Here is a 144,179-nt window from a genome sequence, read left to right as displayed (position 1 = left end):
CGCCACTGGGTGAAACGTCCCAACATCCCAGCTGAATGCATATTTTCAGTGGGTTATTTTGTTTGCATTTAGCTGTTAATCTTCCTATCTACTTGACGCTATTCAATTCAATTTGAATACCGTTTGTCGGGCAGTTAGCTATTCCTATTTATCCGTGTTAACCAACTCCAACTGTTATATGTAGTTTTTGAGTTAAATCTGATTTCTATTTTTGCTTGCTTGAATTGTTAGTAATTTGGTTTAGGACAGGGTTTGTGTTTCATGATTTTTTTCGTCTTGCATTTTAAGCCAAAAGCGCTGTTAGTAGTATGGGTGTGGGACACACACCAACTGTTTGGTGAAATGGCTCACTGACTCAGCTGAACCAGTTTGGTTCAGATTTTTTGGCCACCCATTATCTTTTTTTAAGGGTCGAGTTCCTACAGTGTTCGCATATTTTAAACAGCGTTTAGGCATCTTTTAGGAGACAATTTGCTGAATTGTTTTGTTCCATAAATCAGTACTTAAACCAGTCCCTAGTCATGTTAAATAGTTTGAGAATTTCATACATTTAATTCCACTGTCATTGCTACTTGTGCATACTCTTTACAGGATCGTCCTTCAAGACCATAGCATTGTCCCCGAGACCCGAAGTCTGCCCACCCAACGAAAAACATCTGGCTCCGCTACTGCTTTCGGAGAGAACACACAACAACCCTCTCCATCGCAAGGCTCCCAAACGTAACCTAAATTGCATATTGGACTTTGGTTTCTACGCCAAGGAAGGATACAAATACAGATACTAGAAAAAGATCAAACAATGATCCTGACGTCCTTTGTCTTGGGATGGAAAATGAGAACTGATCAAAGAATCTTCCTTTATTTTTTTGAAAAGATTTAGGCCTCGTTTGAGTGACACCCAAAACCAGTTTAGAAGCAAAAACAAGGTTTGAACTTTGTTTGGATGCCAAAACCTGGGTTTCGGCAAACCAGGTTTTCTTCAACCTGGTTTGTGAATCCCCCCTCCCCCACAAAACCCTGTTTATCTTGAGGAGTGGGCGCCTGGCAGTAGGCTTGGTAAACGAGCTGAACGAGCGAGCTTAGGCTGGTCATGCTCGCTCATTAAGGGTGCACCACTGCTCATGCTAGGCTTGTGACTTGTGCAGCGGCTGTGAGAGGTCACCGACAGCCGGCGATGGGAGGAGACAACACCCGCGTTGGGTGAGGTCTTTTTTCTTCCCTTTCTTCATTCTTCTCTCTCTCTGAGTCTCTCCCCCTTCTTCTTCATTCTTCATTTTTATTCTTCTTCTTCATCTTAGCACTTTGATTAGCTTTTTCTATTAATTAGGGTTTTTTTCTTTGATTTCTATTGATTAAGTTTTTATTTTTATTTTCATTGATTAGGGTCTTGAATCAAATTTCTTAAATTAGTTTTTTTTGTAGTTTATTTGATTATAATTTTTTATTTGATTTTTTATAATTAAGGTTTTGAATCAAATTTCTTAAATTAGGGTTTTTTGTAGTTAATTTGATTAGGGTTTTGAATCAATTTTCTTAAATTAGGGTCTTTTGTAGTTAATTTGATTAGAGTTTTTACTTGATTTTTTATGATTAGGGTTTTTAATTTTTTTTAATTAAAGCTTTTTATAGTTAATTTGATTATGGTTGTTTTTTTCTTTGATTAGAGTTTGAATTGGTTTTTTTTTTAATTTTATTGTTTATTTTTTTAAAGTTTAAGGTTTTTTGGTTTATTTTTGAATTATTTTCTTGCATTGTAAGGTTTTATGATTTAACAGGGTTTGATAATTTGATTTTTATAATTAATTTGATTTTAAGGTTTGATATTTTCATGATAAACTTTCATAATTAGGTGTAATATGACATTAATTAAATAATTTATATATAAAAAATATCAATTTTTATTTTTTTCTCAAATTACTTAAATTTTAAATATTTTTTTAGTTTTTAGATCTAATCCGAGACCCATATCCGGAGCTAAAATCCATAATAAACATGTTAAAACACTCATATGGCTGGGCGAATCAAGTCATACGATTCAAAACGAAGTTATCCGACCCATTATCTGTCTGTGTTCATTAGGGGTGGCAATCGGGTCGGGTTGGCGGGTCAGGTTGGCGTGTCAGCATACCTCAACCCGAACCCGACCCGTTTATTAAACGGGTCGGCTGTGGCAAACACGAACCCGACCCGTTTAATAAACGGGTAACCCGACACGACCCGCCAACCCATTTAATAAATGGGTTGGGTCTGGTAAACAGGTTTTCAGGTTCGCGGGTCAGGTTGGCGGGTCGGGTTGGCAGGTTGACGGATCGGGTTGGCAGGTAGGCAGGTTGGCGGGTCGGGTTGGCGGGTTGACGGTTCGGGCAGACGGGTTGGCGGGTCGGGTTGGCGGGTTGACGGGTTGACCCACCCGCCTAACCCGTTTATTAAACGGGTCAGCCGGGTTGGCGGGTTGGCATACCCCCAACCCGAACCCGACCTGTTTAATAAACGGGTTACACGGGTCGACCCGTTTATTAAACGGGTTGGCTTAAGCCCAACCCGAACCCGCCTAAGAGGCGGGTTGGCGGGTCGTGTCAGAAATTGCCACCCCTAGTGTTCATGTTGTCCGTACACAACGTAAAACAAACATTAGACACATGGAGCACAACTTATTGTACAGTAGAAGCAAACGTTGGCCTTAATACAATTGTTATAAACAAACAGAACATGAGTTTTGTTTGTTATGTTCATTGGTTTTGCCCAATCTTGGAGGAGACATCAAACAAGCCCTAAGATTGTGTCACGGAGGGGTGTCCGGTTCAAATCCCATAGGGGTTATCTCCCAGTTGGACTACGAAGAAGAAAAATGCTATAAAAGTGCATAAAAGAGTAGAGAAATATTGGGAATGAGGGGGATTGGTCAGGCTTCATTTCCACTAAAGTTGTTTTTACACAAAAGAAATGCCTAAAATCTTCTGCATCTGACAATCTCACCCTAAGTGGGCATTTATTTTTTATAGCGAGGAACCCTCACCGAGAATGAGCCTGCTTCCTGAGAGGTATAGACCCGTCACCGACCCCCAAACCTTACAAAGTCCACCAGTTAAAGACAGCCGCACACCCAGTGAGAATCAAACCTGAGACGAAGGGGACACCACCTTCTTCCCAGACCCACCTTTAGTTAGGGGTGGCAAAACCTGACACGACCCGCCAACCTGCCTCTTAGGCGGGTTCGGGTTGGGCTTAAACTAACCCGTTTAATAAACGGGTCAACTCGCCTAACCCGTTTATTAAACGGGTCGGGTTCATGTTAGGGGTATGCCAACCCGCCTGACCCATTTAATAAACGGATTAGGCGGGCGGGTCAACCTGCCAACCCACCAACCCGACCCGCCAACCCGCCATCCCGACCCGCCAACCTGTTTACCCGACCCAACCCGTTTATTAAACGGGTTGGCGGGTCGTGTCGGGTTACCCGTTTAATAAACGGGTCGGGTTCGTGTTTGCCACAGCCGACCCATTTAATAAACGGGTCGGGTTCAGGTTGAGGTATGCTGACCCGCCAACCCGCCGGGTCGACCCACCAACCCGCCGGGTCGACCCGATTGCCACCCCTACCTTTAGTGGCCATTTAACTGATGCCCCATGAGATACACGGATTTGTCATTTGAGTTCAGATCTGAAATGAGGTACAATGGAAAACAAGGGATCTTGATCCTCAAATGAGACCTCTAAAACTCCCCTAAATCTGTTCATATCTCTAGTATGACGATGGGGGGAAAGGGAAGGGGGAGGCACATATCCTTGAATATGAGACTGAGGGATCTCAGATCCCTAAGATTTAAAGTTGTCATACATGAGATCCAAATCAAACAAATACACTTTAAGGGGGCCTCACATCTTAGATACACCAATCTGAGTGGATCTAACGTGGGTGGTGTCTTTGATGCAATGTGGGCCCCATGCCATGATCCGAGATATTTAACCCTAATTTGAAATCCCCGCTTTTAAGGATTTGAGATCTCTACTTAAAGGGTATAAAGGAAGAGAGGTGGGAACTATCTAAGAAGTGACCTGTGGGGGGTGGTTCTGAGGTCAGAGGATTTGAAAACCTCAGTTCTTAGATCTGATCCCTCAAATCTGAGAATCGAGACACTCAAACTTAGCCCAAGTGTGAAAGATTATAAGTTCACCTTTAAGATCAAACATTTCCTTCTCTTACATGTATGTCTGCATCTACTATGCCAGGAATAAATATCAACCACCTTAGCAATTTTTTAGTTTTTTTTGCTTCGTTGGTCTATTTCTTAGTTTTTAATCCCTCTTACTAACTTAATTAGTTAGAATCAAAGAATTAGTAGATCTGTTCCACCGAAAAAGGGAAAGGGGCTGGGTGTCGAAGTTAACATCATGAATAATCGATAACCAGCTGATGTAGGCAAGGACGAGTTGACAAGGTGAGTTCAAGTGAATAATGATGTTAAGCGCAACCAAGCATGGAATATTTGCTTCCATTTGGTGGTTCGAGGGCTATGGGTCTGTAGAAATGATGTTCTTTCTGGTAGTGAGGAAATTAAGACCCATTAGCCAGAGGATATCATTTCTGATATTAGAGAAAGAATTCTTCATATTTTAAAGAATTTAGAGCACCAGATATCTCTAAGCTGGCTCTATGCAAGTTGTTGGTCGCCACTGCCTTTGAATCAGAGTAATAAATCTGTTTGTAGTAAGCTCATTGAAAGATGGCCTATCGGTTTCACAATATGGGATCATAGAGGAGGCTGTTTTCCGTAATTAGGATGGCAAACCATCCACTTACACAAGATGGTACCGACATTGGTTGGTGGTGGGATATCATGAATGATATTCCAGACAATAAAATCCAGTGGTCAATGAGTTTCTCAAATCAAATGATCGTATCATGTCTTAAGAATGAATTGGAAGAGGTCTAACATATTGGTTCAAGGTATGACAATCACTCAAAAACTACAGTTCCTTGTGCAATGTCATTGCTTCTGGAGCCACAAGTCTTAACAAATTTACAAATGTGTTGCAGATCAATTGGCCCAATGGGATTTATAGGAACTGATCGAGTACGAAAAGATAAACCATCTGATTTGTTTACACCGTGGACACTGAAACAGGGCCTCGGTGGACATGTCACCTCTTAGCCTGTAACAGGATGTCTGAACCATAATGGTGGTTTCTAATCGTTATCGAAAAAAATCGTGAAACCCTTAAAATTTTCAAAGCAAGCATGCTTCTGAAAACTGAGAAGTGCAGCAAAGAGGAACAGTGGAAACAAGCAAAACTCCTTACAGGTTTCTCCTACTCTAGTGTCCAAAAAATTTAGGGAACAAACATACTTCAGAAAACATATATTAACCAACAAATGCCTTTGTTCTCATAAGGTTTGCCCGAAAACCTTACAGTTTATTGGAAAGCAACGCCTCGACTGCCATCGCTGTTCATTGCTAATAGAAGACATAAAGGATGCAGAAAATCAAAACTCCACAAAGGAAAATATAAATGAATGCAGTGGAAGATCTAGAGACCCTGGTCATAAAGGTAATCACCAAGCCTCTCAACAATCATGTTACACTGTCCTGGGGTCATTGGCTCCTCATAGATTCCGATGATCAAGGCTTGGTTGGTTTTCTTTACTGTGATACCACCAGAACCCTGCATTCAAGCAACAATCATTGGAGTAAACACCTTTTAAACTGCTTGCTGCTTTGCGAATCAAATAAAGACTGTATAAACTGTTGTTTGCTTTGTGAATCAAGCCAAACTTAGGCTCAAATTTCGTAGGTTGACCAAGTGAACCAAGTAAATGAATGGCAAGATGGTCAGAGAACCAGCATAGCCAACGGAAGAATGAGAGATCAAGGAGCATTAAAAAGAAAAAAAGCAACATATGCCATGAAGAGAATAATAAAGAAGATTATAGAAATATAATCATATTGAAAATGAATAATTACAGGAAACACATGCAATAGTTTTTTCTGTTCTTTCATTCAGGAAAAGCTGGCTACCAAAAGGATTCAGATTCTACGAGATGCAGGATTAAATAAAAAAAAGATCAGTACTTTACTATCGAGATCTTCATATGCTTACAAGAATGCAGTCTGACCATGAAACATTTGACTGTTTCAAGTCATAATGTTTGATTCTCTACTTGCCTCTGCCGATTTTCACATTCGAAAAAATTCAACTCATCGTTTATTTACAAAACTTCAAAGCCAATATATGCCACATCCTTTAACCACTTCTTTAATTCTTATTGTTCCCACTTCCTTAATTCTTATTGTTCCGTATCTTTAAACTACCACTCATCCACCATCGTCTTGCTAGCTCATTTATTTGGTACCCTTTAACTATATCAACAAACCATTTTCACCCCAACCCTTGCAACCCCCAAACGCACATGCACTCCGTGTGGGCTACATGAAAACCTAATGCTGATAGCATGATCAAAGCAGTTTTCTCAGATCCTTGCCTGAACATACCACTCAGCGTACGTAAAGCACTTGTTTGAACCACGTGGCTAAAGAAAACTAAAGAACAATTATATTATCTAACCTCTTGAGAAATTTATTTACAGATGGTTAAATGAAAGAAAAAACAAATAGTGACAAAGAATTGGATGAGCAACAAAGGGTAAATTTCTACATCACCAAATATTGGTCCTTGCGTGTGTTTTTCTGCGTGCGCGCGCGCACACACACACACACACACATAAAAAAAAAAAAAAATATATATATATATATATATATAGAGAGAGAGAGAGAGAGAGAGAGAGCAACCAAGTGGAAAGAGAACAGACAACGAGATTGGATGAACGGAATTATACCAAGCATGTAAAATCGTCACAAATTTTCAGATGAGGAATATTGCTATATTTTTTTTGGTCAGGCAGAGAAATATTGACATTCTCAGGGGGTAATACGGTCACTTTCGAAAAATAAGAAAAATTTACGAAAACACACCTAACTTTTGGCCTATGTACAAACACACGCCTTGCTTCTGAAATATTACAAATTTACAACTACAGTATTGCTCTATTAACTTAACTAGGCATTCGTAATATCTTAAAAGTTAGGCTGTGTTTGTAAATAGGCCAAACGTTAGGCGTTTTTTTTTGTAATTTTGTCAATATTAAAAAAACAACCATAAGTTATAGAGATCGGCAAACTAAATCCACGAGTTTGTAACTATTCCAACACAAAACTTTCAAGTTGGTGTAATACAGATAGATAAAAAACAAAAACTTTCGAACATAGAATCGATAAAATCTTCAAATATCACTATTTACCCATGATTACCTACGTCGATATGATTTAGAGTCTCCAGTTTCGAAATGATTATGAGAAAACCAATTAAACAGAGCAAACAAAAGAAGACTAGGATCATCACCTTCTTCCCTCGGATGACAGCACCGGGTTCGCCCTGGATGACCATATACTTTGTCGATCCGAGGAATAATCCAGTCGGTGCAAGCGATCCGGGCTCCTCAAAATCGCGTATAATTGCGGTGATCTGCTCAGGCTTGAACTACACATCAAAAACACCAATACTCAAAATCAGATCACCCATTCAACGTATGCACTACTCATTTGGTAGCGATGGTGGTTTAAGTACAATGGTGACGGTAAATGATAGGTGGCCGAAACCGATCAAAATTCGGCATCGAATTATAATTTTTCATTGCGGGTGATCGCAAATGTGCCTATCAAAGGATCAAAAAATCAGATGCATGCAATTCACTATCGATTTCTTGACCCCAAACAGCCAAAAAATTCTAGATACCCATCAACGTAGAGACCAAAAAGCTAAAGATTTGATCAAAATCTCACACAAGAAAGGAATGCAACACGACCAAAGATCGAAACCCAGATTCCTTTAGTTCAAATTACTTCGATTCCGACGAAAAGAATCTAACGTTTCGATGGATCGGACCAGATCTGATCAAGCCGATCATCAGAATAACGAAGTGGGTACACGTAAAAACGGTTGGAAATCGACGCGGGGCGATCGGAAGACCCCAACCGAATCGCGAAATCGAAGAAACAAACAAGATTGAGAAAATGTGGTTAGAGAGAAAAAGTGATGGGAAACCTGAGGGAAGTTGTCGCTCTGAGCCCATACGCTGCCGTCCTGGCCAACGATAGCAGCGGCGGTGAGATGCTGGCCGTCGACCTCGCACATCAGATGCTCGTCGACGTACGATTGCCACGACATCTCTGCAACTCCCTCTCTCTTTCTAACTCTTTCTCTCTTTAGAAACCTTTCCTTCTCTCTCTCTCTCTCAATAGAATGGTTACCCTCCTCTCCTCTTGGGACTCTGCAGCTCGGACCCTATATTGATACCACCGTGTGATTCCACCGTCCACTTAATCCGATTTAAGGAAAGCCCCTCACGTTCGCCCATTAATTCAGGGCCCCACCCGGAAAGTTTCTTCCGTAAAATATAAAGTCTCCAAAATACCCCTGTACTTTTTGCATTATCCGTCAGTAAAATTTTATCTGGGTCCCAATTACTGGACCCGGATCCGATTTCTGGAATAGAACATGGTCGCAAATCGCAAGTTCTCCTTCTCGGAAACTATAGGCGAGAGAAAAAATCTAGCGATATTTTGAAACACATTTTTCTCTAAAAAAAATCTTTGAGAAACGTAGGTGTGTTCATCAAGATAAAAACGTAAACCTATAAATAATATAAAAACGAGTGAATTTTTTTTATCACATTAATGTCCGGTTAAAAATAAGCTATTTAAAAAAAAAAAGGTAAATATCTTAAATATTTTAATATGAAGATTATTATTGTAGTCTGATTCATGATTTAACCTTACTTGGTACAGACTAATAAAGGTAGGCCTCTGTTGGCAGTTTCCATGAAATTAGAGGCCCATATCAGGAAATGCAGAAATATGAGGCTCATTTTTGGAATTAATGGAAAATGGTTTCAACACAAATGCAATTTTCCCCTATTTTTGAAATATTGGCAATTTCTGTTACCATGTTAAAAACTATCTTCACAAGTATTGGTCTCGAGAAGAAGATCTCGGGAAGAGAAGATATCCTGTGATGTTCTGCAAATATTTCATCTTTTCTGTATTATATTGGCCTTCGAAGAATTTGAAATAAAAACCTAACATTTTCAAAAAATATTACTTGATATTTGTGAGTTGTGACATAGCTTAGAACTATCATGACAATAGTTTAAAACCACAATTCAAAGCTGTCATTAGGGGTGGCAATCGGGTCGGGTTGGGGGGTCATGTCGGCGGGTCAGCATTCCTCAATACGAACCCGACCCATTTATTAAACGGGTCGACTGTGGCAAACACGAACCCGACCAATTTATTAAACGGGTAACTTGACACGACACGGTTAACCCATTTAATAAACGGGTCGGGTAAACGGGTTGGCGTGTTAGCGGGTCGGGTTCGTGTTAGCGGGCGGGTCGGGGTAGGGTAAACGGTTTGGTGGGTGGGTTGACAGGTCTGGTTCGGGTAAACCCGTTTATTAAACGGGTCAGCCGGGTTGGCGGGTCGTGCCAGATTTTGCCACCCCTAGGTATAACTAGGTCGGTTCGGGACAGTTTTGTCAGACTTGATTCAAAAAATAGACCCCATACCCAATTCAATTTGATTTGGGTTGGGGTTCGAGTCCATGCATGCGAGAGATTGTAGACACCTACAGGCTAATGAGTTTTGAGTACCGTAAAGCAAATTGGTATGATTGACTCTATTTGATTTGAGTTTAGGTTCGAGTCTGAATGATATGATTGAAATTGCATACCTGTTCTGTTTGGGTTAGCCGGGTACAAATGATAGGTCTTAAACAGACCTGCTTTTTAATAAAGCCAGATATATCCTTTATTTAAGGCCGTAATGTTTGCTACCCTTGTGAACAACAAACCTTCTTCTACTGATTATCACTATCATATTCATCCATGATAATGATAACCAATAAATTCCTTATAATCAATTATATATGTTCATTAACTAAAAAAAAGTAATAAATATATTTTATATCGTAGAGTGCAGATGGTTCAAGTGATTGGCCAGCAAGAAAGAAGTATAGAATTCAGATCCTATTACTTATGGCTTTGAAACAATATACTTTTGAGCTTAACTCAGTCGATTTAGAGTCTTAATTTTTATTTTTTAATAAAAAATTTTACATATTTTTTATTTAACGATTATCACGAGCTCGTGTTCGGCTTGTTTAACTTGGATTCATCATGAGCTTGAGCTCAGTTCAGCTCCTTACAAGAATGAGTCAAGCTTAAACACCCTCTATTTGGTTAGCTTAGCAGCTTTTGCCTGTGGCCATTAAGTTAAAATCAGCAGAGGCCTTGGGCACTGCTGATTATCAATTTTTCTTAGGGGTTGTTTGTTTGACGCTGCAGAAAGGGAAGTCAGTAGAAACCAAAACTGCCCCAAAGCCCCCCCTTGGGCGGAAAATGCTTTCCCCAGAGGGGGAAGGGGGCGGCACAAGTAAGGGTGTCGACGGGACTTGCCGGACCTGACCCAACCCTAACCAAACCTATAATTAAGGTCTAGGTATGATGATAAATAAGAAGACCCAGGTCCGGACATAAAGGTCCGATTAATACATGGACCTGGGTATAGTTTGTGAAATTTTATACCAGACCCTGAGCTGACCCGAGTTTCGATTAAGACCAGCAATTTTTCAATGTAAAAATGATAAAAAATATGGTTTTACCAGGTATGGTCAATGTTTGGTTCATGTAGTTCTTATCGGGTTCGGGTATGATTTTTCCTATAGTGGACCCGATTAGACCCAGCTTTGGAGCCAATACCATACCTAAAAATCTGGTCTAAGTCTGGTTCCACTTGGGTCCAAACCAAACCCGACCCGACCCATTGACACCCCTAGGCACAAGTCTGTTTTGAAACCCATTATTTGGGTAGAAAATCTGTGGGCCCACTGTCTGTTTTCTGCCTGGTGTTTTATTCAACCCAGGCATGAAAGAATGTCACTTTTGTACAAATGGGATCTTTGGCATAAAAGTGTTAGGGGGCGTTTGTTTCATGTTCTTTCTTATGAAAAATACTTTTTCATAAAAAAATAGGGTCTCTCTCTTACAAAGTTTTATTTATATATTTACACAGAGAAACTACCCCCAGGATCAAAGACCCAATCATGATGTGGTCGCTATCCTAGTTATGTAAAACTTCATGAGCTCTCAAGGAATCACCACGGTTCAGCTTAAGCAAGAGTTGATACCCATGAGTTTTGAACCTAGACCACCCATCTAGCGGCCTAGGTCCCATCTCAGGGTTAAACAATTATGTCTATAGAACCAACGGAGGCTTGATGTAGGGGTGTCAATGGTCCTGTTTTACCCAAACCCGACCCGAACCAAACCCTATAGGGTCCGGGTATGGTGATAAATAAGAAGAACTGAGTTCGGACTCGTATGACCCACAAATTTTTTAATGTAAAAATGATAAAAAAATATGGTTTTACCGGGTATGGTCTGGGTTTGGTTCATGTAGTTTTTTATCGGGTCTGGATATGGTTTTTCTATAGTGAACCCGATTAGACCTGGGTCTGGACTTGATACCATACACAAAAATCTGGTTCAAGTCTGGTTTCACTTGGTTCCGAACCAAACCCAACCCGATGACACCCCTCGGCACAAGTTTGTGTTGAAACCCATTATTTTGGAAGAAAATCTGTGGGCCCAATACCTGTTTTATGCCAGGTGTTTTATTCAACCCGGGCAGGAAAGAGTGTCACTTTTGTACAAAAAGGACCTTTGGCATGAAAGTGTTAGGGGCGTTTGTTTCATGTTCTTTCTTACGAAAGAGGTATCTTTCTTACGAAAGAGGTCTCTTTCTTACAATTTTTTTTTTATATATTTACACAGATAAACTACCCCACGATCAAAGACCCAATCATGCTGCCTTTGCCTGCTCTATATATGGTCGCTATCCTAGTTGTGTAAAACTTCATGGGCCTTCAAGGAGTCACCACGGTTCAGCTTATATAAGAGGTGACACCCATGAGATTTCAACTTAGACCAGCTATCTGGCGGCCTAGGACCCATCTCAAGGTTAAACAATTATATCTATTGGATCAACAGGGGCTCCGCTTGTCTGGCAGGAGCACTTACTACACATAGAGGTGTCAATGAGCCTGGTTTACCCAAACTTGACCCGAACCAAACCCTATAGGATCTGGGTATAGTGATAAATAAGAAGACTCGAGTCTGAACCCGAAGGTCCAATTAATAAATGGACCCAGGTATAGTTTGCAAAATGTTATGCAATACCTGAACCCGACCCAAGTTTCGATTAAGACCCACAATTTCTCAATGTAAAAATGATAAAAAATATGGTTTTACCTAGTATGGTCCGTGTTTGGTTCATTTAGTTCTTATTAGGTCTGGGTATGGTTTTTCTTATAGTGGACCCGATTAGACTCGAGTCTGGACCTGATATCATACTCGAAAATCTGATCCAAGTCTGGTTCCACCTAGGTCCAAACCAAACCCCACTGGTTGACACCCCTAACTGCACGTCACCTTGTGTTGGGACGTTGCAAGTTTGAATCCAAATGATATAGTTCTATAATTGGTAGGGTCTGCCTAACTCCAGCTTTCTCTATCTAAAAAAACAATGTCTATAGGAAATATATACTAGCACCCACATAATAATTAAGGACGTGTGTGCTTGTCTCTTCCTCGGATTCTCACTCCCCTCATACAGAACCGTTTTCCCTGAAAAGGAGGTCTAGCGTTGATTTCGGTCTCCTTTTCCTCGCGGAAAGGGAACTCAATGTTTGTGTTGTCACTGTGAGCCCCCCCCCCCCCCCCCCCCCCCCCCCAAAATGCGTCGATAGGATGGGGCAGAGCATGTGTTTCCGCAAAAGCTCCAGTTTTTTGGTGACAAGCAAACACCCCTAAATAAAAAAAAACAACTTTTCTGTCAAAATGGGTCCATACCTCTTCTCTATCACTTTCCCTCCAAATTAGGCTTCCCCTGAGAGTGTAACAAACACCTACTTAAGAAAAAACAAAAAGGAGAAGCAGGATTCAACTCTCTTTTAATTTCAATTTCTCGTTCCTCTTTGGCCATCGCCATTATGTGTGCATCGAGAACCTTTGAATGTGAGCACCAGCGACGATCTCTCTTCTCTCGCGTATTTTGCCTTCTGTTTTTTTTGGGGGTTCATAGTGTTATTTCTGTTTTTTTTCCTGCAATTTCTAGATTTTCATGTTTAGATTTCGTAACGCTGCCCGCTTGAGGAAATTATGGGAGGAGGGGGACGTTACCCTCTCTTCCTCTCCCATGACTGGAAAGTGGGGAGAGGGATGGAGGAAACGTCTCCCTCGATAAAGAAAAGTGAGGGGTATAATGGCTACCCCTCACTCATGGCTATAAAAGCCATGGGTTCCCTCTCCCTTCCTCTATCATTTTCTGCAAAGAGAGAGAGAGAGAGAGAGAGAGAGAGAGAGAGAGAGAGAGAGAGAGAGAGAGGTAGGTGCAACGATAGCAAGAAACACCACCGCCGAGCAGGTAATCTTTCCCATTTTTTTTGAAAAAAAGAGCACCGACAACCGCGCGGTTGCCAGTGATTTACAAAGGCGTAGTGACCGGGAGGACCCTATCCCTGCCGCTCATAGCAATGGTGAGGCATAGAGGGGATTCTCTTTGTCCTTACACTCGACAACTGGCAGGTTGTCGGTGATAGAAAAATAAAGAGGGAAACGGCAGGGGTGGGCCCTGTCACCTACCGTTCGTAGTGAGAAGGCACATAAGGGTTTGTCCCCTCTACCCTCATCGCCGGCTACTGCCAATGGCATGAGATTTTAAAAGAAAATCTGAACGCAGCAGTACCACCATGTTTAAGTGGATGATAGGGGGGTGGTTGCCCCAGCAACAACTGCGACGTTGCTGGAGGCAGTTGCACAGTGAAACCACAAGTATGATAATTGGACAGACCAACTCGATCTGAACAGATCGAGCTTGGGCCATAATTAGGGCAAACCATCTTGGTCTGGACAAGGCCGAGTCAAGTCTTCTTTCAGTGGACCGACGCAGTCCAGACCGAGTCGGTCTGCTCTACTATTGGCAGACTGACTCGGTCTAGATTGAGGTAGGCCAGTGATTTGGGTTAGACCGACTCGGTCTAGACCGAGTCGACTAAGTTTTAGAATATATTTGTGTGTGTCTGCGTAAGTGGAGATGGACTTGTACATAAAGCAGAGTGAAAACTAGATGGCAAAAACCTCAATTTTTTTAACATGACTCGAATTCGGGTTTGGATCCAAACTCAAATCAGACCGCGTGTACCTAAAGTGGATCTAAAACTAATTGGATCTCATTGGGTTTAGTCCAAATCTAAGTCTTTTCCATCATTGAATCCATACTTATGCCAAATTATCATGAAAAGGTTTGGATAGGGCATACCTAATACAAGATCCAGTCAGAGTTAAAGTTGAAACTAAAATGATCCGCTTTGGAATAAGAGTGGATCTGGATCCAAAATTCAATCAAAATATCCAGTTAAACTAAATCTGAAATATAGTGAATTTGAATTAGGTGTGGTGTAAAGACAAAATGAATCAAGAAAAATTACATGATCTTAGGGATGGTTGAAGAGTAAAAAGACCATTTTGCCATTGATATATTTAATTAGTAAATGAGGCATAACTTTTTACCTCGATATCAGATTCAAGTGATTTTTGGATCATTGGATTCTTCTCTTTGAGTATGATCCATTAGCAGAGGATATTACGACAAACTCTGAAAGACTAGAGTCAGAGTTTAGCTTAAAAGTCTAAGGGTATTTTTGTATTTTTTTATAAAGATGTGACTTTAAATGATGATACAAGATATTCGTCTATTTCAGATCAGAACTTACGAGAAGACCAAGGTTATTCCTTAAAGTTAGAATTTAAGCATTCCAGGTAAGTGAACATTTGCAAATTTCTCCTTAGTTAAATAAAATACATGCTACTTGGTTTATGCATCTTTCAATATGATTACATGTGTTTTAAGTATGCTAGTTTTATTTTATTTTGAATCGAACAATTATTTAACATGTTTAGGAATCCATAACCATGATATTCAATATCATGCTTAGATATGATGATACATGTTACATGTTTTTTTATTTATGACATGATTTAAATTATGAATGTATCATGTGTGGAGATAATCATGACATTACTGCATATAAAAAAATGATGTATGATTTTGAGAAATGAGTATAGAGTTTCAGAGTTTTGGGATAGGATCTGTCTTGAGAATGTCACACTTACGCCTTTGGAGGGGCATTGTAAGTATCGCAATTTAATGAGTTGACTCTGTGGTGGGTCGTTATCCTTAAATAAATGATATGTGAATATGTATTAAATGTAGTTAGTAGACATACATTGATAATTGTATAAGGCACTAACTTTAAGAAATAAAAGTTAAAAGAATGATGTGCATAGGATAACAATATAGAGCATGATAAAAAACTCCATTAGGTGAGGCATAGTCTAGGGCATTGTTGGAGGTATGTTCCTCGCTTGTACCTTGGGATTTGCTAAAAAATTCTTAGGTTACCCTTAGGGGTTAAAACATTGCCCACTAGACACATGTAGGATGTAGCATGGACCAAAAAACCTTAGGAGCAAGTATAGATTCTTGACACTTTGGGGGCCGATATAGCTTCTTGAGTACCTTGGGGGCAGATATAGCTACCCTAGCTCTTCAGATAGCTATCGATGAATACTTTGTGGCTTCCGGCTAAAGATTGTAAGGTCCTATAAGAAGGATAATTTGAACCATCTAAATGAATCAACGACAACAAGTTATATGAAAGTCCACGTAGTTGGTTAGATCTTGAACTTATTGAGTGCTTCATGTTAGCAGGTATGAATGCTAACAATAGTAATAGCAATGAGAGCGACCAAAGTTGTGATAGGGATGCAGGAAGGTGAAGGCATCCTGAAGTCATTCACATGGACCCAATGGTTGATGTCCTATTGCTTTTTATGACAACCATTATGGATGTGATCAGGGCAATTAGGAGTATGACACCTCCCACTCCTCTCCTGGCTCCAGTTGTAGTTATAATCAATGAATGGGGGCAAGAATATGAAGATGAAGGGATAGTACCACCCCAACCAACACCCTCTGGAGGATTGCCAGCGTCACGAGAATGTCCTCCCTATGGGCATGTTAGGAGAGGAACATTGAGAAACCATGGAGGTAGGGATGCAATAGTGTGCTGTGCAGGTTATGGTAGGCCCCGTTACGACCACTATGAGTCAGGGCCGAGTAACACTACACCTACCAGTAGCATGAGAAGAACTCACAAGGATGTTAGGAGGACATTAGTACAACAAGATAAGAGCATTGCTGTCACAGAAGAGGGACAAACAAGAGCATGGTCATAACCTCTTCGGGTCATGTCTCTACCTAGAAGAGGTAGAGGGCATATGAATAGGCACACATACCTATGTGCCTTTCACAACACGATAACACCAACATCTATTAGGATTCTTTTAGACTCTGAGGATGAGGAGGAACCCACATACACCTTGAGTACCCCTACACCTTATTGGATTCCATGATGTTTGCCAAGTGTCTTATTAGTCAAGTAATAAAGGCTTGTTGTGGCCTAGTTGTTAATAAAGATTCATGGGTTATATTACGGAAGAACCTATGAAAATGTTGTAAAGAGGTCTTTTAATAAATAATAAATTTTGAGTGATGAATGTGTCTATTTGTGTAAATGAGAATGACTAAACAAGTATAACTATTCAGTAATACACTCTATTCTTGTTGTAGTATGAGGACTCGTAAGGTTACATCGTATAAATCCAGGGGCTCTCAAGTAAGCAGAAGTCGAGTAGGCCCTTCGCAAGAAAGGCAAACAAATGAGGGTTCTACAAGAAGGGGTACTACAAGCCCCAACAATCATGTATCTCCACAGGCATCAGATGATCTGTCTCTAACGAGTATGGGAGTAAAAGATGGAGGAGCTTCACCAGCTTCACTCAGATAGGAGCATGCTATGGTAGGGAGTAGTGTGCCTCCTAACTATACTACATAAAGAATTTTGTATGAGTTGTTACAAAACTCATTGTAACAGATCCAGAACCAAGTAGCATCTGAAAGTTGTTCTTGGGCTGAAGAGTTCAAGAATATGAGGGTGCCTACCTTCGATGAAACTCCTGAAGGAGAGATAGCAAAAAAGTGGATGATGCAAGCAGAGAAGGCACTGGATGCAATACAATACCCCGAAGACCAGAAGGCTTGGGTCGCAACATCCAACTTGGTCGAGAATGATGAGTACTACTGGCGATCCATCAGAGATGTCCTGAAAAATAGAGAGTTTAATCTCTGGATCACTTTCAAGAATAAGTTTTATCGATAGTTTTTTTCGAAGATTGAAAGAATGAAAAAAAGAAGAGTTTAGGATGTTGAAACAAGAAAGTATGAGTATGGCGGCCTACACCACCAAATTCAATTCATTGTGAAATTTCGCTAAGGCTTTAATATCTATATAGAAGCAGAAATTCAAGCTCTATGAGCATGGACTAAAGCCCAGGATTCTGAGAATAGTGGGACCACTGAAAATTCACAAGTTCGCCAGATTGGTAGAGATAACATCTCGTTATGAGTTTTGGGATGCCCGAACAACAAAGCCGAAGACAGGAGAAACCTAAGCAAGTACAATAGGGACAATTCAGTTCATTATCCCGTGGTTTCTTCAAGAAGAGAAAAAACAATGGCAGATTTTTAAAGGCACAAGAAGAAAATAATAGGAGAAGCAACAATAAGTAGTAGAGAAAGAAGCCTGAACAACAAGAAGCCAAGAAGCCCCAGTACTAAGGATCATCTTCCAAGAGCAACAACAATGGTAGGACTTGCAGCTTCAAGCATAAAGGCCTCTGCGATGAAAAAAATATCAAATGCTACAATTGCGGACATATGAGATACATTGCGAGGAAGTGCCCCCAGCCAGTGTAAGGAGAGTGTACAAAACCTAGAGGCAAATCAATTTCTTCAGGTTAAGTTTTTGCGGCAACTCTACAGGAAGCTCTGGCTAGTCTAGACGTGGTGGAAGGTACACTTCTAATTTCTGGTGTTAGTGATCATGTTCTTTTTGACTCGGGTGCTATGCATAGCTTTACTATCCTTACTTTTGTGCACTATTACCCGTTCCACCTACATCTCTAGACATAAAATATCAAGTAGACACACCAGTGAAAAAGTTCATTTGTGTAGATAAGATTACCAAGAGATGCATGGTACAAATCGAAGAACGTCTATTGTCGATGGACCTCTTGATATTAGAATAAGGGAGTGGATGCTATCTTGGGCATTAATTGATTATCTAACCATCATGCAATAATCAATTGTCAGAGAAAAAGTGTCAATTTTCAATACTATATTCACCTTTCAGGGTGTTAGAAAATTAACAAAGCCGACAATCATTTCATATCTTCAGGCTAACCATTACCTATAGAAGGATTGTCTTGGGTATTTGGCTTATATGAAGACAAAAGTTGATGATAACCTCTCAGTCTTAGAGGTAGATATTGTGTGAGAATTTGTGTATGTTTTTCATGAAGAACTTTCAAGACTTCCACCAGATAGGGAAGTCGAGTTCCAGATCGATCTAGCTCTTGGAACGACACCCATCTCTATTACACCATATAGGATGGGACTTGCAGAGCTCAAAGAACTTAAAGATCAGTTGCATGAATTGTTGGATGTTGGATTTATTTGATCATCAGTATCACCTTGAGGCTCACCGATCTTGTTTTTGAAAAAAAAATGATGGGTTATTGCGTATGCGTATTGACCATAGAAAATTGAATGTAGTGACAATAAAGAACAAGTATCCATTGCAGAGGATAAACAATTTATTTAATTAATTCCAAGGGGCAACTTATTTTTTTAAGTTGGATCAACATTGTGGGTATCATCAGTTGAAAATTTAAGAGGAGGAAGTGGCCAAGACAACATTTCGCTCAAGATATGACCATTATGAAGTCATGGTCATGCCCTTTGGTCTGACGAATGCCCTAGCTGCATTCATGAATTTAATGAATCAGGTATTCAGACCATTTTTTGACAAGTTCGTGGTGGTATTGGTTGATGATATTCTCATCTATTTAGCTAATAAGGAACAACATGCAAAACACTTGAGGATAGTTTTGCAAATACTTAGAAAATATAAGCTATATGCTAAGTTCTTTAAGTATGTGTTCTGGCTAGTTCAAGTCTCATTTTTGGGGCATATCATCACTAAAGAGGGAATGATGGTGGATCCAGCTAAAGTAGAAGCAGTGACCAACTGATTTAATCCCAATAATGCCATAGAAATTTGAAGTTCCTTGGGTTTAGCTAGATATTACAGGCACTTTGTTGAAGGATTTTCAATATTCGCAGCCCCAATGACTAAGCTGACAAAGAAAGATATAAAGTTCAAGTGGAACAAGAAGTGTGAGCAAAGTTTTTAAGAAATTAAAAAAAGATTAACCACTGCACCAGTGTTAGTTCTACCTTTTGACATTGATAATTTTACCATTTATAGCAATTGGGTTGTGTCCTCATGCAACATGACAAGGTTATATCATATGCATTTTGACAATTAAAGGCACATGAGATGAATTACCCAACTCATGATCTAGAGTTGGTGGAGGTAGTGTTTGTATTCAAAATTTGGCGACACTATTTATATGAAGAACAATTTAAGGTTTATACTGACCATCTGTTCTCCCAAAAGGAATTGAATATGAGGTAGTGACGACGACTTAAGTTACTCAAAGATTATAATTTTGAATTAAAATATCATCTAAGGAAAGTCAACATAGTGGTTGATGCACTTAGTTGGAAAACAGAATCAGCCACAAGAATATCAGTGTCAAACCTGTAATGTCTTTAAGGTTGGTTGATGTTTGTCCAGATGACCTTAGGGTCTAAAATCTGGGACAAAATCAAGGAGAAGCAGTCCTTAGATCAAGAATTAGAAGGAATAAGATCAACAATATCTAAAGGTAAAAATCTAGACTTCAAAGTGGATGACCAAGGTATTCTGAGATTTCAAGATTATGTATTCCTAACGATGATGAATTTAAGAAACAACTTCTTGACGAAGCACATCATTTAAAGTATTCCATTCACCCTGGCAGTATGAAGATGTACATAGACTTGAAGGACAACTTCTGGTGGAATGAAATGAAAAGGGACATTACTGATTTTGTCAGTAGATGCCTTGTATGTCAACAAGTAAAGATTAAACATCAAAAGACGGGTGAACTCTTACAACCACTACCCATTCTTATATGTAAGTGGACAGATATAACAATGAATTTTGTCATAGGATTTTCTAAGACTAAGGATCAAATACAATCTAGGTGATTATCGACAGATTGACAAAGTCTGCGCATTTTCTCGAGTATAAGATAACTTGTTTCTTCAAGCAGTTGGCTTGTCTCTTTATTAGGGTGATAGTCAGATTGCACAAAGTGCCAGACTCTATTGTATCCGACAGAGATTCAAAATTCACCTCCAAGTTTTGGCAAAGCTTTCAAGAAGCAATGCAGACTCAATTGAAGATGCACACAACCTTTCATCCTTCAACAGATGGACAATAAAAAATGATTATCCAAACACTGAAGGATATGTTGCGAGCTTGTGTATTAAAGTATCACGACTCTTGGCATAAGATTATGTCATAAAAAATTTTTGCTTATAACACCAGTTTTCAGGCTAGTATTAGTATGGCTCCCTACAAAGCTTTATATAGGAGACATTGTAGAATGCTTCTGTGCTGGGATCAAGTAGGTGAATGAAAGACTTTAGAGCCTAAATTGGTTCAACAAATAGAAGAACAAATCAAATTCATCTGTGAAAGACTCCTAACAACTCAAAGTTGTCAGAAAAGTTATGCAGATAAGAGACAATGTGAGTTGGAGTTTGAGTAAGGTGACCACGTTTTCTTAAAGATATCACATTTTACATGAGTAATAAGGTTCAGAAAGAAGGGCAAATTAAGTCCAAGATATATTGAACCCTTAAATTTTTTGAAAAGGATATGATATACAGCCTATCAGTTGGCATTGCCCCCATTGATATCCAAGATACACAATGTATTTCATGTATTCATGTTAAGGAAGTATGTGTCAAATCCTTCGCATATACTGGACACGGTAAAATTGGTGTTGGATATCCAAGAAGACTTAAGGATTAGTGAAGAACCAATCGAGATCTTAGATTTCAAAGTGCATAGACTGAGGAATAAGATTATTTCGATGGTCCTGGTGATATGAAAGTATCACAGTAAGAATGAAGTTATATGGGAGAATAAGACAAACATCGGTGTATAATTTTCTTAATAAATTTTGAGTAAGATTCAAGACAAATCTTCTTTTAAAGAGGGTAAAATTGTAACGGCGGCTGCTTGGAGAGGTTATGGGAGGAGGGGAATGTTACCCCCTTTCCCTTTCCTACGAATGGAAAGTGAGGATGGGGGGGGGGGGGGGGAAACGCCTCTCCCAATAAAGAAAAGAGAGGGGTGAAGGGGATAACGACTACCCCACCCATGGATATAAAAGCCATGGGTCTCCTCTCCCTTTTTCTATCATTTTCTACAAAGATGAGAGAGAAAGATTCAAAGATGAGGAAAGGAGAAGAGGAAGAAGAGTAGTGGCAGCAAAAAATGCCACTATCGGTCAGGTAATCTTCCCCATTTCTTTGAAAAAAAAGAGCACCGACAACCACACGGTTGCCGACGATTTACAGAAGCGCAGGGAAAGAGAGAACCCTGTATCTGCTGCTCATAGCAATGGTGAGTCACAGAGGGGGTTCCCTTTGTCCTCATAGTCAACAATAGACAAGTTTCCAATGACGAAAAAAATAAAGGGGAAAATGGCAGGGGCAGGAGGCAAACCCTGCTGCCTATCATTCGCAACGAGGAGGCGTAGAAGGGTTCATCCCCTTTGCCCTCACCATCGGCTAGTGCCAGCAGCCTAAGATTTTAACAAAAAATATGAATGGGGGCAATGCCACCGCGTTTAGGTGGACGACGGGGGGGGGGGGGGGGGGTGCCAGAGGTAGTTACATAGTGAAATAGAGGGAGACATAGTTGACCGGGCATCAGACAGTCTGCGTTTAACAACAGACCAAGTCGGCCATGCCACTCGGTCTAGGCATGACTCAAACTAAGCTAGGCCAATAGGCATGACAGTTGGACATACCAACTCGGTTTGGACAAACTGAGTTGGGCCCATAATTAGGGCACACCGACTTGGTCTAGATCGAGGCAGACCAGCAATTTAGGTTAGACTGACTCGGTCTAGACCGAGTCAACCAGATTCTAGAACACACACACACACACACACACACACACACATATATATATATATATATATATATGTGTGTGTGTGTGTGTGTGTGTGTGTGTGTGTGTGTGTGACAATGAACTTATACACAGAGCGAAGTAAAAATTGAGATGGCGAATACCTCAATTTTTCCAACACGACTTAGATCTGAGCTTGAATCCAAACTCAAATTGGATCGTGTGTACCTAAAGTGGATCTAAAACTAATTGGATCCAATTGAGTTTAGTCCAAATCAAAGTCTTTTCCATAGTTGATGCCATACTTGTGCCAAACCATCACGAAGAGGTTTAGATAGGGCGTACCAGATCCAAGATCGAGTCAAAGTTAAAGTTGAAACTTAAATTATCTGCTTTGGAATAAGTGGATCTAGATCCAAAATTCAATCAAAAGATCCGGTTAAACTAAATCTAAATTATAGTGAATGCGAATTAGGTGTAGTGTAAAGACAAAATGAATCGGGAAAAATGACATGAACCCAAGGATGATCAAAGAGTAAAAAGACTATTTTACCTTCAATATACTCAATTAGTAAATAAGACATAACTTCTTACCCCGATATCGGATTCAAATGATTTTTTTATCCTCTAATTCTTCTCTTCGAGTATGATCCATTAGCAGGGGATATAATGACAAACTCTGAGAGAATGAAGTCAGAGTTTAACATGAAGGCTTAAGGGTATTTTCATAAATTTTTATAAAGATGAGACTTTAAATGATAATACGAGATATTCGTCTATTTTAGATCAAAACTTGTGAGAAGACTAGGGTTATTCCTTAAAGTTAGATTTAAGTATTCAAAGTAAGTGACATTTGTAAATTTCTTCTTAGTTAAATAAAATACATGCTAGTTGGTTTAAACATCTTTCAATGTGATTCCATGTGTTTTAAGTATGCTAGTTTTATTTTATTTTGAATAGAATAACTATTTAGCATGCTTGAGAATCTATAACCTTGATGTTCAGTATGATGTTTAGATATAATGATACATGTTATGTGTTTCTTGATTTATGACATAATTTAAATTGTAAATGTATCTTATGTGGAGATAATCATGACATTACTGCATATAAAAAAATGATGTATGATTTTGAGAAATGAGTGTAGAGTTCTAGAGTTTGTGGATATGATCTGTCTTGAGAATGTCACGCTTACGCCTTGAGAGGGGCATTGTAAGTATCATGATTTAATGAGTTGACACGGTGGTGGGTTGTTTTTCTTAAATAAATGTCATACAAATATGTGTTAAATGTAGTTAGTAGACATACATTTATGATTGTATAAGGCACTAAGTTTAAAAAATAAAAGTTGAAAGAATAATGCACATAGGATAACAACACAGAGCATGATAAGAAACTCTACTAGGTGAAGCATGCTCTAAGGCGTTGTTGGAGGTGTGTACCTCATTTATACCTTAGGATTGGCTAAAAAATTCATAGGTAACTTTTAGGGGTTAAAGCATTGCACACTAAACACATATAGGATGTAGCATGAACTACAAAACCTTGGGACCAGGTATAACTTCTCGACACCTTGGGGGCAGGTATAACTCCTTGAGTATCTTGGGGGCCAGTATAACCACCCTAACTCTTTGGCTAGCTACCAATGAGCACTTTGTAACTTTCAGCTTGCAATTGACGAGCATCTATAACACTTGTATCTATAGTCTGAGCCGGTTTGGATTATGTTGTTGTGAGTGGTTCATATGTCTGACCAACACTGTATCTACACGGGTGGTTACGCCCAAGGAAGCTATTTACAGAATAATCAATTAGAGTAAATACTTTGAGTGTGATGATATAGAAAATGAGAAAGGGGGATAAAATCTATAAACAACATGTGTACTTAGCAAACTAAACTAAGATTAAGAACTTAGAGCTCACTACAGTTGTTGGTGTTCCCTTTATCAATGTATTTTTAAAAGGATATTTTGATGAAAAGTATTTCTGAAAGTTGGTCACCAAATTTTAAAAATCTAACTCTGACAAGTAGTGAGAACCAGGATCGAACTCGAGGAACGAGTTGATAAAACTTCGTATTCCATAAATGTTTATTATTTATTACCTTAAAAGGAAAAATTTGAATTAACTAAAAATATAAAAATAAAATATAATTAAGAATTATTATAAACCCCTTGACTTGAATTAAAATTAGTTACAACTCTTTAGTGTGGCAAAAAAGACCCTAATTAACTAGAAGAAGGAAAATACAAAAAAATGAAAATAAAGTTTTTTCACCCTTTTGCTTGTTTACTTTAGATTCAAATACACTTTACTTCAACACATAGAATCAGCAAATGGTGCCTCACTATAAAAAAACAATCAACAAAAACACAAAAATATGAAATTCTATACTAATTTGAATTAATACACGAAATTATAATTCTGCCACTGGTTATTATAAAATTCTCTATCCAAATAGGTTTCTGTAATTTGACCAAAATAGGTATCAATTGAATTCAAATCATTCTTAAAATTTTTAGATATGTTCTCAACATGTAAATGAAGAGAATCCAATTTACAAAATGGTAAAATTCATTGTAAAACTCAATTTATTGACAAATGAACAACAACTTCGAAACTCTAGAAATTGTTGTCAAAGTTTTTGACAGCTTTTGGCATTTAACAGATTCTGTATAGTAAAATAGATTGGAAATGAACAAAAATTCTATAGCAAAAATTATATTCATTCAAAAATCCAATCCACTTTAGGGATTTTGATTTGGATTTCGGAAGCTCCAATTATATCAAAAACAAAATCAGAAAAAATGCAGAAAATAAAAATTACAAAAAACAGAGTTACCAAAATATACTGACAGAAAAATCTCATAACGGCCTATGAAACAAAATTCGATCTTGCTGAATTTTTGCAAAGACCAAGAGGACTCAAACAAGAATCAGATCCATTTTACGGATCATGATTTGGATTTTGAAAACTCTAGTTATAATCAAAACAAAAAGCTATAGAAAATCAATCAAAAATGAATTTCCAGAATTTCGATTTTTACACTTTGATCTATTAAATTAGATTAAAGGATGACAAATTCGAGATTTATGGACTAAGATCTAATTCTTAAATTATTTAATTAAAAAAATAAATAAATAAAAATATAATTAAAAGAAAGAAATTAATCTAATTCTTTGCATAAAATAAAGAGAGGGACAAATAGAATCTACCAAATTTCCTGCAAAATCCAATGAATCTGATGAGTGAGGGTTAAGAAGAATGATCTTCAGCTAGTTGTAGATATCCAACCCTCCTCCAATTGGGCTGCCATGCATACCTCCATTGCTTGATGAGAATCAAAGAAGAAGGAAAAGGAAGAATGAAGAGAGGAAAAAAGAAGCAAAAAAAAAAAGACAGAGAAATTTCAAAGAAGAGGTAAGAGAGCAGTTGGCATAAAATGGGCTGAAGACCCCTTTCATGCCCCCCCCCCCCCCCCTAAGTGACTATTTATAGTTTAAAATAGGTTTTACAAAATTTAAAATTGAGTTTTCTATTTTAACACTATTTTTAAAATACTACCTATTAATTTGAAATGTGCAAAAAGATGGTGGCTCCTTTGTCAAAAGAGGTTTCTAAAAATTTATGAAATGGATTTGGAGATTTGCATTTGCTAAACACATTAGTATTGGATTCAAGATCCAATTAATGTGTTTTGGACTGGATCAAGGTCTGAATTACCTTGAGATTCGCTATAAAATCGTAAAATGGTCGTAACTTCCTTATTTTAATTTCAAATCGCACGAAATTCGAACTATGACTTCTTTAACCCTAAAACATCATAAGCATGAAATGTAAACCAATAAAAGATACTAAAATATATAATTTTATGTATTAAGAATGGATGCATTATCAGTTGCAACAGTCGTATCTAATTTGTAAATGAAAACTTACTAAGTTGTAAACTCACTCTCTTTCTTGGTTGCAATTGTAAGTTTAGATACTGCTGCTAACAGAAGGAACTAATCGCGAACTTTCGACTCAGCTGTCACCATACATCACAACATTATATTTTTGATTTATTCTGCTTATATAATTCTGACACTTTTATTTGAATGGAAACAATTATTATTAATGGATACATGAACCTTCAATTATTATGAAAAAAAAATTCTGATAGGATTTTGACGTTATTTTTATAATTTTTCTCTAAAAGCTAACGTCCACGAACCCAGTTTCAAGAGGTCCCCAGTTTGAGTCGTTACATATTTGCTGTCAAACATGAGAGCTCCAAAAACCCTAAGAATGGTCACTTCTTGATTGTGTTTCATTTTTATAGGTTCTGTTTTTGGGCCTGTCGTCTTTTTATGGAATGAGAGCTAGCAAACGGGACCCGTCCATTTAACAAATATATTGTTTTGATATTCTTTAAAACCCCAACGCGAAGAGGTATACAGTGATTTGGGTAGGGAGTCATCTGTTTCCCTCCAAGAGGTGTACAATAATATATTTGGGCAAATCTCATGTGATTAAGGCTCTGTTTGGGAGCTTTGAATTGGAGGTATGTTGCGGTTTCCCTGGTGTTCCTCATGCTTTCTTGCTGTTTTGGGGCACCGTATTGCCATTGGTAATGAAATTGGCAGTCTCAACTCGAACATTTCAACACCATTCACGGGAGGATGTTTTTGGCAACTACATCCTCATCACCACATTTTAACAATACTTAGAAATGGTGTTTCCATCCCAATGCAAGGTTCTCAAACAGAGATTAAATGTTAACTACAATATGGCCTGATCTTCAGAAGCTGCTATGATTGTCTTTCGTCCAGACTACTCCTGCATACCGAACTAATGCATTTAGCAGAATACCATCTTGTTTTACATGCCTGAATATTAACTCATGTTTTGAGCATATTTTTGGAGCTTTAGGAATACTTTGTCGTCTTATTAGAGGACATCATTTTAGGCAATGCTATTTCCTATGTGCAGGTTTTTCTTAGTAATGTGTTGCTGTCAATACTTAATAGTTGGTATTTATGTATCTAGAAATGGGATAATATTTGCTACCCTTACTATGGTAAGGAACCCCCTATGTGGAACTTATAAGGTGAGGTTGTTTTGACCAAAATCTGATCCCATAGATGATAGATGTGTTCAGCAGAATCAAAATAGTAGGAATCGACTCTTGGATCATATTTTCTGGACGTAAAATTACAATTTTCTGAGCATTGAAGATTTGGGCTGTTGATTTTTTTTAACCTCCAAAACCCATAATACACGTTGGAAAAACATGATCTGGCCGGTTTTTGTTAAACCACTCATGTAGATCACATCTGGAGGGTCAGATGTGCCAAAAAAAAGAAAAAAAATAATAAAGAACCATTTTTTCACTAGCGGTTCCTTACATTAGCGCTTTTGTTAGACAAGTCATTTTTATGTGCGTTTTTTAAGTTCTTGCATAGTGGAGAAAGTAATTGTGAACAAGTTGCAGTGATAATATATCTTGTGTTTTTCACTCATTTCACATTTATAACTGCATCTCAGAAGATGTCACCATGATTGTTAATGGCATTATGACTTTTAGTAATTCAGTGTCTAGGCAGAACCCTAGCGGTATTTAACAATTACTTGTTGATTGAGATGTGATCCACAAACTTATGTTTTATGTTTGCCTGCAAAAGAAAAGTGGACTATGCTACCCTAAAATGTATGTGATTCCTTCTTTCTTTTTTTTTCTCAACAATATTCATCTTATAAGATGCAAATCATATTTTCTGGCATCTTATTAAGATAACAGATGGTCAATTTATGCTTGGAAACATGGTTGGCAACTGACTTTTCATCTTCACTGTTTGTCTGGGCTCAATGGGAGTGTGGTTCATCTCTGAAGTGTACATATAGTGCTTTCTTTGACCCACATTTGACCTCTGAAATGTGAATGATTTTCCTGCCGTTTGACAATAAGTCCTTGTGGTTGCAGATGAATATTCAACTTGAGTGGTTGACCTTTAATTTGCACATATGAGTAGGTTTTGTACTCTAATTGCAGTCTTGTTCTTCTCTCCAAATCTGATCTAAAGCTCATGATTTTTTGTGCTACTCGTGGTGTGTTCTTAAAATCCTAGGTACTGTATTTTTATTTATTTCTCTTTAAGTGATTGAATTAATTTAGGGCCACATTAGTGTCTGTTTTTGGTTAGAACTGAATTAGTTTACCTAGCGTCGAGTTAACAATCCAAACAGGGCATTGTTTCCACTTTCCACCCCATAGTGTGTAATCCTTGTAAAGGTAAAGTTGGTTTACCACTATAGCTAAATATATGTTTTTACACAATACTATAGATGGTGTTCAAGGACTGAAACTAAGCAGCTTCTGTCTTAGCTTCATTTAACTTTACAATGCCATAAACCACCCACCAACATCTTTCCCACGGAACGACAAATCAAGGCAGTTGCTTTTGTGGGGTTGACCTGTCAAGGTGGACGTTTTGAGGCCAAGCATAGGGTTTTATCAAGGCTTCCAATTTTTGCCACTGATTGTATCTATTTGAAACTAGTGCAATGTTTCTTGAGTTTATACTTCATTCTTGCTTGTGTAGTTCATGATCCCATAAAGTCAGCCTTGAAGGTTGTTTGAAGTTACTTTCTTTATTGCTTAACCATTATTCATACAAATGAGGAAAAATCACATTTTATTTCTTTTTCAGATAACTATTTGCATTTAATGTCTATGGCAGATAGAAGTTGGAAAAGTAAAAACAGGTATCATAATAGATGAGTAATTTTTTTTTAATATTCTTTATGTTAATAATATTGAATGCAGTAACTATCTTATATTTAGTTAATTATTTATGTATTTATTTCTGTTTTATTAGGATAAGCGTGGAATACTTACAAGGAGAAGGAATTTCTTGAGTTTGCTATAGATAACAATAAAGTAGTTGATGGAAAGATCAGATGTCCATGTGTCAAATGTAACAACTGCTGGCTTCAAGTTGTGAAAGATGCTGTAGATCATATGATATGTGATGGATTCTGCCCAAACTACACGTTGGTATTATCACGAAGAGTCCATATCTTCTTCATTTGCTACTGAATGAATTCGTTCCAACCAAATACAGATGATATTCATAGATTACGTCCTAATTCTAAAGATGTTTATGGAGAATTGCCGAGTCGAGCTAAATCTGCACGAACAGTTATGGAGATAATAAGAAGAGTTGAAGTTGTTAAAGAAAAAATATGCACGCGTTGAAGATAATTTGGTAACACTACAGCATCAGACTGCACAATTGATGGAGCAAGTGTGAGCGATTATGAGTGTAATGCTTCCAATCCTAACTAATCTCAAAACCATCTTGCTTCTTAGGTACACTAGATGATAGTTTTTTTCTTTGTTTTTTTTTTAAATTTGTAAAACAACAAAAAAAAACTGATTATATATTCCCAAACGGTCTCATTTACATGAGAATTTACGTAATGTAGGTTTTGGAGGACTTTGATGTTGCTGAGAGCCCTACTGTCATTGGATTCATTTTTTGCGCTTTTGGTTGGATCATAGATCTTTAAAAGAGGAAAACATGTCTCATTGGATTCACTTTTTGTGAATGTTGAATGTAGTTGATTTTGTGGACTTGTTTTTCTATATAGGTAGATTTTGTGGACTTGCTTTGTTACCTTTTACAATGGAAACGTCTTCATCTTTTTGTATGTTTTCAACTTTGTGGACATTTTGTTGGGTGCTTGATGTTTACTTGGAGGATTCTTTGTTTTGTGTGTTGGTTGAGGGAAAAAGAGTTTTTTTTTTCTCTCAGATTAGCTTATTAGATGGCTTGGAGGTGCTTTTTGTTTCTTTTGGTGTTTTGTGCTTTTGGTTTTCATTGTAAAGAAAATTAAAAGGTTCCTAGTCTTATGCTTGTGTGATGAAGATGAGCCTCATGTGCTAGCTTATTAGATGGCAGTTCTGTTGACAAGAATATAATTAGGGCGACTTCAATTCCTACCATCTCATTCATGAATGCCACCATGTTGTCAGTCCTTTAATGATCTTGTTTATCTTGTTCAGGTCAAGGATATTGGCTTTACTGAGATGTTTAGATTAATCTTTAGATCTTAGGTGTAAGGATTCCCTTGTTTTGGTGATCTTTCACATTTACTGAGAGAAGGTGAATCATGAGTTTCTCTTAGTGGATTTTGGGTATTTTGTGAGAAATTTGATCCTTTCTTTTACCTACTGTTTTTTAGGCTCATTGTTCTGCACATAAGTACCCGGACTCATAAGAAACACACGAGTTTACTTCTGATTTGAGCATGCCAAGGTCATTGTTTCCATGCTGCTTGGGCCCTGTTTGGAAACTGGCCGTCGGAGGCAGCCGAAGTGGATCTGGGGAATAGTCAGCGCCATTTTTGTTTGGGAAGACAGGAAAATGGGAAAAGAGGGAACTGGGGTGGTATTTGCCACCTCCAGTTCCTCATTTCAGCTACCACCTCGATGAGGTGGTAGTTGCCAACTATCACCCCAATTCTGACTCCGATGGAGCTTCCGACTGCTCCAGTTCCTCTCCCGATGGCCTTCAGATGTTCAAAATGTAGCCTTTAAAGAGCATTCCATACAGGTAACCGGTTGGAAGTGGTAAATCTCCAGTAGTGTTATACCAATGACCCCAAACGTGCACATGGATTGTCAAAACCATGGCTTCTCTGGATTCCGTGTTGCATCCTTAGCTGCCACCGACTGGCAGTTGCCAAACAGGGCCTTAATGTTGACTGGATTTTCAGTGCATGGTGAGCGATAATTTGGACGGTTTTGGTTGCTCGTGTCCCTGGCTACTTTTATTTCAGTTCCAGTGTTTTGTTATTGGTTGTTTTACTTTCTGCTCTTTAAAAATCTTACATGATCTGGCATCCCACTTAAATGCAATTTTCAGACTTAAGAGTTGTATTTTAGTAACTCTATCTCAGGTGAACATCTCAGGTTCAAAATTCATGTGAATGAAACTATGAATATTGATATTCATCACACTGTTTGCCTGTTGATTCACAACTTATGGATCGGACCTCATATCTAAATTACGGTTTGTGTTAGCTGGGTGAATGTAAGAATTGGAAATGGATTATGCCCTGCATATTTTGTTCTATTTATGTTAATTCTATAATATGCATCAGGAAGACTAAGATCTATGTAATTCGTGTAATGTTCTTAAAAAATTCAATCTTTTTAAAACTTTTTTAAACCTAAAATTTTGAGAAAAATTTAAAACTTTTTATTCGTTATAAAATTTCGCATGATTTTTGAAAGTAATATGTCAACAAGTTCATTTATAATCACATTTCAACCGTTCTAATTATTAGACGACTCACCTGAGCGCAAGCACGAGTATATATTAACCTCTTAATATCAGATTCAGTATGAAATCTATCATAAACACAACTCGATTGAGGTTATTACTTTAAGGATCCTCACACACAGAAAAATATGGATGACAAAATTTATTTAAGGTTTAAGACAATTGAGGAGTTAAGTAAAGATTTCAAATTTTTAAACCATAAATATAACCATTGCATAAGTGAAAAAATATAATTTAGACATATTCTTATTTTAAAATATTACAATTCTTCAAACATAAAAATCTAGACATAAAAGAGTTAAATTGTTACAAGTTTATAATCATAAAAAAATTGTTTGGGTCCTCTAAGGATCGTAATAGGTAAGAGTGAAGCCTTCAGCCGCGTAACAACCTGTACTTCACTTCAGTCCTCCACGAGGTCATCTGTAATATTGTAGGGCATCAACCACTTGCTCGTAGAAAACCCAAAACTAAACTTAGAGAATGCATATCAAGTTTGTAATGGTACAATCAAAGTGTGATTCTCATCATTTTAAAAAAAATGAGGGTTAAGGGAATATACATTCAAACATGCACATAGCATTCAATCACATTTATCATCATTCATTCTATAACATTCATAATTACGTAAGTTGTATGCATAAAACTTAAACTTACATTCATTCTCATTCATGACGTTAAACATTACATTTATTCATATATATGACCGGTGTTCGCATAAATGAATGAGAATACACAATTCATAGCATGCTTCAAAGTGAAGTAAAACATAACAGTCCATGAAAATATAAACTTTTACTTTCTTTATCCTCAAAATGATCATACTCATGTCCAACTCATGACTATGATATGCATTATCTAAATTATTAATTCTCATGTCCATTCAGATATATAGGAAACATGTCATGATTCAATCTTTTCTGTGTGTTTGACATACACAAGTACCTCACGTGCAACAAACAAGCTCTTGACTTGTATTAACAGGTCAATTATATGACCATACACATGTCTTTTTTATTCACATGTGAAATTTATATGCAATGACATATATAAACCTTAGTAGTGTCTATATGTTCACATCTATATGTTTATGCATGATAACAGTGATTCTAAAAAATCTAATTCATTATTTTTCTTCTTTATTCAGACCGATCTGGTACAAAAGAGGGTATAGACATCCATAAACAAATATATGAGTATTTATTATTCTATGTATTTTATTTATCATCCTATGACTTAACCGATTCTTTATCGAGTGATTCAACCCTGCAAATCAGTGGTTGGGAGAATGGATCCAAAGTCTCAAGTCTTGTCTTACGCCAAACAAAAATTATTAGCAAAAAATCGGGCATGCATCCCTAACTTTACAGAGTTGTGGTACTACCATTTAGGACTCATTGGTAGACCTGTCCCCTAGCTTCCATGGGATAAGGACAAGAGGTGTCTATAACCCTCAAAACTCAAATATCTCATGACTTCCTCTCTCAGGAGGATAAGAGATTGTAATGAATCTAATCATCTCAAAAAACCTGGCTTCATCGGTGCCTCAAATAGACCTATGGTCTAGGGTTATCTTTATTATTAAGTAATAAATCACACTCAAGTATCATTATCTCACATGATAACCCTCTCATGCCCTTATACATGATATCAATAATTCATGTCATCTCGCATGACTAAAATAATTTGTCATATGAATGCCTTAATCTTGCATGCCCTCATGCATGTACATGACATAATCATATTTACTTTCATGCATGATCCTATCATGTCAGGATTTATTCTACATATGCTCTCATGCATGATTCATTTCTAACGTGCTTTTATGTATGATTCAATTACAATATGCCTTATGCATGATTTTTTCATATGTGTTTTTATGCATGAAATATGTCACAAATGATTTAATTTTTTATGCATAATATATGTCACATCATAATTAGCACACAAATAGGATATGCATTAACACATATTCATGTTCACATGCATGCTTTATTTATTTTAAAGCATATACTCATGATACATACTTTACATACATGACATGCTTTACACAATTATTATTTCACACTATCATTCAATATGGTTATGTCAAACACATCAATTTATGCAACATACATTTCACACAATGCATGCTCAAACATGTACCTGTAACAAACACACTCCATATTCTGCTATCTAAAATCATGATAAGCATGATCTCTTGAACCATATCAAGAAAAATACTTCTATTCGTATACATTCATGTTTAATATGATTTCTGAACTATAGTTACAACTAGGTGGCATGTGTGCATATAACGATGTGGCATACAAACACTTCTATTCCTATACATTTAAATCATGATTAGCATGATCTCCGAACTACAATTACAACAATCCTAAATATCTACAATTAAGTGGCATCTGTGAGCAGAAAAGTGTTGCATATAATAAAAATAAATTACCACATACTTACCACGGGTATACACCCATTTTACAATTTATATTATTTTTAATGGGCATGACTTTTCTAGTCGCAAGCGATACTTATCAATAAGTATCATTTATTTTTCCTTTTTTGTACTTGCAATTAAATTAACACCGTGCAATATATATATGCAAAAAACCCAAAAACAAGATTTTAAGAACAATTTTTTACCATCTTTAAAAGTCGTTTTCATGCAAATTTTTTTGCAGTGTTGATTGTGCTCGCGATCATTGGCACAAAAACATCTGATTTAATGTCAAACTTTTTAAGTGTTTGATGATATGACCTTCTCTCTCTCTCTCTCTATCTATATATATATATATATATATATATATATATATATATATATATATATATATATATATATATATATATATATATATATATATATATATCTTCCAACTAAAGGAATGCCCAAAATCTACAATTAACGACAATCGACGGCTTCCCTTCTCCAATATTTGGTCATCTCATCGATTAAACCTCATAAATTTGTTCTTTATAGTTTATTTAGTAAGAAATATACTTTACATAAAGACTTTATGACATATAGACATCTTCGAAATGTGAAAAATCGATGGCTGACAATGCATGTAAATCTTTACAATAGCGCTTTCAAAAACACATCTAAACACCAAAAATTCATAATTCAAAATATGTTGCTCACTAAATGAATGATAAAAATCTAATATGTAAAGTTCAATCGATGAAAACCTCAATCGTTAAAAAAAAATGCCATGGATTATCATCGGTTGTAGATTTTAGACCTTCTTTTGGTTGGACGGTACCTCTTCCTATATATATATATATATATATATATATATATATATAGAGAGAGAGAGAGAGAGAGAGAGAGAGAGAGAGAGAGAGAGAGAGAGAGAGAGAGAATATAGGTGCTTGAACATTAGGTGTTTGCGATACATACTTGATGGGTTTTTCTGCTCTTCTAGTAATCTTTTTGCAGTTTCGATCCCATAAATGTGTTGGGCATGATCGATTTACAAGGAATCTACACCTGGATCATGAGTTTTTGATGAAAAAAATGATATTTGTAGCCTAAAAAGTTTACAAAGATTTTGGACTGTTGATTTTTTCGAACCTTATAAAAACCCACCCGTGTGTCAAAATCGAATACTTCAAGAGCTGATCCCTATAAAATCAAGTACATAGATCACATCAGTATGATTAGAATTTAAAAATAAAATAAAAAAGCTTGAAAAACTCATCAAGCACGTATCACAGGCACCTATGCTCTCTCTCTCTCTCTCTCTCTCTCTCTATATATATATATATATATATATAGTATGGGTCCCTATAAATGTGTTGGTATGGTTGATTTTCTAAGAATCTACACTTGGATCATGTGTTTTCGATAAAAAAAATGATGTTTGGAACCTAAAAAATTTACAAAGATTTCATGGCATTGATTTTTCGAACTTTATAAAAACCCACCCATGTGTTGGGATCAAACGCTTCAAGAGCTGATCCCTATAAAATCAAGTACATAGATCACATATGTATGGTTAGAATTAAAAAAAAAAGCCTGAAAAACCTATTTAGCATGCGGTTTAGCACTGACCCATTACTCTCTCTCTATATATATATATGTATATATATAAGGTAACTAGAATATGTTAAGTGAAAACATGTGAACTAGAGTATAAACTGAGATTTTCATAGTTTTTTTTTATATATTTCTTAAATTTCATTATATGCATGTGATCTAGATATTTGGTTTTATAGATGCAGACTCTTGGATCATTTGATTACTATGCTTAAGAAGCATCTTTTAATGCTTGAAAATCGATGACTCAGAAATGCATAGTTCATACTGGAGTTCACATATTTTCAATAACATATTCTAGTTGCAATCTAACAAGCCACAATTAACTTGGTTTAAGTTTTTTTCCCACGAGGAATAGGGAAACCAACTGTGGAACAAAGACCTAGTTGTGTTGACTATGGCTGCTGTACTTACGGTTACTGTCCCAGTAGTGTAAACTTGTGGCACACCCCCCGCCTCCAAGGAGTCTCCTTGCTCCCGCCTAACACAAGGGGTGATGGCCGTGAGAATGTAGCCTTAAGTGCCTGCCTAAACAATCTAACACTTAAATTGTCTTGAACAGCCTTTAAAAACAAAGTTCGTTGTTGGCTTAATTTTTGTCTTAGTAGAAAACAGATATATTAGACTTGGCATTTTTCATGTTTGAGCTATATCTTTTTAGATTGATAAAAAATCAACGGCTCATATTGCACTGAAAGTTAATAAAAGAGAAATAGAATGATCCCAAGCATGGTTGGAAGCAGATCAGGTCATGCTGAACATAAGCGTTTTTGCTCATGCCGACATCGTGGCCGTCTGTTTGCATTTTCGATGAATGCCACGTGGTTTTGTTGACTTTTTGAACTTTTTAAATTGCAAATTGGATGGCCACGATGTCGGCATTAGCAAAAACGCTCATTTTCAGCATGACCTGATCTGCTTCCGGAAAATGCTACAGAGAATAATATTATTATTAAAATAATAAATTAAGCTTTTAGGCCCCCAAGAGCTCCGCTCAATTGATAGGGACATCACCAGCGTGTGTTGTTTGCCGTGAAGCCACAAAAACTGAGTATTCTTTTTAGTGGGCATAGATTTTTTACACTAATGAGCTCACGAGTGAGTCAGGTGGTCTTTAGCAGTTATATCTGAAAAAAACAATTCTTTTTACGAGGTGCTAAATAGAGTTTTTACACTAAACTAATTTGGTGCTAAACCGCATGCTAAATAGGGTTTTCAGCTTTTCCGGTGCTTTTTACACCGTTCCGGCCCTATAAATGTGTTGGGCACGGTCGATTTACTAAGAATCCACACTTGGATCATGTGTTTTGGATGAAAAAAAATGATGTTGGAGCCTCAAAAATTTACAAAGATTTTGGATAGTTGATTTTTTGAACTTTATAAAAACTCACCCATGTGTTGGAATCAAACGCTTCAAGAGCTGATCCCTATAAAATTAAGTACATAAATCACATCAGAATTTAAAAATAAAATGAAAAAAAGCCTGAAAAACCCATTTAGCACGCGATTTAACACCAAATGGGTTTGGCACCCACCCATTACTCTCTCTCTCTCTCTCTCTGTTTTGAACAGGATCAATGGCAAAGAGGGGCAGCCAATGAGTTGGAATCCTCATTCAGACCTGGCTGGTAGTGGGTCCTAAAAGTTGAATTGGATAGAGCTAGCACATTTCCAACCTATATCAATGTCCATCCAATATCTTGTGTGACAAATATTGGTTTATATTTTAAAACACCATGCAAATATGTAATACTTTTCCAGATATTTAAAACATCCAACTTATCACAAGATGTTTTTAAAAATACTGTAGTATTTTTTTTTCTTAAATGGCAAAATCATATCATACCACAATAATTAGTCTTATAATTGCAAAAAAAATCAAGGAAAAATAATAATTTTGATTTTCATATATTTTGAAATTATTATATCTTTACGCTATTTTCCTTTTGCCAAGATTTTTTATGAAATGCAAGAAAATTGAAAATTTTCTAAAATTGATTGCAAATAATTGTCGCTTTAAAATTCTGTCACCATCTACGGATTCGATATATTTGACAAAAGAGATGATTGTTTACAAAGGGCATTCATATACATGAGAATTCTACAAGAATAAGAATAATATTTGAGTTTCCTTTGAAAAAATTGGAAGTAAAACATGACTATTTATAATTTGCAGAGAATAATTGCATCATCATGTATTAATATATATTAAGGAAAAGATCCCATGATTGTGTTGCCGTTTCTATTTTTTTTTCAACATTTCTAAAGCATTGATATGAATTACCTGAATGACCCTGACATCTCATATATAGTTGACAGAAGAACAATATTTTAGAGTTCTGCGTGTCATCTGTAGCCATCAAAGAAGGTGATTATTATTGATATTGAAATTTATGAACTGTATTGTCTCAAGTAATTGGCCAGCACCATTAACACAATCAAGGTTGTTAAATGCGAAGCTAGGCGTTGAGCCTGCGCTTCGCCTCTGAGGCGTACGCTCTCACAACATGAGACTCTCAAGTATCCGTGGTATTATCTAAAATATCATAAAAATATGTGGCATCACACTCAACGCCTCGCACTAGTGAAACATTTCATCATTAATATGGTGAAGATGGCTGCTTCTAACCCAGAAATCCCAGATTTGGGTTAGAAACTTTTTATATTTACTTTAAGCGCATCACAGCAACGCCTCAGTACCTTGAGCGTGCGCCTCGCCTCGCCTCTGAGGCATACGCCTCTCACAACACTGAACACAATGGAAACACTTTGGCATGATTTTTTTTTAGAGGTGGGTGGGGTTTAAGGCATTTAAGCTGAAGGACATCAAGAGCTCCTAATACCCAAAAAGAATAATACAATATAATCAATGTGTTGAATGTGAAAGACAAATTAATTAAAGAGGTCTTGAGTGGTTATGGCTGGAAATACAATTATCAGATAATACTGACAAATATCAGGCTTTTATTAAAAACCAGGAGAGAAATGTGTGAAATTGGCTGGCCGATGCTTTCCGATAAAAACCATCAGAATAATTCTGAAAATTTTAAAGTTTTAGCTGCCGATATTTACCCAAAAGAATTACAGATTTTCATACTAAGTTGGATGTAAAAGAAAATGGAGCCGCTGTGAAGGAATTACTACTACTAACTGAAAACAATTTTTTTTAACGTTTTATTCCCAGCTTAACTGGTTTTTTTATTTATTATTAAACTTGGAGCATACATTATTCAGCACAATATGGGACGTGGCCAAGTTCACGGAGTCACTTAAGAGTGCTTTACAGACAAGATAAAAAAATTTTCTCTCCTGTTTTCACGATAAAATTTTTTTATTGAAAAAACAATTGACCTCTCATTTTAAAATCTATGGGGACAAAAGTCTCAACTAATTATACGCTTTAGATCAGAACTTTAAATGATTAGGAAACTTTGCATGATTTTGCTTACCTTTTCTGAACTAACATTCCATCTAAATTAATAATTTAAAACTAATAAAGAATTTAGACCATGATTATCCTCTAATTATTTTAACCAAACATTCTATGCCACTATCTAATTAGAAAAACACTAAAATCAAACCGTCACCACTTTTTATCTAATTAGACAACTCATTTTGCATCATGTCCATTGCATTAAAAAAGATGATACCCACCACCAACGGGAACTCCCCTTGTCTGGTAGGAGCAGCTGGTGCACGTCACCTTGTGTTGAGACGTTGCAGGTTCAAAACCCAAAGGTATAGTTGTATAACTGGTAGCTAGGGGTCTGCCTAGCTCCAGCTTGCCTTTAAAGAAAAAAAAGATGATACCCACCAATGGGGGCTCTGCATGGTTGGTAAGAGCTGTCAGTGCATGTCTCCTTGTGGTGGGAGTTGCAGGTTCAAATCCAGCGGTAGGTTGAATAGTAACTGGTGGGGGTCTGCCTAACCCCAGCTTGCCTTTCAAAAAAAAAAGATACCCATATACAAAGGTTTATTATAACTTTACAATCAAGCTTTTTTGTTTTAAATAAGAAAAGTCAAATACATTCTAGCTAATCATACTTAATTAACCATAATCTGCCCTTAATTAAAATAATTAGTAAAGTAATAAGCAAAGTAATTTAACCACTGTGGGGGTTGCTTGCGTGGCCAGCGGAGTGGTTATAAAGGCATTGAGATGAACATGCCGGATCTGCTGGCACACGGGTGCATCCGTGGCTTTCAGAGGTGGGTCATGTAAGGCAGGGTAGTCATGGGGCCCCACCTGGGTTTTTCTCGCTTCAGCCAGGGTTCCTCATCATAAACAAAATAATCAAGTAATTTATAATAATGCTTAACGAACATGATTGGGCTAACGCTATGTTTGAGGTTGGCCTAGGCTGACCTGCTCAAGGCACGGGCATGTATGGACTGGGTTAGGTCCCATAGTTTGAGCTCCAGCCCATCTAGGGCTGTCAAAGGGTCGGGTTTGTTTTGAGTAACTAGCCCAACCCAAACTCGAATCTCTGGGTATGAGAATAAAAAATGCTGACCCCAATGATCTGAGTAACATGTGGGTTGGGTTTGAGCTATGATTCTTGTAATACTTGAGATTTTTCCATGATATTAAATAAATGAAGAGGCATTTTTATGTTCAATATATGTGTATAAATTTTTAATTAATTTGTATTTGGATCCTTGGATAATTTTAATAATGATTTTTGGATATAAAAAATTTAATCTAAACCCTAGTGTTTGGATCCAATGGAGGTTTCAATAAATTTATGGATTTGGACTCTTAATTTAAGAGTTTAAATTGGAGTTAATTGGTGTAAATTAGATCTAATCTGTAATGCCCGTGATTTTTTGAGGAATTTTCATAAATTTTCGTGAACATTATTATAAATGAAAATTTGGATGATGATAATAAGTGTTATTAAAATAGATTAGGTCTTGGATTAGGACTTAGAAAAAAAATAATAAAGTACTCAAAACGACAATGGGTCCTGTCGGACCTAGTAGAAATTGTTTTTGAAATGCTTTTTTTGAGAAATATCATTTTTATAAAAAAATTTAAATAAGCTAGACAAATTGGTATTTAAAAGAATTTCATATGCATTTGAAAATAATTTGGTTTATATTTAGAGTCATTTTATTTAAATTTAAAATATGATTTTAAAAATTTTGAAATCCAAAATACTAAATAAAACCAATTTATAAAATAAAGAAAAAGGGTGGAATAAAAATTTAAATTAAACCACATTGCATAAAAAGGTAGAAGTCCATAGGTGTGTTGTCCCATCCTATGTGGTATCTCTTTGTTGACTTAAGAAAAAAAATTAAATTTAAAGCTTTAAATTGAAAGATTTTAAAAGTTACCAAAAAAGACACATTTTAAAGCATGTCAAAACTTGCTATATCTCTAAAAGAATACTTCCCAAGGGGAAGATACGTCTCATCCAAGATCTTTCTAGGATGGACTAAATAATAAGAAGGAAGGAAGATAGGAAAAGAGAAAAGAAAATAAAGAAGAACAAAAAAAAAGGATTAAGTCAAACTTGCTTGCCAAGATACCAAGTTGTTATAATAATAACTTGTTAAGTTGTTAACAAGTTGGGCCTGCTAAGCATAGATATGCCAACTTGAGGGAGAATATAAAAGTACATGGAAAGAAATAGATACCAGATATTCTACATAAGGAAACTACGATAAAATCTATGCAATGCGTAAAGTAAATCCAAGAATCCAAGAGATATCGGATATCAAGCAAAATTTTAGGAAGTTGTTATATTTTACTTTTGTATTCTTATCTTTATCTAGAATCGGTTATCCATCAATTGTGTATATAAATTGTGTACATCAGAATGTAATATGATATCAGAAGATATTATTCCACTTTCACTCATCATTTTCACTTTACAGCAAGTATTACAGAAAACTATATATATATATATAAAGGAGAAAAAAGCAATCAGCATCGCTAGTTCTTTTTTCTTTTTTTATCTTTAAGAGGCATGTTCCCCTTGAAACCAAGGCACACAGAGAGAGAAAGAGAGTCGTATGCATCAATACTGTTGTGCTTTTTGGGTAGCAAAATAGGGAAAGGGAGGGTACCTGCATCGGAGACAACGAGACGTCAGTGAGGGTCAGACGATGTTGGAGGTGAAGGATGCCAGTCATTGGCAAGAGGAGAAACTAGGGCACGCAGGAGCGAGGGTATCGGAAGACCCTAGGGGGGGGGGCAAGTATTTAGGGAATGAAAGAAGAAAAAGGGCGGGAGGAAACAAATTTGTTTTGTTGCCCTTCCGAAAGGGTCTTTACTGGTGCAAATGTTTACTAAGACAGTGAAAACAAGTTCTTTAGTGGCATAATTTTTTGCTGCGCTAGTGAAAAAAAAGTCTTTTCTGGCACAATGTAAATTTGTGTCAGAAAAGTTATTTTTATTGGCGTTGGATTTTCCAGTGCCAATTAAAACATTTTCTTTGACTAAAACGTGTTTTTGCGCCACTAAAATGCATTTTGCATTGGCGCTACCACCCGAGTGTGCTAGTAATATAGTGAAATGTAATGAGCTAAGGAGCAATTATGGGATGCTACATGGGTATCATGCATACCATTTATTTTATTTAGATCCCAAAGATATTTGCTCTGATTTACTGTTTATTTGTTTAAACATTTAAAACAAACAATTGGATTATGCAATGAATGAATTAGTTTATTTTATGGGTTGTTAAAGATGTTTTAAATACCTATAACTTGCCTAGAATGTTTAACAATTTTCAAAATAATGTTTCTGCTATGAATTCTAAATTATATGTGATTTCAAAATAAAGGGTTTTATCACTTGGATGTCTTTTCTTAAATTCTGTTATAGAGAGCTATTAAATATCTATACTTGGTATCATGTAAAAAACAATGTATGTATTTTCTGGTTAAAATTTTAGGGTGTTACAAACTTGACATCAAGAGTCGGACTGGTCTAGACTGAGCGCGGTCCAGACCGTGTCTGTTTGGCTAGGACCACAACAATCGACTGCAGCCTACCTGTACCCAATAAGCCGTGAGTGGGGCTGCAGTGATGTCTCCAAGGTAGTGCACCATGGGGTGCAAGGTAAGGCAGCAATGCTGAGGAAAAATGGACCCCTAACTCCTCCGAGCAATGTCCTCGATCGTAGCTTGGCCTGGGCGGTTGCAGGCCGACAACCATCGGCCAAGGCCGAAACCAACAAAGGGGTGGGGCTGCCGGATTCTAACCCAGTCCGAGCCTTCATCGCTACACCAAAACAAAATGTTTTGGGCAGCCTTGAGGTACTGCCATGGTGAGGTAGACCTTAGGCTGCCGACAACAAAGAGAGGGGAGGTGAAGAGGTGTCAGAAAGGGCTCCCATGAAAGGATGTCGAGCTTCTGAACTGACCTCCAACGAGAGAGAGAGGAGGTAGGACTGAACCATGAGAGAGGTTGGTCCTACGCTCACCCGCAACCATCCCTCTTCTTCTCACGGTTAGAAAGAACTCAACAAAAACAAAACCCAGAAAAAATGAAACTGAATGAAAACAAAAAGCATGGCACATAATCGATGTTTACAAAGTAGTTCCAAATGGAGAAAGCTATGGACAACAACACACAATCATGAATGGAAACATGCAAATGATAATCTTGTAATGGGAAACCGGAAATAAACCATAATGAATTCGTTTCTCACAACCGAAAATGGAAGAAGGAAAACCGCAAGTTTGAGAAGGTGAAATGGAAACTCACACTTGAAGTGTGCAATCGGATGGAGAGGGTTTTCTTTTTCGTGCAAAGGGTAGAGGGGAGTCCGGTTGGTACCCACCCCTACTCTAAGATGTTGAGGAGAGGAAGGATGTGTCCACGATTTTTGGGAGAGAGAAGAGTGTGTGTGAGAGAAGCTCCCACGGTTGGAGGAGAGGAAGAGAGAGAGTGTCTAAAAAAAAAATGAAAACACTATTCATCTCTCCTCTTAAAAGTGACCCCTTTTAAAGGGATTAGGGTTTCACACAGATGGTGGAGATCTACTCCCTACAATCAGACGGTGAGGAGGGTGCTCACGCCCTTCTAGGGTGTGGCACCTTCATAATTTCTTTAAGTGGCCTCTTGAAGAGCCAATCAGATTATAACGTTTGAATTAGTTTTAAAAACTTTCAAAACTGCCACCGCCCAGCTTGGTGGACAATTTCCTTGGTTTTTAGCTTTATTACATGGCTGCCCTTGGCCTCCTTTCTGCGAGCCAAGGTGCACCAACTTGGGGCCGCCTTGTCGATGTGGGTTGCACTCCGAGTGCTCTCGATGTGCGATACTAAGCCCAATTCTATTGATGCTTTTCGTGAAGGCTTCTCTTAAGTTGACTTTCGAGATTTCTTCTTGATTAAGGGTCGAACTTGCGCCAATGTTCTGACAAGCGTGGAAGGTTAGAAATTGCCTTTTGAGTCCTATGTTTGCAAGTCTTGACTAACTTGAACGATAACAAATCACTTTGTAACAGGTTTTCATCATTTTTTTTTTAAATTTTACAGGTCTTACAAGTCTGACCCATTTTATGAGATCTAGGTGACGAGTAAACTACTATTTCGGGCATTAGCGTAATGATGCGATGATGTCAAGAATCTACTCTTTCTGTTCGTTCACTCCTGACACATTTTGGTGTTCTGTTTATGGACTCTTTCTATAAATCTTTTGGATCTAACTCTTTGGTCTGAACCATTATGGGTCTGTATGATTGTGTGGAATTGCGGTCCCAAATTCAAGATATTTGGGGACCTATTCTATTTGCTGGATACTTCACTTGTAATTTGTCTAGAGTTTACTAACTTAATAAATTATTTCATTGTATTATCATTTTAAACTCTGAAAAAGGATTAACTACAAAATTTTTATTTTTTCCTAAATTTTTACAAGTTAAAAATTTTGGGGTGTTATAGCTTTGTTATCAGAGCGAGTCAAAAATTGAGGTTCTTGATTGCCCGACATCTGCATCCGACATTCACATCACATTGTAAGTATTTTGCTTAACTTATTTTGTATCTATCCATGATAAAATAATTTCTTTCAGAAAAGATGACTCGTCGAACGAATGGATAATCGCCTAATGAGTGGGTAGAATAGCGGGGAATCATTATGGAATCCCTCAATAGTTTGGCCACAACCATAAAGAGCCAAGTACATGCTCAATGAGAACCTATTTCATCTGCAGGGATGAACCATCACGAGGGTGCGGTCACATATAAAAAATTCTTGATACTAGATTTTCGACCTTCGCTGGAAAGGCCGATCCAAAACTAACTGAGAGCTGGATCGAGGAGACTGAGCGAGCATTTCGAGTAATGTCCATGCCAAATAAAAAAAGTTTGACTTTGGTATGTACCTGTTAAATAACAATGCTCAGAAGTGGTGGGACACGACTCAAGGAGTCTATTTTCCTTGAGCAGAAGTCATTCCCTGGAAAGCATTTTCGGGAGCTTTCCTAGAGAACTATTCCCCTACACGCTTGTGATAAGAAGAAAATTGAATTCCTAGAACTGTGCCAGGAAAGCCTAAGTTGGGTGGATTATACCACCAAATTACATAACCTAGAGTAGTATTGCTCCAATCTCTCGTGCAACCGAAGTCCACATTACCAAAGTCCTGCATCTGCTTGATCACAAAAGATCTAGTTGTGTATATCTGAATCGTCAAACAAAATAAATTCAGTTGTATTTCTGAATTGTATCAAACTCTTATTCTTTTGAATAAACTTTTAAGTTTGAACCACATATGATTTATTGTTTTATAAAGTCCAACATTTAAGAATGTTTGATACATGCGAACATGAATTATTGCATGCATGCAGACATAAAACTGTTGATTATTTTACAAATTATTAGAAGAGTGTGAGCGTAGGATCTCGCACGCATGCAAACATAAATCTCTTGATTATTTTACAAATTATCATATGTGTGCGAGTGTAGGATTTTGAATACATACGTGCATAAATCTCTCAATTATTTTATAAATTATTGAATATGTGTGAGCATAGAATCTCGCATGCATGTGAACATAAATCTCTTGATTATTTTCTAAACTATCAGATGTGTGTGAGCGTAGGATCTCGCACACATACAAACGTAAATCTCTTGATTATTTTGTAAATTATCAAATATGTGCGAGTGTAGGATCTTACACACATGCAAATATAAATATCTTAATTATTTTATAAATTATCAGATGTGTGCGAGAATAGGATCTCACATGCATGCGAACATAAATCTCTTGATTGTTCTACAAATTAAAGGATGTGTGTGAGCATAGGATCTAGCACGCATGCGAATATAAATCTCTCGATTATTTTGTAAATTATTTGATGTGTGCGAGCGTAGGATCTTGCACACATGTGAATATAAATCTCTTGATTATTTTGCAAATTATCAAATATGTACAAGCGTAGGATCTTGCATGCATGTAAACTTAAATCTCTCATTTATTTTGCAAAATATTAGATGCATGCAAACTTAAAGTCTCGCATATAAACCTTTTGAAATTGAATCAAAGTAGAAGTACACAAAACTATGTACCTTAAATAAATGCTTGCGTAATTTAAATAGAGCAAGAGTATGCAAAACTATATACTCTGAATATATATAGTTACACATATAACAAAGCATCGTACGCCAAAAGGCCATCATAAATAAAATAGAGGTATGCAAAACTATGTACCTTAAATAAATGCTCGTATAATTTAAATAGAGCAAGGGTATGCAAAACTACTTACTTTAAATAAAAATATATATACACATAAGAAAGCATTGTATGCCAAAAGTCGTAAATAAAGCAAACATATACAAAACTGCATACCTTAAATCAATACTCGTATAATTTAAATAGATCAGGAGCACACAAAACTGTGTATTCTAAATATATATATATATATATATATATATAACAAAGCATTATACGCCAAAAGGCCATCACAAATAAGGTAAAGGTATGCAAAAATGCACATCTTAAATAAATACATAATTTAAATAGATCCAAAGTATGCAAAACTGTGTATTTAAAATATATATATGTTTATATTTAAAATAAATACAAATACATATTAGAAGTGTATAGTTACCTAACTGGTTAATAAAAACATGGGCAGAGGTTCCAACGTGCCTCGTAATGCATGTAACTCGTATAGAGATGCATATGGTTTTACACCTTAATGTGCGTCCATTGATTGTGAGAATGAACCACACTGCTATGAAGGTGGCGGTGGCGGTGGCATGGGGCCCACCCAACTCAACGGCTCGCGAGATAGTTGCGACCGCGGGGGCCATCCCGACCTGGCGACGGTGATGCGATTTGGGGGGGCCACCCTTCTTTCATTTTTTTTCTTTCTTTCCTTTTCACTTCACAACAAAGGGGCAAGGGTCTCGACTAGGGATGGCAGTGGACCGGGGGAAAGTGGGGCCCCGCCTCGCCCCGTTTGGACCGGAGATGAAGGGTATGAAACGGGGATGGAGGCGGGGACGAAGGTTAAAATCCATCCCCGTTCGGGGGTGGAGGCGGGGATGGACGTGCACTTTTCCCCACCCCGCCCCGTCCCCGCCCCAATCCCCGTCCCAACCCCGCCCCGACAACTTTTCCCTGCAATATCCCTGCCCCGCCCCGCCTCATCCCCGTTTGAACCGGGGATGGAGGACATGAAACGGGGATGAAGGCGGGGTGGAGGATAAAATTTTGAGGCGGGGCGGGGGTGGAGACCTTGTCCCCCGCCCCGCCCCACTGCCATCCCTAGTCTCGACAAATGTGGTTTCGACCACCCTCACTGATCGAAAAAAAAAAACAGAAAGGAGTGAGAGGGAAGAGCGAGGCTCTTCCTATCCGACCAAAAATTAGAGCAGAAAGGAGAGGCAGCCACCTCCATCTTGTCGGAAAAACAGAGCGGCACCGGGTGGCAGGGTGCAGTCCTATCCGTTCGGCCGACTGAAACAGAGGCCCACGATTGTGGGCTAACCTCCAGCAGAGACAAAACGGAAGGGGGAGAGTGTTAACAACAAAGGAGGATGTGCGCAGGAGCTCGGGTGGCAGTGGACATCCGGTCACTGCGTTTACATAACAAAGAAGGGGAACTGGCACAGGGGTCACCCGTCTGAGGTGGCCCATGTAAAAGAAGGTGTTGACGGTGGCGCAGGTGGTTTCTGCCGCCAGTGGGATCTCTGACCATCGATAGAGGGGGGTTCCTCTGCGGTGGTCTCTGAAGAACAACAGAGCAGTGGAGGCGAAGCTGGGTGGTCTCGACAGGCACAGGGCTATGGTGGTGGGAGGTACCAGTAGGTGTCGCTGGTGAGGGGCTTTAGCAGGGAGGCATCAAAAGGCCATGGGTGGCACCGTGAGGTGCTCACGGTGGTGGTGTGTGCCACCATGAGATCAAAGGGAGAGAGAGGAGGATTACAAAGTGGAGAGAGACAACAGGACGGGGGAGACCCCCTTTCGTTAAAAGAGGGAAGGGGAGATGGCAGCGAGGGAGAGGGATGAGAGAAAGTCGATGAGGGTTATGGTTTTAAATAAAAAACTATTGGGGTTGGGGTATTTAAATAGAGATCGTTGGGGCGGTGGGTGTTAGGATCTGGGTTGGATCCAATGGAAGGAATATACATCAATTTTCAAGAAACCACACAATATCAATATGTCACATCATATATCATGTATCAGATCATGTGACATACTAAGATGAAAGCATATTATTAAATCATAGTCATAAGTCAGATCGCATTAACATCCATATGTTCATAAATTGAACCTTGAAGTTGCATGCATACGTGAACAAAAGTATCTCATAATATGAGATTACTAAATCTCAAACATAAATAAATTTTATATAATTCAAATTATATATTATGCATGTCTAGTCTCATATATGCATCTATGTTTTAGATGTACTATTATAATTATCTTTTATCCAGGCTCAAAACATCACAAACTTGTAGTCAGAGTTAAAGGAGATACAATTACAACTTTGGAGTTGACTATCCCAACTCAGGAATCGACTCACTCAATTAAAGAATCAACTCACTAAGTTTCAGGGTTGACTCTGGTGCATAATGGTCAACTCATAGTCAGAAGAGTAGACTCATCATGATGAACGGTTGACTTTTCTTAAGAAGGGTCGACTCTTCTCAAGAAGAAGAGTCAATTCAAACCATCATAAGGATCAAAACAAAATTTGGGAAGAGTCTACTCATAGTTCAAAGGGTCAACCCTGGTGGGTCTCCACATCCAATACCATACAACAAGTTGCAGGGGTTGACCCTTAAGAAATAAGGGTCAACTCATGCTCCAAACAATTTGTGTATCTAAAAAATTATCGTTGTCAAAAATGATTTTTCGAACCTCAAGTCAAGGTGAATCCAGACTGATCCCAGATGCATATAGAAGAACTTGATGCATGTGCTATCAAAGTCCACATCACTGAAGTCTCGCATCTGCTTGATCACAAAAGATTCAGTTGCGTTTATCTGAATTATTGAACAAAATAGATTCAGTCGTATTTCTGAATTATATTAACAACTCATTTTTTTGAACAACCTTTTAAGTTCGAACCACGTAAGGTTTATAAGGTTTATTGTTTTGTAAAGTCTGGCATTTGAAAATGTCTGATACATGCAAACATAAATTATCGCATGCATGCATAAAACTGTTGATTATTTTGCAAATTATCAGATGTGTGCGAGCGTAGGATCTCTTACGCATGCAAACATAAATCTCTCGATTATTTTAAAAATTATCAGATATGTGCGAGCGTAGGATCTCGTATGTATACGAAGGTAAATCTCTCGATTATTTTAAAAATTATCAGATGTGTGCGAGCATAGGATCTCTTACGCATGCAAACATAAATCTCTCGATTATTTTAAAAATTATCAGATGTGTGCGAGCGTAGGATCTCTTACGCATGCAAACATAAATCTCTTGATTATTTTATAAATTATCGGATGTTTGCGAGCGTAGGATCTTACATGCATGTGAATATAAATCTCTCAATTATTTTACAAATTATCGGATATGTGAGAGTATAGGATCTCATACGCATGCGAACGTAAATTTGACAATTATTTTGCAAATTATCAGCTGCAAGTATAGGATCAAGCACGCATGTGAACGTAAATCTCTCGATTATTTTGCAAGTTATCGAATGCGTGCGAGCGTAAAAACATCTTGATTATTTTGTAAATTATCAAATTTGTACGAGCGTAAAATCTTACATATGCGTACGTAAATTTCTGGATTATTTTGCAAATTATGGAATGTGTACGAGCATAAGATCTTGCACACATGGGAACATAAATCTTTTGATTATTTTATAAATTATTAAATATATACAAATGCAAAAGCTATTCTTGTCCTATCAAAAATCAGTGGAGAGGAGAGGCAGCCTCCTCCCTCTTGTCAGAAAAGCAGAAGGGCAGCGGGCGGCAGGATGCAGCCCTGTCCGTTCGGTTGGGTGAGACAGAAGCCCACGGTTGTAGGTTGGCCTCCGGCAGTGACAAAATGGAAGGAGGAGGTGCGCAGGGGCTCGGGTTGTAGTGCTCGCCTGATCACTGCATTTACACAACAAAGAAGGGGAAGTGGCATAGGGATTACTCGTCTGAGGTGGCCCTACATGTTGTTTGACCCTAGAAAGGAAGAGGAAAAGGAAGGTGTCATCGACGGCGCCGGTGGTTGTTGCCGCTAGTAGGATCTCCGACCGTCAATAGAGGGGGGTCACGGTGGTCTCCGGTGAACCTCAGAGTAGGAGAGGCGAAGCTGGGTGGTCCCGACAAGCATAGGGCCATGGTGGTGGGAGGTACCGACGGGTGTCGTCGGTGAGGGACTTCAGCAGGGAGGCACTAGAAGGCCTCTTGTGAGGTGGAGGTGGTCGGATGACCATGGGTGGCACCGTGAGGTGCTCACGCTGGTGGTGTATGTCACCGTGAGATCAAAGGGAGAGAAAGGAGGGTTACACAGCTGAGAGAGACAAGAAGAAGGGGGAGACCCCCTCTCGTTAAAAAGAAAGAGGGAAGGGGAGATGGCAGTGAGGGAGAGGGAAGAGAGAAAGTCGGTGAGGGGTATGGTTTTAAATGAAAAACCATGGGGGCTGGTGGTGTTTAAATAGAGATCATGGGACGGTGGTTATTTGGATCTAGATCCAATCAGATCCAACCCAATCTCAATTCCTGAAGGGAGGGTAAGGGTTTTGAATTGATTTGGACCCAACTCTCTCTCTCTCTCTCTCTCTCTCTCTCTCTCTCTCTCTCTCTATATATATATATATATATATATATATATATATATATATATAGGTGGCAAAATCTGACCCGACCCGCCAACCCGCTTCTTAGCCGGGTTAGGGTTTGGCTTAAATGGGTTCGTGTCTTAAACGGGCTGACCCGCCTAACCCGTTTATTAAACGGGTCGTGTTCGTGTTAAGGGTATGCCAACCCGTTTGACCCGTTTAATAAATGGGTTAGGCAGGCGGGTCAACCCGTTTACACGAACCCATCAACCCGCCAACCCGTATATATATATATATATATATATATATATATATATATATATATATATATATATATATATATATATATATATATTAACTTATCTAACCCTAACTCTGACCCGCCAACCCATTTACACGAACCCGTCAACCCGCCGATCTGTTTATATATATTAACTTATCTAACCCTAACTCTGACCCGCCAACCCGTTTAATAAATGGGTCGCCGTGTCGTGTAATCGTGTCGTGTCGACCTAACTCGTTTATTAAACAGGTTGGCGGGTCGGAGTCGGGTTACCCGTTTAATAAACGGGTCGTGTTCGTGTTTGCCACATCCGACCCATTTAATAAACGGGTCGTGTTCGTGTTGAGGTATTCTGACCCGCCAACCCGTCGACCCGACCCACCAACCTGCCGACCCAACCCGATTGCCACCCCTATATATATGTATATATAGAGAGAGAGAGAAATAGTTTACGTGGTTCGGATTTGGATCCTACAAATCCAAATCCGGCCATTCAAAAAACCTTATTTCTAGGTTTTAGTCATTGGATTAAGATTGGATTGAAACCAATTTGGATCCAATTCCAATCCAATGCAATTCCAATTCCAATCCAATGCAATATATATATATATATATATATATATATATATATATATATATATAGGTTTTTGAATGTTTGAAAATTGATCCATACTTCTAGATCCAATTCTAAACTCATAAGGTTTGTCAATATGGATCTTATTTGGATCCAATTTGATTTGAGATTGGATCCTTCTAACGGATTCAATCTTTATGTTTTAAAGGTTTTGAGTGCTCCAGATCTTTTCAGAGATCCGACTCTGAATTATTTTAAATCTGTTTTGAGTCCATTTGAATGGATCTGAGTCATTGTTACGAGGTTTCATAGATTCAGATCATACATTGAATCCAAACCTATTTAATTAGAAGATTCAGTGGATCCTACATATTTCAAATGTACGGAAGAAACTGGGTTTCATGGGGGGTCAATCCTTGTAGATCTTCCATCGAGATCCAGATCCATAAGGTGTTTGTATAAGATAAATAACTTTATTACATCCAAAAGTTCATCGATTATTCACGATCGATGGATTTCTCATACATTATCTCTTCTGAAAAAACCAAAAAATTTATAGACTTTACACTTATGGTTCAAGGAACTGATCAGTGCCTTGAAAGCACAGATTTATGGGTTGCATATGCTCATGTGCTTGTGCTGTAAGGCATGTAGAGACATGCATGCACTTATTAATTAATGATGTATGTGTGGTTTAAGAAACCACTGAGATGCCTTGTATGCATTACTGTATTGATGAGGTTAAATGAGATTCTTGTGTTATAAGGCGTCGTATACGACATGCAAGCACTCTGTACTGCTCAATGGTAAGAAAGTGATTGTTGATAACTCATGAGGTATTGATTCAAAACCAATTTGTGAAAATATCATTTACCTATGACCTTAATGAAAATTGTCCCACGCTTAACGATTTTTGGTTTACCATGAAAAGGTTACATGAATTTACATGATTTATTATTCCAAGTTTACCTTGAAGAGGGTAAAGAGTATAAGCTCCTAGGATATTGTTGTTGTTTTGTGTATGAAAAGTCTCACTTGGTCCCCAGTTACAAGAATTTAGGGATTGAGACGACTGTGTAGCTTAGGTGGTAGTTCCCTTGACCTGTAGAGTCTTTTTTTAGATCGATTCAATTAATGTGTGCCTTTAAAGATTTTCTTTCAGTAGTGAAACATTCTCCTTTGAGAGGTTGTTCAGTTACTCATTTGAGTTATAATAAAATATATAGCATAATAAACACTCGAGTGGTCTAAACTAAAACGATGATGTTGTCTCAGCGTACCTACAAGATTATAACCAAGAGAAACAATTAATTAGTTGATTAAGAATACTTTACATTTATGTGGTTATGTTTATTTATATGTCTGCGTTGAAAGCATGCATGCAATGATAACATGTTCTAATAATTGTGTTTTCTGAATTTAATTGTTGTAGTGATTCAGTCGAATGCTTGATAATATATATTGTTATTGTTGGTACATGTTTATGTATGCTTGGTACTGTATATGTATGAAATGTTAATGTATGTCCTACTAAAATGCGATTGGGTCTGACACCCTACTTTTATAAATACACATATGTTGAATGAATGAGCTTAAGAGCGGTTGTGAGATGTTATGCGGGTGCCATGCGAACCATTTATTTTATTTAGATCTCATGGATAATTACTTTGGTTTAGTATTTATTTCTTTGAACATTTGAAATGAATTATTGGATTATGCAATGAATGAATTACTTCAGTTTATGGGTTGTTAAAGTTGTTTTAAATACCTATAACTTCCCAAAATGTTTAAATAATGTTTTCGCTGTGAATTCTAAATTATGTGATTTTGAAATAAAAAATTTTATCAGTTGGATATTTTTTCTCAAATTCGGTTCTAAAAAACTATTGAATGCTGGAACTCAATTCGGTTAAGGCAATACCATATACGAGACCTCGTATAAAAAACTTACATATTTTCTGGTAAAATTTTTGGAGCATCACAATTCTTGTTGCATATCCTACCCAACCGGTGCTTGTGTATGCATTTTTTTTAACAAAAATATGCAGTTTAGCAAATTAAATTATACATTTTGGGTTTGGGCTTTCATTCTTGATTGGACTTAACCGGAACCTGAATGTAGATGTGACTGCCAGTTACTTGGGCTGGTTTGGTTGCACTCTGATGAGTCTGATACCCGACCTTTGACAGCCTTAGACCCAGCTTGACCTGAGTATGCCTGGCTTATTGAAGGCTTGGCTGTGCTTGACCTGTTCATGGCACACCAATGGGCTTGGCCTCGACTGGGCTGCAGTCTCCTGATGGGCCAGTGGGACCCTTGAAAATATAGGCTGAGATAAGAAAGATATGGGCCGGGCAGAGCTTCGCCGGTGCCGTTGGCTGTCTACCCATTTAATTGGGCCAGGCAGCCCAAACACGATGGGCAGCCCAGCCTATCTGGTGAAGGTTTTAGGCCATTGGCTTGGCCTGGACTGGGCTTAGGCTCACGCCTTCCTTTTGATGGGTCGTCCTTGACTGGGCTGCAGTCTCCTGATAGGCCAGTCGGACCCTTGAAAATATAGGCTGAGCTGGCTAGCTGTCAGCGTTCAGTACGAGCCGTAAATGGGTTGGATCTTTTTGGACCTTTTGTTGAACCAACCAGGCATCTAGGTTTGACCCTTAAAATAAAATCCTATTTTTCCTTTTCAAAGTTCAAATATTTGACCCGGGTGCCCCAATAGGGTTTGGACATGCTCTAATGGGTTTCGGATCCTATGGCCCAATTGAACTCAAATAAATTGTTAAGTTAACAATCTGGATTATATAAATTGAACCACATTTAAATAGGATCTAAAACCAAAAGGGATCGAATTTGATCCGACAATGGTGCATAGAGATTGGGTTCGGATCTGTAAGGAATCCATTGATGCCTGGTCACATGATTTACAATGGAATCCGGTTCCTTCACAGCCTTGTTCGGATCCCACATGTCAACAAAAGTCTGTTTGGGTCGAAGCCAGGCCCAGTGTATCTCTCTTATCAGTTTTGAATCCGATAACCCTATCAGGTCCGAATAGAGCTACTTTTATAGCAACACAACAAATCTTGGTATCAAGATTTAGAGAATTAAATTTTTTTGTTTCTTTTTGGAAAAGCTCGAGAAAATACCGGCTAAAATAAAACAATCGGTAACATATATAAATTCCAAAAGTGTTTTTATCGTGTAGAATAAGCAGCAAGTGTTTGGAAAATATCCGTGTGTTTCCAGGATCAAATTTCTGAAAATATCATAAAAACATTCAACATATTTTCAACCTACCGTTTATATTAGTAATACGGGTCTATCTAGATCCTTTCACATCCCTTCCGGATCCACACTCACAGGGTTCGGTCCATTACATTAAAACGGGTGACACTCCATCCAGACCCGAACCGCACTTCTTCCCAGTCGAGCCATCCCTGACTGCACCGGAAAGTAGGGTTGCAAACGTATCGGATTCAGGAAGTGGCATTTGCAAATTTTGGCTGTTCCGGATCCGGCTCGATCCGACTCCCCAATGTATTTTCTGATCCGAAATCCCAACCGTTTTCTCCTGTGGAAACCCATGAGGTCCACGTCAGCGGATTTACTTGTCCACGTCATCTCCAACTGGTTCGAAGTGTCCAGCCTGGATGCGGGAGAAGGTTACTTGCGGGTGGGTCCCATGGGAAATGGTAGACGGACAATGGACCCCACATCTCGGGTCCCACCGGCGTCAGCACATCTCTCTCTGGTCTTTTCTATACAAGAAGCCTTCCGGAGTCCGGAACACGTTAGATCGGAGGATAGCAAAGACCAGCACCGAAAATTCCGGCCGCCGGAGAAAATAATAGCGGAAGAAAAAGAAGAAGAAAGGAGGGAGGAGGAGGAGGATCTACCTGAAGATCATGGACCCGTGTCCATTTGTCTGGATCACCGTGTCCGGCCTTGCGCTGAAGATCCCGGCGGCAGTGCGGTCATCTCGCTCAGGCGTCCACCCATCGTCGGCGACGTGCTTCTGCGAGATCCGACTCCGAGGCTTCCCTGAGCAGTCGGCCCCGGTCCCGCTCGTCTCCGCGAACTCTCCCCCGCCGAACCCGTCCGCCCTGGCCGCCGGCTTCCACCTCGAGGAGACCGACCTCCGGCTCCTCTCCGGCCGGGGATGGCTGCGCTCCTCGAGCTCCGCCTGGCTACGCGTCTCGGTCTACACGGGACGGAGCTGCGGCACGTGCGCGGCGGGAGGCGGTAAGCTCCTGGGGCACGTGTGGGTGGAGGTGGATCTCGATGGGGTGGAGAAGCGGGCGCGAGTGTTCTGGAGAGGGTGGGTGGCAGTCGGCAGGGATGAGGCGGCTCGGCTGCACCTGTTTGTCAGAGCCGAACCGGACCCCCGGTACGTTTTCCAGTTCGGCGGCCAACCGAAGTGCAGCCCCGTCGGCCGTCGTGTTCCAGATCCAGGGGAACATCCGGCAGCCGGTATTCAGCTGCAAGTTCAGCGCCGACAGGAATTCGAGATCTCGGTGAGGTTTTGTTCCTGATCTCTCGCGGATATTTTTTCCCCGAATCTTTCTTTTCGAGATTTTGTGGAGGCACCGACGCGGCATTCTCTGTTCTTTTAAGTTGACCGTTGGTGAAAGATCAATTTCGTCATTTCCCACGGTCATCGCTTCTTTGTAGATTTTGTTGCGGCCTTTTCGTCGATGTGACTGACCGATGTCGCCAACCTTTTAGCCTCGGGACTTTCTCGGTCTAACGGTAAAATTAAAACTTTTTTGTTTTTCCCGGAAAATCTTGGCAAAATAGAAAATTGTTAAAAGTAAATTCAGATAACAATGAAGGGAAAATATAAAATATAAAAGTTTAAAAAAGCGACTTACCGAATAAAATACGGGTTAAAATGTAGATGGTATAAGGAGAAGGGAGCCAATGGATGGATTATTCATTGCTGGAGGCATGGGTTGGGGTTGGTGGACCTAGTGAGAGCTGATCTGGGTTCAGTGGAATGTGGTGATGACTCAATGTGGAGCAGCCATCTCAGCCCTTGAGCCGCCGGAGTCGCGGACTTAACTGGGTCTAGGTACGTCGACTATGCTGCTACTTTGTGATGCTTAGAGTGCATGTGTAACGTGTTTGGCTCCGCTCGAGTTTCGTAGAATCTAGTGGTTTGTTGTGCGTTCATCTTGAGAAAGTTCGATGGGAGAACTTTAGAATTCATGAACTGAAATCACATTTTTGTTTATACATCGGGGTTCATGAACTTGATCAGGTTTTCATTCTTATATATTGGCATCCTGGTACCCAATGCTGGATCCCCTCTCTCTCTCATATACAGTGCTCCAGGTGCACTTATACACTCACTTAATAGAAATCATTTTTTTTTATAATCTTGTAGTCCTTTTGTCTATTAAACCCCATAGATATAATCTACATATATACTTTTTTTAGTAAAAAAAAAGTTAGATCATATGATTGTGACGTGCATGTAGCTTTTTCAAGATGTTCGAAGAAAGAACAACAAAATACAACGTACCAAAATTTTGTGACTTAAAAAATGATATTTGTATACTTTTGGTTCTTGTGTTCGGCAAGCTAGGATAGTCCATCGATCCCCACCATGGTGGTGGAGTTTTGAATACATGAAGTCATGGTGGCGGCAATGGCGGTATTATTTTGATCCCAATTTATCATGATTGGGACCTTGGAGTCTATGTGGTAGGGACACATTAAACAGGCTAACATGTTTAGTGAGATAGCATGTGGCAAGCCATGATCTGTTGGACACCAACATTGTATGTGTTTTTTAATTTTTTATGTATTGTTATCTTAATATTTTTACATATTAAGAATTGAATTTAAACACTAATTTTGATATATACACGGCCCACAGCATTACAAAAGAAGTTGAGAATTGACATGACCCTTTGATTGATTTTTTTTTTTATTATCAAATGTTAGTGCAAGTATGTTAGACAAAATGCTTTACATGATTAAGGAAATGAAAAAATATGTTTTTGGGGTTAACGAAAGCATGTTAGACAAAAGCTTTGATGTGACTTGGGAAATGAAAAATAGGCCTTTGGGTTCTTTATGTTTGATTTAGTTTGCTTGTACAACTTTCTGTCCACAAAAGACAGATGCATAAAAATCTGTGACATGGATACGGCCGTGGATACGGGAGATGTGACTATTTTATTGAAATTTTCAAATATAACTGCCCTACACAAGGGAATGTGATGCAGGAGCGAAGTGGGACAGCTTTGGGTTTCATTTTCCTATTCTCATTTGGTTCTGTTTATATTTCGATTTTTGGATCAACTTTTTAGATCCATATTATGATAGGGTAAGTCTTAGAAGGTTTATCAAGATTGGAGTATCGGTGTAATTTATTGGGATTAGGCGCTTTCATCTATAAAAAAAGTGAAGGACATAGGAGTTAGGGGACCAAGAGTTGGATTATCGATTGTTTTATATTTTTATTAAATTTCAGTTAATTCCAGTTGTTGTTTTTTCTACTTTTCCTCCTTTCAATTCCTGCTTATTTCTAGATATTCTTTGATAATCTAGTGTAGCTTCCATGTTTGGGTATCAAATCTGTAGATTTCAGTTACTTCCAGCATCGCTACATTAGTATGGAACGAAAAATCAAAAGGAGTATCCGTGTTCCCTTGCGACTTACAGTGTACAGTTGCGCTTAGAGACTGTTTTGCTTTTGTTGAGTCTGATGTAAGCTGTCCGGTTCAGGTGAATCAATACCCCGAAGGGGCAGCCCGTATACTTGAACTGTAATAGCCTGCGGGCAAAATTGTGAATGAAGTAAATGTGTTGAGCTTTCTTTTGTTCACCCTCGTTGTGATTGCTTCTTGTGATTGCAATTTCTCTCCCTCTATTCTCTCTTGCTCTCTTGCACTCTGATTACAAGCTTCTGCGACCGGCAAGCGAGCTGACGAGTAGGCTTGCGGCGGTAAGGAAGGACCGTCGCGCCGCGCTGGCCCATTGAAAGAAATAGGCCCGTGACAAGTGGTACCAGAGCCCGTTCTCGTGCTGGGGAAGGGACTCCGGAGTCGGTGTTGACAGACACGCCGACAGGATGCGATTTGTGAGCAAGACATCGTGGCGCCTTATCAACACTTGCGCAACACCAAAGGCAAGGCAGTTGCCGAAGCTGAGGAGATGGGTTCACCTCGGGGCCAAGAAGAGTTGGCTGCAACTGTTAACAAGCTGGTGGAAGATGTGACTTCGCATGATGAAGCGATTTCACGCGCATGTGAATCATTCAATGGATTGAATGATGTGGTGGCGAGCCTGCAAGAGCAGGTGAACTTACTAATGGGGCAGGTCACTTCATTGACGACTATAGTGACCGATCTTGAGTTGAAGAACCGTACGTTGCAGCGGACGGTGACCCTAAATGGCGAAAATGGTGAGAGACCATCAAGGATTGATGTACCTAGACTCGCAAAATTCAATGGTTCTCGCAACAGCAAGGCCATTGAGAACTTCTTGTTCCAAGTAGAAGACTACTTGGATATCCAGAATGTGACCCTCGAAGATCTGAGGATCGAGGCTGCAGCGGCCTTACTTGATGGTGATGCTATCGCTTGGTGGAGGCGGAAGCGCAATGACATGGAGAGGGGTCAATGTGTGATAGACACCTTTGATGACTTCAAAGTAGAGTTGCGCAACTATTTCATGCCAAGAAATGCGCAGAGACAGGCTTACCGGATGGTTTGTGAGCTCAAACATACTGGTTCGTTGCAAGACTATGTCAGAACGTTCCAGAAGCTTATGCTGGAGATACCTAACATGCCAGAAGACGACATGCTCAACTGGTTCATTGTGGGACTTCAGCCATGGGCACAGTCTGAAGTGGAAAGAAGCAACCCCCGTATTTTGGAAGATGCATATGTGGCGGCAGAGCGCTTAGTTGACACTCAGCGCAAGCCTTTCACCCCATCAACCAAAGTTGGGAAGAAGCCTGACCACAGAGGCAAGAAGGATGAGCATCGCAATGATAAAGGTGAGGCGTCGACACGCCATCAATCCGAAAAGAAACAGAACTTCACAAAGCATAACAACAGCAACAAGGGTGCGGTTGTGACATGTTGGTTCTGCGACGATAGACATATAGCTAGGCAGTGCCCAAAGCGCCTTGTAAAGGACAACGAGCAAGCCAATGCTGCACGGGAAGAATGTAGCGATACTGAATGCAGTGACACTGAGACCATGCAACTAAGGATGGGGGTCATGCGATCGATTAACGCAGCTAGAAGTTGCTCAGCTAAGAACATGCAGGTCAGTAAGGAACTTATGTACATAGAAGTCATTATGAATGGAAAGTCTACTTCAGCAATGGTAGACTCATGGGCCACACACAACTTTGTCTCGCGGAAAGAGGCAGAGCGGTTGGGCTTGAAAACTGGGCCAAAGCAGAGGACCATCAAAACAGTAAACTCTGAGGCCAAGCCCATCCTTGGTGAAGCAAGAGATGTGGCTACTCAAGTGGGGAGTTGGGTCGGCAAAGACAACTTCTCTGTGGTGCCCCTGGACGATTTCAAGGTGATTTTGGGTATGAAGTTTCTGCGAAGCCAGAATGTTATGATGCTGCCAAAGTTTAACACGTTGACGATCATGGGGTCAGACCTGTCACACACAGTGCAGTGCATTACGCATAAAAAGCAAGTCTTCCGTGTTATCGGCAATGCAACTGAAGAAGGGTGTCAAGTATGGGGAGCAGACATTCTTAGTTGCAGTGCGTGCAGATGAAGGGAAGGTAGAAGCAGCAGTGTCGCCGACCTTAGCTCCACTATTGGAGGAGTTTCGGGGGGTGATGCCCCCGAAATTGCCAAAACGTCTTCCGCCAAGACGCGAGGTCGACCACAAGATTGAGTTGACCCAGGGAGCGAACCCTCCTGCAATGGTTCCATACCGTATGGGGCCAACTGAGTTGAAGGAACTGCACAGGCAGCTAGACGAGATGTTGGACGCAGGCATTGTTCGTCCATCAAAAGCTCCATTTGGTGCCCCAGTCCTTTTCCAGATGAAACATGATGGCTCTAAACGGTTATGTGTGGATTACCGTGCCTTGAACAAGGTCACAGTGAAGAACAAGTACCCATTGTCATTGATAGCGGACTTGTTCGATCAGCTAGGCAGTGCCCGTATTTTTTCCAAGCTAGATCTGTGATCGGGTTACTGGCAGGTGAGGATTGCCGAAGGTGATGAGCCGAAAACAACTTGTGTCACCCGCTATGGTGCTTACGAATTTCTAGTAATGCCATTCGGGTTGACACATGCTCCAGCCACGTTCACGACTTTAATGAACCAAATCTTCTACCCTTACTTAGACAAGTTTGTGGTAGTCTACATGGATGATATCGTGATCTACAACAGCAACATGGAGGAACATGTCGAGCACTTGCGAACAGTGTTTCAGGTGCTGAAGAAGAATGACCTCTGTGTCAAACGAGAGAAGTGTCTCTTCGGGCAGGAGGAGATCAACTTTCTTGGCCACGTTGTGGGGCGTGATGTGCTGCTTATGGATCTGCAGAAGATAAGGGCCATCCAGGAATGGGTTTCGCCAAGCAAAGTGTCAGAATTGCGGTCATTCCTCGGTTTGGCAAACTATTATCAGCGTTTCATCGAAGGTTATTCCCTCATTGTTGCGCCCCTCACAGATTTGTTAAAGAAGAATCGGGTATGGCTCTGAACATGAGCGTGCCAAGATGCCTTCGATGGCTTGAAGAAAGCTTTAGTGAGGGAGTCAGTGCTATGACTGCCTGATCATTCGAGACCCTTTGAAGTCCACACTGATGTCTCAGACTTTGTCATTGGCGGAGTTATTATGCAAGATGGTCATCCGATCGCATATGAGAGTCGCAAGCTGAAGGATGCAGAGAGGCGTTACACAGTGCACGAACGTGAGATGACCGCCATTATGTATTGCCTCAGGACCTGGCGGCACTACCTTTTGGGTGCCGAGTTCGTCGTCAAGACGGACAATGTGGCCATGAGCTATTTTCAGACACAAAAGGAGTTGACGCCTAAACAAGCTCGATGGCAGATGTTTTTGGCTGAGTTCGACTTTGCCTTGGAGTACAAGGTTGGAAAAACCAATGTTGTGGCGGATGCCCTGAGCCGTAAGGTTGAACTGGCAGCTGCGCGTGCGGAGCCTTCTGAAGTGCATTTGGAGGGTGCATTGCTGAGCCGCATCCGCGAGGGTACGCAGCAGGATCCGACCGCACAACACCTTGTTTCTCTGGCGCAGGCAGGGAAGACTCGGCGATTTTGGCTACAGGATGGCCTCCTCGTTACAAAAGGGGGACGCATCTTTGTACTACAGTGAGGAAGTCTTCGCCGAGAGCTACTCAAGGAGTGCCATAATACACTATGGGTCGGCCATCCTGGTCAGGAGCGAACCTTAGCACTCCTTGAGCGCGGCTACTATTGGCCGCAGATGAGAGACGACGTTGAGGGGTACGTGCGAACATGCCTCATCTGCCAGCAAGATAAGGGGACAAACCAGAAGGCTGTCGGTCTCCTTGAGCCTCTACCAATTCCAGAACGTCCTTGGAATAGCATCTCCATGGACTTTATTGTTAGTCTGCCGAAGGTAGAGGGCCTTAGTTCTATTTTGGTTGTGGTGGATCGTTTCTCAAAGTATGTCACCTTCATCTCAGTTTCCAAGGAGTGCCCTGCAGAGAAGACTGCAGAGTTGTTCGTAAAACATGTGGTGAAGCACTGGGGCATACCAAAGAGCATTGTGAGTGATCGTGATGCTCTCTTCACGGGCAAGTTCTGACGTGAAGTATTTTGGCTACTTGGCTCTGAGTTGCTGTTTTCCACAAGCTTTCATCCGCAGACAGATGGGCAGACAGAGCGTATCAACGGGATATTGGAGCAGTACCTTAGGCACTTTGTTAGTGCCAATCAGAAAAATTGGGTGAAGCTCCTTGATGTGACACAGTTTTGCTATAATTTGCAGAAGAGCGAGTCTTCAGGCCACAGTCCGTTCGAGATAGCCACGGGGCAACAGCCATTGATCCCGCACACTCTTGCCACACAAGAAAAGGGAAGGCCATCATTCGCCTATCAGTTTGTTCGCGACTGGCACGAGCAAAATGAGTTGGCGAAGGCATTCTTACACAAAGCAGCAAAGAGAATGAAGAAGTGGGCGGACAAACACCGTCGGCCCGCAGGGTTCCAAGTTGGGGACCAAGTGTTGGTGAAGTTATATCCTGGTCGCACAGGCATCTTCCGTGGGCGGCACCGCGGACTACTCAGAAAGTATGATGGACCCTTCACCATCACAAAGAAGGTAGGCAAGCTGGCATACAAGCTGGAGTTGCCCCCAGACTTCAAGGTGCACCCGGTGTTCCACGTGTGCAACCTCAAGCAGTTTCATCCAGATGATGGAGACCCGGAACGCAGTGTGCCACAACGCGCTTCCATCATGCAGAGGGCCCCGGCAGCACAACGGGCCGAGAAGCACCTCAGTCAGATCCTTCGCCACAAGGTCAACTACTTGGGACAAGCAAATAAATACTTGGTGCAGTGGGAGGAAACAACGGAACCAACAGAACCAACGTGGGGGCCTGCATTTCGAATGAACAGCCGCTACCCGACTGAAGTCAGGGCTTACCACAAAACAGATGGCACCGAGGACAGCGCATGATTTGAAGGGGGGAGCATGTTCACTTGCGACTTACAGTGTACAGTTGCGCTTAGAGTCTGTTTTGCTTTTGTTGAGTCTGATGTAAGCTGTCCGGTTCAGGTGAATCAATACCCTGAAGGGGCAGCCCGTATACTTGAACTGTAATAGCCTGCGGGCAAAATTGTGAATGAAGTAAATGTGTTGAGCTTTCTTTTGTTCACCCTCGTTGTGATTGCTTCTTGTGATTGCAATTTCTCTCCCTCTATTCTCTCTTGCTCTCTTGCACTCTGATTACAAGCTTCCGCGACCGGCAAGCGAGCTGACGAGTAGGCTTGCGGTGGTAAGGAAGGACCGTCGCGCCGTGCTGGCCCATTGAAGGAAATAGGCCCGTGACAATCCGTGTGACAGTGATAAAAATGATCTAAGGATGTTATGATCGTACTGCTTCAGAGAATAAAAGAGAACAAAAGGCAGTATGATCATGCATGGACATCTTTTAGTAGCATTTAAAAGATTATGGGAGCTGACATGCATCATTGCCTAGTATGAGATGATGCAAATCGTTCATCAGATGACAGTTTGTAGAATCCTGATGCATGCTAGAGAAATATCCTTGATGATATTCCAAATTTTTTCCAAAGAGTTAAGTTCATTCAGTTTGATCGGTTTTCTAGATACAAAGCTTGAATTTCTATAATGAACCTTTCTTTGTTTCTGGTACTCTAAAAAAGCTCTCTGCGGTCAGACTCTTGTAGCAGCAGCAGTTGGTCAAGATCATTTGGAAGTGAGAGGGAGAGGCCTGGCAAAGAGAGGAAGGGTTGGATGATTGTCATACATGACCTCTCTGGTTCACCTGTTCCAGCTGCATCTATGGTTACTCCTTTTGTCGCATCTCCTGGTTCAGACCGGGTCAGCCGGTTGAACCCCGGTGCATGGCTCATCCTTCGGCCAAATGGCTATAACCATGGGGTCGGCTAGAAGCTTGGCGAGAACGTGGAAGCAGTGAATCACTTGGTTACAGGTTTGAGCTCAATAGTGGTGCAGTAGTTGCAGAATCAAGCATTAGCACAAAAAAAGGTGGTACGTTCCTGATTGAAAATACCACAATTGGAGGTGATCCGTTAGGCAATTCTCCAGTCTCAAGTCCGAGATGCAATGGAGAGCTTGCTCCAAGTTACAGAGGCTTTGTTATGGTTTCGACCGTTGAAGGGGAAGGGAAATGCAGCAAGCCCCATGTACAGATCGGGTTGAGGTATGTCACAAGCATCGCTGATGCAGCCGTCTTCATTGCGTTATCTGCTGCCATTGACCTGAGTATGGATGCGTGTCGGCTCTTCTCACAGAAGTTGAGGAAGGAGTTTCGCCATGGACAGCATGACAGCAGTTGTTAGTTGGGAATGCACATTTTTATCAGCATTGAGGACTGAACTCTCCAGTAGCTACAAATCCCACCTCAAGATTTAGTTCGCTGCTATGGTCTGTAAAGTCGGAGAAAATATCTACTTTTCTTTCCCTCTTGGATCAATTTTTTGGGTTTTGATTTTCTTTTATTGATTTTGATATTTTTATTTGGGGCTGCTTTGCTAGGAGAGAGTGAGTTTGAGATATTCATGTAACAAAATATTGAAACTTTTGTAGGAATGTAAATTCATTTTGTATTTACTTGCCAAATGATTTCACGCCAACAAAAGGGGAACGACATCCAGAGCAATGACCTTAACAGTTTCGAAGATAACTGGAGAATTTTTTTTAGCACATGATCTCGTCAAGAAATTTCAAAGTTTCCATTTTTATTCCTAAAGTTGAGTCCATAGATTGGATACGAGTAAAAGTGGAACTTGACCTGTAATTCCCCAAGAAGTTGAATCGTTCAAGCATTCTTTTTCATTTCAGAGATTATTTCATACAATTCATAATTTGACAATCCTGTGTATCCATCAATTTCATAAATAGGATGAGGTTTTTATTTACATATTTGATGTTGCTTCAAGGATATAAATGAAAATCAATGAATAGGACCAAGTATAGGATTAAATGAACATGTTGTATATTCATGTGAATTCACCACTTAGAACTAGTGATGCCTGTGTGATTGCTCTGGCAGCCCTCCAGATCTCATGCTGAACATGCTTCCATGACTCTAGAGAGTTTGAGCTCTTGGATCCTTCAATAGCATCATCTATCCCAGGGAAGGACATGGATCCGTAGTCATCGTGTTTGGATGGCCCATAGATCTGCACAGATTTGCAAACAGCAGAAAGATCAGTGACAGTTTAACATGTGCAATTGCTTTAAAGACAGCATCCCAAATTCTCCAATAATAAATGCACAGATCACTAGCAACCAAAAACAAAAATTTGCAAATAATAAGGATCCAAAACCCAATTCAATATCATGAATCCAAAGTAGGGCACCTACCAGATGCTTGTACCAAGGCCGTTTGAACAGCCCATCTGGGTCTGTGAAAGCTCGTTCAGCCATCATTAACTTATCATTCAAGTCTCTTACTAGCAGGGTGCGCTTCTTAGTCCACTTTGAAAACCAACCATCTCTTTCCAACTCCTGCATTTTCCATTTGATATGATGTATTAAACAAAGCACAACAGAGCTTGAAATGTCACAGTAGAATGAAGCTGTTACCATCTTCTGCTTGTTAACTTTGATGGCCGACTTCCTGAGCTTCTCAATGGATTTGTATAATGGGGTGAAACTCACAGACTTATCAATCTCCCTTGCTTCAAGTTCATTTGTGCTTAACTGTCCCATGCAAGCATATTAGCCATGTCAGTATTAATGCACAAATTCATTCATGTAAGCATGCATGTACATGTGCATGTGCACATGGAAATAGACTAATTTATTGCAGGACAGCAGCCATTTTCATCCATCTAAAATGGCCTCATACGTCTTGTAATGGAGAACCACGAATCCTGGAAGTGTGGATGCCTGTTGATGTACACTGTTTTTGCTATTAAACTATTTGATTTGCCCAAGAGATACGATACAGTGATGCCAAGCACCCCAGAGTTAGATGGAGCATGTTAAAATCAAGCATGGCATTACCATATTTTTCGTAAAATACCGAACATGTTAAACAAATGCAATCCTCTGTATAAGAGACATCTTGATATTTCAGATGCAGGGATGGCTACTTTAATGGATGCATGCTAGATCACCTCTCCTTTACTGGCCCAAAATTTTCTTGTCAATGGGAACTTTTCCATGATGTTAATTGGCAGGGACTAAGTATTGATGTGTAGCCCACACTGTAACAAAATGCTTCTTTAATTAGTGCAGTGATTATGTTGAGTCTGCATTATATAATTTTTCATACATCAACAGCTTCTGTGTTTGGTAGTGCGCTACATCAACAACCAAAAAGCCTTTTGAACATCTATCCTTTTTTTTTAAAGAATCTTTCAATGCCTTTTGCTTTGGTAGTTAAAGCAGGGCATTTATTTTCATTTGCCTGTAAAGAATACCTGAAATTGCTCGTGTCTTCTTTTGCTTAATTTAAAACTGTTGTTTACCTTTATTTTCTCTTTCTACTCTCCATAGTCAAATTTTTGAATTTCAATTTGCCAAGTTCACCTGCCATTAAATTGCCAATACTTTATGTAGCAAAAATGGTCATGTGAACATAGAACACACTTTTGGAAATGTTACTACTGAGTTTTCCTTTTTATTCTTAAAATCATTTCCACAATTTCACTTGGGCTTGATTCTAACAAAACAGGAGCAAGGCCACCAGGGTTATGTCACAAGGATACTTCATTTTATCTCACGTTCCATATCCCTTGTCACATTGGAAACTTCATAAAACCACCATATCCCCGTATCCACAGCCGTATCCATGTGACAGCACTAGGGTCTTTGAGAGCAGATCCTGTAAAACGCTGGGTGAGATTAGCAATCTCACCCAGCGTTTACAACCACAAAACCCACCCCTCTGTGGGTCCCACTTGTACTGAGCTACAGTACAATGGGGTGAGTTTTGTGGTTGCAAACGCTGGGTGAGATTGCTAATCTCACCCAGCATTTTACAGGATCCGCTCTCAGGGTCTTTACCGCGGACCAACTAGACCAATCATTTCCCTCCTAAATTCAATGTCATACTGATTCTATAGACAAGTATGTCATACACTAATCACATGAAGGCATCCATATCCACTTATGGCATGGGACACACCTTTTCTCACTCAAACAGAACACTTTCATGGCAAAACAATCAAAAGAAACTTCAAATTCAAGCAATTATGAGTCTTTCCTTCTCGTTATATTATACTTCAATACAAGAAAGGCTAGCTACACCTCTTTTTGTCAGCTATAGCGAACTAGAAACGAGACTTCCTTTTCATGATATGAAACCAATGATAGTGAAATATGTGATGCATGAATGCATGATCAGATGTTTATACCAGTACATCAGATATCTATATGCATGTAAGTCCTATATAAACAAAAACCTAGTCCCTTTCCAACATAGGAATAGCCTTGGATAATTAGGGGTGGCAATCGTGTCGGGTTGGCGGGTCGACCCGACGGGTTGGCGGGTCGACCCGACGGGTTGGCGGGTCGACCCGACGGGTTGGCGGGTCGACCCGACGGGTTGGCGGGTCAGGTTTACGGGTTGACGGGTCAGGTTGGCGGGTTGACCCACCCGCCTAACCCGTTTATTAAACGGGTCAGCCTGGTTGGCGGGTTGGCATACCCCCAACCCGAACCCGACCTGTTTAATAAACGGGTTACGCGGGTCGACCCGTTTATTAAACGGGTTGGCGGGTCGGGTCAGGTTTTGCCACCCCTATGGATAATGCATAGCCGGCCTACCTAAGATAGGACAAGGCCTGATGATCACGCTAGTCATATAGCATGGCCTGCGAATTTATTCATACAGCTGGATGAATTCACTTATGGGCCACACTTTGGACACTTGAACTTATGTCATATTAGCACTTTCCCCTTGACCCATGGTGACCATCCTAGATATAGCAATCTTAGGGCAATAGGATTCAAATATCTAAATGAGAAAACATTTTCTTAATAGAAAATTATTGGGTCTTCCATGGATGTAACTAGTCACTGCACTGAAATTTTCATCTTTTCTACATATATGATATGAAAAAATTACATTTTGTTAAAGACTGGAGAAGAAAAAGAGGCAAAAAAAAAAAAGAAAATTCTTCCCAGCCTGCTCAAATGAGAAAATGCATGTTCTGACCTGTGTCACAAACATAGTTGAGGTCTTGAAAATATTGCGATTTTGTCATGATATACTCACAAAATCCTAATACCTCATTATATTTATCTCTGTTCTCAAAATAGATATTGCAATATTATCATGATATCATGATATCATCATATCAGTACATTTTTCAGAAAAAAATTCATAATATCTTATTATTTTTAAAATTTCAAATATGCCAAGATTTTCTTGATATTCACACAGAAATCAGATTTCTTTTTTTTAACTTTATCACAAGTTTTTTCCTATCCAAGAGAACCTGGAGACTGAGATCTATGAGCATCAGCATTGGCTCTGGCAAAAACTTGGCTAGGTCAAACCAGTCCATATCTTGGGCCAACTCAAACAGGTCTGCGGAGAAACTTGGCCAGGTCTTGGTTAAATTTGAGATCCCCAAGACTGATGCCTTGCTGAAGCTCAAGCCAAGATGACTGACTGAGACACAAGTTTACTGACTGAGACACAAGTTTATGTGCGTGCCTCTGTACACACACACACACACACACACACACACGTGTGCGTGTGAGAGACTTTATAAGCCATCACATATGATTCCCTAAGTGATACACATTTTATTTTGCAAAAGTATGAGAAAATCAAGTGGCAATGGAATAAGAATTGCAAACCTGGAGTTCAGTGGCATAAGATAGATAATTGAAGGGTAATATCTTGTCGTCTGCGAGCCTTAGTGCAAGTAATCCCCAGATGCTGGCGGCTTAAAATGGAAGAAAATAAATATGAATTATCCAAACTAAAACTATCATATGATGCTTGAATAGAGATAAATTGAGATAAAAAGAAAACAACATGAATGAGCAATTCTTCTTCAATGAATTTAGGGCAAATACCATTGCACTGCATTACTAGATATAACTTCTTTTTGGAGCATGTGAAGATCAAATTTGGGGTCTAAACAGTCTAAATGCAATGTTGCTGAATGCCATGAACACAGTCAAACTTTTCAACAGTTCTGGCCATAAATAGCTTGGATTTTCAAACTTCACACTGAAAGCTGTAAAAAAAGTTATTTTCAGATTTCTGGCTCATGGTAAATTCAAGTTAAACTTTTCCTGGTGTTGTCGGTCATATTTATTTTCATTTCATTACAGATACGCATTTTCAAAATTTTAATCATTTCATGAAATTCCCCATTTTCAAATGTCTACTTTGATTCAGTGAAATAAAATACTTGGTCTTAAAAAACATTTAAATTTTAATTCCACAAGAATGGTACCTTTCTATCCCAGAAAATAATATTCATCAATCTGTTAGTTCTAATTTCCACCAAGTAAATTGGCTAATATACCTGCAACATGTCTCAAGAACATTGGATCACCGAATTTCTCCATCCATAGGTAGTCATCATACATGGAGTGATATACAGGATATCCTATAAAAAACAAGAAAAAAGCAAAATTCTTAAAATGCCTTTTAACTTGTGTCAATGCTCTAAATGAATTATAATTAACTTATTTTTCAAAGTAATCTAAGCAATTAGAACTATAGAAACACTGGATTCCTAAACTTGGTGATCATGTTGGACATAATGCCAAACGCCATAATCAAAGTTAGTCCAGAAATCAATCACTTGAGAAAATGGATATATATATATATATAGGGACATGTACACCTACAAAATACAAAACCTACTAAAAGAAACATGATAATGGATTTCCGATGTTTCTTTCGAAATTCCAATCCCATAGATGTGTTCAGCACAATTGATTTACTAGAAATTGACACTTAGATCATGCATTTTGGATGGAAAAAATGATATTTGGAGCCTACAAAATTTATGACAATTGTAGGCTGTTGATTTTTAAAACCTTATAAAAACCTATCCATGAATCGGAATCAAATGTTCCAAGAAGTGATTCCTATAAAAACAAACATATAGATCACATCTGTACGGTCAAAAATTCAAAAAACACCAAAAAATTATGAAAATCCACTATCATGTTTCATTTAGTATGTTTCCATTTCCATTTCCATTTCCATATATATATATATATGAGGAAATCATGAGAATTAATGTGGTCTTTTCCTTTTCCTCCAAAAAGCAGCGAGTTGGTGGGGAAGGAAGAAAGTTATAGTGGGCATGGTTTTTATTTTTGTTATTTTGAAAGCTGCATACACGACAACGACACCATATGGGTTGGATCCACGCTAGCTTTATATGGGAAAATTCCATTTAGAGGCCAACCTTTTGCCCATAATTCCAAAAATGTGCCGAACTTTTCAGAAATCCCAAATATGAGCCACACTTTTCCTGGAAACAGTCAAATAGGGACTTCGGGTCAACATCTATCATCTTCAAAAACGTGATTCCTTTTTGGTTTACTGTATTGTCATTTGAAAATTGAAAAATATTCATTCATCCTCAGAAAAAAGAAAAGTTAAACGATTTGAACACTTAATGATGAAGGTTACTATTGTAATTTGACTTGTGATTTAACCTAAGTTAAAGGACAGCAATAAATGAAAACCCTTGTTTGGCAGTTTTCAAGGATGTAGCTAATAGCAATATTTGGGATTTCTGAAAGGTGAGGCCCATTTTTTGGAATTATGGGCAAAAGGTTGGCACCTAAATAAAAATTTCCCTAATATGCTCAAAGGTTGAGTTTTAAGTAGAAAAAGTTGAGTCGAGACTAGATTCAGATCCAACTCACATATGCTCAAAACGTTCAGCTGCCGATGGGTTGGATTTGTGTTGACATGTTGGGTATCCAACTTGACCCAATAGACAACCAGACCTGAACCTACTTGAGTAGTTTTATTTATGTGTATCGTAAGTAAAACCCCACATCTTAATTACTTTAAATCCAGTTCGGCTTAAGCCCCTATTTTCTATACCTAACATAACCTGAACCCAAAATTGGTTGCAAATAGGGGTGTCAATGGATCGGGTTGGATCAGATCCCCACCTGTACCAGACTCGATAGGGTTAGGGTTTGGTAACAAAGGGCGGGCTCTGATTAACTATCCAGGTCAGGGCCCGTAAGGTCTGGATAACATATAGAGCCAGATATAGTTTATGAAATTTCATACCAAACCCAGTCTGACCTAAGTTCCAAATAAGATGAGCAAATTTTCAATGTAGAAAACATAAAAGATATTATTATATCAGGTATGGTTCAGGCTAGATTTATGTAATTGTTTATCAGACCTGGGTCCAGACCCGGTACCAACATCTTAGTCAGATTTGGGTCCGGCCTGCCCAATTCTGGGGGAGGACCGACTCATTGACATCCCTAATTGCAATCCAAGGAATTAGATACCTAGCCCATTGACAAACAGGATCCTAAAGGTATCCCTTTACCTGATGCATCCTAACAGTACATGGTATGAGAGAGAGAGAGAGAGAGACCTCCTCCAAAGAACATGTCCACACTTGGAACACCAACATGTTGCACAAAAGCGGCGTAGTCAGAACCCCCACCACCTAACCTCCCAACCTGAGAAAATTAAAGTCTCCAAGGTAAGAGTTTCAAGAGAAACTAATGGGATCCACACGAAGTTAAAATATGGATCCAGGTCTGGATCTACTTGTACTGCTATAGAAGGTAGTTATATTATGTTTTCTAGCAATTTTTTGTTTTTATCTTTCCATATACTATATATGTATAAAATTGGGTATGTTACCAATGGAGTCTCGGAAGATTCAAACCATGCATCATAAACAGTTCTTGATGAGTTATCTGGGTCTTCAACCTGCAAAATACCACAAAGAAGAACGCTGACTTGATCATTAACAACACCTGTTTCTCTAACAAGGAAAATGATCACAACCAAAATAAATGAAGACTTGCATCGGACTTGATCAGGGTTCAAGCTGGTGAACATATGGACAGGACCTACAGGCATGAGACGAGTTCATTTATTGGTTACAAGTTAGTGCCATGTTGGATGGATCTATTCAGATTGTGGCTTCACTTAGGGGTCCAATATCCTACTGGCTCCTATCCCAGGCCCTAGTTTTTTCTAGTTTGGTCTTCCAACTAAACTAGAATGCTTCCCTTTAGGTGTATGAGTAGGGGTGTCAACGGGTCGGGTATGACCTGTACCAAACACTATAGGGCCGATTAATATATGGATCCGGGTATGGTTTGTGAAATTTCATACCAGACCAGGAACTGACCCGAGTTCTGACAAAGATCTGCTATTTTTCAATGTAAAAAGGACAAGAAAAAATATTTTACCAGATATGGTTCGGGTTTGGTTCATGTAATCCTTATAGGATCCGGGTATGATTTCTCTTATGGTAGGTCGATTGGACCCAGGTTCAGACCAGTACCAGCATTTCAAATCAGGTCTGGGTCTGTTTCTACCTGGGTCCCAACCAAACCCAACCCGTTGACACCCCTATGTATGAGAGGGCACCTTTTGAGTAGTGCAACAGTTCCTGAATTCTTAGACTTTGCCAGAACTAACTTGCTAGAGATCCATAAAATCTGGATCTTGTAGTGTTTACAGATAAACTAATATGCCATAAATGTTACAAAATTTCCTGGACTTCATAAGTTTGAAAGAAACCTTCAGATTTTTGTGGGCACACAAATGTTTCAGAGGAAATAGGACATGTTTCAGCGCAGGTTAGGCATAAAGTGGAAACAGCTAAATGGTCATCTATATCTGATTTAGGCATAACTAGTTTTGTTTGGAGCACCCATTTATCTGAAAAACCAGGATAAATTGGGATAATTGGTAATTTGTTGTGGGCCGTAATGAGATATTCCACAATCCCTTATAGGTGTGCTTAGATAGAGTCCAGAGGAAAGGGAAATGGAGAAGTCAGGATATCATATTGGTGAATTCAAACCTTGTAGGAGGAGCCTTTCTTAACCCATTTTTGGGAAATGGAACACTCCAAAATTCTCAAGATTGTTTAAAACCAATCATGGCATTTTAGAACAGAGGACAACCCTCGCTCCAAACACATATACCCTCATAAAGATAGATATCCATCCCTAGACCCGATCCATATTACTATTCCTAGTTCATTTGTTGGATCTAGACCCTGACCTGGATCCACAACACAGTTCTTTTCTTTCCTTACTCGGGAAAGACTGGACCTTGTTTTGGTTAATGCGAAGAATCAGGTCAGGTCGCGACCCCTATGGATCTGATCCACTGCAACCAATTGCTCACCTGTTGAGTGACTTGCTTGAGTAGGTCATCCAGTTGAGGGGTAGCATAAGCATTGAACCCAGCTCCAGAGACTGCAATGTCTACATTTAGATATGCAATGGCCTTTGTTCTCAGCATCTCTCTGTTCTCTTCAACCCATTCTGTGGATCCTACCTGAAACAATGTCCATGAATCAGGTTTAAGATAAGATTGCAAAAGCAATGTTGGCAACTCCTTTCTTATTAGGAAAACATCACAATCACCCTCAACTCTGACCTGAGATATGACCACATACTTTCTTTCAATCCCATTCAGAAATATCTCAAAGGTGTTGAAAATATCATGATATTTTACATGAGACTATTAAAGATGGATTTTTGTTTTGGGATTTTAAAAATGTGGGATAAATTTCATGCATCGGGATATTATACTTACTCTTCTCTAAATATTTTTGGAGAACTTGTAAAACCAAAAAAATTATTTTTACAATTATTCTCTTCAATACCTTGTTTTTTTTTTTTTGGATTTTGCTGATATATCATGTAAAATAAAAACAAAAACAAAAATTCTGAGATAGTAACCTGAAAATTTTCAAGAACCATAGGTTTTGAACTTCAGGATAAAGATGGTCTAGATCTATGGTGTCAATTTAAATTTTGGGCTTAAGTTTTTAGCTTAAGGAAGTACCAATTACCAATCCATACTCCTCTGCATCCCAATTGCACAAGATAATGCTTCGTCTAGGCTTCCAACCTCTCTTCAACAAAATTTCCAGCCTCCGACTAATCTGGAAACATTGCAGAATATCAACAAATTAGCCAAATCAATGACAAAATCAGTCAGGTAAGTCAATGAGCCGGACAATGTTGAGACAGATAGATCAAATAAAAAAATAGTAGGACAAAACCAGATCCATCTGGTTATTTTCAAATTTCAATCCTTAGGAAGTTTGATTATTGCAGCAAAATCGACTTATGCTATTGTAGTCTATGAACAGATAAAGATGTCGATTAACCTTGGCTTGACCATCGATGAGAGAGAGAGTTGGTTATATGATACAAACAAAAATATTGGATTGTCATTTTTTTAATTAGAAGCAATGAATTAGAGACAAAGGCATAATATTGTGGAAGAAGAAACAAGATAATACCATTGTTAGTGCGGTGTTTAATTACCTCAAGTAATGTTGCAGTACCACTGTTGGGATCAACAGCGCCAAATGTCCATGCATCTCTATGATTTCCCAGTAAGACATACCTGCATAGAGAACGTATCCAAAATATTACCACAACTTGTCACTTTGGTCAAGAACAACATAGAAATCAGATATGTTAAATATCTTTAAAAGCAATAAATAAGATATCTCTGTTTCATTTATATTAGGTAAAATATTGTTTTAGTAATTCTTTTGCTCATAAAATCAAATGCAAGTTTATTATGATAATGACATCCTTTGAACATCTATTGAAAGTCACAATTTAGAAACAGGTGGCCAACAGATACTGATAAAACTTTGTGCTTTTCTCCTTATAATATTACTATTATATGTGACTTAACAAAAAGGAATTACATTTTTCTCATGTTCCAAACATAAGATCCAACTTTTTAGGTATTTCAGCACTAGCATCATTATATGGTTAATCATTTATGCACCAAACTTTCAGGTTAGTACAAGTTACTCACCATTAGTTTCCTTACTTTATTGTTGTGACAGGAAGATTTAGCCCTTCTTTATGTCATTTCGTATACCTCTTTCTATCATGAAAGCTTGTGAGAATGTCAATAATGCTGCATTTAATCATTTAATTCTGCTCCTGTTTCTTTGTCTGCATTGATCTAACTTTCTGCTTTACTGACAGATTTCAGATTTGGGTACTATGCCATTATCACAATAATTAAGAGTATTGCAAAAATATTGTGCATTCCAAGAGCCATTGGTTGAAACTGAATAGCCACTTGGGACTAATTACTGGATTTTATTATTCTATTCTCCTTCAGCCAAAAAATTCTTATCCTCAAAGTTCATAATTACTAAATGATTCCAGAGCTAATACTGTTTATTTGTCTTCTTCCCTGACACCACCTCGTAACAGAAACAACTGTTTAGCCTGACAAAGATGCCCAAATGTGGAAATATTTCCACAATTACAGTATAGGAATTTCTCCTTTTATACATGAACCTCAGGCCCACGTCATTAGTTTTCTTTTGTTTGGATATATTCCATGCATTTATTTTCCAACAGGAAAAGATTGGAATGGCTGGATTATATATATGTCCACTACGAGCCTATGATGAAGTATGTGGAGGTTCTCCTCCATGTAGGCCATCCTACTGGTGTCTATCAAAGGAATAGGTCAAAACATTTGAAACATCAACGTTGTCTTCTGCTCTAGCTCACAAAAAGAGCAGGGTGCCTTTTTGACCGACTCATAGTGGTAACGGTCCCAGTTTGACAGCTCAGAACAAAGCTGCAAAGAAGCATTCATACCTCGTTCCATCAAACCACTAGCACCATCACACATCTCTTTCCAAATAATGATGCTGATAGATCCTTTTTGTTCTTTTAGATTACATCAAGGTTTATAATAAAAGCTTCATAATTGCTCATTAATTGAATATTTTTTCATCTTATTAGAATTGATCTTCATTTCCAAACCCACTACTGGCTTTTCTTTTCTTTTCTTTAATGATGATTTTGATGTGTGGTCATTCTCCTATTCCTCTCTCATGGTTCTACTATCTCTGGTCCCTCAAATGCAAGTACAAATAAAGTATGAGACCATTAGGACCTCACCTTGAGAGTCCAGTGCTACTGCTACTACTTGCCCACATATGAACCAAGGATATCTCTCTTACTCAAGCAACAAAACAAGCCAGGCTCGGGCTTGGGAGTTCGGAGAGCACCTGTAGTTGGTGCTTGTGAATAGAAGCCCTTCTATTAAGAAAGAAGTGGCTCTTCTCCTAGCTAACCATTGACTCTATCTATTATTATGATAAATCAGTGTATCAAGATATCAATCTGAAATCTTATTTCAGTTCGACATGTCCACCTAGCAAACTAACTTTTGTTTTTTTTTCACGGTAGCTGTGTTAATCCACATTTTTCCAAAATGACATTCATTCATTTCTTTCTTCTCTATCAATCATGACAACTGAACCAACACAACCAATGTAAGAACCCAAAAGGATTTGGGCCTTGAGCTTTTGAGAAAGTTCAGCTGATTGGGTGTCTTCATTAATCAAGTGGTGTACAGAGGAAGAACAAAAAGAAGTGAGAAGCCGGAGGCAGGGAAAACTATTGAGTCAAGCAGAATTGTGTTGGATCGGGTCACCACCATGTGGAGGACCCGGTCCATTTGGTGAAGCAAAAGGACGCATCCTATGAGTGGTGCGTGTTTTTTTTTTGAGAGAAGTTAAAGGGAGTATGAGCAAAATATTGTGGACTTAAAATGTAAAAGTTAAAAGTAAGTTAAAAAGAAAAGGAGGGCATGATGGCCCTTGTATTTTTCTTTTCTTGGTTGCTCTTAGAAGAAAGAGAGAGAAAAAGAGAGGGAAGAGGGTTTTCTTTCTCCTTTGTGTGTGTGTGGCTTCTACAAGATTGTGAGAAAGAAAGAGAGAGATTGTGGGACAGGAAGAGAAGCTTGGCTTTGTTGTGTTCTTCATCTTCTCCGAATCCTCTTCTTGTTTTTGTAAAGATTGGGACAAAAGAAAGAGGGCTTTTGTTGTGTGAAGGTCATCGCTCCTTATTAGGTGATATTCTTTCACTTCTACCTCTTTGTTTGCATTGTTATTTCTCTATTGTGATGATTTGTGAGCTTATTGGAGTGTAGGCAATGTGTAAGCCCCTTTGTAGCCATTTTTTATATCACATAGTGGAGTTGTTCTCAACCCCGTGGTTTTTACCTCTCTTTTGAGAGGGTTTTCCACGTAAAAATCGATATGTGCCTCTCTTATTATATTCTTTATTTTCTTTATTATTCATTGCTCGTGTGCATCAAAATATATATATATATATATATATATATATATATATATATATATATATATATATATATATATATATATTTTGTGGTATGCCTTGGATGACAAGGGTTTTATTTTGGAGCTTGGGTGGAAGGAGTTGTTCTATGTGATATGTGCAAGGCATAGAAGTGATTTTTTTTCAGGTTCTTTGTCGCCATCATCTTCATTTGTGAAGTGGGTGCATTCAGTTTGTGCGCTTTTTCTCAACATCAGTGGTATCAAAGCTTGTGATTTAAGAATGAATAAGCACAAGTCAAATGCTTAGTTTAAATGACACAAATTACAATTTATGGAAGAACAAGATTAAAGATCTTTTATTTGTAAAGGCTATGCATCTTTCGGTGTTTGTTACTCAAAAACCTGAGTCTAAGAGTGATGAAGAGTGAAAATTTGAGCATGGGCAAGTATGTTGATTTATTCAACAATTTGTTGATGGGAATGTCTACAATCATATTCAACATGAGAATCATGCAAAGTCATTGTGGACCAAACTTGAAAATTTGTATGCTTCAAAGACCGGCAACAACAAATTGTATTTACTTAGACGGATGATGCAACTTAAGCATAAAGAAGGAAGCTCTGTAGCCGACCACTTGAATGAGTTTCAAGAGCTTATTAATCAGTTGTCTGACATGGGTATTAAATTTGAAGATGAAGTTGTAGGGCTTTGGATGTTTGCCACTCTACCAGATTCATGAAAAACATTTAGGGTCTCATTCACCAACTCTGCTCCAAATGATGTTGTTTCTATGGAGCTTGTTAAAGCCCGTGTTCTCAATAAAGAGATGAGAAGAAAGTCTCAAGGCTATTTTTCACAGTAAGAGACATTGGTCACTGAGAATAGGGAGAGAAGTAAATTCAAGGGTGAGAAGGGTAGAGATAAAAGTTGAAGCAAATCAAGATCAAGGTACAAGAATATGAAGTGTCATCATTACAGGAAAAAAGGGCACATCAAGAAATATTGTTTTCAGTTGAAGAGAGAGAGAATAAAAATGTTGAAAAGCAAGAAAAAAAGAATAATGAGAATGGTGATTGTGTCGCCGCAACTATTTCAAATGAGTTAGTTGTTGTCTATGATAATGATATGATAAATTTGACTAGTCATGATACTAGTTGGGTGATAGACAGTGGTGCCTTTCTCCATATTACTTCAAACAAGGAGTTCTTTGCTACTTATACTCCAAGTGACTTTGGAGTGTTGAGAATGAGTAATGATGGCTTGTCTAAAGTTGTTGGTATTGGTGATGTAAATTTGCAAATCAATAATGAAACCATGTTGATGCTTAAAGATGTTAGGCATGTACCAGATGTTCGCTTGAATTTGATTTCAGCAAGAAAACTTGATGATGAAGGCTTTTGTAACATATTCAATGATGGTCAATGAAAGTTCACTAGAGGCTCATTGGTTATGGCTCATGGAAAGAAGTGCAACAGTTTGCATGTTTTGTAGGCATCAATTTTAAAGGATATCGTGAATGTGACTAAAAATGAGAAGTCAGTTGAGTTGTGGCACAAGAAGTTGAGTCATATGAGTGAGAAATGCATTGAATGTTTGATAAAGAAGAATCTACTTCCTAGAGTGAAGAAAGAGAAGTTGAAGAGATATACTCATTGTTTGGTTGGGAAGCAAAGGAGAGTATCTTTCAAGAGTCATCCTCCATCAAGAAAGAAGAAACTTTTAGAGTTGGTACACTCAGATGTATGTGGTCCTTTAAAGGAAAGTTCACTTGATGATACACTTTAAAGAAAGTTGTGGGTCTATGCTTTGAAGAGGAAAGACTAAGTGATTAATGCATTCAAGCAATTTCATGCTCTTGTTGAGAGGCGGACAAAGAAGAAGTTGAAGTGCATACGAACTGATAATGGAGGTGAGTATTTGGGACCATTTGATGAATATTATAGGATACATGGTATAAGGCATCAAAAGACTCCTTGTAAGACTCATCAGTTGAATAGTGTAGCTGAGAGAATGAATAGAACTCTTGTTGAAAGAGTTAGATGCTTGTTGTCAGAGGCAAAGTTGCCAAAACATTTTTGGGGTAAAGCATTATGTATTCTGACTCATGTTATTAACTTGTCTCCTCATGTACCTGACAGGGTTTGGTTTGAAAAAGATGTTTTCTATGACCATTTACGTGTTTTTGGGTGCAAAGCTTTTGTGCATGTTTCTAAGGATGAAAGAACAAAGTTGAAAGCAAAAACACGACAGTGTATATTTTTAGGATATGGTCAGGATAAGTTTGGGTACAGGTTGTATGATTCTGTTGAGAAAAAGCTTGTCAGAAGCAGAGATGTTGTCTTTGTTGAAGATCAGACCATTGAAGACATTAAGAAAGTGGTGAAAGAAAAATCTCAATACAATGACAACTTGGTTAATATAGATCTTGTTCCTTTGCCATCTTTACCAAATTTAGTTGAAGATGACACACATGAGGGTGTTGAAAATTCACAGCAGGATGTTGACAGGTCATATATGTTTGACGGTGATGATGTTGAGCAATATGAGGCTAGTTCTTCTTCAGTTGCAAAGTTACTTCGTAGATCTACTACAGAGAGACAACCTTCCACTAAATATCCTGCACATGAGTATGTTTTGTTGACTGATGGTGGAGAGCCTGAGAGCCATGAGGAGGCTATGCAAGATGTGTAGAAAAAGAAGTGGATTAAAGCCATGAAGGATGAGATGCAATGTCTTTATGACAATCATACCTTTGAGCTTGTACCGTTGCCTAAAGGTAAAAGGGTGTTGAAAAATTATTGGGTTTTTAGAGTAAAGCAAGATGAGAACTCATCATACCCATGATATAAAGGTAGGTTGGCTGTAAAAGGCTTTAGTCAGAAGAAAGGTGTTGACTTTGAAGAGATCTTCTCGCTAGTTGTTAAAATGACTTCTATCAGAGTTGTTTTTAGCTTGGCAGAAAGTCTTGATTTAGAAATTGAGCATATGGATATGAAGACAACCTTTCTCCATGGTAATCTTGAGGAAGAAATATACATGGTATAACCTGAAGGGTTTGAGAAGGAAATGAAGACTATGTTTGTAGGTTGATAAAGAGTTTGTATGGTTTAAAGCAAGCACCTAAACAGTGGTACAAGAAGTTTGAGTCTTTTATGGGGGAGCATGGTTACAAGAAGACTACTTTATATCATTGTGTTTTTGTTAAGAAGTTTTCAAATGACGATTTTGTTATATTGTTGCTCCATGTTGATTGCATACTCATTGTAGGTAAGAATATTTCGAGAATTGCTAGCTTAAAGAAAGAGTTGAGCAAATCGTTTGCCATGAATGACTTGGGAGCCACAAGTCAGATTTTGGGCATGAAGATTGTTCATGATAGAAAGGCAAAGAAGATACGGCTATCACAAGAGTACATTGAGAAAGTACTTCAAAGATTCAACATGGACAAGGCAAAGGCAGTGAGTACCCCACTTGGAGCACATTTCAAGTTAAGTGTGAAGCAGAGTCCTTCTACAGATAAAGAGAAAGAGGACATGCAAAAGATTCTTTATGCTTCAGCAATTGACAGTTTGATGTATGCTATGGTGTGTACGAGGCCAGATATAGCTCACTCAATCGGGGTTGTCAACAGATTTCTTTCAAATCCTGGTAAAGAGCATTGGAATGTTGTAAAATGACTTTTGAGATATCTTCGAGGCACAAGCAGTGTGCGTCTTTGTTTTGGTGCGCAGAAGCCTATTTTGGTAGGTTATTCAGATTCAGATATGGCAGGTGATGTTGATTCTAGAAAGTCTATATTTGGATATTTGATTACTTCAGCAGGTGGTGCAGTGACTTGGCAGTCGAGACTTCAAAAGTGTGTGGCACTATCTACCACAGAGGCACAGTTTATTGCAGTGACAGAAGTAAGTAAAGAGTTACTGTGGATGAAGAAGTTTATGCAAAAACTTAGTTTTACTCAAGAAAAGAATGTTTTGTATTGTGACAGTAAGAGTGTGATTCATCTTTGCAAGAATTCTACATTTCATGCAAGGTTTAAGCACATTGATGTAAGGTATCATTGGATACGTGATGTGTTGGATGCAAAGCTACTTGAGCTTGAAAAGATTCATACTGATGACAATGGTGTAGACATGATGACCAAGGAGTTGCCTCGTGGTAAGCTTGAAATATATTGCTCCATCGCCGGTTTGGCGAAGTCCTCCACATAGTCGGTGAGGGAGAGATGTATTGGATCAGGTCACCTCCATGTGGAGGACTCGGTCCATTTAGTGAAGCAAAAGGACACATCCTATGAGTGGTGCATGTTCTTTTTTAGAGAAGTTAAAGAGAGTAAATAGCAAAATATTGTGGACTTAAAATGTAAAAATTAAAAGTTAAAAAGAAATGGAGGGCACGATGGCCCTTGTGTTTTTTGGTCGCTCTTAGAAGAAAGAGAGAGAAAAATAGAGGAAAAAGGGTTTTCTTCCTCCTTTGTGTGTGTGAAAAAGAAAGAAGGAAGAAAAATTATGGGAGAAAGAGAGAGATTATGGGAGAGGAAAAGAAAGAAAGAAGAGAAGCTTGGCTTTGTTGTGTTCTTCATCTTCTCAAAATCCTCTTCTTGTTTTTGTGAAGATTGGGACAAAGGAAAGAAGGCTTTTGTTGTGTGAAGGTGATCACTCCTTATTAGGTGATATTCTTTTACTTCTACCTTTTTGTTTGCATTGTTATTTTTCTATTGTGATGATTTGTGAGCTGATTGGAGTGTAGGCAGTGTGTAAGCCCCTTTGTAGCCATTTTTTATATCACATAGTGGAGTTGTTGTTGGGTTGTTTTCAACCCTGTGGTTTTTACCTATCTTTTGAGAGGGTTTTTCACGTAAAAATCAGTATGTACCTCTTTTTTATTGTATTCTTTATTTTCTTTATTATCTCTTGCTCGTGTGCATTAATATATATATATATATATTGTGGTATCTCTTGGATGATAAGGGTTTTATTTTGGAACTTGGGTGGAAGAAGTTCTATGTGATATGTGCAAGGCATAGAAGTGATTTTTTTTTCAGGTTCTTTGTCGTCATCGTCTTCATTTTGTAAAGTGAGTGCATTCGGTTTGTGCTCTTTTTCCCAACACTTTTTCCCAACAGATTGATGACCGGCTGGGAGAAATAAGATGAAAGGAGTTAACCAAAAAGGGAGGCAACACTACGCATTCCGTGATCAATTACCATCAAGATAGAATAATCTTTCTAAATCACTTTGGATCAACTAGGCCTTCAAGCATCTAAAAAATGCTGGGGTTCTAAATGGCATAGCTTTCCTGATAAAAAATGACGATTCCTTCAAAAGAAGATTTGTTTTTATTGGGAAAAATACAAAGTTATTCAAGTTTTTTTTATCGAACAAGTCCCACTTCGAATTTGATGGCCCGACGAGTAATCTACTTATAAGAACCTTCCCTGCTGTGTGCTATATATATATATATATATATATATATATATACTCTTCAGAAGTTTAATGACCTGTGATCTCTTACCACCATCAACAGAAATACTGCCATCTTTTCTAAGTTTTTCTTGATTTTGCAGTGTTCTCAACACAGTTTATGCAGCTTAAAGACATACTAAACCTTGCATATTACTACGAGCACTCTAGACACCAAGAACAATTAATTACGGGACCTAGCAAAAAACGCAGCTTATTCTTAGTATATAATAAAAGGAGAAAGAGTGTTGACTCGGATTATTTCCCAAATACCCATTATATATCTTCTGAAGAACTTTAAAGTAAGGGTTTCAACGGGTCGGGACCTAAAAAGACCTAATTAAGACCCGAGTCCAGACCCGAAGATCCCATTAATACATGAACTCCCGTATAGTTTTTGAAATTTTATACCAGACCTGGACCCGGACCCGACCCGAGTTTCGATTAAGACCTGTAATTTTTCAATGTAAAAATGATAAAAAATATTATTTTACTGGGTATGGGTCAGGTCAGGTTCATGTAATTCTTATTGGGTCAGAGTATGGTTTCTCTTATAGTAGACCCGATTAGACGACCCGATACCATACCCAAAAATCTGATCCAAGTCTGGTTCTACCTGAGTCCAAACCAAACCCGTCCCCATTGACACCCCTGTAATGATTTAGTTACTTGTACTGCTATTCTTTTATGTGAAAATGCCATTTGTAAAGCATTTTTCCTATCAAGCAAGCTACGTGTGAAAAATCTAGTCAGTTTGCTTATTGTTTGTATGCGATTACTTTTTACCTGTCAGGCTCTTCTGCTCCTTGGATCACCGCAAAGACATTCTCTATTGTAGTCATTCTCTCCTTTGCCTGAAAAACTCCAAAAAATGAAGAGTAAAAACACAGGTCACTTATATTACTACACATTAGAACTGCTTACATACATAAATAATATACTAAACTATCCAATATATTCGAATTTGATTAATTTCAAGATATACTAAAATAGCCATTTTATCAAAAATCATCATTGAGAAGCTGGGATCTGCCTGGCCTCACAAGAAACATGGGCCATTATCATCATCATCATCATCATCCATGCTGCTACTATGCCACGTCATTGTCACCCTGCCCCATGAACATCACATGCATGCAATCGTCAACATCATCCTCATCATGTCAAATAACTGCTGTATGCATAATCAACACACACCATCATCATCTCCAAATACCTTTTGCACAAAAGAATGCAATTCGATCCCCGAATCCAAGATTGGATCAATGACCTAGTTCAGTGAATCCAAGTTCTGTCTGAATGCACACTCGGATCTTACTTGAAGGATTCAAATTCACAAACAATATGCTAAATTCAAATCGGATATCTAACTGTATCCAATCCATTAGCACCCCTATTAACTATGACTAGAGTGGTAAGTCTAGGGTCTGGTTTGGGTCAAATAGCAAATGGGCACCACCGACCGTAGCTGCTCAAGAGACGAGGTGTACGGTTCAGGTGGTGTTGATGTAGCTTTGAACCGGTTTTGATCCGACAAGCAGATTTGCACTAATTTATCTGGGTCCAGCTGGTTTGCCTTGTGCATTGTGGGCGCTAGGTTGTTTCCGAATACAAACCGGGTTCAACTCCGTCAACCACAACTAAACTGGGTTCACCTACTTGGTCCAATAAGCTTGGTTGGATCATGGATGACCCAGAGATGGTTCGGAATTTCATATATGGGTCTAGACCTCTGGATCGGATCCACTTTCCACATAAATCTTGTGCAAAGAAAAAGAGGATCTTATGGGGCTATGGTTACAAGCTTCAAACTCGGTCGTTGTTCGGCCAAACTTGCCTTGGATATTTACTAAAAGTACATATTAAAAAACAACAAAATAAAATGAACTTCATATAAAGTAATTGCAAAAAATAAGAATGCCTTATCTGATTTGTAGAATCAAATAAAAAAAGAAAAAAACAAAATTCACTGAAAGCACGAGAAAATGAAGACACGTCTCAGTCGATTCGAAACAAGTCCAATCATGACTCGGTTGAAACTAAACCCAGTCATGTTTTGACAAGACTTGGCCGAGTCATGGGCCGTACATACGGTCTTGCCCTTTGAAAAATCACCGTCCATGTTCCATACAGGAAAAATCAGACGGTTCATGATTTTCAAAAATTTTAAATTCTATAAAATTGAAATAAACGAAAAGAAGAAGTAAGGAACTAAGGATCATTTCTGTCCACGACCACGAAAAGAAAACACTTACTATATAGGTGAGGTTGAGAACCACCGGCCCGGGTCCGAGTCGATAAACCGGTACGTCCAACCGACCCTGCCACTCCTGGTCCGCGACGGGTCCGCCGATCTCCTTCACGACTATCGCCGCGTCAGATGCCGAGACGGGGAGGGACGGGATCCGCGGCAGCGCCTCCTCTGGCGGCTCGGCCCTCTCGCACTCGGCCAACGAGCCAGAGACGCTCGGCCACCCGGGGGTCGTCGGATCGCCCGCGCCGTTGTACACCGTGCCTACTTGGACCCCGCTCGGCGGCATAAACATCGATTCGGGGAACCACTCAGACTCGGAACCGTAATCCTCCGTATCAGAATACATGACAACCCCGATCGCCCCTGCGCGGTACGAGTTCCTCACGATGTCCCCGCGGAATATCTTCCCGTACCGGGCTACGACGACCGAACCGGAGACGTTGATCCCGATACGGGCGAGGGCGGAGAAGTCCTCGACTCGGCCGTAGTTGGCGTAGACGGCTGGGCCGACGACGGAGCCAGAGGGGGAGTATGCGTGGAAGGTGGCGACCACCTCGCCGGAGAACGGAGAGGGGCCGCCGGGGACGGGTAGTTGGGTGAGGAGGAGGGTGGCGGAGAGGCGGTACCGGTGGTCCAATAGCGTCAGGGAGCGGAAGGTGGGGAGGGTGAGGGGAACGTCGTACAGGGCGGAGTGCGTCGGGAGGGAGGCGGAGGAGAGGGTGGCTCGGACGTATCTGGCGGCGAGGGCGTCGGCCTGAGAGCCAGAGACGTGGGGGCGGACGGTGAGGGAGCGGAGATGACCGGAGACGGTGGCGTTGGAGGCCGGAGGGGCGGAGGAGGCGAGGAAGAGGGAGTGGAAACCCGCCTTTCGTGGTGGCAGGAAGGTGGTGGCGAGGGGGAGGAGGAGGAGGGCGATGGCCAGGGAAATGAAGGACTTGAACGGGGGCATTTTCGTCATTTTTTTTGTGGATATGGCGGTTTCTGTTACATTTGGGAAGCGAAGGGGAGGGGAGGTGGCGGTCGTGTTATATTGCTTCTTGGGGGGTATTTTGGTAAATTTGTGGTTGGGCCAGTCTTTTCGGAACCCGGGTTCCGATTGGATTCTGTTTTGAGTTGGACTGGTGGCGTCTCATTATGGTTTCACCGTAAGCTGCGTGAAAATATTGTAATTTCAAGAAAATCTTCAAAAGCCGATATAAGAATACGCATTGCACTTGGCACGTTTGGAAGCAAGAAAACTTTTCATAGGAAAAGAAAAAAAATTCTTTGAGAAGTTTTGATATGATAATCTTTTTAAAATGAAAAATTTTCACTTGTTTAGGTGCATGAAAAAAATAAAAATGAAAACCTCTCTCCTTTCTCTTAGTCTTTCTGCTCCTCTTTCCTTCTCTTCCTCGTCTTTTAGCGGAGGATAGTGGTGCCCCCCGTTATTAGAGATGAATTGTGGCGGTGAGGGTGAGAGTGAGATGGATTCTGGTGGTGATGGTGATGATGAGATGGTAGGTGATGGTGATGGTGATGGTGATGGTGAGATAGTGAAAGAGAGGATAGTGGATGGTAATTGTGAGATGGTGGGTGATGGTTCTGTGAGATGATGGGATGATAGGTGATGATGGAGGAAGGGGGGGTCACAAAACAGATGAGTGTATTCTTTTTCTTTTTCTTTTTTCTTTTAAAGGCAAGATGAGGCATACCCTATATTGTTACCGAAACAGGTTATATGTTCTCCCTTGAAGACACATGGTTTGCTATAATGCGTGTTCGGGAGTCTGAATGAGCGCCACATATATAAGCTCGTGGAGCTCGTATCCCCGTGTGTGTCGGCATCACTTAGCATCGGAGTCCGGTGCAGTTGCAAAGACTTAAGTACCCCTTTCTGCCATTTCTGCCAAGAAATGACGGTTTGAGAAAAGGACAAAAATATCCTCAATCTAGAAAAGTGAAACGACGGTTCGAGATCCTCCATCAAGAAAAGTGAAAATGTCGGTTCTAGAATGATGTCAACTCTTTAAAGTCTAAACGTTCTATTTTCTCCCTAAGCAGTAAACTTTTGCACCATCTGCTGTAACAGGAGATCCCTTTGACGACGCACCTTTTGTCGTCGTCTACTTCCACTGGAGCACCCTTTGTCGTCGTCTGCTGTTGTCGAAGCACCCTTTGTCGTCGTCTGCTACCTTCGAAGCAACCTTTGCCTTCGTCTGCTGTCGTTGGAGCATCCTTTGTCGTCGTCTGCTACCGTCGAAGCATCCTTGAGACAATGATTTCGCAGTGGCAGCATCGTTGCCACCATCGATTGCATCTACCTTCTGGGTGTTTCTCCTTTACTGTCGGATTAGCAAAACTTGTATCATTTTGGTGAGTTTCGTAAGGTTTCGTTATGCAAACAAATCGATTTATAAATCTAAATGCTAAATCTTACAACTTGTTTTACTATTCATACTAAATAACACCTATTTTCATATTGAAACAAATCAATTTGTATATATCCAGCTTCTGAATGTCAAAAAACAGTTAGCATAATTTGTTCTTATGAAGCAACAATGATTTATAAGTTTGAAGCAGTAACAATTTAATGAAATCACCACGATTTGTACTTAAGACTGATAAATTGTACAACAATATTTACGTATGAAGCTCAAACGTTACAACGATATATACTTATGAAGGTTGTGATTTCTACAATGATTTATATGTTTAAAGTAGTAACGATTTAATGAAATTACCACGATTTGTACTTAAGTTTGATAAATCGTACATCAATGTTTACGCATGAAGGTTGTGATTGCTACAATAATTTGTAAGTTTGAAGCAACAATGATTTATACATTTAAAGCAGTAGCGATATGTATTTATGAAGTTACATCGATTTGTACTTAAGTTTGCTAAATCTTACAACGATGTTTACTTATGAAGCCAAATATTGTGATGATTTTTAATGTTGGTGATTATTTAATGAATGAGATAATTTGTAATATTATATACTTAGGGAGACAATTGTAACATATAATGATGCAGTTAAATTTATGTGTTGTGCAGGTTAGCAATGTCTAAAGCTCGTCAGACAAGAAATTCCCTACCATTCGATTTCATGAGACTTAATGAAATGATCTGTTATTCCCATCTATATGAACGTTATGAAGGGTACCAAAATATAATGAAGATTGAGAATAATAAAGAAAGGGACAAAGCGTTAGAATTGTATTATGCGGAGGATTATTCATCAGATATTGAGGCTAAAGAGCAAAGAAAGCATAAGGAAGAACTAAAGATGATGAAGAAGAAGGATGATAAAGAGAAGGAAAAACAAATGGAAGAATGAGGAGGAGAATGAAAAGCAAAGGAAGAAAAGACAAATGAAGGAGGAGGAGGAGGAGAGGGAAAGACAAAGGAAGAAGGAGGAGGAGAATGAAAAGCAAAGGCAAATGAAGAAGGAGGAGGAGAAGAAGAGGGAAAGGCAAAGGAAGAAAGAGGAAGAGAGGGAAAGGAAAAGGAAAAAGGAGGAGGAGGAGAGAGAAAGGTAAAAAAAGAATAAGGAAGAAGAGAAAAAAAAGCAATTGAAGAAGGAGGAGGAAGAGAAAGAAAGACAAATGATAAAGATGAAAGAAGAAAGGCAAATAAAGAAACATCAGGATGAGGAAGAGAAGGAAAGGTGAATGAAGGAGGAGGAGGAGGACAAGGAAGAGAAGGAAAGACAAAGGAAAGAGAAGGAGGAAGAGAATGAAAGGTAAAGAAAGGAGAAGGAGGACGAAGAAGAAAAGGAAAGGCAAAGGAAGGAAAAGGAGGAAGAGAATGAAAGGGAAAAGAAGAAGCAGAAGGAGGAAGAGAAAAGAAAAAGCAGGAGGAAGAGAAGGAAATGAAAATGAAGAAATTGAAAAGCAGAGTAGGGAGCCAAATGAGCAAAGGAAAGAAGAAGAAAGGCAGAGGATGGAGGGAGGGGATGAAGAGGAGAAGAGTGTGACAAAGGTACGTAAATCGATCTTGTTTCTCATGATTTATTATGATAGTTATTACTTTGTATAGCGATTAATGTGATAGTGATTACTATGTATAGCAATTATTGTGAATGATTTATTGTGATAGTTATTACTATGTATAGCGATTATCATGAATGATTTACTATGATTGTGATTACTATGTATAGCAATTATTATGATAGCGATTATTGTGAATGATTTACTGTTATAAGTATGATTATGTATAGCGAGTGTGCAACAATTATTATTTATAGTGATTACTATGTACAATGATGTGTAGATGTACAAATGAGACTAATTTTGATTTGATACGAATAATATATTTTTTTGTGTTACAAGGAGGTCACAAGAGAAATAGAGAACCAGGTGAAAAGCTCAGAGGGTGGTGTTAGTGGCCTGTAGTTCTGTCGTGGTATAGAGAGCTGAGTGAATATCAGAAGGATCGATTGCGAAATATACACTTCGGCGGCCTTCTGGACCAGCATTCTTTTGAAACGTGCAGAAACACCATGACCCAACTGGTAAATAAGTAGAATAATAAGACGAACATATTTCAGTTTGATTCTTTTGAGATCACCATGACCCTAGAAGATGTGGCACGGATTATGAGTCTTAAGTGCCATGAAAGTGTTGTCTTATTACGGGATTCAAACTATATCGCAAGGGATAAGTGCATGGCCCTTCTAGGAATGTCGATAGAGGAATTGAGCCATTGTATTTTCAGTGAATGCAATTTCACATCGATGAAAGTTTATTTTTTTCATAATAAATGGAAAGGCCGATATGCTACATGTGCATCTAAAAGAGTTGACCAAGAGTTACACAACGTCCTTCTTTATTTTGTTGGACTTACTTTATTTTCTGATTTGTCTGGTTTGAGAATAAGTTACCTGTGACTGCAATTCTTAGAAATCTTAGATGAAGTCAACAACTATGCATGAGGTGTTGCTATGCTCGCACACTTGTACAATCAACTTTATTGTGCGAGTAATGGTACAAAAATCATTGCAGGGTTTTGGCCATTTGTCCAGGTAATTATTTATTATATATTTTGTAGTTGTATACTAAGATAGTTGAAGGTTATAGTCTGATAATATATATGATTTTGTAGGCCTGGTTGTGGGAGCATATTGTCGCCTTGCGTCCTCAGTGTGGCCCTGCGATTTGTGGTTTTTCAAAGATTGGCCGATGAGCTAGAATAAATATAAAGCAAGATAATGCTAAGTTCATTTTAGATTGTCTGCAATTAAATAAGGTAAATGGTTTAAAACCGTTTACAATCGTTTCAACATTTATCATTCATTAGTATAAATCGTTGAAATTTTTAGCATTCTTAAGTAATCATCGTTGTAGAATTTTCACTTCGTTAGTACAAATCATTCTAATGTTTAACATTCTTAAGTAATGATTATTGCAAGATTTTGTATTCCTTAGTATAAATCATTATTGCTTTAGCATTTAACTTTCATTAGTGTAAACCATTGTAATCGTTGTAATTCTTAAGTAATGATCATTACAAGATTTTATATTTCTTAGTACAAATCATTATCGCGTGTAAATCATTGTAATCATTAGCTTTCTTAAGTAATGATTTTTGCAGGATTATCTCTTCGTTAGTACAAAGCGTTATCTTTTTAGCATTTAGCATTCGTTATTGTAAATCGTTGTAATATGTAGCATTCATTAGTGTAAATCATTTTAATACAAAACTCTCATTAGTAACAGTCGTTGTAATATATTTAGCACTTGTTATTATAAATTATTTTAATATTTAGTATTCATTAGCATGAATAATTATGTCTATACCTAAACCATAATCTCCAATGTACAGGTTGTGTGGAGACCATATGAAGATGGGAAAGACGAGGACCAAAATATTGTTGATCAGGCTATGAGACTGTTTGCCTTCGATATTTGGCTGTTTAGCAATTATGAGGCCGAGTTGCAACATGGTAGTCAAGTTCTCCTACAAGTTGGCTTGGGACAGTATACCCCAAAGCAGCCTATGGAAGTGAGAAGAAAGATAAAAGTGGTGGGGCCAGGAACGTGAATTGGCACGATCATTTCAGGGAACAATTGGATAGTTGGAACAAAGGAGGTGTTCATGTCATAGCATATGATTATAAAGAATGACAATATGACCCCAACCATTTCAAAAAATATTGGGAACCCATGCGTCGAAATCTGAAGATTGAGAATAAGGAACGTGAAAATGTTGGGAACCCATGCGTCCTTCATGTCCCCCATCATGTCGTCTCCCAGCATTGAAAATAGGTTCATCGTGTCCCTCCGGCTACAACCACGATTCTCTCAGTTGCAGTACACGATGAGGAGCGAACACAACTCACAAAAAGAAGGTAGTATCCGCCACAAGGTTTGAGATGTTGGATAGGGAGAATAAGGAGTTACGAAAGCAGGTGAGACAAATACGGTCACTGGTAGAGCTGATTACCAATGGTTTTAATAAGATCATAGAAACCAAGAGGCCACCAAGGAAAGAGAGTTCACCAAGAAAAAGAAAGAGACAATTTGTATGTCATAGTCCATCTGAGTCGTCAAGTGCCACTAAATAAACATTATATGTTTTTTTTATCCTGGTATTTATTTGTTGTAATTCTATAATTCTTTTTTGTAATTCTATAATTCTTTTTGGTAAAGTGACATTCTATAAATATATAATTCTTTTAGCGTTTAGCATTGTGTACTATGAGCATTCTTCATATCGTGATTTATACAAACATTGATAAAAGGATGAAATAATTTATACGTATAAAGACTACGTACTATCATGAATGATATGTCATGATCTGTACAACCATGCCACCAAAACCCATCAAATAATCAAACCAAATATGTTTGAATATCCTATTGTGATTTGCCTTTAAGAGCTTTATTTAAGTGAACAATACGTTTCATCGGGATTTACACAATGACATTCATATATGGCAGCAAAGAAAACTAAATAAATTGACACGATGTTTAGACTTAATAAAGAATAAATCAAGTTAACTTCAAAGATATAGACATCATTGTGTAAATTGCTCTAGGATAATATCTGGTATAACGATTCAGATACATTATATGTACAACGATTTGTCTTATCGCGATTTACACTGACTGATAAAAGGCGAATAAATACAAATCTACTTAGAACCATAATTCTTTAAGTATCATAATATAATAATATTTTTCCTCTAGTGATTTGCTTTTATGAGTTGTCTATATGAACGATATGTCTATCATAATTTACACAATGACTGATTCAAAAAAGTCAGAAAAGAAAAATAATAAACAAATTGACACGATGTTTAGACTTAGTAAACTATAAATCTTGAAATAGTAGCAAATCGATTTCACTGTAACGATACTTGCTATAGCGATTTGCTTGATACTGATTGTTCTCACGAATTAATTTTATGAGTTTTGTATATGTGAACAATGAATGATTCATAAAAGGCGGAAAAGAAAAATAATAAACAAATCGACACGATGTTTAGACTTAATAAACTACAAATCATGAAATAGTAGCAAATCAATTTCATTATAACGATACTTGCCATAACGATTTGCTTGATACCGATTATCCTCGCAAATTAATTTTACGAGCTTTGTATATGTGAACAATGAATGATTCATAAAAGGCAGAAAGGAAAAACAATAAACAAATCAACATGATGTTTAGACTTAGTAAATTATAAATCGAGTTAACTTCAACGATACATTACAACCACATTCATTTACAAAATATATGAGTATTTAGTTATAATACATGACCATCATCATCAAAGAAAACATATATCATCATCAACATCATCCTCACGTCCAAATAGTTATGTGCTTTGAGTGTAATTCAGGTGCGCATGAAATCTAGCTTGCTTTCAGGCAGAACTGAAGTATATCGAAGGTATGAATTGCAACAAGCAGAGAAGATGCAACCCGTACGACTAGGTCCTTCAGTTTAATGAGTGGCCTTCTCTAGCCACTTGGAATGATAGATGGCAAATCTATCTACCAATGGAGGTCCAAATATATCTACTTGAACACCAAACATTTTCCAAATTGCAAGAAATAACATGAGACAAATGTTGGCCAACCATTCTTGATAAACATGACACCAAAAGTTCTCAAATTCTCATCATAGATAGAACCTCACATATAATAATCGAAACAAATGAGTATTTAGTTACAATGCATCATGAAAAGCTATTTATATGTGATTGCTTTGGTATGGCAGCAACGATTGATTCAGGTCTATCATGCAGAATATTTGTGATTGCTTCGGTATGACGACAATAATTGAAGATGATTATGGTCGTTATATTCTGCGTAAGCTTCAATATACTTCACAACAAATACGCCAGAGTTGTATGTGTCATGAATATATCAATGTATACATAGAAGATAACAACCATAATCATCATCGAAGATTATACAGATCTTTATTCACAGTGTGAAACAACTGCATCATCAGCATCAAACCCCATCTATCAAGCACAGGTACACAGAACACAGAAGAACAAAGAAGAAAGAAAAATGTAAGGAAGAAAAAGAAGGAGAAGGAGAAGAAGATGAAGACGAAGGAGAAAAAAGAAGAAGAAGAAGAAGTTGCGCTGCCATAGAAAAGAGGAAGAGAGGTTAAATAGATTAGGATTTTAGACATGGACAATGGGTCGGGTTGGGTTTTACATAGAATAGGGTTTTACACAGATCTATATTATGGTTTTCCATAGAATAGGGTTTTACCCACATGTACACAAATTGGCACGACGTTTAGACTTAGTAAAGTATAAATCGATTTACAACTTGATATAAATATTTAAGTAAAAGTTGCAAATCGCTATCACTATTTTATAGAAGGTGTTCTATCACGATCTGTACAACAACAGACATAAAGCAGAAACAATTTATCCTATCGCAATTTATGTTTACAAGCTTTGTCTTTCTAAACGATGTCCAATGTGACTTATATAATGCTATATTAGTAAGAACCTGTTATTATAAATCATCATCTCACAATAATGCTATATTAGTAAGAATCAAGATTAAGGTTTGTTGTCCTATCATGATTTGCTTTTACGAGGATTTTCTACGTGAACGATATGTCGTATCATGATTTACACAATGACTGATTCATAAATAAATTGACACAATGTTTAGACTTAGTAAACTATAAATCGAGATAACTTCATAAATACAAATCGATGATTAGGATTTAGGTTTAAGGTTTTAGGGGTTTAGGGTTTAGGGATTGGGGTTTTGGGTTTTGAGTTTTATGTTTTAGGGATTGGAGTTTAGGGTTTAGGGTTTAGGGTTTAGGATTTAGGTTTAGGATTAGAGTTTTAAGGGTTTAGGGTTTAGGTTTTAGGATTTAGTTTTAGTGTTTTAGGGATTTAGGGTTTAGGGTTTTGGCTTTTGGGTGTAGGGTTTAGGATTTAGTTTTATGGTTTTCGAGGTTTAGGGTTTGGGGTTTAGCATTTAGGATATAGGGTTTAGGGTTTAGGGTTTAGGGTTTAGGGTTTAGGGTTTAGGGTTTAGGGTTTAGGGTTTAGAGTTTAAGGTTTTAGGGGTTTAGGGTTTAAGATTTAGGTTTTTGGGTTTTATATTTAGGCAGAAAATTAAAACAATAAAAAAATCGAGACGATGTTTAGAATAGACATACAAATCGATTTACAACTTGATACTGATTTAAGTAATAGATGCAAATCGATTTCACTGCAATGATTTCTACTATCATGATTTGCTTTGTCTATGTTAACGATTTTTCTATCGTGATTTACACAATGACTGTTAAAAGATGAGAAAGAGAAAGAAAAAATAAATCAATGCGATATTTATTGGTAATGTGAACAATTTGTTCTATCACGATTTGTTGTTACGATCTTTGAAAATGTGAACGATATGTCAAGAAAAATAATAAATAAATTGTCACAATGTTTAGACTTAGTAAACTACAAATTGAGACTTAGTTGCAAATCGATTTCACTGTAACGATACATGCTATCGCGATTTGCTTGATACGTCCTATCGCGTTGACTAAATGATGCACAATGTAATTTATTTGCTCGCGCTTTTTGAAAACTAATAGTATTTTTTGAAAACTGGTGGTATGCGAAACAACGTTTCCTTTATATATAAATGACATGTCACCCAAGTTCAGGACGATTTCACTTCACTTTGCTTCATGATTAAGGAACAAACGAACCAATGTTTCCTATATAAATGATGTGTTCGTGAATCTAACATATAACCTGCTTTGTCACAAAGGGGGTATCGAAGTCGAGGAAAGAAACAATGGCAGCTACATGACCAGTGATGATGAATCAGGCGTATATTGTCTAAATCTCGTAATGAGTTTATTCAAAATTTATCTCTTTATGGTGTATATTTGATTTGTGTTGTGTACTGTAGAAAAGAATTTCAATATCGTTTCTTAAATATTCTGTTAATTTGAGTGGAACATCCCCAAAAAGCGGTGCCCGAAAACTCAACAAAAAGATCCAAGATAACATCAAATGGCTGCAAAATGAATTTGTAAAAGGAAACACTATCAGTAATTTTATACATATGAAACCACTATAAGTTATATATTACATATGCCATGGGTATGTATGTTAACACGTGCATATTTGTTGCAAACAAACTATATCCAATTTCGTCATGTATATTCAAAGCAACGCAACAACCAATACTAGACGCATTGTCACCTCTTATTTCATGGTATATCAGATCTCTTATATGTTTATTTTTTTTATTTACTCTTGTTGCTTCGTGTTTTAACCTTACTATTATCACTATTTCGTTCAACAGAGTTTCGTCTGCCGATTACCATACTCCATTGGATTTCAAGCTAGACTATCATACTAGGGTAACGATGATCAATGCGGAGACTTTTAGTCAAGTGAAAAAACCTCTTGTCTAAGATTTAGGCATAACAATCCTAACACGAATTGTACTATTGATTTGTAAGATATTTTATCAATTTACAAATATTGATTCCTACACTCTGGCAAATTGCTCAGCATGGGGTCTTATACGTGATGGATTTATGGAAAAAATAAATATGGTGCTACAACTCATTAGACTTTCACCCTGGTGTAAATCGTGACATTTTGCATTTGGTAATTTTTCATCTATAAGGGTATCATATCATGTACGGTGGCAAGGAATTTACTTGCTTTTCATTGACCACAGCTGGGATTTGTTAAAGAGGTTTTGGGTGTCAACATTGGCGAGTGGAGGTTTCGCTTAGTACACGATGCTCCTTTACAAAATAATGGCATCGATCATGGTGTATTTGTATTGAAGTATATTGAAGCAATATATAATGGATGAGAATCTAATTTCGACGATGTATGCTCTACACTTAAACATGTTTTATTATCCTCTATGATTGGGGACTCAATTTATATATTGGTGTCACATTACCTTTTTGTTGCAGGATGATATACTTGAATTCCGCATAAAACTATGCAAAAAATTGACGGAGTTTCTAATTGCGGAAGAGAAAAAAACTCAACCGGCAAGAATACCTAGAAGACAACGAACTACGCGACCCCCCCATGAGTAATATGATGTACAACAAATTTTGACAGATTTTGTAGACTGTACAACCAAATTTTGTATACAAATTGTGTAGGACTGTGTATACAAATTATGTAAATCTCTCTGGGTTGAAATAAATAAAATTTCAATTTTACTAAACACGCCAATAAGTTGGACTGTTATTTGTAGCAAAGGCAAATCGTTGTTATGTTAGCCCTTCATAAATAAAAATCGTAAAAGCGATTAGCGTTGTGTATAGTGGAAAGCGATTATAATAATTTATACATGTGAAAGATTTCACACGTGATTGGGTCATGCAAAGCGGCATAACAACTAACTTTATGTTAAGACTTAAACAAAATTCACACGTGATTCCTGTCTTCCATAACTTTATAGTAAATAAAAATCGAACAAGCTTTTATATACGGCTGAAATGATTTGCACAAACATTGATAAACTGCTGAAATGATCACACACCGTGCACTTTTACCGTATCAAATTTTGACAATTTTTGTAGACTGTACAACCAAATTTTGTATACAAATTTTATAAGACTGTGTATATAAATTATGTAAATCTCTCTAGGTTGAAATAAATAAAATTTTAATTTTACTAAACATGCCAATACGTTGGACTGTTATTTGTAGTAAAGGCAAATCATTGTTATGTTCGCCTTTTATAAATGAAAATCATAAAAGCGATTAGGATTGTGTATAGTGGAAATGAGCTATTTTCTGTAACGTGACATTCTATAAGTGTAGCACACAAATGTCACTGAACAAATTGTTGTAATGATCGGCCTTCATAAATTAAAATCGAATAAGCCTTTATATAAGGCTGAAATGATTTGCACAAACATTGATAAACGACTGAAACGATTTACACAAACATTGATAAATGGCTGAAATGATTTTCACAAACCATGCACTTTTACCGCATCGAATTCTAACAGATTTTGTAGATTGTACAACCAAATTTTGTAATACTGTGTATACAAATTATGTAAATCTCTCTGGCTTGAAATAAATAAAATTTCAATGTTACTTAACACACCAATAGGTTGGACTGTTAGTTGTAGCAAAGGCAAATCGTTGTTATGTTAGCCCTTCATAAATGAAATTCGTAAAAGCAATTAGCGTTGTGTACAGTGAAAAGTGATTACAACGATTTATACATGTGAAAGATTTCACATGTGATTGGGTCATGCAAAGAGGCATAACAACTAACTTTATGTTAAGACTTAAACATAATTCACACATGATTTTTGTGTTCCATAACTTTATGGTAAATAAAAATTGAACAAGCGTTTATATACGGTTGAAACAATTTGCATAAACCGTGCACTTTTATCGTGATTTATACTCATGCACAGTATAATTTTCATCCATTTGTGGCTGACATGGCCGTTATTGTGTAAATCGTTATATCATCGTGATTTACACAATGATGTATGAAGGTTACGCCCTAACGCGATTTGCTTTTACAGTCTATATCTATGTTAACGATATTTCCTAATCGCTTTTACGGGCGATTGGGGTTGAGGGTTAAGGGTTTGGGTTTTGGGGTTTGGGGTTTTAGGTTTAAGGATTTTGGGTTTTACTTCAATGATTTTGTTCATAAAGACAAACAAAGACATATCGTTCTCGCCATAACTTTGTAACTACAAATTCACATGATTTACAACCATATTCATATACAAAAATATTAGTATTTAGTTACAATACATCATGACCAATGGTTTGACTTAGATACAATACCTGACCATCATCATCAAAGAAAACAGATAGCATCACCAGTATGAAATCCACATCCAAAATAGTGATGTGCTTTTGATGCAATCAAGGTGTGGGAATGTGGAAAGCTATTTATGAGAGGACATTTCTGTAAAATGTATATATATCTTTTAGAGACTTCCATTTTTTACAGAAGATATCACCAAAACATCCATATTGTTCATCGTCGAGTTCATTTCCTGCTAAAAAAGTAATTCTATGTGCAGTTGAGGATACATCCGCTCCAAGAAAATGAGCTCATTAGTAATGGCAGCCCTAAGGTTGATTCTTAGAGACTCTAGCATTGGTGCACTTTTGACAATATGCTTCACAACTTAAGCTCAGACACTGTCCCCTTAAAGGAGTCGAGGAGCTACATGATAAATCGCTTTTACATATTTGTTATGAAGTATATCAAAGATTAGGCAGATATTTTTTTCAACTGTGCGAACAATGGAGGGTCCAACAATAGGAATAGATCAAATAGATGGACATCAATCACCCCTCTGTCTATCATGCAGATAACCACCATAATCATCATCAAAGATTATGCAGATCTTTCCTCATGACGTGAAACAACTGCATCATAAGCATCAAACCCCATCTATCAAGCACAGGTAGAAGGAACACAGAAAAACAAAAAAGAAAGAAAAATATAAGGAAGAAGGATAAGAAGAAGAAGAAAAAGATGAAGGCAGAGGAGAAAAAAGAAGAAGAGGTTGTGTTGCCGCAGAAAAGAGGAAGACAGGTTAAATAGATTAGAGTTTTAGACCTGAACACCCTTCGGGTTGGGTAGGGCTTTATATAGATCTATATTAGGGTTTTACGCAAGTATACACAAATTGATATCGATTTGTATTTATAAAGTTACATCGATTTGTATCATTGAATTATTCTTGATTTGTACTTTACTAAGTTTATACATCGTGTGGCTTTGTTTATTGTTTTTCTTTTCGGCCATTTATTAATCAGTCATTGTGTAAATCGTTTCGTAGCCAAACCATTGGTCATGATGTATTGAAAATAGATACTAATATTTTTGATAAATAAATGTGGTTGTAAATAACGTCGATTTGTATTTAAGAAGCTACAGCGACAACGATATATCTTTGTTTGTCTTTATGAATGATATCGATATATAATATCGTCATTTACTCATCGATTTGCAACGATTACTAAAATATTGTTTTGTATAAAATGTAAATCAGTTTCATGTTGTAAATCACTTCAAATTTACCTCAAATTTTTTTGTTGAATTTCATATGGATTTGTATTATGGGTTTAGGTGGGGCAGTGATTGGATTGGGTTATACAATGATATATATATTTGAAGGCTAGAAGAGACAATGATTTTTTCATGCACTTTTATCGTGATTTGTACTTATGCACATTGTGATTTTCATCTAGTTGGGGTCGACATAGATGTCATTGTGTAAATCGCGATAGAATACTACATGGTACAATATCTTACAAATCGATACTAGAAAATACATAATATCTTACAAATCGATATACATATCACATAATAATTACAAATCGATACCGCAATTCAGCATAATAACTTACAAATAAACACATTACAATTTATACATGTGAATGATACATATTACAACGATTTATATATGTGAAAGATACATTATTAAACAGAATTCACACGTGATTCCTATTTTTCATGAACGGTGATCCACAAAAATACTAACAATTTTATTAACGATTCATGAAAATGGCTTCATCCAAAAACTTTCTTAATAAGACCATCCAATGTATAAGCATATTCACCTCTTGTTTTGTTAAACTCATAACAAATTCGATAATGTAGAAATTAGGTCATGCAAAGAGGCATAACAACTAACTTTATGGTAAAACTTAAACAGAATTCACATGTGATTCCTGTGTTTCATAGCTCACTTTCGAATTGATTTGAGCCTGTCATAAAACAGAACAATATAAGACACTACATTAAGTTTCACAAGAAATGCAAACATCCTCCCAACATTGATTATATACCAAAAGACTTGTAAAATTGAAGCTATCGTTCTGAAAAAATTGGTCAGGAGAATTGAAGGTTTCAACATTGTAGTGCACGTCTGTAGGGTATTGTTGCATGTTAGAAATTACACAAGTTAGATATTGATAAGTTGTACGTAATGCAATTTACATGGAAAACAATATAATGTATTACATACATGTTCATGCGAAGAGCTTGATCGCTTTTACTTAGAGGTTGGTTGTTTCTTAGACTTTTTCTTACTAACCAATTCTAGTGCACCATTTGTCATCTGTCAACTGCAATTAGAGACAGGTTTTCTTTTGATACCCTTCTCTAGGTGAAATTTTCTTTTATAATCTACAACGTTGACTTCTGACTTATTGAAGATGATGTTTATGCTTCAGTGCAACTTCTCATGAGTGTCAAGGGAAACATGATTTTTACATCCGTTGTTCGCTCCTATTTTCTTAGACTAGTCTTCATGAGTTGCACCGAACAAATGGTGAATTAACTGTACATTTTCAATTAACTCCATTGACACTTTTCTCATGCATATATAGGCTTCTTCACTTTTCGATCTCAAATCGGCAACATGCATAAGTGATCTACATAGTTGTTGGTAACAGGAGGCTATGTGGCACTTCTCATCAACACCAGATTGACTGACATTATATGTATCTAGCAGTTCAATCTTTGCTTGTCTCGTCTATCTTCGCATTAAATATGACTTAAGTATTTCTTATATCTTCTCTTGATTAAGTGCTTTTAATGCATGATGACATAAAATACCTTTGAATTCATACTTTTTGCATGTACATTCAACTATTTTGTTGTCAACATTGTATGTGACATGTGCTTCTTGCCTTTTCTAATGCTCTTCGCCCTCTCATACAATATGGTATTTATGCTTATTCTCGATTTGCATGCGTTCTTCTATGTTGTAATTCATGACCTATATAACATCCTTCTTAATCCATTCAAATACAGTTAGTATATACAGATCTTCAGGTCGCATCAATATTTTCATGCCCAAAGTTACAAGGCGTGTATTGAAGCATTTCACATCTTGTTCAAGCTCATTCTGTCTAAGACCGTCAACAAATAATTCATATTGTTCCATGAAGTGAATCATTGTTAAACATGAATACATGGTTTTCTTCAGTATAGCATGCATAGATTCATCTCTTTGTGTGCTTATCATACATATACAAAAGTATTGTCTTTCATATGTCAACGCCCACTTCTCTTTTTTTGCATATAAATTTTGTAACCACACACAGTTTTCAAGGTCGTACATCTGAATCATTTTCTCCCAATCAGACATAAAGGTGACCTTGTCTATGCTCTCAAGTACACACCTTGTAAACTTTTTGTCAAACCCTGTCTTTTGATTAAATATGTGTCCTATGTTTTTTGTTGCATTTTGAAAGATATGCCACAAACATAGGCGATGGTGTGCATCTGGCTATACATGAGGCACTGCAGCCATAATTGTGTGATCACCATCTGTAAGTACAGCTTCAGGTTGCTTCTCATTCATTGCCTGTGTAAATACTCTGAACAACCACTCAAAGCTTTTCTTAGTTTGGTCATATAAAAAAGAGTCGCCTAATATACAACTCTGTGAGTGATGGTTCACTCTGACAAACTGTGCAAATGGCCACAGTTCAGTATTAATCTTCACTAACGTATAAAAAACAAGCACATCATTAAAGCATTCATAATCTACTCTTGACTTTGAATCTACACAAAACATATTCACAACATATCCATCTTCATCCAATTGCATTACACTAAAGAAACCAGGGTTAATGCTTGATTTCTTCTGTAAGTAATCAACCAAAGAACATATTTCTCTATTCTTCATGTTATTTGTCCTCTTCCTTTTCAAATGGTTTCTTAGATCCATAGGTGTGAATGACATGTTCTCGCGACCACCATCTATGTGTGCGTACAAATTGTATGTCTTCCTTGGTGCAATGCTGGTGCTATAAGCTATTTCAGCAATTGCAGCATGCGCTTCAGTTATTTTACGATGTGACCTTAACATAGGAGTCATAAATGAAGCTGCTAAATCATGATTATGATCACTGATTAAAGTATGAACTACATATTTTTCATTCAGAAGTCTTCTTAACACCATTCTCGCTGGACATCCACATCTTGAATCTGGCTTGCTCCTTATTGGATTTTCACTTGACTTCTTCCAACCTTCCTTAGAACAAACATATGTCTTTCTCACCATGTCACCCTATGCATTTTTTGACCACAAATACCTTTTAACACTGAAGCAAAGTTTTAAGGCATAATCATTATAAAATTTATATGCAGCTTCCTCATTATTAAACTATATTTCTTCTACGGGAATAGAGTCAAGTGTACTATCATGTTCATTCCCAGTGCCTGCACCTTTATCAAGTGTATTGTCATGATCGTCTACCTCATTATCAAATTACATTTCTTCTGCTAGAACATTCAAGTCCAGAGTGAATCCAATGCCTGCACCCTTATTATCATATGCATCATTAGTGCACATGTTCATTTCTCCATAACTTTCCAATGATTAAGATAGATCATCTTCATTACAACCGGGTGATAATCTCATCACAGTCATAAACAAGATATCATTTTGCATTAGCCAGCACATACGTTTACTACGATTTATTCAAGATGCATATAACAATGAATACCGATAAGGTTAAGCAAGTCAAAGAAATGATTGAATGAATCACAGTATAAAAGCAACAATGATTTGTTATTTGCTTATACTATGCATCGAGTTGTTACTTACCGTACCAATAAAAGAAACAATTTGTCGTATATGTGTGTTGACGATAGCGATTCATGTGACAGTGATTTAAGCAATTTGAATACGAAAATCGCCACCACAAGTGTACAACAGTGTATTTCTGCATACACACGTTTTAAAAGTCTTTCTACAAATATCTTACAAATCGATACTAAAAAACACATAATATCTTACAAATTGATATACATATCGCATAATATATTATAAATCGATACGACAATTTAGCATAATAACTTACAAATTGGCACTATAAAATACATAATATCTTACAAATCGATATACATATTGCAAAATATATTATAAATTGATACAAAAATTTGGCATAATAGCTTACAAATCGACACTACAAAACACATAATATCTTACAAATCGATATACATATCATAAAATATATTACAAATTGATACAAAAATTCAGCATAATAGCTTACAAATCGATATTAACAAACAAAACAATATCTCACAAATCGATAGTATGTTACTAAAACCGCGATTTGTGATACATTGCATATACTGAGTGAATGGACGATACTGGATGGGGTAGAGGCCATTCCTCGCATCTGTAAACAAGCATTCTTGTCAATAGGTCCCAAAGTCTTACAAATATTGTTAAGTTTCCAACCGTCGAAAGGACAAGATCCACCTGTAATAACAAAACAACACTTTAATGGAACTCACGATGACATACGCTCTTCAACAATAGCATGATGATATGGAAAGGTACTCACGACACATCAATGGCACTTGTTGGAATGTTTGTGCATCATTGCTTTCTTCCATACTGACTAATGACAATGAAAAAGAAGAGAAGGCTGTAAAAAGAGATGGCCGACAAATGCCCGCGAATCCGAAAATGTTTTGTAACACAAGACAGGAACGAGAAGGTGGCAATGTGTTGTAACACAACCTAAAAACCGAGGCGGGAACCTGGACTCGAGACTACAACAAAGGCTGCTCCGGCGGCAACAGACGACAGTAAAGGGTGTGTCGTCAAAGGGAGCTCCTGTTATAGCAGATGTTGATGCAAAAGTTTACTGCTTAGTGCAAAAACAAAACGTTTGGACTTTAAAGAGTTAACATCATCATCGACTTTATGGATAAAAGACATTTTTGTCCTTTTCTCGAACTGTCATTTTTTGGGGGGGATGGAGGGCATTTTTGTCCTTTTCTCGAACCATCGTTTTATGGCAAGAATAGCAGAAAATGGTACTTAAGTCTTTGCAACCACATCAGACTTCAATGCAAAGTGATGCCGACATACATGGGGATACAAGCCCCACGTGCTTATATACGTGGCGCTCATTCGGATCCCTGAACATGCAATGTAGCAAACAGTGCATCTTCGGGGGAGAACACACAACACCCTTCCATATTGTTACTGTTAAACAGCAGGCGTGCACTGACAGCTCCTACCAACTATTTTTCGGTGAAACATCCCTCCACTGACCTAGAAGAATTATTTTTTTTATCAAAAATTATACTTTTTAGGAAAAACTCTCTCAAAGAGAAATTTTTTCTGGTTTAGGCAGGTCAAAAATTCTGTATTAAGTTTTCCTTTTTTTATCACTTTTCTTACGTCTTTCTAACTTTCAAACGTGCTCTTGATCTTAGCCAAATATATTGTGTTTTGGTGTTATTATATTTTCTTTACTGTTTTTATATATTTCTATATTTTTGTACATGCCGATACTTTCTTGTGATCAATTTTAAAACAATTTTTTTAACTTGAGACATTTTGCTCACCGAGGCTTGTGACACTTCTAATAACTAGGAAGGTCATCAAGTTCAGGGATGCAATCTATTCGGATCCGGAACAGCTAAATTTATAGAGATTCGGATCAGAATCAGAACAACCAAAAATTGCAAAACCTCTATCCTGCATCCCTACTTGTGTTAGATTGTAATCAGGGTGTTTGGTAATTTTACTCTGACCCAGGTTTTAGACCCGGTTGGTAGGGATGTAAATGATTGGGATTTAGATCTGATGTCGCCAATACCATATTTGACTGATCGGATGTTGGCTAAAGGGATCGGAATTCAGATTTGGACTGGGATGGTGAAAAGGTCATACCATATCCACTTCCTTACATGTAAACAGATTTGGATACCCATAAATTGGGATATTTGTCAAATTCAGCAGAAAAAAATCAAAATCATATCTACATCCAATTATTATGGGATATGGATTTAACTTACTAATTGCAACTAAACCGAATAAAATTCGGTAGGATATCATTGACATCCCTGGCAGTTGGAGTTTTCTGTTTGTTTTGATCTTGGGGCAAGGGATTCACACTCCAGATATCAACTATTTGTGCTTTCAACTTGAACGCCCTGAGCCTACCCTGCGGTGTCTTTTTGAGCAGAGGGGTTCAGGGGTTTGGTTTTAGTTTGCACGATGGAATGGAGTAGGGGTTGCTGTGTTATGTTGATCGATAGTGAGGGTTAGTTTTGTAATTTCAACTAAATCGGGCCTGGACTTGTGACCAACTGGCTTTTTGGATCAAGCATGTCAGACCCATAATCTAGTTGAGGGTAGTTTAGTCATTTGTTGGTTAGGTACTGGATCGGTGAGTGGAGCCAGGTCTATGATCCAGTTTCATTTTTATTTGGAGGTTTGACTTGGGTTCACGGTCAAACTGAGTATGATTGAGTTTTTGGATTTGGGGTTCAGGCTCAGGTGGTTGTATTCCTCAACTTGGACTAAGACAATCGGCCTCACTCCGATGTGCAATTACCGGTGGTTTTGGGTTATAAGGTTTAAATTAGGTCAGGCTTCGTCGAGTTTGGGTTGGCCCACATCCAGATCTCTATGCGCTGAGGCTGCTCAAGATGGTCTAAACGGTTTGGACCATAGTGACAGGGTTTGGTTTGTGTTGACTGGGGTTGAGTCCATCCGGGCAATGTGAGCTCAAGCCGAGCTGAGTCAAGCTGGGTTTTATAGGGTTGACTCGGAAACTTTATCCAAATCTACCGGTTAGTCTTGAATTTGTTCCGGGCTTTCAACTCTATCTGGTCCCAACCAGGTCAGTGTTTGAGTCACTCCATTAACAAATATCAGCTATATTTTTAAAATATTACGAAAGTGCAATGCTTTGTTGCAGTTCTAAACGGTCAAATATTGTGCTATTCTTAAAACAGTGATTATATCTTTTTGATGAAAATATCACAAGTTTATCATAATATTTATGTTTTTAATGGCTATGAAAAACGTATTACTTTATTTTTTACCTTTTTTTTGTTGATTATTGAATATATTTTTTAATTTACTTTTTTATTTTACTGCTATTTTGCTAACAAAAATTTGGAAAAAAGAAAGATTTTATTAATAGATTTTCGCTGCCACTATCATCCCGTTCTAAGCAATTTTTTTTTTTTCAAAAGGCAAGCTGGGGTTATGGGGACCCCTACCAGAACAACACCTGTCCCATGTGACAGAGGGATTTGATCCTGGGTCTTCACTACCACATGGGATGTGACCTCGGTGGTCGTCCCGTTCTAAGCATCTTTTTGACATACAAATATAAAAATAACTAAAATAGTGATAAATCCTGTCAATAAAATAGGTCTTATGGAAAGTTAGTCCAGTGTGAGGTTGGACGGTAGCGTTTGATTTAATGGATGGACGTTTATAATCTCTCTTTCTCCAATTATTCTTATTATAATTCTTGCTTTAGTGGGTAAACCACTTCATTAATTCATAAAATATTTCATTATCTTCATAAACCTTTCTGTGGTCTTAATGGAGTTAAAAGTTAACAACAACAGAATCACAGTAAAAAAAATATTATGATAATAGTTTTTATGTTTTCAACGATTATAAAAGAAAAGAGTTGAGCGTGACCATGTTCCTATCACTTTGTCTTATTAAATTATACTAATCAAATCACCACAGTTGATGCTTATTTAAATCAATTCTTAAAGATTAGCAGGCTTGGATGTATTTATTTTTTCCATATTTCACGCTAAGACGCAATCCCATGCCTCGGGGAAGATCGGTGGCCTCCTCTAAGTGGGAGCAGGTGGACATGTTGCATAGGTCATGCAATTTTTACATAATTATAACATTGTAACTAGAAATTAAATAATTTTGGTTGGTCACTTATCAATGACTCATGTTTTAGAATAATGTCACCAAGTACCCTGGATTTCTGAAATGAAAAATAAAAAAACTCAGTAAATTTGACTGGATTCACTTCATAAACCTTCATGTCAGCCTTGGTACGCAGGAAAAATTTATCATTTGCAGCAATAAAAGAAGTCAAACTTATAAAAAAAGGCCATGGTATTTATTAGTCTTTAACCAAGCACACTGGCTATGTATAATGAACCAAACCACATTATTAGTCTATCATCATCTCTCTTTTTTATTTCTCAAAATCATTATCTATCCTCTGCTTATATGCAATTGGTAAACTCTTTAGTAATGGTTTTTCGAGACATTCTTATGTTCTACTATATAAGTACAATAGGAAAGCCACCAACAATGCAATCAAAGGACAACGATCACACTAGAAGGATGAGGGTCAATAGTGATGACGTTTCTAACAGCTATTGAACTATTTATCGCCGTTATAGGTCTATAACGATGACAAACAATGGCCGTAAATTTTTGGCTTTAGTTGAGTAATAACGATGACATTTATGCCACCGTTAATGTGTGACCCAACACCGGTGATGAATCTCGTCGGAACTAGGAACACCACTAGTGGCGACCCACCCTATAACGGAGACTTATCTATAACAACAACATTTTTGTGTCACTGTTATAGCCTGTAATGCGAAGAATTAACTCACCGTTATAATCTATAACAACGAGAAGTAAGTCACCATTTTAAGCTATGACGATGACAATTACATCACCGTTATAGGTTGTAACAACGACATACTGTGAAGGCCTATAACGGCGATATAGAAATGTCATCATTATCGACTTTAAACCTACAAAAATAATTTTTTATATTAGTTTTAATTTTTTTATATTATATTAAATAAAACAGAAAATGCAATTCAAATATACACTTCAAACATCCTCAAATATACATTCATTCAAATATAAACATACACTTCTCCAACCTCCTCCAACATTCAACTTCAAACATACATTCAAATATAAATATACACTTCAAAAAATAAACACACTTCTCCAACCTCCACAAACATTCATTCTCTCCAACCCTCTCAAACATTCAACCTCAAACATACATTCAAATATAAATATATACTTAAAAAAACAAACACACTTATCCAACCCTCTTCAAACATTCATCCTCTCCAACCCTCTCAAACATTCAACTTCAAACATACATTCAAATATAAACATACACTTCTCTAACCTCCTCAAATATTTATCATTTCCAACCTCTCAACCATTCAACTTCAAACATACATTCAAATATAAACATATGCTTCAAAAAATAAACATACATCATCTTCAAACCTCTCCTTTACATCATCTTTAAACCTACAATAAACACACTTTAAGAATGACAATTCAATTATGACAATATTAATGATGATGATAGCAGTATAAAAATTCAGTATGATAACTTACAAATATTTTAATTATATTATGATTAAAGGCTTGATAATGCTTTCGCCTTTTTTTGCACTTACATGAGAATCTAGAAAAGCATAAAGATAACATTAATAAAAAACTTTTTACATTCAAGAGGATATCAACTTCAATTCAATAAATATATATAGATATGTATGTAAGTTTATATATATAATCAATTTTACACTAATTACAATAGAAAAAAAATTATAAACAAAGATGTGTCCTTAAAACATAACATGACATAAAAAACTATGACATGTTCATCCAACAAATATACATTTGGCGGTCTTCTCTACGAGAAAATAAGAGAGATCTAGTATAAGGAGTTTTGTCTGAGAGAATCTATGAAAGTTTGCATCTGTTATCTGAACTTCCTATTTTCTTCTCTGTCTCACTCTCGATCTTTTTTCTCTCGCTACAGTTGTTCTCTTAATTATTGGAGCTTCGACTGCATCGTGTGTCAGGTCAGTTAGGCATAATAGCTGATAAAGTGCATTCGGGTGGCCATTGACATGCAAACCAAATTCAAAATTTTTTGTTTACTTTTCATGCACAACAAATCCATTTATGACTTGAATAAAATTCAAGTGTTAACAAAATAGAATTACTTACAAATCTATAACACAACCACAATTGTTTAACTGGGTAAAGCTTTGATTTCACATACATAGACGAAAATAACAAAAAAACATGTAACAACTAGGGAATATGTGATTTCCCCTTCTTCTTTTTTGAGTCGAGGCTGCAGCTGAGCTGCATCAAGCCCAGGGCAACCTTGCAGCTTGCTACAGTCCAACCAAGTGTGCCAGCAAATCGCAACTTGCTAGTCACCCAGGCTAGCTTGAGGACTGAGGTCCGACTGACCCCGGTCTGCTGCACTTTAACAGGTGCAACTGGGTCTACTAGATGACACACACAACAACTCGGTTAGTTGTGTTGGTTAGGACCGGTATGGTCTTCTACCACAAGGAGCGGCTGGCTAGGCGCTGGCAGACCCAAGCCGACCTACACTATACATACATATATATATTTTTTAAAGCTGTATGGTATATCAAAATGCGTACCTTTATCAAACCCCGATATTTCACATTGAGACAACTCAATTTAAAAGCCTTTCTAATAGCTAAACCATGACACACAAAATATTGGTCGAATTGCCTCCACTCCTAACCATAATTAGATAGCTCGACTCCACATACATATACACATGCACTCATGCACATGCATAACACCAGCATATCCTTACATATCTATATGACATATGAACCTGTGCAAGCACATACGCACCCATATACATGCACACGCACACCCCCACACCCACATATTTGTGTATATATGAGAGTGAGGGCTTTTTTTGCCGCATGAAATAGCAACGGATATAAGCAAATTACTTTGACAGTTTTAAATAATTATATATTTATATTTTATATTTATTTTCTTTTAAAAACTGATCAGTTCCTTAAATCAAAGTAACCACGTTTTAAATCAAACTGATCAGTTCCTTAAAAACTGATTATAAGAAGCTATATGCATGAATTGGAAATTGATAAAGTTATAATCTAGCATCACCAACTTGTTAAAACATTAACTAATAATTGAATATGATTTTGATTATATACATGGCAATCCATGAGATGACTCAACTTTTATAAGACCCTCACATCTAACACGATTTACTAAAGCAAATACAACCTACTATGTACGTGTTACTTAGATATCATGGCTGATGGCCATGTGAGTGTGCTGAAGCTTACATGTATGTCCAAAATATGTTATAGTTATGCTCCCCATTGAAACTGACCAAACCTTAGAGTCAAAAGACTTACGAACATGTCCTCATGCAACAATAATGGTAAAACATAAAGGTTAATAATCAAAACAATCTTGACTTTGAATAACAAATATTTATGGTGTAAACATGCATGGGCTCACATAAGGGTGAACCATGACCACATAAACATCTTTTTATTTAAAATCTGAACCAATATCAGTTCCAACTTCATTAGGACTGATATATGGGTTCAATAATGGCATTTTACCCGAAATACGCTCATGCACACGGATCTCAATCTATCCACATCAGTTTGGGATCTCTACCTCAATCGTCAATTATCGTCAAACATGAATCATCGCGTCTTGGGTACGAGTCGGACATCCCCCAAACATGATTGTGCTTCCTTGTCTAGACACAACCCCCAAGCAAGTCTCAATCCTCCAATGCCATGTGGAGGAAGAGAGTGTGAAAGAGAGAATTGAAAGAAGAGATAGTTGAGAGAATAAAGAGAGAAGAGAGAGAATGAAAAGATGAGCAAAATAGAGGGGGGGGGCATGAACCTCTACTCTCTTTATAGGTTTTCTTCTATCCTATTACAAGACTTTCCACGTTCTACTTAGATTTCCAGCTCTAAAGTTCCCCAAACCCCTTTTAATTATCTTCCTTAACTTTTCTCAACTTCCTAATATATGTATACATATATTTTGTATAATCTTTATACTATGTTTTTTAATAACATATATGTATCCATATAATGGCTTGCCTCCTTAGGAGGTCTAGCCATGTTAATGGAACCCACTAGGGTGGGACGTCCCACCCTATGGTGGCTACTTTTCCCAACATGTAGCTTAGAAAGTTTCCAAGCCTAGTGTTGGGTTTTTCCTTCTCAAAAAATTTAATTAAGTAACCATAAAAACCCCTTTGACTTAGTTTAGAATTTTTTTCTTAAATTTTATTGACTTAGGTTTTAAAGAGGTTTCTAAATCAAAATTTCAGATTTTGTTCACTTTTGGCAATGGAGGATATCCACTAGGCTAGGCCCACATAGGAGACATCCCAGCCCATTGGACTCCTACAACATTATATATTGTAATTTATTTCAAATTTCTATTTTATTTCATTAACTAATTACCAAAAATTCTCATTTGGGTTTCTCTTTTGGATTTCAAATCCAATTGGGATCTAAACCTATTTAAGAAATCCAAATCCAAATTTAAATTTCAGAAATTGAAATTAAAATTGAAATTCCATGAGACTCCAAATTCAAATGCATACTCAATTTGAATCTCGATTAAATTGAAACTCAAATTAAATTCCAATTTGTAGGTTTTACATCTTTCACTCCTTAAGAAAATTTCATCATCGAAATTTAACTAGGGTTATTTATTAACAAAATTTTGGGTATTTTGATTTTATCTTTTATTTGCTTAATAATTGTAGAAAAATTTATGGGTATTACAGAGAAGATAGATCTGAAACATGGGTTTTGCCTTTGGATGAAATAACACATGCACCCATCTCTCTCACATGTTCAAACCACTCCCTAAGGACTTTGGCAAAGATGTTTCGCTGCAACATCGATGAGACTCTTTATAAATAACATATTTTATCACTTTCAGCCTTCACAGAGTGCATCTTATTCTGCATGACGTTACTATTTGGTTATCAGTAACTAATGATAATATACAAAATAGAATGAATGAATGTGGATTATGCTTCGTTGTTATAAAGTGTGAGTTACTTACAAAGGTGTCTTATGCTTCATTGCAGATAAATGTTGTGCGATCTAAATGAGTGTGTGTCGCTTTCTAAAATGCACCTACCATCGGTTCCTGCTCATCTATTTCGGTCTGCAAATAACAAATTTAGAATCTATTAAAACAAACATATTTAACATTATACTACTATATAAAAAAAATAAAGTTAGGGAATAATAAACTTTCTCTCATATGAAACTTATGGATATACAAAGATGATCCACTAGTATGTTGGACCATCTATTTTGCTATATTCACGAAATTTTTCTTCAATATTCACTGTCAATCAAAAGAAGATTAATTAGCTCACAAAAATCTAAAAATTTGAACATTTATTTACTTATAAATATATATCCAATATTTACCATCCAATAGTATCCCATAAAAAAGTTGCAAATCTCTTTCCACAATTCAGAGTCTACTCTCGAGAGAGAATGTTTTGTTGCTTCGTCATGGTTTTCAAACCTCTTGTAATACTTGTAAATACCTCTTGCATCCTTGAGTATGATATAGCTGAAGTTGCTTATTTATGGTTGCATAATGTTCTGCTACATCCTTGTTTAAATCAAACTCCACCTGCACCAAATTATCATAATATAGTTAGTAACATTTTTTTATAGATTAATTTGTTTATCAAAACATAGTTTTGCAATATACTTACATAAACTGCCTCATGCAACATCTTTTCATTCTCTGGGACCTTTATCCATGACTTGTGAGTCATGCTGGCTCGCAACCTGACGATGCATGAAAGCCTCCTAGAGAATACAGAGGTGCCCTCACCCACAACTCCTTGCATCCCACGATTGATATTTACTAAAGCATTTTATTGCTTGATTTGCCTCTGGTGGGCTACACATTTGTTCTTTCTATGTTTGTGTTGAGAAGATTCTACGGTTGCCAATTTGTTGTAAGAAACAAATATATAGTAATAGGAATAACAATAATAAAATTTTAATTGCATAAAAAAATTATTGGATTAATATTTACCTAAGGCCACCATGGATGACTATATATGGACTTGCAATGGCTTGTGGTGTTTGGGGGAGGGACATCTCTTCATCTCTTGAAGTATCACCCACATGTAATAGGAAGTGAATTTGGTCTAGATGTTCACCTTGGCTGGAGAGTGGTGAATTGTTCAATGGGGATGAAGAATGCACACATCATCATCGTGAATGACTATATATCAACATCTGTTAATTTCATGTAAACAATATTAGATCAGACTATACTATACAAAATTGAATTATATAAGAATATTTACTATTATATGAGAACAACATTAAATTTGATATATATTATGAAGAACCAATATACAATTTTGAACTCGTTTTCAATAGAAAAAAAAATATAAAGGCAGAAGACAGAGCAATAGTACATGCACTTACAATACACTTTCTTTGTGACCCTGGATACTTTATCAATACTTCAATAGTTACATGTTCAACTGTATTTATATCAAATTCTAAGTCTAGTCATGAGTCCACCAACCAAACAATATTAGATCATACTACATTGTACAAAATTGAATTATATAAGAATATTTACTATCATATGAGAACAACATTAAATTTGATATATATTACAAGAACCGATATACAATTTTGAACTCATTTTCAATAGAAAAAAAATATAAAGGCAGAAGACAGCGCAATAGTATATACACTTACAATACACTTCCTTTATGACCCTAGATACTTTATCAACACTTCAATTGGTACATGTTCAACTACATTTATATCAAATTCTAGGTCTAGGCATGAGTCCACCAACCAATTAGGACTTTCTAACAACACAAGGTCTTTCTTCTCCACTTGTGATGCAGACATATAACTGATATACATTTAGGTGGTCAAGGTTTCATTCTTACATACATTTTATTTTTACTCAAATTTATTGTAAATTTAATTTCCCATGTGGTTCTTAGCAACCATCTATCTTATATAAAGTTAAATTAATCACATAAAAAACATTAAAAATATGATAAATTAATATAAGCATTTTATATATTGCATGTTATTAATTGATTTGTTTTGAAAATAAAATATTTTTATTTAAATGTCACGTTTACCCTTTATAAACCAATTTAAGTTTGTTGTGTATTACTTTATCAATATTTTTTATAATAGTACATATAACATATTTCACTTTGTGTGATTTACAATCATATGACCTCAAATCACTTGTAATCATATGACCTCATAAGAGAGAGAGAGAGAGAGAGAGAGTAGAAGAATAAGGGTAGAGGATTGGTTAGATCCTTATATCTTCAACTCTCTTGCATGCAAAACACTTGAACAAGCTTTGTCCTTTTTTAACTTACACTTTCTTGTTGACGTTTTTGTAGACTACATATTTATAGAATTATAAAAGACTTGTTCCGTAACAACAAAGTTTGTTATGCTATATTTCTTTTTCTTTATTGTCATAGATTTTAGACCTCATAATTGATAAAATCTCACAAATTTAGACAACTTGCTCCTTTTGGATGGTGTTGGGTTTTTTTTCAACCAGTTTATATGGAATAACAAAATAAATTGGTTTGATTGCTTAACTTAACTCTATGAAAGAAAAAATTATTTGTTGGATGACAAATTCCATTACTTGTCAAGAAAATTTAGTATGTTATATTTTTAAATAGGATCTCTAAAAGTGATGGCTTTTCATATCTTTAGTTGTTTGCACATTATGACAATTTTAATTCTACAGTTTCATCTCATGATAAAATTGGTTGTTGGATACTGCTTTAAAAGACTTCTTTCTTCAATGTTTTCTGTTTTTTGGTCTATATTGCAATATTGTACTGACGCAAGTTGTGTAGCAATGAAACTCTATTCTTACTAAGCCAATCACATTTGTAGGTACTATATTATGAGAGTACGACCATGGAAGCATGCATACAAATACATTGACAAACATTTAAAATGAGAAAGCAATAACATTTGCATGTTTTACAACATTCAATAACACTATATCAATACAAAGTAAAAGAAAAGTACCACTATTAGTTTCAAAGCCCAAATAAGTAAAACCGAATAGGTCTTATATCAGCAGGGTAGCATCATAATCAATATTCATATCATCAAATCTCATCTGATAACATGGAGCTATCAAATACAGGTATGGGTTTGACAGAGCTAATATCCCTAGTTGGGATGAAGGAAAGTGATTGTTGATGAGCAACTCGAATAAAATCTTTTTTTTTTGCTAGATTTTTCATTAAATACTGGTCTCCAAATATACAAGCTACATGTCTTGATTTGTTCTAATCATGTAAGCAAGATTGAAATGAAAATTTTAAAGGACACATATCATGTTGTGATTATGCTTTCAGATAAGTTGCAAACATGTTCAAGTGCAGTATAAAAAGTTGAAAAATGTTTCTAATGTCTCATTTTCTCATTAACCAAGTTTGGAGGCCTTAGTTGGGAAGCATCTTTGTAGCCTACAAAGCTTCTTCTTTTTCAAGCATTTATGTGTAATCATATCTTGTGAAATATGAAATTTGGAACCACATACTCTCTTTGTTTCCATCAATTCAAGACGGTACCATATAGTCCAGGCCATTTGTGCTAAAACTTATTAACCATTCTTGCGCCTGAAAGGAAAGCTGCTTATTAGCTTTTATTGCCAAAAACATCTTTGATCAACAAAAACATATTTGTTTATCCATCGATTGTCTCACTCGTGAAAAATGATGTTCTTTTTCTTGCATAAGAACAGTGATCATAATCATTTTGTCAATCGAGGAACCACATTGCATGCGGTGATAAATATTTGCTTTATGCATTTACATTATGATCTTGGTGGGCATATTGTTGACAAAGCCGAACCCAGTCTGGGCTGGGTTTGACACTTGTAGCAACAAGGGGATAAGAAGAAGAAGAAAGAGAAGAGAAGGAAGAAGAGAGAGATACCTTCGAGAGGGGGTCGGGGTCTGATGGCATCGCTCGAGCAGGGAGGAAGGAGCCCAGGGTTCGGGGTCTGATGGCATCGCTCGAGCAGGGAGGAAGGAGCCCAGGGTTCGGCAGCATCACTTGAGCAGAAAGAAGGGGGCTGGAGAGAGAGAGAGAGCAAAAAAAAAATCAAAAGGACCCGTCGAGCTCTAATTATAGATTCAATAACGGTGATACAATAATAGTAACATAAATGTCATCGTTATAGAGTCTATAAGTATACCATATAATGACGATATATAAAGTCGTTATAGAGTAAAACCTTATACCGGTGACATTTATATGTCACCATTATTCATCTTTAATAATGAGATTATTTGCCATTATATATTGGCGTTAAAGTGTTTTTAACGATAATATTTAACGACCAAATAATGTTGCCATTAAAAATGCATCTTTAACGAGATATATAAATCACTTTTATATGTATGTTTATAATGGCAACATATGTGCCGTAATTGATCAATCGTGATAACTTTTATTATCATTGTTAAAGTGTTGCCGCTATTGACCCTCATTTTTGTAGTAGCCATATAATGTGACAGTTATAAACATACCTCTAACGACGATAGTTAAGGTCATCCGTATGGGTATGTTTATAACAGCGACATAGTTAACGGCCATATAATGTCGCCGTTATAAACATACATATAACAGCGATATCTTAAGGCATCATTATAGAGATGTCCATAGTGGTGACATTTGTTCTGGACCAAGGTATTGGGGATATCTAAAGTTGTTATTGCTCAGCCAATAGCGGCGACTTTTTATGTCATCATTAAAGAGTCGCCACTATTGACCCTTGTTCTTGTAGTGTCATGCTCAAATGGTAATCCAACAGTTACTATTTCCGTAGTTTAATACTTGAAAAGAAACTTGTAGTTGCTTTATGGGGGATGCATATTAATCTCTCAAAATGTTACAGTAGGTTCTAAGAAACTAGATGATGCAAGGTCCAATCAGTCATTTTCACCATTCTTTTTGTTCTTTTATAATGGCTTCAAGTTAATCAACCAAGTGAGTTCCAATGTTGGATTGTGATGACAGAAATGGAATTGCTCCTTATGCCTTCAACTCCTTCCATGGAGTATGCTTGGACAAATACTAGCGCCAAAATGGTCTACCTCTCCTTGTCTTGAACTATCTTTGCCTAGAGAGAGAAGGCGTGCAGCTCGGTGCTGATGCTCCCCCACCCCATGTGAATAGAAATCCCCGCTCTTATAGATGGCCAAAGCACACTTAACCTGGGAGTTCATGTGGAATCCAATGCATTTTGCAATAAAAGAACAAAAGCTGCACTTTGAGGGAGGCAGCAGCAAACCTCCACATTTTTCATTTTGGTACATGCCTATGCTCCATGGTTGGTGCAAGCTTATGGTCTACACCATCGCACAATATTCAGAATATGACCAAGTTTGCGAACTCTCAACGGCTCTACTAGTGGGAAAACTGGAGTTCATGAACTTGGTTATGTTGCCCAAATACACCTAAGAAGTGAGACCAAGATATTTATCATTGAGAGGACTGATATCATTATCAATGCTTCCCAAGTCCTTTTCACACGAGTCACATTACCTACTAATGTCTTTACCTCAAAGACAACATGCCTGGCATTCTAAAGGTGCAGGAGAAAGATGTTCAAACTTGTAGCTGAGGTTAATTTATTGATGATAAACCAACTTCTGTGTTGGGCAGCAAAAGTACAGGTAGAATTCTTCTCCTTGCATGCCGATATTGGTAGAGGCTGATTAGGTGTGAATCAGCCCACACTCTAGGACGTTAAACATCACCATCCCTGTTCTTTATGCTGCTATTTAGAAATAGTTTTAGTACTTTTGCTCAGTGCACAATGCCATGCACAAGATAATTTTTATGTTTTCCTTCTGTTTATAATGTTTCAGTCTTTCTACCCTTAGAAAGTTCAGACCATCATTGAATCATCAGAAGGCGAAACAGGCCTCCATAAAATTATTCCTTAATGGTGCACTTTCTAATAACATTTTCCAAGTACTATGAATTATGTGGCGTTTGGATGCATCCATTTATCTTAAAATGTTGGAAATTTGAGTTGTAAATAGCAATACCAATTTCCCAGCTTATCTCACTTTTTGAATAAGTGGGGATTGGGTTTTAGATCTAGATTAGGTTTTTGGATTTGGATCATTTTTGGCTTTGGACCCAAGTGGGTTCCACTCTAGACTTTAGAGTAAAACCCTAGAAGGCTCTAGAGAGAGTGGGACACCCCTCCCTAGTAGATCCATAATTAATTAAATTAATTAGTAACTAAGTAAGATTAAAATATTAGTTAATTAAATTAATTAATTAATTAATTAAGAGATTAGTTAGTATATTTTTAATAAGACTCTTAAGAATCAACACTAATGAGAATCCTAATTAGGGTTGGACTCTAAGGAGGAAGATGCCCCCGGGTTTTCTAATATAAAAAGAAAAACAAAGAGAGGCAAGTATCCTCCTTATTATTCTTTTTTTCTTTCTTCTTTCTTCTTTCTTCTTTCTTGGAGCTTTTTCAGCAGCCATTGAAGCTCCTCTAAGGTTCTAAGATGAAAGACGAAGGTCGATCTACGTTTGAGAACCCAATTAAGGTAGGTACATCAATCACATAGGCATCAATTTTTTCAAATGCATGAATTATACATGCGACCATTTTCATATTTGAATTAATGATAGATCAGACCTTAAAACACTTCTTTAAGATTGATTTTCAATCTAGAGAACACGTTCTTATGGATCTTTGTTACCATGAAATAAGAAAGAAAAATAATTTTTGAAACAGGACAATTTTCAGGCTTCTTTTATGAAAAATGATTTAAAAAAGTTTATTTCTTGTTCTTTGCTAGATCTTATTTATTTTAGCATGCTTAATATGTTAATCTTAGTTTATATTGATTAAATATAGGTTTTATAAGTTTTGAAAATTCATTATATGCTTGAATCCTTGTTCTTATATGCAAAAGATCATTTTAAAGAAGTTGTTGGCAAAAACGTTTTTAGGGTTTTGATGTATTTGATAAAGAAAGTTGATCTGAGTATGTATGATAGATTATTTCATGTTTAGCATGACTAAACAACACGTTAATGTATAAAGAATTCATATTTTCGTGATTGTTTAGAGTTTTTTTATAATTTTTGCATAGATGTAATCATATTTGAGATATTTCTTGATGGTTTTGCAATTCTTAGATAATGTATGTTATTGTTTTAGCAAGATTAACATAGATATGAGCAAATATTTATTGTATAAGGATGTAAAAAATTATGATTGTATGGATCTTTACCTTGAATCTTATTCTTGCTTGATGGATCTTGCATGAGTTTGAATCTTAGCTTTTTTGTCTTCATTTTGATCCTAATCTATTTTAAAATAAATTCAATATCTCTATGAAAATGAAGTCAATAAATTAAAAAAAAATATTAAAGTGGTCTACACGTCCAAGGATTGAATTTAGAATCTTCAATCACTTTGTTTGGAACAGTATTGAGGCCGAAATATCTTTTGCAATAGTGCACTAGTTTTCTTCCCTGTTTATACGACTGTTCTAAAGACTCAACTAAAAGTGATCAAAATAAATTGAAAAAAGATGGATGGATGGTAATAGGTATAAGAAGATCTTGTAAAAAGGGTTTTGTACAAAGATTTCTCTGTAGGTCTAGAGAAATTTTTCAAACCAAAATAAATTTCTGCAAATGATAAGATTTGACTTATATTTTTCCTGAACGCGGTTTAGTCCAAGAATTTTCATGATTTAATTATAATAATTTTTTTAGTTCTATTTCTTGGACTGTTTTTCTGAGACATATGGACATTGCCACTAAAAATGGAAAAGTATAATTTAATTTTTATTATTTTTGGTGGGTTTTTCAAAAATGGGTTAACAGGGATTCAAATTTACATATTATGACATGTATGGATGCTTAACTGTATTTTATATTATGCAGCATGGTTATGAATGTTTATCTTAAAATTTGAGCTGATATGCATGTAAATTGAATGTATTTTATGTTATTCTTGATTTATAACCATTCATATGACATACATTATTAATGAATATTAAATATCATAAGACATGATCAATGTAAAGTGAATTGTTACACCTGTTGTTGCTTGTTTAAGCATTATCATGGATTGCATGTAGTTGCAGCTTTTATGTATGCATATAGAAATATGACATGGTAATAATGATGTGTGATATGAGTATGTGTGTCTGTGGCTCAGGTGTGAGCCAGGGTTTGGTGGAATCTATGAGTGTCTGTGGTGCACTAAAGAAAGAAAAGTTATCCATGCACATAATCATATAATTACCTCATGAAAGTCAGGCTTATATTGTTAACTGTGGGATCTGGATGAGTCAAAACAGACTTGCTTATGGAATCTCCAGTGAGGAGATTGGGCTCTTGAGCCTGGGTGCATGTGCAGAGAGCACATGTAATTTAATTTATGAGCCTAATAATTTAATAGCACCTATGACCCATTCAGAACAGGTCCTTTAGACTAAGGCCCACTTTAGAGAGAGTAAGAGTACACATGACCGGGTGATCGTTGTTTTGTTTTGAAAAGTGGTGATGTCTCCTAGATGCTGTCTTCGATCATAGGGAGACCACACTACCATGTGTCCTATGTTGTAGGTCCAAAATCTCTACAAAGTAAGAATCAATTTTGCGCAGGACCACTAAGAGTTTCTCTTGGTTATGGATCGCTCTAGTGGAACCTCGGTAAGAGGTTACAGGTTCTCTCGGTTTGGAGAGTGGCGACGTCTCCTAGACCGCTGTCTTCGATCGTAGGGAGACCAGACTACCATGTGTCCTATGTGGTAGGTCCAAAATGTCTACACAGTAAGAATCAATTTCACGCGGGACCACTAAGAGGTTCTCTCAGTTATGGACTGCTTTAGTGGAACCTCGGTAAGAGGTTGCAAGTTCTTTCAGTTCAATGAGGTTAATAAAATATATGACATAATATATCCCACATTGGATTAGATGAATTGAAGTTAGAAACCTGAGATTGTACCTTCAGGCATGAGAAAAAGTAGCACATAAGAAATCAGAATGGAATCATCGCAATATTTCAGTTGTGCATAAATTGTTATTTCATTGGCATGATGCATTGTAGCATGTTTATTTCTTAAATATGAATGCGAGAATGATAAATTATATAAATGTAGTTATGCTTAATTTTGATATTGTGATGTTGCATGACTTAGATGTTATCTAAAAATGTGTCAATGTTTATTTATGTGGTTGAAATATTTGTGTTCATGTGTTTGGTGATTACCTACTGAGGTTGTGGACTTATGTCTTTATTTATAATATTTCAGGTAATGAGTAGGCTGAAGGGTGATGACCGTAGGCTCAAAGTGGTGTCAAGAGGGTCACAGTTCTTTACGACTTTGAGAGAACTTGATATTTTATTATTTATTTGATTAAGTCATGTTAACTCTGATAATGTTTGAGACTAGTACTTGATTTATTTAAATGCAAACTATGGTTTGATTTAGTTATTTTAGTCTTATGCATGTGTGTTGTATCTGTAACCCACTCAAGGCTTCAATCGTATTAAAAAAGAGTTTCTGTTGTGTTTCTTAAAAATCATATAAAGGGATTTAAAAAAAAAATCCTTAAATTTTCAGTTTAAAAAAATGGGGCTTTACAGAGGGAATCGACTCTAAAGTGTGGAAAAAGATTTGCAACTTTTTCATCAGAAACTATTGGATGGTAAATATTAGATATATATTTATAAGTAAATAAATGTTCAAATTTTTAGATTTTCGTAAACTAATTGATCTTTCTTTAGTTAACAATGGACATCGAAGAAAAAATCTTCGAATAGAACAAAATAGATGATCCAACATACCAATGGATCGTCTTTGTACATCCATAGGTTTCATACGAGGGTAAGTTTCTTATTTTCTAACTTTATTTTTTTATATAATAGTATAGGGTTAAATATGTTTGATTTAATAGATTTTAAATTTGTTATTTGTATACTGAAATAGATGAGTAGGAACCGACAACAAGTGCATTCTACAAAGAGATACACACCCATTAAGATCATATGACCTTCATCAGCAGCGAAGCAGAAGACACTATTGTAAGTAACTCACATTTTGTAGCAGCGAAGCAAAATCCACATTCATTTATTTTATTTTATATATTATCATTAGTTACTCATGTTTCAGAGATAACCAAATATTAACATTATGCAGAACAAGCTTCACTATATGGAGATTGAAAGTGATGAAACATATTCTTCAAAAGGATGTCTGTCAATGCCACAATGAGACGTCTTTGCGAAAGTCATTAGGGAGCAGTCTGAACATGTGAGAGGAATGAGTGCATTTGTCATTCTATCCAAAGGCAAAACCCATGTTTCAGAGCTATTTTTATTAGCTGGAGGTGACACAGTCGAAGCTCCAACAATTAAGAGAAAAACTGAAGTGAGAGAAAGAAGACCGGGAGCAAGAAAGAGAAGAAAATAGGAAGTTCAGAGAGCAATGCAGACTTTCATAGATTCTCTCAAACATAACATGTCATAGTTTTTTATGTCATATTATATTTTGAAGACATGTATGTTTATAGTTTTTTTTTGTTTGGCCTGTATTAAATCTTTTTCTATTGTAGTAAGTATGAAACTGATTATATATATATATATATTGAATTGAAGTTGATATCCTCTTGAATGTGAAAAGATGTTTTGTCAATATTATCTTTATGCTTTTTCAGATTCTGATGTAAGTGCAGAAAAAAGGCAAAAGCATTATCGAGCCTTCAATCGTAAAGTGATTAAAATATTTATAAGTTATTAGACTGAATTCTTATATTGTTATTATCATCATTAACATTGTCATAATTGAATTATTAGATTGTAGTCATTCTTGAAGTGTACTTATTGCAGATTTGGAGAAGATATAAGGGAGGGGTTTGAAGAGGATGTATATTTGTTTTTTGAAGTGTATGTTTATATTTGAATGTATGTTTAAAGTTGAATGTTTGAGGGAGTTAGAAATGACGAATGTTTGAAGAGGTTGGAGAAGTGTATGTTTATATTTGAATATATGTTTGAAGGGGTTGAAGCAGATGAATGTTTAAGGAGGTTGGAGTGGATGAATGTTTGATGAGGTTGGAGAAACATGCTTGTTTTTTGAAGTGTATGTTTATATTTAAATGTATAATTGAAGTTGAATGTTTGAGGGGCTTGGAGAGGAAGAATGTTTGCAGAGGTTGGAGAAGTGTGTTTGTTTTTTGAAATATATGTTTATATTTGAATGTATGTTTGAGGGGGTTGAAGAAGTGTGCTTATTTTTTGAAGTATATGTTAATATTTGAATGTATATTTGAAGTTGAATGTTTGAGGGAGTTGGAGAAGTTGAATGTTTGAGGAGGGTTGAAGAAGTGTGCTTGTTTTTTGAAGTATATGTTTATATTTGAATGTATATTTGAAGTTGAATGTTTGAGGAGAGTTGGAGAAGTTGAATGTTTGAGGAGAGTTGGAGAAGTGTATGTTTATATTTAAATGGATGTATGTTTGAGGATGTTTGAAGTGCAAATTTGAATTGTATTTCCTGTTTTGTTTAATGTATGTCACAGGGATTCAGCTAGCAAGGTGTTGCACCCGCGTTGATGTGACTCGATGCGGGTGCGGGTGCGGCACCGAGTGCAGTCAACCTGACCCTGGGTGCGTTGACCGCACCCAGGGTCATTTTGATCCATTTTTTTTTTGGATTTTTTTTTAAATTCTCTATGAAATGGGATGCAGAATTTAAAAAAAAAAAACTGCGCCGGGGGGAACCCCCGGACCCCCTTATATATATATATATATATATATATATATATATATATATATATATATATATATATATATATATATATAATATTTTTGCCCCTATCGCACCCCCGCACCCGGGGTTTTTGGAAGTGTCGAATCCCCGCACCCATGTGACATAGGTTTAATGTAATGCAAAACAAAATTAAAACTAATGTAAAATTTTATTTTTACAGGTTTAAAGCCTATAACGATGATATTTTTGTGTCACCGTTATAGGCCTTAACACTATGCTGCCGTTACAACCTATAACAATGATATAATTGTCACCGTCAACCTAAAATCTTGCCATTATAGACTATAAACAACAAGTTAATTCTCTCCATTACAGCTTAAAACATCGACACAAAAATGTCACCTTTATAAATATGTCACTGTTATAGGGTAGGTCACCACTAGTGGTGTTTCCAGTTCCAGCGAGATTCATAGTGTTGGGTCACACATTAACGATAACCTATAATATTGCTGTTATTACTCAACTAAGGCAAAAAAATGGCAGCCGGTATTTGTCACTGTTATAGGCCTATAATGGTGATAAATAGGCCAATAGCGACAAGAAACATCGCCCATATTGACCCTCATCCTTGTGATGGTGTAATCAGATTGTTACGGTCAAAGAGGTTTGAATAATATACAAAAGAAGTCCCAGTAGAGACAATTAACTGCGTTGCACACCCAAACAGACAGAAAACTGCTTCTGATTCTCAAACACTAAAGAACACCTCAAACTATCGTGGAGAGATCACTTGGTTGCGAAGCCTGCTCGCCTCAGTGGTGGAGTTATTGTTTCTTCATCTCCAGGTCCGCATCATTAAGGTTGCTTCTTGGAATAAGTATAAACTGTTATGAATTATCAAACAATTTAGACTAAATAGACCAACTTCAGAGTAGAGGCTCATTCAATGATGAACTCAAACAAGCCCTTGCCAACTTCTCTTCCCTAGAATCACTGTTTGACTACAAAATGCTAATCAAACAAATATTTAAAGTTTAATCTCTATGTACAAAGAAAAGGCCAGTCCTGTCAAAGTACAAAGGATTTCTCATTAACTGATTCATGAGCAGCAGTCACCAAAAATATTGTTCAAGTGAAACACATGCAAACACATAGATAGACACAAATCTATGGACATTTACTAAGAAAAGAACTATTGTAAACGCACACACTGGGCACACATACAAAAGCAAGTTAAAGGATAGTGTATTTTCACCTAATTGAGGTGAAAAAATCCCACTGATAAAGAGTTAAGTAGTTTGAAACTCACCTCAATTTTTTCCTGAGAATAAGAGCTTCCATATGAAAGAAACCCAGAAGTAGAGTTCTCTGACAAGGGAGTCACTTCATGATTTGTAGAAGCAAATGCAACATTCTTCCTTCTTGACCTCCTCTCATAACTGTCGGATTGGCTTCAATACTCTTAGTAGAGTGAAGGCTAGAAGTTGCACCATGATGTCTCTCATAATTAACTGATAGTTTAGTTTCAACAACCTTAATGCAGTAAAGGCTTGAAGTTTTACCGTGATGCCTTGTTTGATCCACCAGGTATTCACCTAGCAATTCCACTTTGGGTGGGAGTATGCCATCGAATCCTCATTGGATGGTGGGAACAACAACAGAGGCTCAACATGAGAACCATCCGTTTTTGTGATCTCGTAGTTCCAATCTAAATTTGGGGTTCCCGTATTCAACTTTTCCCAATTTGATGTGCCGCCTCCTATAGAGAATACAAAATGTTGTTGCAATTATAGCAGCTAGAGCTGCAAAAATCCCAACTGCAAATTTGTTTTTCAGCAACCAATTTTGTTGGTTGCTGAAATCACACTTGTCAACCTCATTCAACTGCAAATCCAGTCGATCTTCATCACCAATCTCTTCGTATTCTTCATGCTCAGTGGTGAGATGATCCCCCTCTGGTTTCATAACTTCATCAGTCACAACTGTTACCTATGTATCACCAACGCGCACCAGAATTTGGGGTACTTGAGCAGATTCGGGCAAATCATGCTCTGTTTCGCCCATCTCTTTGTTGATCCCTGCTTCTTGTAGCAATTGATGATCCATTGTATCCTCTGCAACCTCAACTACTTCAGACGATTCTTCCACTCCTGCTTGTTTTTCTCCTGAAATCTCACTTAACATTTTATTACTTTCTCCATCAAGAATACGCTCCGACATGCTCTGATCCTCCATAAACAAAGGATCGATCTTCTGGTCTACAAATGCCATCACACTTTTCATTTAAATCCAAATTCAGGATAGCAAAGGTAGGGTCCGTTTCTCCTAACGGAGCCTCGTGTCGTATACTATGCGGATACACTACACTACATAGATATCCGGCAAGAACTTGGGGAGCTCCAGTTTGATCTTTCCTCTTACATTTCTTTATGGCTTGAAAGGCATCCGATAATACCTTCATTTTTTCAACAATGTACTTCCCGTGAAAGGCAATCTTTTCCGAAAATGAGTGCGAAGTAGCTGCAGCTGATGAATCCGTAGCACTCAAAGAAAAGCCTCCAAGAAGAAGCAGAATGGATGCAATTATTAAGCAAAAGTTGCTTGATTTGGAGTGATTCTCTTAGTCTTCGCCATCTTCCCCATTGTCCTCTGCCTCATCTGAGGGGGTTGTGTTCTCATTTTCTTGTTTGGAATCTGAGCAATCCTGCTGGATTTTGGAGTGTTCCTCCTCGGAAGAGAGAGCAGACCAGTGCTCCTCCTCAGAGGAGTTACAATCTTTTCCCATCTGTTCCGCATTGTATTAAGGGGAAACAGATCTCTCATCGTCATCCGGGCTAGTTCCATTGTGTGGTACCCATTCGAGACTCCGATTAGGCCTGTATCGAAGATACTGCGGTCTTGGGGTTAATTAGTTAGTGACAGGGTCATAGGGAAGAGAAGATGTAATTGGGTTATCACCACTGAAATCTTCCAAGCATGGGGTGCCAGGAGAAACAAGGGTAGCTTGAATCTGAGAAGAGAAGGCCGGGGTGGCTGGAGGATTAAAAACCTTCTCACTGGCACATGAAGAATCATTAGCAGTTTCTTCGGTGGTGGAGCTCCAATGCATGAAACCAGAGATGGGTCCTCCTTGATCAGCCTGAGAGGGGAAAGAGTTCAAGATTTTGTTCTCGACAAGGATTTTCTTCTTTGGTGAAGCCATCGTTGATGACGCAGATATGTGGTCGGAGCCATGAAATGCTTTTTGATCTTCTCCTAAGATCGGTGGCTCGTTCCGGTTGGTTTCACTGTAGAATGCAGCGAAGAATCATGGTCATTCTCGCTGATCTTGTTAGCCAGTGTGTCTCTGCAATCTGAGGTTCTACTCTGACGAGCTGCAATGGAGGGATCACGAGTAGGTTGTGCTCAACAAACAGAGAACCAACGAGAGAGAGAGAGAGAGAGAGAGGAAATGGATTTGCTCCCGATTACCTGTACGACTAGAAGATTGGGTTGGAGAAGAGTTGCGCTTGGGATTTTCAGAGTTCTTGTTCAAGAGACTCAAGAAGGAATTCCTTTCAGAATCCTCCATCAAATCTCGAGTGATTGATTGACAGAATAAATCTTGGATCAGAGAGCAGATTGAGATCTCCTTTCTACCAATAAGTCTCTAGTATAAAAAATGAGAGAGAGAGAGAGAGGACCGTTGGGAGAAATAGAAAGGGGTTCAAGATTTTTCAAACATCTTATTGACCGTTAAGGGTGGTTGGCTAGCCGTTGGATCAGGATGTGGGGCTCCGAGATGCGGGGCCCACTCTTGAATCAAGTCCTCAATCAACGGTAACAAGAGTCATGGCGGCACCCGTTTTCATAAGGAAAACTAGTCACCAATATCCGGCCAAAATATTGGATACCATCTTCAGTAGACTACCTCTGTATTTCGACCTTGTTTTGTCAGCATAAGATTTATTTAGTGGCAAATATGTTTGGATAGTGCGGTAGCACTCTTCCGGGAGGCTTTTCGACTACATCAAAATTCAGCTTCCCATAATGCATCGAAGTAACGCTTGTTTAGGCTCATTTGCTTTCTCTTCTGAAATGTGCATTATGGTAGTGCTATATATGGAAAAAGATTTGATACAATTGTTTGTATATATACAAATGACAGCTTTTTCTTCTACTTTTGTTAGGCCAGCCGGGGTCAATGTACCATTGGGTTTTGAACTTGCAACGTCCCAACACATGGTGACATGCACTAACTGCTCCTACCAAATAAGTGGATCCCCCTCTCCTCCAGGTTGGTTTGCACTTTATGAAATATTTTCAGATTATCGTTCACGATAATCTTTATCCGATTGATTGGCTCATGTGTCTCCTGTTTGAGCTGAACAGCAGACCAGTGGGCAAAGGTGGGTTGGTGCATGAGCTGACAAACTTTGTTGACTGCAAAAGCAATGTTAGGCCGCATGATGATTAGGTATTGAAGACCTCCCACAATACTTCGATACAAAGTGAAATCATGAAAATGAGGTGTATCATCTTTAGATAGCCGAGAGGAGGCACTCAGAGAAGTAGAGATTGGCTTTGCGACAGTCATAGAGGCGCAATGAAGTAAATTAAGTGCATTTGCGTACTGGCAGAGAATAAGCCCTGACGAAGCATAATGAACTTCAATTCTTAAAAAATAATTTAGGCGTCCAAGATATTCGATGAAAAAGGCAAGACTAAGCCATTGAATCAGTTGTTTAATGGCAACGATGAAACTGCCAATGATTATAATATCATCAACATAAACCACTAAATAAATAACTAAACCTCTGTCTTGAAAGATAAATAACAAAGCATTAGAGAGAAAGATGCAAAACCCGCAGGACTGAAGATACAAATTGAGTCACTGGTACCAGGCACATGGAGCTTGCTTGAGACCATACAAGGCCCGATTCAGCTTGCATACATGCTGAGGAAAAAAAGAGTCTTCAAATCCTGGAGGTTGTGCCATATAAACATCTTCAAAAAGAAGACCATTTAAAAATGCATTATTAAAATTCAATTGATGTATAGGCCACTCTGATGAGACTGCAAGAACAAGAACAACATGAATGGTGGTCATCTTCACAACTGGACTAAAAGTCTCAAAAAAGTCAATGCCTTCCTTTTGATGGAAACCCTTAGCAACTAGGGGGGGTTTGTAATGAGCCACAGAACCATCAACATGTTGTTTGATACAAAAAAAATCATTTGGAGCCAATGATATTGTAATGAGAACGAGGAGGAACAAGGTGTCAAGTGTGATGGAAAAGGATGAGGGGTCGAAACAAAGGTAGCCTTTATGACGAGAGACATAGCCAAGGAAAATGCATGGGGTAGTCTTTGGCTAGAATTTTGAGGTATTATAGGGAGTTAACAAAGGATAGCAGCGTGCACTAAAGACACGAAGATGATTATAGTTGAGCGGTTTGAGTAATAGAAGTTCATACAAGGTCTTATGATTAAGTACTAGAGTTGGAAAATGGTTAATGACATAAATAGTAGTGTGAAAAGCATCGACCCAGAAGGTGTATAACAGGGAGGAAGTGTGTAACAAACTAAGCCCAGATTCAACGATATGCCAATGTTTGCGCTCACCAAGTCTGTTCTGTTCTAGGGTATGCGGGTACAAAAATCAATAAAGAATGCCATGATCACGCAAAAATATTTCAAAATTACTACTGGTAAACTCACCTCCATTATCAATTTGAAAGGCTTGGATCAAGAACTGAAGTTGCTTTTTAGTAACATGCTTGAAAGACTTAAAACACTCAAACACTTGAGACTTAGTTTGTAAGGAAAAAAATCATGAAAATCAAGAAAAATTATCCACTATGAGAAGATAAAGGCAAAATCCTTCACGTGAAAATATGGGAGTTGGTCCCTAGACATAGGCGTGTAAAAGTTCAAGAGAAGATGAAGACGTGTAAAAGTGCAAGATTGACCAAAAGGAAGTTTGTGAGCTTTGCCAATCAGACAACTCTCACACACTTTTATTTTGTTATTTTTATTAACAAAAATAGAATGACGAGAGTTTAAATAAGAAATGATCTTCTTGTTCGTATGTTCGAGACATTTGTGCTATATATCAAAAGGTGTCATTCTGCCTGCATATGTCACCACCTGCATATGACCATAAAATTCGATTGGATAGAGTCATGCACTGGATTTCGGTCCTCTGAGATGAATTTTGCCTGTCTGTCGATCCTTAACGAGGAATTCAAAAAGAGTGAATTCAAAAATACAATCATTATCTTCAGTAAACTGGCCTACAGTTAAAAGGTTCTTCGCAATAGCAGAAATATTCTTTAAATCAAACGAAGAGCCATGAGCTTTCAGAATAAGATTGCCAGTATGCGAGATAGGAAGCATCTTACCATTGTCAACCATGATTTGCTCACCCCCATGATATTGTAATTTATGGGAGAGTTGTTGATCATCCATAGTTAGATGATTTGTAGCATCAGTGTCAGGATACCAATAGTCATCAGAGGATTGTTGAAGAGACATAACCAAGAATGCTTTAGGGATATCCTAACACATTTTGGTAGTATGTCATCATTTTTCACAATATTGGCAGGTAATAGGCCGACAACCACTTTGAGTTTGATAAACAGAGTTGCTATTAGACATGTTTGAAGAGCAATTTCTTCCTTGTCCTCTGCTATGGCCTCGATAAAAACCGTTATCACGTCATCTGCCTCTGAAGGAAGTGAAAGCAGTTTGCTAAGGTTCTGGCATTTCATAAAGCTTGGCATGAGTTAAAAGCACACATTTTTCTTGGTTAAGAAGTAGATCATATAAATCTGTAAAGGTATACAGGGCCAAATTAGTAGTGATGCAAGTCACAAAACTTTCATATTCGAGGGGAAGGCCATTTAAAGTTATTTAAACTAATTTTTTATCTTCTACAAGATTATTGGCAGCGGCAAGAAAGTTGGCTAGAAACTTTATATGGTCTAGATAAGATAGTATATCCATACTCTCTTTCTTGATAAAAGTAAGATTTTTCTTCAGAAGCATGAGTCTCAAAGGGGATTGCGATCTATATGCTTTTTCCATAACAATCTAGGCTTCACGGACCATTTTTGTTCTAATAATTTGATCGAGAATAACTTCAGAAACAATGGCTTTGATCCAGCTGATCAGAACGAACCCAAATAGGATAATTTTGATTTTCTATATTACCTCCATCTATCATGGCAATAAAGAGATCTAGTTGAGAACAAGAGTCGTCGACAAATTTGAGGAGGTCCTGGCTGATCATAACTCATTCAAGTTGGGATCTTCACAACAGGTAGTTGTCTTGATTTTGTTTTATCGAGACTAGATTGGTGATGGTATTTCAATGGGTCATGGAAGAGGAAAAGGATGATGAAGAGGCCATTAACAACTCGTTAGAGGTTGCTAGCTCTGATACCATGAAAGAACTATAACGATATTGAAAGGCTCAATTTTTTACTCTTGTACACCGAGAGGTCGAGCACCTTTATTTATAATATTAGAAACACGATAATATAATATACAATTATGGATTATCGTTTATGATAATCCTTATCACAAAAAAATGATTACATCAATTTACACTTTCTAGAATATTTCTAGATTATCATTCACGATAATCTTTATCATAAACGATTATATCGGTTTACACTTTATGGAATATTTCTATATTATTGTTCGCGATAATCTTTATCTGATCGGTTGGCTCATGTGTCTCTTGTTTGAGCTGGACTCTTTGTATCTGGATTATTCCATATTATCGTGTTTAGTTTCTTCAGGGAGTCGTGCTTAGCATTATCTTTATTAAAAATTGGCAGGTTAGGGCTCCACCCACCTTTCTTCAATTTAAAATGTTCCAAAAGAATATTTTTTTAGTCACAATGGTGTGCCTCTAGCTGATCTTACTCAAGCTTGACTCGAGCCAAGCTTGAAAAAGTAGTTCAAACTCAGGTCAGACTGGAGTTGAACTTGAACAACCCAGACTGGCTCAAGCTCAGCCTATGTGCAGCGCCTTGAACAGCCACTTCATGCTGAAGGTAGAAAGTTAGGACCAATTTTGGTCCACCTGTCCCCAATTCCTTGACCCTCAACGAACCTAACTGGCCTAGCTTATTATAGCTTGAGCTTTCAAAACTTTAACTAATTAACCAATTGAATGCTTGACTATTAGTGGGATGGGCCCTAGGCCGCTAGTGTAACACCCCAAATTTTTATCTCAAAAATTATAATTTTTTTTTCAAATGGTTTTTAAAAGTCACAACAAAAATTTGAAACTAGATAAAAGCTTTGAGCGAGTTACAGATCTGTCACATCATTCACATATAAATTTAAAATTCAACATCCATATTTAATAAAAGTCTATTACAAAATTTTAATTAATAATATCAGTCTTATTCAAAGTCCATAAAATAAATATGAATGTTCACAATCCAAAACACTAGCATAATTAGAAAAGATTTGACTCGGGTTCTGCCGTAACCTCTCGCCATTGCATTGGTCATCTATTCGCTACATGAAAAAAAAAGTTTTCATAATAAGATTAGACTTAACAAGTCCTTAATAGAAAAACATTATTTAATACAAGTAAATTAAAATAAGCATACAAGGCATATTCCTACACTCACATATGCATATATCAATCAACACTTAAAGGATACATACAGTACAATGCTTTACATTATTTTCAATCATTCACACCTACATAATTCTTTCAATTAGAAGCAATTATATATTCATAGATATTTAAACATGCATGAACAATTAATAATGTATGCACTCACTATTGCATAACCATCAATCATTTATGCATGAGTGGCTTTATTATCTTTAATTAGATTTTTTTTAAATGATGCATGTCATAAATAAACTAAATGCATAATCAATTTAGGTTTTACTTCTTAGCCCTTTGAGTACTAACATTGGCAGTAACCTGGATCAGGGCCATGACGCAGGTAGTGTATTCATTCAATTGTGGCTTTGTCCTGGTCAAGCACTTTTCACGAGTCCTAGGTGAGGGACGACCAAAGCGAGAAAGGCTCCCAACACCACCAACCCGATGCATCAAACTATCACTCATGAGTTTCTATCTTTCACGTTGCAGTCTAATATGAAGGGTTATCATATCTCCATGACTGGGGAGGAGCAACCTTTTGTACTAAAAAATAATATTCATGAAGCCAGAAGTACCACTTACCCTCTCCTTGAAAGCATCAATATTTAGTGTTATATGGTTAACCTTTTTAAATTCATTGATTTCATATAACTCACAATTCAAATCAAATTAAAAGATTTGGGCATCTTCCAGGCTCATGGATGCATATGTTTCAAATGCAAATTAATAGTCATGCATCAATGTATTTTTATACATTTTTTACTTCAACGTTCATTCAGGAATAAGCAATGATTATAAACAAATAGAGACATCCATATTCAATTACATTCTATACATAATTTTGTTCAGTTAAATAGCAATTGGCGACAAAAGCCAAATAGTGCAACAATCACCTTATTTAAATTGTGCCCCTAATTGAATACTCAATCCTACATAAAATCAATATAGTATTACATATGCAATATCATTCATTTCAAAATAAAAATCTCATTTGAACACCGACGAGATGTCGCATACATCGATAACCTGATTCTTAGCCAATTTGGGATTCATCGAACCCTTAAACTTTGGACATGATTCTAATGATCATGGTTGCACGATTTTTTATCAAAAATTAATTTTCATAATATACAAATCTTGAACATACATTTTTCCATATCCACATGAATAAATTTCAAGATTGCAAGTATAATTAATACATATCCTTTCCCACGAATTTTCAAGAGTAAAATTTTCCTTTTTTCATTAACACATGAATTTCCAAACGCTTTTTAAATTTGAATGAAGCATAACTTGCATAATTCTAAAATGCATGATGCATATATCAAAGAAAATTCTTCTTAATGCTAATTAAGCTTTTTCATGGTAATGAACTATCATTAGGACATGAAAATCATTTTTCTTTTCATATGATCATAATAAAGAAAATCGTGTATCTTTGGAAGGGATAAAAAAAATAAAAAGTATAATAACAACTCATTTCCTAACACTACATGTGTTATGAAAGCACATGCTTATATGGATGAGAATAAGAATTATGAGAGAGAATAAAAATTGAATAGTATCTAGATGCATAAAGAATAATTTCACTTACTTTGACTTGGGACCTGGGCTTGAACTTCTTCTTGCTTTGGTTCTTTCAAAAACTAAGGGAGTAAATAAGAGTTCCTATAGAGGCACTCTTCACTACTCTCAAGTAAAGAAAAAAGAAAAACTTCAAAAACCAAAAAGAGAGAAGAAAAAAGAAAGAAAACGAAGAGAGAAGCTCTTGGATATTTGAAACTCTCACTTTGATGGGGTATTTATAGGAGGAAGAGGATGATTACTTTCTAAATGGAGGGTTAAGATGAATTACAAGGAATAAAGGGTTGAGATTAAATCATCTTAATTCTCCAACACGTTTCTCCTAAGCATAACCCGTGACCCTATTATGAAGACCTATTAGGCTAGATATTTTAGTTTCTTAGAAGATATTTTGAGATTTAGTAAATATTTTATAGATTTTATTGGATTTAGAAAATTCAATCTAATCATTAGGAAAAATTGCCCTCCTCTAGTGTACTTGCATTTGGTTTAAATCAAATTGGTAATTCCTACCTAATTTGTACTTTTTAGTAACTTTTAATTGATTATTATTTCTTTTAATTAGATTCTAACTATTTAGTTGTCATTTCTATTTACTTTAACTATACCTTTTATTCCTTGGAATATTCTTACTCACTTTATGATAATTTCATATTGAATCTTATATTTTTTAAAATTTTAATTACAATGTTATACTTTCAAAAATTCATTTACAAGGTCACACTTTTCGAAATTCATATACAAGGTTATATTTTTCTAAAATTCATATACAAGGTTATATTTTTTCACAATTCATTTACAAGGTTATGTTTTTCTAAAATTCATTTACAATGTTATATTTTTCTCATTTTCATAGGATATCATCAGCAAACAACATACACCACGGTTCAAGAAAATGTACCGTGGTGTATGTTGTTTGCTGATGATATTGTTTTGATTGATGAGTCTAGAGTTGGGGTTAATGCTAAGTTAGAATTATGGAGACAGACATTGGAAGCTAGAGGTTTTAAGTTGAGTAAGAGTAAGACTGAATATATGGAATGTCGGTTTAGTAAGCAACGAAGTAGTGATGGGAGTGTAGTGAAGCTTGGTGAGCAAGAAATACCGGTGAATGATTATTTCAAATATTTGGGATCCATCATTCAAAAGTATGGAGAAATTGATGGAGATGTAAATCATAGGATAAAGGTTGGGTGGATGAAATGGAAAAGTGCAACTGGAGTGTTGTGCGATCGTAGAATGCCATTGCGGTTGAAGGGAAAGTTTTATAGGACGGCTATTAGACCCGCTTTACTATATGGTACGGAATGTTGGGCTGCCAAGAGACATCATATTCAAAAAATGAGTGTAGCTGAGATGCGGATGCTTAGATGGATGTGTGGAAATACAATAAAAGATAAGATTCGGAACGAGGAGATACGTAAGAAGGTAGGTGTTGCACCCATTGAGAATAAGATGCGAGAGAATCGTTTACGGTGGTTTGGACATATTCGGCGAAGGCCTAATGATGCTCCAGTTAGAAGGTTGGAGAAATGGGAAAATAGATTAGTTAAAAGAGGTCGGGGTAGACCTAGGAAGACTTGGATGGAGATGATCAGAAAGGATATGAATGCTTTGAACCTCACCGAGGACATGACATTGGATAGAAATGATTGGAGGAAAAGGATTCATGTGGAAGACCCAAAATGAATTTCTTTTTTGGTTCATATCGCTGACCCCAATTGTTTTGGAATGAAGGCGTAGTTGTTGTTGTTGTTGTTGTTGTTGTTGTATATTTTTCTAAAATTCATATACAAGGTTAAATTTTTCCAAATTCATTTACAAGGCTATATTTTTCAAAATTCATATACAAGGTTATATTTTTTCAAAATTCAAATACAAGGTTATATTTTTTCTAAAATTCATATACAATATTATATTTTTCTAAAATTTATATATAAGGCTATATTTTTTCAAAATTCATATACAAGGTTATTTTTTCAAAATACAAGGCTATATTTTTTCAAAATTCATTTGACTAATTATTCTAGGTTCAATTAGTCCTATCAATTTTTTATTATAAATCTTAGAAATATGAATCATAAATAAGAATGACATAAGAAAAATACCTGAAAATTCATTGGTCTTACGTCCTATCACTTTTAAAAAGGATTTTGTCTGCAAAATCTGATCTTGAAACTATGCAAATAAGGCAGGATACTTTTCTTTCATGCTAGCCTCTGGCTCCCATGTATGGAGTGTCGAACAAAGCTATTCTATGAATGAAGAAATGAAGAATTTAAATGAAAGAAAAAAATATACTCTCTCTCTCTCTCTCTCTCTCTCTCTCTCTCTCTCTCTCTCTCTCTCTCTCTCTCTCTTGGTCATCATAAGAGACTATGTTCAAAGCCACTAATCTTAATTTTCAGTATCCCTTATTATCCCACCATCTAGGGATGATTTTACAAATAAAAAAAATCTCTCTCTAAAAAGACAGGTCTTGGCGTTTATCTGGATATAACTAATCCTTGGGTATCGTATCAACAATGGGAAAATAAATAAAGCCATTGGTGTCTCCCTCTATAGATCTGTCTCATATCGCCATGTGAAAAAACGATGATGGATGCACGGATGGGTGATGGGAATCATGTGTGACACGAGGTCATGGTTGGATGTGAAAAAAAAACAGAGGGAAAACATGTGGCTCACAAGCGGCTCCTTGTGATTTTGATTCTCACATAAATGAGAATCAGTGTTTCTCCTGGCTCATTTTCTGATGATTTATTCGCCAACAAGTGACTCATCTGCATTATTTAATCTGATGAGACGTTTCTAAACATGCTCGAATTTTCAACTTTAAAATCCCTTTATCCACCACTATGTCGCCTTCAATTAATTTTTTTTAGCTATTAATAATGGAAAGCTATCAAAATGAATGCTAATTTACTTTTTGAAAGCCACTAAAGATGGAAAGCCACCAAAATTTAATGAACTCAACCTCATAAAAATCACCAACTAAAACACAAAAAGAAATTAACAAAATAATAATTAATAATCACCCCAAGGCCTCGGTCAATACCCAGCAAGCATCAGTTGCTCTACAAAAAAAAAACAAATAAATGGTCAAGGGCCAATATTTTGGCCAACATTAAATACCATAATTTTTGCTTAGCGGGCCTTTGGAAGTTACACCACTGTCAATAATTATATTCCATCATTTCAAATAATGAGGAGATATCAACATAAACCCTGTTTTGTTTATTGTTGTCTGAGCCCTAATGTTACTGCTACCCAAGGAAGAGCTCCCTGCCCCCTCTCTGGCTCAGCTCTGCCATCCATGGGGTTGCAGTTCGAAGACCCTCTCTCTCTCTCTCTCTCTCTCTCTCTCTCTCTCTCTCTCTCTCTCTCTCTCTGAACTTCCTATGACTGAGCACAAGAAAGAAAACAAAATGACCCACATATCTCAAGTAGGAGTGGCAATTTCTGACACGACCCGCCAACCCGACTCTTAGGCGGGTTGGGGTTGGGCTTAAGCCAACCCGTTTAATAAACGGGTCGACCCACGTAACCCGTTTATTAAACAGGTCGGGTTCGGGTTGGGGGTATGCCAACCCGCCAACCCGGCTGACCCGTTTAATAAACGGGTTAGCCGGGTGGGTCAACCCGCCAACCCGTCTGCCAACCCGCCAACCCGACCCATCAACCCATCAACCCGACCCGCCAACTTGACTACCTGCCAACCCGATCCGTCAACCCGCCAACCCGACCCGCCAACCTGACCCGCGAACCTGAAAACCCGTTTACCCGACCCACCCCATTTATTAAATGGGTTGGCGGGTCGTGTCGGGTTACCCGTTTATTAAACGGGTCGGGTTCGTGTTTGCCACAGCTGACCCGTTTAATAAACGGTTCGGGTTGAGGTATGCTGACACGCCAACCCGCCAACCCGACCCGATTGCCACCCCTAATCTCAAGGCATTGGGTGGCCAATATATTTAGTGGGGGCAAAGCCTATGATGAACCATCAGTCCAAGAAGTAATTAAATTGCTTAATGTTAGGATAATAAATTAATCAAAAAAAAATTTCTAGAATCTCTCCCTTCTTGGGCTCGTGGCTTGGATCGTGTTCTTATTTAGCCGAGCTTGAGCTCGAAGCTAGGCTGATCCCTAAATGAGACAAGCCAAACACGAGCTGGCTTGCATGTGAAAAAACATTCCATGCTGTTTATAAATGGAATTTATATTTTTTATATATTACTTTTGATTTTTTTTTTATATTAGGTTCATATTTTATAGATATTTTTTATTTAGCCTTTTGTTTTTATATATATTTTATGCATTCTTTTTTTTATATATTACACTTAAATATATGTTATATATTTTTTTATCTATAAGAACTCTCCCCAGTCAAGCCAAGCCGAACACCCTGGGTTCGGGCTTCACTCATTTAAGCAAAACGAGCTGCTCGTGGCTCGGCTCACCAGCCATACGAATCCATCATGAACCAGTTTGTGATGAGCTGAACCAAGCCAAGTCATAAGCTGCTCAGTTTGTTTACCAAACCTAGCTTGAAGTGAGGTTTTGATTTGGGTGGAGAATACCGAATCTGATTATTAACATGTAACTGGATTTGGATGTTCGTCAGAATCGGCTATGATATCTGTCGAATTTGGTTATAAAATTTCATATCAAGTCCAAATCCAATTATCAATTGGATTTGGTATTCATTACTGAATGGGATTTGGATTTGGATTGGACATTGGGGAACATGAGACTCATTGGCATCCCTGTGTCTAGGGCTCCTCGGTGTCTCTTGATGCCACTCGAAGCTCCAAGGTGAAAACGGATTGTATGCCTTGATCATGGTTGATTCGAGTATGAACCTAAACGCTATGAAGTAAAAATCTAAATCTGAATCCAACACAGATATCACGCAATGGATCCAGGTCTCATAAAGAATAGTTGAAAAATATGCATTTTACATAAAATGTGCAATGCATTAAATAGATTTCTGATATCGATCCAACAGAACATATGGATCCAAACTGAATAAAAAAAAAGTCAATCATGTAAGTCTGAAATGAATCTAAAAAACACATTGGTGTTCTATTTCAAAATCCATATCTGAAAATAATGTGGGATTCAAATAAGAACTTTGACTGAATCCATTTCATTTAAACTCCCATCTCCAAGTGCAGGGTTTGTAGGATGGTTTGGTTGCAAATTTGATAGAGCCAACCCAGTGAAAGATGTAGATTCTAGAAAAATACACTATTCGAGTAAGATCTGGATATGGATCTTACATATCTGTTGTAGAATGACTCATTTTATTTACAAATAACATGATGGTTGAAAAGCTCACTGTAATGCTCTGGATTTTCAAAACAACACTTTGTCCAAATTTCACGATTTTTTTTATAGTAAAATTTAGAAAAGACTTTAACTATGGAAATAGATGATAGTTAGTTGTCGATTTTAGAAAATGTCAAGAAAGTTATAGGTATGTAGCCAATCACTCATTGTCTACCAAATTTTTTTATTTAAGCAAACCAAAATGAGTCATTTGTTACAAATAGTACTGCTTAGTAAAGTAGTACTAGACACGGGTTTTGTAAATGAAATGTCTAACAAAATCAGGAGAAATCATAAATCTTGATGTCACCCTCCTCTACATATCACAGCGCAAGGTTCAGTACATGTATCCTCTATAAAATAGAGTGAGAATCATTCCTAGTCTAGTAGAAAAGCATTCTAATTCTAATAAGTACAATATGTTAAAGACAAAAAAGCTACTCCAAGGCCACAGTTAAAAACATTCTAGCTCAAGTCTACATGACTTAGTGTATAGGTATCATATAGACCGAAGCAAGAGCTCCTCGAGGCTAGCTTAGTCATGTGGATAGAATTTGGGTCTTTTGTCTGATTGGTTCAATAGTGTACTGAGATTAGTACTTTATATAAAGTGATGCATGAGTAGCACTAACGTACATTTATTCATTTGTCAGTGTACCTATAACTAATGTATTATTTCAATAATTGCATGTTTACTCCTTGGTACGTAGGAGAACTTAACTTTAGCATCAAAAAAAGTTGTCGGGGTGTTTATTATGCTATATATTTTTTTGCCTAGAAGCCTGTGTGATCATGTCCATAGTGAGGCGACAGATTTTTGTCAAGTGATCCCCGCCAGACTGGTTCGGATGCATTCTTCTAATGCAATAATGGGGTCAACCCCTAAGTCTTAGGGATAACCCGACCTCCTAATCTCTGAGCGACCCAGAGACTACCTGAACTCTTTGGTTCATAAGATAAAGTATATCACTCGATGTGGTACCATCATCATCTTCTACGATGAGTATAAGACCTAAAGGCATTCGATGATATAATCTTTATTATTGAATGTCGAGTGCCACATAGGAAATCCAGTGCAATCTACATAAAGAAAAATATGAACCTAATCCTAACCAATTTTTTGAAGCACGGGTTGGTTTCTGTATAGACAGAGACTATTGTTATATTTATTTATATGCATGCAGACATCGCTCTTGGAGTCTATGGCCTTCACGAGTGCTTCACCCCTTGTAGGTGGATAACCAAATATGGCACAACAATGCTTACGAGTATTATTCTTGTGATAATAGTTTACAAAGACATGCTTAGGTGAGTATTTTAATAAAAAAATTGACAGCATCTCCTCTGTTTAACGAGAAAAATGCTACGTTCTTTTTTAGCTCGAAGAGCACCTTGTCAAAAAATTTGTCTGCATCTCTCCTGTTTAATGAGGAAAACACTACGTTCACTTTTTGATAGATGTACATTGTTATGCATATGTTGCATTTCCTATGGTTTGTCAAAAACCTAGTCCTTAGTTAGGCCTTACACTGGTGACTTAGATGTTTACGTAAATACAATTTTGCAAAAAATTAAAACCTTTTCATCATGATTTCTTCGTCAAACAATGTTTTGAACATGACAAGGCTTTTGAATCGCTTGAGCAATAGGGATCAGTTACCATTTGTATACTTATTATAGCATAATTATATTTTTTAAAAGCAGAAGCATGTGCACATAACATGACGATAAAGTAAATAAGATAAGTAGGGCTCGATGAATGAAACCATGCATCGGGCTAAGTGAAGTGCGTAAAGCAGGACCCGATGAATGAAACTATACATCGATCTAAGTAAAGTGTGTAAAGCAGAGCCTAGTAAATAAAACCATGTATCAAAATAAGTAAAGTGCGTAAAGCAATGTATATATATATATAGAGAGAGAGAGAGAGAGGGAAGTAGTCACAAGGATATGTGCATGAATTCTGAAATAAGCTTGCGGTAGCTTAGAGGGCATAAACCAAAGACTATGACTCTATGACATGTATTTTACCATAAATATCATGAAGTAGTCATAAAGATACACGCATGAACATCGAAGCAAGCTTGTGGTGGCCTAAGGTAAGCTCAGAGACTAGGACTCGATACTTTTTTATAAAGGTGTACGTAAGGAAAATCTCATTGTATACGACATTTATTCCAACAAATATAACTTAAAATAGAAAGCAGTGTGCAAACCTACCAGAAAATGGTAGAGGTGGCCTAGGGTAAGCTCATAGATGCTCCTAGGTCATGGCCAACACATCTAGTATGATCACAAATAAGTGTGTCTTGTGTAGAACTCATCAGCGTGAAGAAACTGTGAGATATAGGCCAAGAATGGATCAAAGCTAGCTCAGGTTCAATTGGGTTTAAGCCAACCTCAAGTTGGCTTGGTCCAGGTGAAATGGGTTGGACCTAGGTAAAAAGATAGAGAATGTCAACCTATAAAGGACAAGTGGTCTTGACTCAAGTGAGCTCAGTCTAGGTTAAGCAGGTCCAATCTCACCTCAAGTGGGCTCGGTCTAGGTCAAGTGGGCTTGACCCAGGCAAACACCAAAAAATAAAAGATGAGAGAGAAAAGCTAACATGGTAAGTCAAGTAGGCTTGACCCAAGTGGGCTCAGTCTAGGTCAAGTAGGTCCAAGCTCACTTCGAGTGGCCTTGATCCAGGTCAAGTAGGATTAACCTAGGCTAGTACCAAGAGAGAGAAAGAGGAGAGAGAAAACTAAAGAGAGATAACAGAAAAGAAAGGGGTTTCTAAAAAGGGGAGTGAGGGTTTTATTTATAGACTTTGAGTGTGGGCTCCACCCAAGGGATAAGCATGCCTATTCTTCTCGATTTCTCCCTACCCTCTTTGGATATGGATAGATGTATCTCCTATAGAGCTCACCTAGATATTTTCAGAAGATATTTATTTTGAGCCTACAGGATGTTTTTGTGAGATATTTATATGGAGTCATCAAGATAGTTTTGTGTGAGACACGCATATTTTGGGGGTTTCACTGATATTTTTTGCGAAAAAAATGAGTACGTTATTCTCTTCATCTTGACGAGATAAAGCATATTGTCTCTGCAAAATTCTTTTATTTTGCCAAATAAGTGCGATATGGCTCTCTGAATGTTTTGAACATTTATCCCTGAGGATATATGTGTCTTAAGTATAATTGGCTCTATAAAATTCCTTTGTTTCGCATTCTAGGTCAATACTATGAAATTACATAAAAATACATCTTATTTTTATTCAAAATTTTATTAAAAAATTACAAATCTTATACTATTATCCCTTTAAAAGAATTTTTGCCTTAAAATTTTGTTGTAGGTACTATGTGAATAGCTAAGAATATTTCTTCCATACATTAAATTCAGGCTCTTATGTGTAATTGTCTATTATATGGTGTTGTCATCTTATTTTCACAAGTGGGATGACCTTCGATCTAAGCACTTGTTCTCGACAATCCATGATATTTTCTGGTTGCTTTCTATCTAACACAACTTTTACCTATTAAGGGCATTCGAGTTATTCAATAAGTTCATGTACCTGCATAATAACATTAGTATTCAAGACAATAACCAAAAGGATTCATGTATGCCAATATATGCAAGAACTAAAGTTATACATGACATGCATAGAAATTATATCAATGTTCAATGAGTTATTTAACCACTAATGAACCTAATCTAATGTATTATTTTTTTTCTTTCTTGAAGGGTACATACTCAGGATCTAATCCTAACTCAGCAATCAGATGGGGGTTTATTATACTATGTATTTTAATTTTACCCATCGATTTAAATAGCCAGGTCAAACATCCACTGAAATGGTCTTTAGCCGAGAGATAAACTTAATAATGGTACAAAAAATCGATTCCTACTCTGCAGAGCTTGACTATCTACCTAGGATAAATTAACAATCCCAACCCCTTACACCTATGATTGGAGGCCCAAGAGGTGTCAATGCCATGAAAATATATCAGTCGATGAGTGTACCTCCTACCCTCTTCAAGGTAGGCCACTGGAATAAATGAGCTATTAGGTATTATTTATAATAGGTTCAACTACATATTATGTGCACTCTGTACCAAGCTCAACAGCCCAAAGTGCCACTATGGGCAGCTGAAATCACAACCTTACAAGACATGAACTAACACCCCCTACAGTCATTAAGGTGTCCTAACATTGCTTATTTGAACCCAACTCAAGGCACATGCTCTCTAATAAG

At 37.4% G+C, this 144,179-nt stretch overlaps 2 protein-coding genes and 1 pseudogene across 3 annotated transcripts; 1 reads left to right on the top strand and 2 right to left on the bottom strand.

Moving 5' to 3' along the window:
- Positions 1-5,330: 5,330 nt before the first annotated feature.
- On the bottom strand, positions 5,331-8,223 carry LOC149820397 (profilin-3-like). The gene is made up of 3 exons (XM_089982885.1): positions 8,101-8,223; positions 7,399-7,536; positions 5,331-5,664 (listed from the first exon to the last, which is right to left on the bottom strand). The coding sequence occupies exons 1-3, from the start codon at positions 8,221-8,223 to the stop codon at positions 5,530-5,532; spliced, it is 396 nt and encodes a 131-aa protein (XP_089839011.1). The 3' UTR covers positions 5,331-5,529.
- Positions 8,224-55,667: 47,444 nt separating this feature from the next.
- On the top strand, positions 55,668-65,068 carry LOC149820396 (uncharacterized; annotated as a pseudogene). The gene is made up of 2 exons (XR_016426368.1): positions 55,668-56,276; positions 64,138-65,068. The product of XR_016426368.1 is annotated as an uncharacterized LOC149820396 (transcript).
- A 242-nt stretch (positions 65,069-65,310) lies between these two features.
- On the bottom strand, positions 65,311-86,441 carry LOC149820395 (Peptidase M28 family protein). Its single transcript, XM_089982270.1, has 12 exons — positions 85,479-86,441; positions 84,010-84,077; positions 74,954-75,035; positions 74,473-74,565; positions 73,800-73,952; positions 72,294-72,362; positions 72,019-72,106; positions 69,958-70,041; positions 69,278-69,366; positions 66,047-66,163; positions 65,825-65,968; positions 65,311-65,640 (listed from the first exon to the last, which is right to left on the bottom strand). Exons 1-12 carry the CDS (start codon positions 86,433-86,435, stop codon positions 65,458-65,460), a joined length of 2,127 nt encoding a protein of 708 aa, XP_089838396.1. The 5' UTR covers positions 86,436-86,441; the 3' UTR covers positions 65,311-65,457.
- Between the last annotated feature and the right edge of the window lie 57,738 nt (positions 86,442-144,179).

This window comes from Nuphar pumila, chromosome 12, assembly GCF_984573655.1.
Source record: "Nuphar pumila chromosome 12, dmNupPumi1.hap1.1, whole genome shotgun sequence".
Taxonomy (NCBI): Eukaryota; Viridiplantae; Streptophyta; class Magnoliopsida; order Nymphaeales; family Nymphaeaceae; genus Nuphar; species Nuphar pumila.
This window is presented reverse-complemented; position numbering and strand designations above follow the sequence as displayed.

Bases quoted from the DNA above. Each gene is read 5' to 3' on its own strand.
- LOC149820397 (XM_089982885.1), bottom strand. From the start codon at position 8,223: ATGTCGTGGCAATCGTACGTCGACGAGCATCTGATGTGCGAGGTCGAC. The intron at 7,537-8,100 runs GTTTCCCATCAC...TTTGATGTGTAG, and splicing joins AGAGCGACAACTTCCCTCAG to TTCAAGCCTGAGCAGATCAC. The intron at 5,665-7,398 runs GTGATGATCCTA...GCTTGAATGCAG, and splicing joins CTGTCATCCGAGGGAAGAAG to GGTTCTGGTGGTATCACAGT.
- LOC149820395 (XM_089982270.1), bottom strand. From the start codon at position 86,435: ATGACGAAAATGCCCCCGTTCAAGTCCTTCATTTCCCTGGCCATCGCC. The intron at 69,367-69,957 runs GTATATTAGCCA...TTCCATTTTAAG, and splicing joins GTTCTTGAGACATGTTGCAG to CCGCCAGCATCTGGGGATTA. The intron at 65,641-65,824 runs GTAGGTGCCCTA...AAATCTGTGCAG, and splicing joins GGCCTTGGTACAAGCATCTG to ATCTATGGGCCATCCAAACA.